The sequence below is a fragment of the Lissotriton helveticus genome, chromosome 9 (assembly GCF_964261635.1).
Source record: "Lissotriton helveticus chromosome 9, aLisHel1.1, whole genome shotgun sequence".
NCBI lineage: Eukaryota > Metazoa > Chordata > Amphibia > Caudata > Salamandridae > Lissotriton > Lissotriton helveticus.
In genome coordinates this window covers 1,244,919,887-1,245,064,065 of record NC_136070.1, presented here as the reverse complement: position 1 = coordinate 1,245,064,065, position 144,179 = coordinate 1,244,919,887, and the positions used below count along the sequence as shown (strand labels likewise).

The following is a 144,179-nucleotide window of genomic DNA, read 5'->3' as shown; positions in this document are numbered from 1 at the left end:
ATCCACAGAGCCTAATAAGGTTCAGGGAGTGGAGTCACGGACCCACTTCCCCTTAAAAAAAAAAAGGCCCTGGGCATGGGTCCCCAGGGGATGGGATCCCCAGCGCTCAATAAGGTTTGTGGATGGGGTGCACTTAGCCCCCCTCCCCTTTAAAAAAAGGAGCTGGGGGATGAGGTCTCAAAGGCCTAATATGGCTCGGGGAGTGGGGCGGTCACATGGCCCCCTCCCCTTTAAGAATATTAAGGCCCTGTGGCCAACCCCGGTGACACCCTACCCAATAAAAAAACTGCCCCCCCTTCCTCGTGTTGCATCTGTTATGTGTGGTTGATATCCTCTTTCCGGGGACAGAATCACACCTTATGTCCAACAGTGTGATCCCAAAGTAGGCCACTCCCCATCCTCCATGCTGGGCGTCCCTTGGACATTCCCAAAGGATGTCTGTTCCTTTTCTTTTTAGGTCGAGCGACCTATCTCAATGCGCATGCGCATTGAGCGGGAGAGAGATATAAAGGGGCTTAAACAGAGGTTTAACTAGCTGGCGATTTGGTGCTGTGCCCGTGCGCTTTTAGGTCAATGCGCAAGCGCATTGTCCTAAAATGCGCATGCACAGCATCAAATCGTCAGCCATCTGTTGCCCAGCTTGGTGCCGCTCCACCCCCTGCGGCATCAAAGGCTTTCACGGCCGGCCGGCCGTGCTTTCAGTTTGCCGCTCCACCCCCTGCGGCATCAAAGGCTTTCACGGCCAGCCCGCCGTGCTTTCAGTTTCAGGAGCCTGCATTGTTTTCACGGCCGGCCTCAGGCCGTGACTCGCATTTCTCCTTCCTTCCAGCGCTGCCTTGTTTAGGACTTGTGCCCTGCATTTTCATCAATTCGAACATGATATCCCCGACGCTAATCTGTGTGAATTACAAACAAAGTAAGGGCTAGACAGAAACGGCCCAGGAAAAACGGAATGCCTGCTTCTCACCGCGTTATAGATATTATGCAGACACTCACTGGGCTTTCCCCGAGCTGCGCGTGTTCGAGGGCCATCGTCAAATCTCGAGATATTTTATACATATTAGCCTCCGAGATGATAAACTGGCAGCTCTTGAAATACTGCACCTGAGCTCTATTGATGTGTGTGGCAGAATTGCAAATGATTTCGATGAAAAGGAGTTAGGTTGTAGCAACCGAGTATGTACACAAGCACAGCCGATTGCCGCACTAGCGCTCAGATGAAAGTTGGAGCCCTTTACACCCACACCGATCATTTAAATGATTACCAAATTCAGAGGTACACTGTACCTGAGCCAACCCCGCAAGTATAATTTAACTGGCAGCACTGGGACCCGAACCCATGCCACCGGAGAGACAGGAGCCCACAGCGCTCTGACCAGTTGTGACTTGGGGATTATTACATTGGTCAGTGGTGAGGTTTAAACTCCCTGAGCCATCCTGCTGCCTACGCCACAGCGGATGAAAGCCTTGCACACCCGCACCTTTACGCCCCAGTGTCCTCCCCCACCCGGGCTCCGCCGCCAAGAGCGTGAAGGCTCCGCAAGTCCTGTCGGAATGATGTTGCCTCTGCTCGACACAGTTCTCCTGACATGACGATCGCCTCCCAACTTCTTTTGGGATCTCTCCCCGACCATCAACACCGCTTCTCGTTTCGCAAACATCCACTGGTGTCCACATCCCAGCCTGCAACGTTCCGCTGTCCCAAAAGCGAAGACCTGCACGGGAGAAAAAACGAGAAAATAATTACAGGCCACGTCCGGGCCTGCGACGCTCCGCTGTCCGCTCCTAACAGTATCAGACCACAACTGGGAACAGATGGAGCAACTTACCGTTCACAGAGGTTTCTTTTTTACTATGACACTTTGAGAGAAGTTAGATCAGCAGTATCAGTGGGGGAGCACACTGGGTTTTCTAATGTCTAGCCCAAATCAGACTCAGGAGAGTACTGTAATGCAAGTTCCTTACATTCACAACAAACTAACCAAGAGTAAATGCCCAAACGGGAAGCATTATACCCCATGCATGCGGAGCTAACTGAGGAAACGGAAGCTACCTATTGGAGCCGACGTGTACAGGGAGACCACGTTATGGAAACCCACTACTGGTGAAACCTGTCAGTAGAGAAATCGGTAAATCGATCGGAAAACCGAGGAGTGAATGGCAACACCTACCAAGGACGAACAAGGACTTGAAGGGTAAATGTTAATTTATGAAGAACAAGCCCACTGTGGTCTTCTAGAACCGCCAAAGGCCCAAAAGGATACTGTTTCTAGCGAGAGCAGCAGTCCTACTCTAAAATGCTACGGTATGTTTTAAAGGCAGCATAGTGTGCACTCACTTCATGTTTGGGTTTGAGGGTTACAAATATCAAGGAAGACCTCTTACTATTCACAACTACAACACTAGAGGGGGTGTATAGGTACTTAAGGATATGAGCAGGGTGCTGGCGCATTAAAACAAGCATTGGCATAGCCAATAGGTCTTGCCTTTGGGACCTTATAAGTGTTTAGCCATGCAATAGTTGATGTTGTTGCACCAAGAATATTGTGCTGCATAACTAAATACTTATAAGGTCCCACAAGCGAGACCTATTGGCTATGCCAATGCTTGTTTACACCTCTTGGTCTGCAGCCTGAGGGTATCCTGGTTGGGGGTGTACCCAGAATCGCCAGAGATGGTGAGCGCGTCTGGAAGATTAGAGGGAGTGCTGGCTGTATAAATGTTGCAGGCTGGCAAGGGAAATCAATGGAGTCCCATCAGAATGGGAGTGATGTGATCATATTTCTTTAGGCCCTGGATGCGATGTGCTGTAGTGTGTAGGATGCCCATAAGAAGTACCTGCATGGAGTCTGGGAGGCAATGGAGCAGGGTGTTAACACCATTCAGATGTAAGAGTACAAGGGTTGGAAAAGCAGTTCTGAAGTTGCTTTGTTGAAAAAATTGTTTCACTTGTTTTTTAGAAGAGAGAGTTGGTTCCAGGCCATCTTTGCTTTTTGGCAGTATGTTCCTAAAGGGTGAGGTTGGTGTACAGAAGAATCCACGTGACTTGGCATTCAGTGAAAGTTGGGGTTCAAAGAACATCAATGTCATTGAGCCAAGTTTATACTATTGCTGTTTGTTGTTCTTGGCAAATATTAGGAATTCTGTCTTGATTGGTTTGAGCTTCCGTTAGGCCCTGGACAGCCAGATCTGGATGGTGTGCAGGCAGTGTTTGAGGCAAAGGATGTCTGAGGCAGAGGAGATTTTTAGGTAGAGTTGTCTATCATTAGCAAGTGACTCCATGTACAGGGTGAAGACGACGGGACAGTACGGAATGCTGGTGGACTCCGCAGGTGACAGGGATCTTCTGGGACCTGGAGATGCCCATGTATGTAGGATCAGTGCACTTGAGGGGAAGTTGGATCCTGTCACTGCCTGTTCACTGCAAATAACATTTCGGTCCACTTCACCTCTGCCGTACCCAAGAATAGCAGAGATCAAGCAAGAACTCCTCTGTAATCAAGCTTGCGTAGGCTTCTTCCTAGAACTTGGGAGACTAAAATTATCTGTATGGTTGTGGGATTGAGACAAGATGGCAAGCAGGGAGAAGGGCAGAGGCCTTATTGAGAGCTTCAATTATGGGCATTGATTTCGGTGGCAGTGTGCTTGGGGTGCAGAGGTTGTTGTAGGGCTGAGAGTTCTCTTCCTCCCGCCTTTCTGTACTCCTAATGTGAACTGTTCTGACCTCATGTCTCTCCTTGATTTCTTCCAGGATGGTGCATCACATCATGACTATAAGCAAAACCCCCTGAAAGAAATAATGGTATGCATCCATTGATGTGCTAAGCCATTCTCAGGGTGACTATTTCATCCAGGGCAATCACATCATTGATGTAACTGATGCAAACCAACGCCTCTGGGATACCTTGATGGTCTTCCCAGGAAACAGCATGCCCATAGCGCCTTTAATTACAGTAGAAATCAATGTATTTATTTTCAATGGGTTTCTATTTTAAGTCTCTACCTCCATTATTTTCTACGGAAGGATGATGCAGCACCAGTGATTGGCCATGTGTGCTGTCTGACTTACTCCAGATCTGACTATACTAGAGTACTTATACTACTGTGTTGAGTTCTTTTTGACTGTAATAACGTTAGATGTGTAGTTTCTGAACAGCAATGGGCTTCTCATTTGTGGGTGGGTGTCTGACCCTAAACACTGCCTTAGCCCCCCTATCTCCACCTTACTCTTCTCTATACACCTCCCATTAACCACTTCCGTGCTGATGACAGAACCGCTCCGTCATCAGCCGCGGTCGCGCTGTGCTGATGACGGAGCATTTCCGTCATGGCCCGCCCGACGCGCCTGCGCGGCGCTGATTTTGCGCCTGCGCGGCGCGTTCTATTGAGCGGGCGGGGCCATGACGAAACTGCTCCGTCATGAGCACAGCTCAACCGAGGCTGGTGACGGAGCGGTTCCGTCACCAGCATGGGAGCGCTGCGTGGCCCCCCCACCCCCAATAGCCGCCGCAGCGAAGGTGTTAAATACTAGGTATTTTCCAATTATCCAGTCACTCCCCATGGCCTGTCCCGCATTTACTACTAAGGGGCCGAGTCCGATGTCGTTCGGAAAGGCTCCGAATGGGATTTGGTATTGCATACAAATTTCGTACACATTACCCAACGGCCAATTACGATGCCCGGAAACCATTCGGGCAGTCCAAATGGGTTCCAATAGGCATTCGGACAGCCCGAGTCTTTCGGAGCCGAATCGTACAGCTTTATGGACACGCTTTCCGAACGAGCAATTATGATGACCGATTCGGACAGCCACTCTGATGCGGTCTGCCTGACTCAAAACGGATGCCAGAATCTGTCTTTGGAGGCCCGTAGCTCTGAATCGGTCCCGTGGGGGTACCCATGGGACCCCTCTTCACAACCATGCACCTCTTCAAAACCACCCCTTTTTTCAATGGGAGCCCGTGTTCTCATCCAGAACACAGGCTCCCATTGGAGTACTGGAAGTCCGACCAAACGATGTTGGGAAGCATCGTAATCGATCGTTTGGACTTGCAGGACCCGATTCGATCGGCACTGATTCCAGGACTGATTAGTTCAGAACAGTTTCCGAACGACATCGGAATCAGCCCCCAAGTAGTAAACTTACATGTGTTTGGATACCCCAATACAAAGAGAGGAGAGGTGGAGAGTAGGAGAGTTCCATCCGTAGGTTTGTGAATTGCATTTTGTACTAAGTAAGTAGTACTTCTGTAGTACTATTTTATGTACTACAAAATGTAATTTGGGAATCATGTACAGTATCTGTAATGACCTGGAGGGAGATTGTAACCTTACTTTTGAGTGTGAGCCTAGCTTCAAAGCTTCAAATCAATCAAATGCTGTATGTAATTTAGGGATCGCCATGGATCGCAACTGCGACCCCTGGCTTGCCCCTTGCGACACATGGCACTGCATTTGCCACCACTGGCCTTAGAGCTGGCAAAATCAGGTTTTTACCAGGAGCACAGGGGCATAATATTCACTGTTAGTGTAATAAAAATAGGAGTACAATTAACTGGAATGTGAACTGTCTTGGCAGTTGAGGTAAATATAAAATGCATTTAAATGTATATTGTGTGCGTGCTTGTGGATAAGAGTTTGTATATATGAGAAAGTGTGTGTAAATGTGTGCGTATGTGTAAGCATGTTTGTGAGTGAAAGTAAAGGTCAAATGGCGTGAGATGTCACTTACGCTACTCAAGACAATTTGGTGAATTGACATTCATGCACAAGGAGGGGTTTACTGTAGGTCATGCAGAAGAAGAGGGAAGACATAGCATCGGTGGGGGGTGCTTTCCTTGAAATGGGGAGGGGTGCCAGGCAGTGGCGGCTGCCAGCTATGGGAACTGGGGGGCGGGAGGGATGGAAGGGCAGAAGGAAAAGAAAAAAGAAAAATAAATCACTTACAAGGCTTGCACATCCTCGTTCCTCCTGATCTTTTCCACTCTAGCATGGGCCCAGCAAATTCCCTTAACCAATCCTGGCACTGTTCTCATGCACTGAGAGCAGCGCCAGGATTGGATGGAGCAGGCTGGCTGGATGCTTGCACAGGCCCTGTAGCCCTGAGCTTGTTCTCCACTCAGCTGTGTAAGTCAGCTAGATGGAGAGCTTCAAATCGCGCTCGTCACTTTGGCCGGCGCAAGACAGTCGGCCAAAGTGACATGCGCACTTTGGAGCACCCAGCCAGCCACTGCTCCTGTCCTCTGTTGCCACACACCTGCATGTCTCTCGGCTCTGGGATGCTGGCTGCGGCAGTGCAGTGAGTGTTCACATTGGAAAAATAAAATGGCAAAGAAATTGCCATTTTATTTTTCCTATGAAGCTCGTAGTGGGTGGGGGGATGAGGTTCCCCGCCCAAGTAAAGAAACCACCGCGGGCCAGGATGAGGCTCACAGGAAGAGCTGGGACAACATGGACAATGGAAGAGCGGTGTGTCTGAGAGGAGATTGGGTTAGAAAGGGTTGGGGAGGGTACTCCCGTGGTGGTGTGGCTCTGGGTGCTTGCCCTGCACCTCATTAGGAAAGACACAAAAAAGACAAAGGAGAAATGATGCTATGTCGCCCCGACTGTTAAAGGGAGGGCTTGCTTTCGCGAGATACACACTGTGTACACATTTAGTAGCAGTAGACGTGTCACAGTCACGTCATTGCAGTCATGAGTTGGATAATAATAATAATTAGTGTTTTTTATAGAATGGTACATACTGGGGGAGAGCATGTGGTCTGACGGCTAGAGCTGCCGACTTTGGAGCTGGGAAACCAAGGTTCGAGCCCCAGGGTCGACTCCACATCCTGTGATTCTGGGCAAATCACCTGGGGGCAGATGTATGAAGCTCAAATGGGTTCACAATTTTCGCTAAATGGTATGTGTGTAGCAAATTTGAGTGAAAAATAAGGAATCGCAAATTTGCGATTCCTTATTTTGCGCTTGCATTTAAGGAATCGCAAATTTTGCGATTCCTTAAATGCAATGTATGAAGCACCCAAGTTGCGCGATTTCTCATTGAGAAATCGCAAACGATTTCTTTCACAAAAGCACTTTTTTGCATTTGTGAAGGTGCCATGTGGCGCACATAAATGCCCTTGGGCATGTATGTGCGCCATATGCCCACACGTATGAATTTCAGGGGTGCATCAGGGTGTCCTTATGACACCCTTGCACCCTTGAAATTATTCTCAATTTGCGATTCTCAAATTGCGAATCGCAAATTGAGAATAACTTCACATTCGCAAATCTCGATGTTGATACATCTGCCCCTTAATATCCCCGTTCCTACCCAAAAAATGAATGTGTCCTTGTGTAAAGTAACTGGTGCTCATGTAAAGCGCTCCAATACCTTCGGGTCGAGTTTGCGGTTTATAAAATTTGCACAAAAAATACTGCACTTCTGTCACTTCTAAACAACGTTAATAACATATGTTATGGTTGCCCTACGGTGCTCATATTACCGACTGCTGAAGCAGGGAAGACTGAGTCTGCCTTGCCAGGATTTAAACTTGTGACTGGTAGATCACAGCAAATGTCAGCTTCCAGTAACTATCTTGCTGGCATGAGAAAATAATTGTATTTTCAGTAAATGCTGCCTTGGAATGAATACCGCTAAAGCATCAAGGGTTACATTTAAGCTTTAAGGCTTTTTTTAAAACAATAATTTCTTTGTGTTTTTAAAGCTCTCCATGCATGAGTTGACAATCTTGTGAAGAACTTTGGCTGGCTTCTTTTTCAAAACCCCTTGACAATCCTGAAGGCCACTTGACTGAATTTAGTTCCAGTGTCTTGACTCCCTATGCTTTCATCTCTTGCTGTATGTGTTTTCTTCTGTGGCAGCCTAGAGACTGCTCTTAAAAAGTAAACGTATCCCGCACTCCAAAATACCAAAAGAAACTTCTGCACACTGAGCAAAAGAGGCCTGACAGAGAAGAGAGCAGGAACTGAGAATCAACCACAAAATATCCTCTCTTTGACAATATAATTAACGTATTTATTATTCCCTGACTGGTGTACCTGCCACTGGCGCAAACACCTATGCCATCAGCCTAGTCAAAGTCCAGAGATAACTTCTCTACACATGCTCTGGTGCTATCACTTATAAAATCTATATATATATAGTGGCACCCAGTTTGTGGTGATGGGATGACCTCACGAACTATGCGGCAATATGTCCGACTAGATAAGATTGAAAACAGCATTTCAAAATACAGTCAATAAATGGAAGTCTGACTAAAAAAAGTGAATTCAAGATCAGTTGTCTAGAAAAAAACATAAAGGTGTATTAAAATGCAGAAGTACAATAGTGAAGGCAAAATATAGCTCAATTCACTAAATCAATCGCAAGGCATCAAAATAATTTTGCCTTGAAGGCTCTAAGCATTTATTAGATACAGCAACAGGCACAAATGTGAGAAGATTAAGGGCTTGATTTAGAGTTCGGCAGGCGGGTTACTCCATCACAACTGCGAGGGATATCCCATCTTCCATTTTATAAATGAAATATTTCCACAAGCACTTGTAATATAGTAGACGTAATATCCGTCACGTTTGTGACAGAGGAACCGTCCTCTGAACTCTAAAACAGGCCCAAGTCAAATTAACAACAAATCGATAGAGAATCGGACAGCATCCCTAGAGGCTCCGAAAAGAGCCATGGATCACCCCCAAATTCAGGAGTTTATATATTCAATTTCAGCATGGGAAATATTGTGAACTGCAATGTCAGCATGGTGCTAACTAAAGTATAATTATGTCAACAAATCAAATTTAATTATTATAAAACATGGCATAACCCTATCATGTTATTACAAACTCACTACATGAATAGTTATTCGTCTCTTCTGGTCTAATGTCACCCGGAGATGTCAGAACAAACTAGTTACATAAACAATACAAGGTCTCTTGAATGAATGCAATACAGTGGGTTAGCAGAAAGACCCTCATATGTAGCAAAAGCTTCCTCCAAATTTCTTCAAGAACAACAAATCATAGCAAAACAAACAAAACACATTCTGCTGCGTGCGGTGTAAACTGAAAAATATAGCAAACACAACAAGATGATGGAGCGAGGGCTGAAACTTTTCAACCACTCAGCCCCCAGTCAAGAGATCTGGTTTTAATCCATTGTTCTTTTGCTCACTATGACACCCCAGTTTGGAGCCAGCCATTTCCATATCAGTCTTGCGCTGTTCCTCATTGGAACAGTCTAGCCCAAACTGCCAGGCCAGGTCCTTCCTGGACTGGAAACAAGCATCCTGGGACCGGTTTCGGGGTTTCACCCGTCATCAGCCAGGCTAGCTTGAATCCAGTGGCACAGCGAGCAAGGGTCTCACGTCTGGGCATGCCCATGGCCACTTAGGGTGAATATAGCAAATACAACAAGATGATGGATGGAGTGCTGAACCTTTTTAACCACTCACCCCAGACAGGAGATCCGTATTTAATCCATCATTCTTTTGCTCACTATGCCACCCCAGTTTGGACCCAGCCATATGCAAATCAACCTTGACCCTGTTCCTCATGGGAACAGTCCAGCCAGAACTGCCAGGCCTGGTCCTAGATCGGAAACAAGCATCCTGGTACTGGTTTTGGGATCTCACCCCTCTGCCAAGCTAGCTTGAATCCAGTAGCACAGAGAACAAGGGCCCCAAGTCTGGGCATTGCCTTGGTCACTAGGGAAAACACAGCAAACACAACAAGAGGATGGATGGAGTGCTGAAACTTTTCAACCACTCACCCCCAGTTAAGAGATCAGGATTTAATTCATTGTTCTTTTGCACACTATGCCACCCTAGTTTGGACCTAGCCATGTGCAAATCAGTCTTGACTCTGTTCCTCAAGGGGAAAGTTCAGCCCGAACTGCTAGGCCAGGTCCTCCCTGGACCAGGAACAAGCATCCTGGGACCTGATTCAGGGTTTCACACTTCACCAGCCATGCTAGCTTGAATCCAGTGTCACAGCGAGCAAGGGGCCCATGTATGAGCATACCCTTGGCCACTTAGAGCAAACACAACAAGATGATGGACTGAGTGCTGAAACTTTTCAACCACTCACCCCCAGTCAAGAGATCTGGGTTTAAGCCATCATTCTTTTGCTCACTATGCCACCCCAGTTTGGACCAAGCCATATGCAAATCAGTCTTGACCCTATTCCTCATGGGAACAGTCCAGCCTGAACTGCCAGGCCAGGCCCACCTGGACCAGAAACCAGCATCCTCGGATCGGTTTCAAGGCTCGCCCAGATCTCGGTACTGGGGTGAATGTTTGACATTGTTCAAAATTCTATCCATCAATTGTTCTGTTTGCATTTGTCACTCTGAGTGGGACGGGTATGCCCAGTGCACTCTATGCCATTGGAGTCAAGCTAGCCTGGCTGATGAGGGGTGAAACCCTGAAACCGGTCTCCAGATGCTTGTTTCTGGTCCAGGCAGGACCTGGCCTGGCAGTTCAGGCTGGACTATTCCCATGGGGAGCAGGGTCAAGACTGTTTGCATATGGCTAGGTTTAAACTGGAATGGCATAGGGAGCAGAAAAAAGATGGATTTATGCCCAGATCTCTGTACTGGGGTGAATGTAGGACATTGCTCAACATTCGGTCCATCAATTGTTTTTTGCAAGTAAAAAATATGAGCATACAATTAAATTATGAAATGGCAGCCATATTTTTAAAGGTGAAGTCGTGGTCTGAGGCCTAGCCTAATCTAATCCACAAAAACACATTAAAACACATCATAATGACCTTGTTTCAATTGCAATATCTTAATATTAATGCACATGTATAATTCAAATCTGAAACATCTTCCACACTACTGCACAGTCTAGAGTGACTGATCAGCCATCATCTCTGGTTGGCGGTAACTCCATGAACTACCATCATGGACATAAACTTTCTTACGAAAGTGTTCAAACTGCCAAAACTCACCCAAAACCTAGCAGCCACAATTTATTTTTAACCGACCTGACTAACTAGTGAATGGAGATCTTTCTTTAAGATGTTGTGTACAATACTTACTGGTTACTGATATTGTAGCCACAAATATCTCAGTAGGATCACTCACCTTTACAGATCACCTTATAATATGAGATCCAGAGCAGAAGGAAAAATCACACTAGCCGGCTTCAACTGGAAATATTATTGTATTGTATTGTGATTGCATTTATGTAGCGCTTACTACCCCTGACGAGGCGTCAAAGCACTTTTTGGGCGAGGATTGTAGACCCTCTCTAGGTCTCAATCCGAAGTAATTTTATGAACTTTTATGATGTATTGGTTCTTACTGATTTCTCAACATATGAATTGTTATTAAATTTACTAATATTGTTATGTAACTGCTTTTATGATTTTAATTAATCGAATAAAGCTTGGTTTGACTTGACAATCCGAAGTCCCTAGACCTAGGCCAGTATTGTCACACCTTCCGTCCTCTTTTGTCCCCAGGGAAACTTTACTGTCCAGGCCTTCCTTGCATTGAAAAACAAACATTGGCAAATCCAACAGGACTTGCTTTGGCTCTGCCAATGATTTTTACTGATGCTGTCCCCCATCAGCAAACAGAAAGAACAATTTTTCGTTGCTGAACAGCATCAGCACAAAAAAAAACGAGTGATGTGTCTTCCCACATGTGCATACCCACATCATGACATGGCTTCAAATGTGTTTATTGTTTTTTTTATTTGCTGATTCAAGATGGTAGTTGCCAATCTTGGAGCAGCAAATAAAACAAGCATTGAAAATGCAATAGGTCTTGCCTTTGATGAAGTTAAAGCCATGTGCTTTGCTAATGGTATTGTATAGCAAAGCAAATGGCTTTAACTTAATGAAAGGCGAAACCTATTGCATTTTCAATGCTTGTTTATCTTGTAGACCATCACAGGTTAAACAGCCCAGTGAGCGAGAGGGCATAGATAGCCTTTCAAATGCAAATACCAGCATCTCGCTGCAAACAGCTACCGTTAAAGCTCCTTAGAAAATCTGCAAAAGGCGTCATTTACCACAAGAATGAGAGAAGCCGCAGTTAGATGCGACTAGAGACCCTCAGAAGGGAAAAATATTGTTCTGTCGCCACTATTAGCCAACACTTCCTCGGCCACGTACATCGTACGATTTTGACAGTGCCCTTACAATACGACCGTGAAGCGCCCAACGCTTAAGAAGTGCTGCATGTGCTGCCTGGCGTGCGACCATGGGTCTAATCACCAAGGTACCTAACGCCTACCTTGCAACTTCCCTAGACTGGGACACACTACGTAAGCGGCAGCCAATAAACCGCGTCAGTCTCGGTCAACACTGCTGTGCTTTCAACGTCAGCATAACACACTTTTTTGTCACAAACATTTCTAGTCATCTTTCGATTTATGAGAGTCAAAACTGAGACAGAAACGTATTTTCAAGTTCTGCCACTAGTCGCCTACCAGCAAATGAATAAAGATTCGTAATTGATCCTACAGCTTCACCTAGTGGGAGCACGTCAGAATCGGAGCAACTCCTAGTGCTTTTTAGATTATCTCCAAAGAGAAAACGAACAAGCCTGGCTTTGAGGGAGCTGTCAAAAGAAAAAGAGAAAGTAAACTGAGGCCATAGAAACAAGTGCGGGCCAGTCATGGGACGGACAGAAGATGTGCACGCGGGTACTGCCTTTACTGGAGGTGAAATTTAAAAAAATGTCCACAGTGTGGCACAACACCAGTAAAGGGGCCAATCCATGCGTGTAAATATTTTGTCTTGTTTGTCTCCCCGCGTGCACGCTGGAATCGTATCGATACCAAAAAGTCCTCTGTATGGCAGAGCAGCGCATGAGCTACTTTTCGCCAGGCAGAGACCTAAAAAGGCAGTCATCCATGCCGGAAGCAAAATAAAAACTGTACACGGTCGGGCGTAAGTAGAGACGGCTTGAGGCTATAATGGCAGCGATCCTCCAGAAGAAGGATTTTGATGCATCCCTCCATGAATTTCAAACCCTTCAAACTCAGCAGGTAAGAGGAGTCGGGAAGAGGAAGTGCAAGGTGAACTTGAACCACCCGTGCAACAGTAAGACTATGAGACGTTCTTCGATGAATAAGACCTGGATGCCGAGGGGATCTTCCAAGATGCCGAAATCGTAGACAATCACTGGCAACACCTTAATTGCGACTCGTTGGAGGAAGGAGTCTACTCATACCTATCGGGGCCATCCCAACTGGATGACACTGCAATGCACAATGCAGTGGTCAAGAGGGCTGCATACAAGTATGGGGTCCATCTTTAGGAACAGAAGGCACAAGCTTTCTTTTTACTAGAGGCCCTCCTACTCAAAGAGAGGTGCTGTGGCAGGTTCCAATTCCTCCCTATGCCCCCAAACATTCTAGATCAGGTAAGAGCAGCCGTAATGGAGGTGGTGGGCTACAAACTTGTAACTCAAGGGTGAAGAAACAATATTAACTTTCGTCCAATGCCCCCCTATTCAGGGACAATGTAGCTACAGATTCAATCATGGAGGCCACTGTAAGGAAAAGAGCAAATATTCCAACAATCACCAGCCACCTCCGGAAAAGGAGAGCAAGGGGGAAGAGATGGAAGGACGAAAGGTGGACAGAGAAGCAGCAACTCAGCGGAGGATCACTAACTTCAAAGCCCTGCTAAATTGGCACACCCATCTTTGGGCAAAGTAGGGATACTAATGAAGCACCTCCTGGAGCAGTTCCAGAAAAGGACAGCTTCCCTCACAGAAGATGGGAAACCATTGCCATTACCTGTCTGAAATCTGCTCTGGATGCCGCAGATATGGCAAGCAGGCAGCTGGTCACAGGGTCAACCCAGAGGAGACACGCCTGTGTGCGGATGTCAGGTTTCAAGAAAGAGGAACAGGCCAACATCATCAACACATCTTTCAAAGGAAAACACCTATACGCCTCAGCAGTGAATAACACACTGCTGCAAATATAGACACGCATTTGCAATGCAATAGGTCTCGCATTATTAAAGTTTGAGCTAATGACACTTGCTAAGAGAGAGTGATATATATATATATATATATATATATATTTTTTTTTTTTTACAGTTTATATAGCACAAACTTGACCCGAAGGTATCAGAGGGCTTAACATGGACACCTGTTGCATTACAGACGCACACATTAGTTTTTAGGCACAGGGATATTAAGTGATTTGCTCACATCACAGGATGTTTGAGCCTCTGGCCAGACTTGAACTTGATTCCCCAGCTTCAAAGTCCGCCGCCCTAACCGTTAAGCTATACCCTTTCCCTCAATTTCCTAGCTGTGTGACACTACAGCGCTCCCTTGCACAGCGTCTGCAACGTGACCCGTTTAAACCTTTGCGCTGGGCCAGCTGCATCCCTCCAGTCCAATGTAAATGGACTGTGACAAGCATTCACAGAACATTTCCCCAGTAACATTAATGCTCAGGGTGCATTCTCTGAATTTGTAGGACTTGCTACAAATTCAGAGATGATGGCCAGCAGGGCTTCTCTTTACCTTTTTACTGCCGATTCTCAATGATTTACACTGTTGACATTTTGACCTGCAAAAACATGCGTGTAGCAGAATCACTTTGGGGCTTGGTTCTTTGAGTTTCACACTTGCAAAGCACGTTGCTTTCCGAAAACGAGTTTGAGCTATTGGCATTGTAAATCACAACTCACTTTATTTATGTTTTGGTTTTTAAAACATAAATAAAATCATTGTCATTTACAATGCCGATAGCTTAAACTGAAAGGTCTTGGCTAACACCAGACCTAAACGTTTAGGTCTTCAAAAACACGAATGCAAAGCAGATGGATTTCCTCACAGTGAGCACGGCAGCAGTCAGTGGGATGTAGGTCAAGTGCTGCTCCCACGTGGCCGTACACAATAGGCCATGGATCATGCCCTTTTGAAGGTCACCAGATCAGCTACCAAACATGATCCTGTTTGCAACCTGGCACCTTATTTGTTAGCGTGCAGAATTGGCATCAACTACCCTCACCGGCACCAAGGAATGACAACCAGCACTTAGCCTGTAATACAAGGGCAGAAAGAATGTCAGTGAAAAGAGCAAACAAGCTTGCACCGTCTCAGCCACTACGCCAATAACGTGAGTGCGTTTCTTCTGCTCGAAATGTGAAAAAAAAGCTCACACGTACACTGCAGGGGGGGCCAGTGCCCCAGGAATAATTAAGGTGAGTACGCGTAGCCAGCTATGTTGCCAGGCACAAGACAATATACTTTCTACGTGTTTCTCCTTACCCCCACCAATTGCACAAGTCAGGGGGGAAGCCAGATGTAGCGTGAAAGGAAATGTGTGAGGTTAAAAGAGACTGTAACAGAGAAAGCTGGTGAGGGAGGATAAAAACAAGAGGTAAACATAAGACGACAAAGCAAATGAAATGTGAGGTAGGGGAGAATAATCAATAGGGCGTGTATATGTAGCTGAGGGGGCACAGCCCATGGACAAACAGAAGGAAAAGGAACTCTGCAAGGAGAGAGGAAAACATAATGGCCAAAGCGATGACATCACTCACCTACGAAACCGCAAGCAGCCCGGGCTGAGCGTGAGAGGGCGGGGGCTGCCCGCGCATGCGCGCTCCGAGCCCCGGCGCCAAAGCGGAGTGCGGCATCTGAAGTCCCGGGTCCCAGGAGGGGGCCCGGGTGAAGACCAGCGCTGCGGAGGGAGATCGAGGATCGAGACTGACCCCCTGGCTGACGAGAGACAGAGACACGGAACACACTAAAAGAGCCCGGTGAGTTGGGGGGAGGGCGATGTGTGTGCGTGCGTCTGTCTGTGTGTGTGTGTGTTGTGTGTGCCTGCGTGTGTGCCTGCCTGTGACTGCGTGTGTGCCTGCCTGTGCCTGCGTGTGTGCCTGCCTGTGCCTGCGTGTGTGCCTGCCTGTGCCTGCGTGTGCATGTGTTGTGAACAGCCGGCCGGGATCGGAGCGCGTGACCTGATCCGATTCCGGCCGGCTGCGTGCGCGTGACAGTCTGTTGTCTCTGCCTAGTCCTTGACAGGGAAATGACTGAAATGATTGCAATAGATTGCTTTGCGACAGCAGGCGCGACCTAAAAAGGAATAACCTGTGTGCAGCAACGTCTTACAAGAAAAGAGCAGCCAGGCACCAAATAACAGCTGATTGGCACTCCAAATGAAAAAAGAATACAAAAAAAAGTTTTAAAAGATTGTGATGTAGAGGAGTGGGTGGGGGTAAATGTTAACTTCGGGAGTGGGGAGGACAATGAGCGGGGGAACTTGGGAGAATGAAAAAATAAACAAATGCTGGACTGGGAGGTGGTGTGGGGTGTAACAACTTGGAGCGTGCAGGAGGAGCAGGGATTTGAGGGGAAAGTAGCACACAAGGAAAAGAGCAAGAAAAAACATGCACTCCCAGGGAATGCTAAATAAAATGAAAAAAGTAGTTCATGGAATATGAGCAATAGAAGGATAAAAGTAATCCAATCCAATCAGAAAGATGGTAAAGAAGCTATGATCAAGGGGAGGGACAAACACAAGAATAGGATGGAAAGAAGCAAGCCAAGAAGAGTAAGAAGAAAGCCAAACAATAGCAAGGAGTGGGCTGACCCAAAGCCCTCTCAAATTAATGGTATTGTCCACAAAAATGCTTTGACAATAGACAGTAGAAAGCAGTCTGTAGATGAGACCTAAATAGGTTGGAGAAAAGGAATCATCTTTCAGATGTATGCAAGGCTACCATGAGGCACCAAGGGAAAAAAAGGGCCCAATTTATATTTTGGCGGTATGTATACTCTATCGCGACTGCAACGGAGTATTCATACTACCTAGATAAAGGCCCGTCCGCCATATTTAAAAGCGGGCGGTACTTAGACTTAACCATGGTGGAACTACTGTGTCTCCGCAGTGATCAAACCCCTTCGACGGCCGTGTGGAGTAGAGGCCATCACAGGCAGACCTCTAATTCAGACCACCTACTTTAGATGGGTGAAATTAGAGGTCAGTTTTCGCTGCCCATCACCGTCAGGAAAACCCTAGCGGTAAGGAGCAGTAAAAACTGCTAAATGCCACTCTTTCCATCGGAGACAATTCCAATGGTGAGGGGAGCATTTTATTTTTTATTTTCAAGAGGAATAAACCACTTCTGGCTTTTCTTTTTGAAAATAGAAAAGAAAACTGTTTGGTGCAAGGCTCCGTCATGTTAATAGAGCCCTGCACCAAACGGAAAACAGCATTGACAGGAATTGCCATGATAGCGGTTTCTGCCAATGCTTTAGAAATTACCGCCAGCTTGGCGGTCACTTATACATTAGTTGGGCAGTACCTCTGTCAGGGCAATGGAGTAATTTACTCGGTCTCCCTGACAGCGAAACAGGCCAACCACCTATATATAAATTAGACCCAAAGTCCCTTCATAATTTTGTTTCTAGCATTTTCCAGCAAATTACCAGCCTTGTCATATGACTGGTGAAAGATTACCAAACCCTGAAGTGGCCAGCTCATAGGGAGGATGATCACTGGTAGAGTCCCTGACAGTGGGTTCCTTCAAGCTACTATAAATCTCTGAGGACTTCTACCGCTTAGCTGCCACCCTTAGGCTTTTCCAAACCACTACACCTAAGACATGCCTTAGCGCTCACCACCTCCAGTACCTGCGCGTGTTTCAGGCTCCCAGACTGCATGTCTCATAACATAACCAATGGGATTTCGAATCATCTCAGTACTTGCAACCAATCCGCTTAAAGCCAGGGTATGTTTTGGCTCCCTGCTTATTTAACATCTATATGGCCAACCTAGACAGTCAACTGGCCCAAGAGGTGAGCGTCCTTTCCCCAAGCTTGCCCAGGAACAGCTTTTTAAGCCTTCAATATGCCGACAACATCGTCCTGCTCAGTCAAATTCCGATTGGTCTGCAGCACCTTATTAATCAATTGATGGGATACGTCTGGAATTAAATCAAAACAAAACCAAAGTAGTCTGTTTCTTGAATCCCTCTTCTAAAACACAGACCTTGTGCATTTGGTCAGCAAAGGGCCAAGTGTTAGAACTGATCAAGTCATACAAGTACCTGGGTGTGTGCATGGATTCAGAGAGCACCTTTCATCTAGAAGAGTGACGGTGAACAAGCTTCTATTTGCTTTCAAACTGTTACAAAAAAGCTACTCAGCCCTTCGTACCATAATTTACTACAGGTCATAAGCACACAGGGCCTTATTTATAAGGACTTGCGTCAGTTTTGCGCTTCCGATGCGTCACTTTTTGTGACACATTGGCGGCGTAAAACATGCCCCCTGTTGATCACTATTTACAAAGTGACGCATCTAAGCGGATGCGTCACTTTGTAAACCCCTGCGCTACATTATACCTGTGTCAGGTATAACGTATGCAGGGGGCGTTCCCCGGCAAAAAGCATCGTAGAAGTGACGCAGTGAATTCTATGAGATTTCACTGCGTCACTTCTAGGACGCCGATGCGTCAAAATCTTGCGCCTGCCTCACAGCAGGCGCAAGACTGACGCAGGCCCTTTCACATGGGGCTTGCCCCATGTGAAAGGACGCATTGCTGGAGTTGCCTCACTTTTGTGACAAACTCAAGCAATGCGTCACTTTTGCACTTACAGATACATCAGAAATAGTGACGTATCTGTAACTCCTTGCGACATGATGCGTCATACATTAAATATGACGCATCAGGTATGTCGCAAGGAGTGCGCACTTGGAAGTGATGCATCGCTGCTTTCACGCAGCGATGCGTCATTTCTCATAAATGAGGCCCAAAGTTTTTACTGTCCCTTACCTACAGGTCTGAATTAATGAAGTGGAATGGTGCGGCCAACCTAAATTTGCTCCAATCGACCCATTTAAAACAACTATTTGGCTTGATGCAATACATCTCGCAACCTCAGATCAGAATGGAGTTTTTGCCTTTTCCACCAGGCACCAGTGAGGGAAGGTGCACTTGTGAAATTGTGCTGGGAGCTCAGATCATCTCTCCCAGACACAGTAGCTTATCTGTGTTGCCTTGAAATGGAGAAGGACATCTCTTAAAACCTGGCTCTTTGTCTCAAACTAGGAAACACTTTAGGTTTCCTCATCTGTCTGGTCTCCACAGCGCCTAGACGCCTCCGGGCATTAGATTGTGCTTAATAAATAATTGTCATGCATTCATTCATTCATCCATCCATTCATTCATTCATAAGAAGCCATGCAGCAAAGTTTCATGACCCACTGTTTTACACCTAGTCATTCAGACACTGAAGTTACTGGATGCCTGGTACTCAAAGATGGGATAAGCTGCTTTCAAGTGAGTAACTAAGAAAGCTGCAAAGCTTCAACCACAAATTTTAGATAAGGCAGAGTTTGCCCATAAGTGGCACGCGTGGACCGTTCTGCCATGCTAAGCCGCCTGGGGCACACAGTCCTACCTGAGCTCTCATTTTTCTGCAGCCTTGAAACATGCTCTGTTGCTATTTCACCTAGGTGAATTTCCATCACAGACTTGGCCCCCACCTGGAAGCTATTAGCCACATGGGCTAATAGCCATTGCCACCTATGCACTTATATCCAAGAAAGCTTGCTCCATCTAATCTGTGTGTGCCCTGGCCTATTATCTATCAGGTGAAAACTTTTACAATTTCCTTTAAGGGCTCTTCAAAACTGGTCTTGTCTTCCTGCAGTAATTGCTCTCTTAGATGGGCACTCAATCCAATTGTCAAGCAAGGCAACTAGATTCCTAATACATGCATCCAAGCTACTGACAAAGTAAAAACTGCTCTGAGCCCAATGTTTGCTAAGATTTGTGAAGCTTGAAAGGTTTGATCTGCATTCCCAGTATTGGACTCATCGCGCCACAGCCAAATCTTCTGTTTGCAATTGCACTTAACGGCACCACATGCTCTGGTGCAATCAGGAGCACTTTATTACAATCTCATCTAGTGGGGACATAAGTTGGATAATGTGGTTTGTCCTTCTCGTAATGGTGTGTTTTTAGTGTGGTTTAGACATGTAACAACAAGTTTGCCTAATTAGGTGTATTTTACTTTGCCGGCAAAAAAACAGGATATTTAAGATATTCAATGTGGTCCAATTGTTTGTGCAGCAGCACTTTATCATGCCACAAACCAACTCATCTAATCAATAAATACATAAATCAATCCGGATTTGTATAGTGTGGCTAATCACCGGTGTGGACATCCAATCGCCGACAGTGCTGCTGCAGGGTGGCTCAGTTAGCCGCTTCGCCACGGCGCACATTCCGCCGCAGTGCAGACAAATTTGATGCGTGCGCAGGTCGGACGGCCCCCGACACACACGCCCACCGTGACGTCGGACGGCCGGGGGCTGTCCGACACATGGAAGTGGTTAAACAGTCAGGTCTTGAGTCCTTTTGCGAATTCCAGCAGACTTTATGAGGTCAGAAGGTGAAGTGGAAGATTGTTCCAGGACTTTGCAGCAGAGTAGGAGAAGGAGCGTCCTCCACTGTTGATGCAGCGGATTCAAGGGTGTGGGCAAGACAGAGGGAGGCAGAGTGCAGGTGTCTGGAGGGAAGGTGGAAGTTCAGGGGGTTGTTGATGTATGCTGGTCCCTGGTTGTGGAGGGCTTTGAAGGTGTGGGCCAACATCTTGAACTGGTATCTCTTCTGAATGGGGAGCCAGTGGAGATTCTTGAGGTGGGGGGTGATGTGGGTCCATTTAGGGATTTCTAGGATGAGTCTAGCCACAGAGTTATGCATTGTTTGCAGTCTCTTGAGGAGGTTATTCGTATGTAGAGTGCGTTGCTGTAGTCCAGTCGGATGGTGACCAGGGCTTTCTGTGATGGTCCGTCTGGTGTCGATGGGGCGTCATTTGAAGATCTTGTGGAGCATGCAAAACATGAGCAAACAGGTGGACGAAACTGCGTTGATCTGTTTTCCCATGGTGAGCTTACTATCTAGGATGAAGCCAGGGTTGCTGGCGTGGTCATCGGAGTGGATGAGGCTCCTAGTTCGGGGGGCTACCAGGCGTTGTTCCATGGGGAGATGGTGTTCCCAAAGATTAGCACTTCTATCTTGTCCACAATTGTGTTTAATGGTATTGAACGCCTACACGCAACTAGGAGCACTTCATTACAATCCTATTTATGGGAGCTATAAGTCGCATAATTTGGTTAGGCCTTCTTGTAAAGGTTTGTTTTTATTACTGCCTGTACATATTACAACAAGCCCACCTAATTAGGTGCATTTTACTCTGTTTCTAAACCTAAAAACAGGATATTTATGAAGTTGAATGCAGTTTACTTTTCATGCATTAAGCACTTTATCTCACAATCTTGCACTGTCAGCTCTTACCATACCGCCTAACAGTCTTTTTAGATTTGGGACTTTGATTATAGAGGGTGCTTATTTGTACGAGTTGACATGTATTTTATTGTTTGGGCTTTAATGTTTTATTGGTGTATATTGCATTGATTTAAATTAATCTGACAATAAAGATTACTCATTCATTCATTCCAGTCTGCTCCCTCTTCCTGCTACTGTGCAAGAATTTAGGGTCTGAACTCTGATCCTGGGGATAGCGTGCTGACTTTACCTAGACCGAATGCACGTAACCTTCTTGGTCCCCTAGGGTGTCTGCAAGAGGTCAGTTAATGGGCATCAGAACATACCTAGATATAATCATAGGTGAAAGAGACCCTTACTAAAGCCCGTCCTTACCCCATTATGGGCAAATATGTTCCCACCTCTGGAAGTTTCACTGTGGATTTATAGATGTATTTATTTGGCCCTGCTATTGGGCACTGTGGGTATATTTCTAAACTTTCCAGGGGAGAAAGAAGTTACAAAAAGACAGGGCAGCAACAGAAATGGATGAGTTTTTAGAGCACTTCAATAGAGATTTGAAACCCAATGTGATTCAAATGGAAGGGTCTTCCAAAAATTAGGCCTGAAAGACATGAAAAGAAAAGGTAGGGGTTGTCGGTGAATCAAGATATACAACTGATTCGGGTACATTTACCAAGAAATAGGTAGACACTCACTGTGAAGCTAATCAATTATATGTTCTGAAAAAACAGGGATCACTCGATAATTTTTAATAAAGACAACCATTGGGATCTACTCAGAGCAGCACCTGCTTGGGCTGAGATGGAGGTCTGGGACCTCTACTGCATGTCATCGGCCCAGCCCTAAAGAAAAATCACGCTTTCAATTATTTGGAGTAAATTCGTTCGGTAGTTGTTGAGAAATTTAAGGGAAAGCAAATAAGGATATCTGGGCAGAGCCTAAGGACAAATCTCATGGTGAGATCGGATTGCCTGTCAGCACTTCAACCTGAAAGTGCTGGCAGCCATCTTGGGACCAATATACATGATAGCACCCCATTGAAATGCATTGCAGCCATCTCTGAAATTAAGGACTTTTCTTTCTTAGGTATAATCCAGTACTGGCTACACCTGGATTACCACTCTTCACGATTTTAGAGATGATTGCTCCTAGGTATCACACTGGATTCACTGGATTACCTGAGTATTATACATCAGGTGGATGACTACTCATAGTGCCTGAGATCTGCCTCCCACTTGGTGAAATAGAAGACTATATTCCTAGCCCATCACTGCAGATCTAGACCGATTTTTAACTCCTCTGCCTCAACCCTAATGACACGTGAAATGCCAGTAATTTGAGTGATCCAGGTAGATCGTCAGTGCGCCTCTCTCTTATATCTTGCGTATCCTGCTGGCTTCAAGTGGACACCCTTTATCTGCAACCAGCATAGAAAGGGACCAGATGGAAAGCCACAACTTCTAAGGATCTGCAGAGATCATTGCTGCCACCAGCCAACAGCATTTAGCATGTGTGCCGGTGTCTTATTTTATGTTATGTTAAGTATTCTTATAACGCGCAACAGCTACTCCGAGGAGTGTCCCTGCGCGAATCCAAGAGGAGTCACTGAACTACACCACCATCATTTACGGAAACAGGTACGTTTTTAAAAGTTCCTTGAAGGATTGAGTATTGCGCAATGAAAACGGATGGGCATTCCAAGCCTGGGCAGCCTTGACAGCCAAGGAGCAACTGCCCATCTTGTGACAGATGAAGTGGGGCACCCTAGCTAGAAGAAGAGCTGAAGAGCGCTGTTGTCTCAGCGGGACATAAAAGTAGAACCACTTCTGTAAATAGGCAGGCCCACAACCATAGAGGGCTCGATGAGCAATGATCAGGGATTTGAATTTAAGCGGATCCGCCACGGGAAGCCAGTGGAGTACACGGAGATGTTCACTCACGCTGCTCTTCTTAGCGATTCCCAAGAGGAGCCTGGCGGCCGCATTCTGATTAACCTGGAGTCTATTCAGAGAATATCCAGGGATGCCTATGTACAACACATTAGCGTAGTCCAATCGGGAAAGGATCAAGGCACGGATAACAATCTCTTTGACAGGCCTAGGGAGGAGAGGTAGAAAAACTCCTTAGTATTTTGAGAAGGCCAAAACAGCTGCCTGAGAACTTTTTCACCTGAGCAGGAAAGGAGAGGTTATCCTCAAACCACACTCCTAGGTTTTTAGCGGATTTGCCATTAGAGGTTGGTAGAGGGAACCCAGGAGGCCAGATCGTGTCTCTGAAGCCTAAAGGGACTTTACCGGAGAGTAAGATCTCTGACTTGTCTTCGTTACATTTGAGGTGGGCCGCCATAAGCCACTGAAAAACGGAAGACAAGCAGTGCTGAACAAAGGATACAGCATCCTCATCCTTTTCCCAGGTAAAGAGAAGCTGGGTGTTCTCAGCGTAGGCTATCACCTTAGCCCCCAAGTCCTCGGCTAACTAGACCAAAGGAGTAACGTAGATATTAAAAATAAGGGGGCTAAGGGAAGACCCCTGTGGGACACCAGTGGTGTCCGGCTGCAGAGTTGAGGCGGCCGGTGGCAGCCAGACCTGTTGAGCTCGCCCTTCAAGGAAGGACCTCAGCCAGCCCCAGGCAGCGCCTGAGACACCAATCTCAGTGAGTCGGGCGAGCAGCAGGGAGTGCGGTACTGTGCGAATGCCGCCGACAGGTCGAGCATTACCAGTGCTGCTCTCCCACCGGTGTCTAAGCACTCGCGAATGGTTTCGGAAATCTCCACCAGCGCTGTCTCAGTGCTGTAGGAGGAGCGAAACTCAGACTGTGCTGGATGCAGAACGTCAGACCCTTCAACAAACTCCGTAAGTTGTCTTGTCATTACCTTCTCAAAGACTTTCGCTAAGCTGGGCAGGAGGGAGAAAGGGCGATAATTCCCTGGGGTTAGGGGATCAAGAGTAGGCTTCTTCAAAAGGGGAAGGATTGTTGCCTGTTTCCAGGCCTCCGGTACCCCAGCCTCATGAAGGGAGGCGTTTATGATTGAATTAACTTCGGGGTTAATGATCTCTGCGACTGCGGCAAGCAGTCTCGCCGCACAGGGGTCCGTGGTCGAACCCGATTTCAAGCCCTTCAAGATTTTAAGAGAGCTAGACAGATCCACAGATGAAAAGGCCCGCAGAGCGTGCCTGGGGACAACAGGCGGGATGGCAGTAGGCACAGAGACAGGAGGAGGTCCGGGCAGGAAGTGAAGGCAGCCTGAAGCGTGCTTATTTTGTCCATGAAGAAATTGGATAGAGTGTTACACCAGCCCTCTGTGGCTGGGAGAGGACAGGATTGTGCTGAAAGAGAGGTAAAACTCTGAACTATGGAGAAAATCTCCTTGGAGTTGTATGTGCCTGCTCAATGCGAGCTGCAAAGTGCTGCCTCTTAGTCTGTGTTATCTCAGTATAATAGATTTTTTGCCTGCCCTTGAGAGTGGCCTTAATCAGGGAACAGTACTCACCGAGGCACCAAGCACGTTCAAGTTTTTTACACTCCTACTTAAGCACGGAATGATCCGGGGTAAACCAGGGTTTAGAAGGCAATTCCCTGGAGAACCTGGACGAAGTCGGTGTGGCAAGCATGTTCATAGAATTGGATAACCACTTAGAGAAGCCTGCAAGACTCCCATCAAGATCCGGGATAAATGTGGGTCTAGAAGCCACCAGACCCATGGCAAGTTTGGACGGTTCAATTTTTTTGAAAGCTGGTTTCCGGTAGCAGGGGCCCGAGTGGCAGGCCGAGGCTAGATCCCAGGAAAAGTAGGTGAGAGAGTGGTCTGACCAAGCGACTAGGAGAGGATCTTCAGCCGTGATAGCATAATAGCAACAAATAGGGTCAAGAATTTGACCTCCTTGATGAGCAAGGCGGGTGACCCATTGAGACAGCTGGGCAAGCTGAAGGATGTCACAAAAAGCAAGTGAGTCATTCGAATCGGCCTGGTCAAGATGAATATTCAAATCCCCCAATACCAAGTATTGTGGAAATCGAAGAGCCCTGGAGGTCACTGCATCGCCCCATGATTGCAAGAAGGACCTAGCATGGCCTGGGGGATGATAGATCAGAGACATTCCCAACAAAGAATGGGGGAAAACCTGATACTGAAGTCCAGAGCGTCGCAGTCACCCCAGGCGTGAATGTTGCACCTGATAAAGTCCCATTTGTCTCTATACATGATCGCTACACCACCCCCTCTCCCCACCAGGCGATCTGCCCTGGTGATTTTTAAGCCCTTAGGGGTGGCCAGAGCAACAAACGGGTCAGATGTGTTATTCAACTACGTTTCTGTAATGCACTGGCGTAACGAAAAGTGAGGGGGCCTCCCTGCACAGTCCTTAGAGGGGCCCCCTCCAGGCTCAATCAGGAGCTCTCCGGACAGAGTGCAGTGCCGAGGGGGCCCCTTGGAGCTAGGGCCCCCCCGCACCGCGTGGGCTGCGGGGGCCTGTGTTACGCCCCTGCTGTAATGAACAGTAAATCAACTGGTCTGTCAGAAAGGATACACCAAACGTCCATCACACCGTTACATGTTGCATCTCAAGACAAGTTAAGGTTGACCCTGTACATTGTTCTGCTGCCTTTTGGCAAGTTTCGCTATATGGAAATACTGTGTGCGTTTATACATACAATCGCACATGACTCAACAACATTTGCCGTCTTCCGCGTCCGGAATCTTATGAAACACCAAGCATCATGCTCCCCGATGAAGGGCGGTGGCCCGAAATGCATTGGAGCGGGATCCAATAATATGTATCTTTGAACTTGGATTGTTTCCGGAAAAACTTTGCAAATGGATATGAAATGAATACCATTTTTCGAAAAGAAAATAAATAATGGTTGAAACGTATTTACCACGTTTGTGAATAATTTGGAGGAATACACCAGATTGAGTGCCTTAGGGATGTCATCAATGTTCCATTGATCACACTGTCTTTGTGGATCAACAACATTTACCACATAGATTCAATCACTCTTGCAACCACACCCTCCGCGGAGTGTACAATGCTACTTGCATGGGTAAGCACCCCAGTGTCCCATGTAGGGTTGGTGAGCACTATACAAATGCTTTATTACAATACAATAAAATCATGACACATTAGCATTCTGTTGCCTCGTTCAAATTAAGCAAGTAGCTTTCTTCACAGGAGGAGGCACAATACAGTGCTTTATAGGAGACAATTTCAGTGACCTCATTTCTCCAAAACCAGGTAGGGACCCCTCGGGACGTGGCATGGAAGCAATATGGTGCACAATTGGGGGGTAGGTTTTCACAATAGGTGGCGTAAAGCAACATTAGTGGCAGAAGCAAAACAGGGGGAGCAGGTTTGGTGCAGAACCAACACGGGTGTGGGTGAGGGGATCAAATGGGTGAAAGATAGCAACATGGGGCCCGATTCACAGAACTAACTTAAGACAAAATCCTAAACTTATTACTTTTGTTATTCACAGAAGTTAGGATTTTGTCTTAAGTTTGACTTAAGACAGACTTAAGACAAACTTAAGTTAGGATTTTGTCTTAAGTTTGTCTTAAGTCTCTCTTAAGACAAACTTAAGACAAAATCCTAACTTCTGTGAATATCAAAAGTAGTGAGTTTAGGATTTTGTCTTAAGTTAGTTCTGTGAATCGGCCCCATGGAGCTGATGGGAAGAAAGCACAGAGGTGAGAAAGCGAAACTTGGAAAGTGGCAGAGAAGCACATGAGCAAGAAAGCAGAACACGGAGAGTGGCAGAGTGAGGAAAGAAGCAGGTGAGGGAGACATCAGCACAATACATGCACTATCATAGAGTGCTCAAACAAAAAGATAAAAGTAGTACCTTAAAAAATGAGCAGTGGCAGACATAGTAATGTGTCCATGCTCCAGGGATGGGACAAAAACAAAAACAGGATGAAGCTTCACTCATGTAATGAATAGGAGGTGTGCAATTGTGAATGACAATGAAGCCAACCAATGGTAAGAAAGGAGTGGGATCTAAGCCCACTGTAAGATAACAATATGGCCTACAACAGACAGCACAGGCTCTTTTTTAGACAATATTAAAAAATCTATTACTGCTGGCACAACAGAGGCTCCGCCCCTGGCACAATGGTTGCTTGGTAGCCAAGCTGCCAAAGTCTAAATGCCCCTTGAGAGCCTAGTTACAAGAGGCATTTAAGTTTGAATGGGGCTGGTAATAAGTTATTACAGTTGAGTTCTGACACCAAAATGCCTGCTGCCAGAGAGAGCAGCCAAGGACACGCAGATAAATCTGAAGTGTAAACAGTGAAAAGGAAACCTGGCCTTTTGCTTTTCTGCTCCGTTTTTTTTTCTAGATATATAGTGATCAGCAGAAAGTAAATATTTATTGCAATATGTGTATTTTTGTAGCTCACTTTTGGTAATTATAGGAGGGATATAATCTGTCCGCATGTTTCTGCACGTTTACCATTATAAAGTTATTGCAAGTCACCTTGGAGTTCTATGACCTTTGCCTTTGGCCTTCATCCTCTATTTGCTCACAGAACTTCTCAGTGACTTGCAATATCTGTATAAAAATCGGCAGGGGGCACTTTATCCTGTATCCTCTTACAAGAGCGGCACGTGGTGTCTCCGCTGGAGCTTGAGGCCTTGTGTGTACGGGTGTTCCTGAGAACTCTTGCTCAAAGTTGGGAAAAGCATTGCCCCTTTACAGGGCACAATTCCTAAAAAAAAAGTGTGTGTGTGTGGGGGGGGGGGGGGGGTGCTGACGTCACGACAGGATGTGACGTCACGAAAGGTGGCTTGCACCATCAGACTCATTGCCTCCCCTCACTCACCCCTTAGATGTGATTGCATCAGAGAAGCCAGCGCGTGACATACAGCTGTGACACTTCATGTGTACTGTATTTTACAGATCAAACGAGGTGTCACTTCTGCCGTGAACGAGGAGGCACCATAGACTCTGGCAGTAGTTTGTTATCAAGCTCCCGGTAAAATAAGTGGGGGAACGCCGTCCACCCGCGTGGTACCCCGACTTGAGCCTTTACCTCATGGAGAAATTCTGCCCACCGGAGAGGGAGCACTGTGACTTCGGGCATCTCTATAATGTGTCTCCGTGTCTTGTTTACTGCCACAGGGGAGGGGGGGGGGGGGGGCTGAGGTTATAGTTTCACCTTCTTTATTCCTATTAGGCTGCTGAAGTTTGAAATGACACGCCATCATACTATTGACACATTGGCAGCGCAGCGTTGAATATGTATGAGTTGGTTGTATAATGTGATTGGACAGCTGCTGTTGATAAAACGAAATTTTAATACCGGTGGTTTTAAAAGAATGAACGAGAATTTCTGGAGCATCCATGCCACACTGCTGGGGAGGATAGGGAACACTGTAATCTACTATTGTGTTGCATTGCAACAGAATGACTGTCCTCTACTGCCATCTTGTGACCGGAGAACGAAGTTTTTTTTCTTTTACACAAAACAATGTCTCGCATAACATGCAATGTATATTTGTTTGAAATGACATGCGTGCAAGATCTGAAGTGTTAAAAATCATGTAAATGTGTGAGAAGCAGATTCCGTTCATTTAACAAAAATTACTTATTTAAAGTAAGGTGTTATAGATGCAGTAAAACCGCATTGCTGTCTCCTTTGACTCATCCCAAACCTGATTTTACTACTATAATCTCGCAAATAGCGCTATCTAGACTCTTCCCTCCTCTAGCCTTCCTTTGATTCATCCCAAACCTCATCTGACTAGTACAAACTCCCAAATAACACTATCCAGACTCTTCCCTTCTCCATCAGTCATTTAACTTATCTCAAACCTCATTTTACTAGTATGCTCTCCCAAATGACACTTTCTAGACTCCACTCTTCCCTCCTCTATCCCTCCTTTGACTCATCCCAAACCTCATCTTACTAATATGATCTTCCAAATAACCCCTTCTAGACTCTTATCCCCTCTATCATTTTCAATCCAACTAACAGATTGACATGTCCACCGCTCAAATTAACTCATGTTTCCCTATACTAGTCCCCCACTAATCCTTTTTGGGTTCCGGAGTAGTGTGATATTCCCCATAAAGCACTTTGATGCCTTTTTAGGGTAGTAAGTGCTATTTTAATACAATTACAATTACTGTAATGCTGTACTTGTTACCACTGGGCCAGATGTACTAAGCATTTCAATGGTCGCAAACACTTCCATTTGGAGTTTGCGATCGCTAAAATGCTTTTTTAGGTTTCGCCTCGCCGAAAGGCTGCGCAGCAGACTTTCTGCGCAAGGCGAAATCTTTAGTTCTAGAGTAGTGTGTGTAGTACCGCCCCCCTGTTGCATTGGCTAGCTCCATAAATGGAGGCTAGCCATTGGAACAGAGATCTGTCCGTCAATTGCAGAGCAGATTCGGGGGCGTTCCGGCCATTTTTACTCATCCTGCCCCTTTGACAACGTCATTGCGGTGGTGGGCGGTTCCTATTTTTTTTTGGGGGGGAAGGTTTGTTTTGTTCATTGCAGGCCGACCGTCGCCGGAAGGAGTCCAGGTGAGGCCTTTTTCTTGCCGTTTCCGCCCCCCCTCCCGCTGTCCGTGCCTTTCCCGCCCCCCTCCGGCTGTCCGTGCCTTTCCTGCCCCCCCTCCCGCTGGAAGCTCTGCCGCTGCCCCGGCTCTGTTTCCCGGCTTCCTGCCGCGCCATTTTCAAACCCCTGAACGCCGGAGTCCTCTGCGAGCCGAGAAGGGAGGAGAAGCGGCCTAGTATGCTCCTCCAGGCCGCGGCACCGAGTGGCTCGGGAGCAGTTGCAACGGAGATCGGCGGGAGCGCTGGACCGCGAGAAGCCGCCTGATCCGCTGCGCACAGTAAGTAGGGCTTTGGCTGGAGATGCACAAATACAGCTACAGCACAATACACCAGTGCTTGTAATTGCCTCCCTATTTAACGCTCTTGTTAGCCTTCGTCAGGGCTGCAGCTATATTCGGTTCTTGCTACCATGACTTAAAGGCCCCCTCCGGTGCAGATAGATAGGTACTTTAGGTTTGTCATTGCCTCCGTCTACGCTGCAATTGGCTGATCTGTGATTTGTAGTGTCACGAGGGGGCATTATAGCTGTCAGTGCAAGGTAGAGATGCTGCCAAGGTAGAGATGCTGCCCCCTCAGTACCGCGGCTGTAGTAGCATATGTTTCTGTGACGTGTAATAAAAGTAAAACGTCCTTGTCGATCAGAGTCCTGACAATCTTGCGGGTCAAGCAGATGTGTATCATGCAGCATGGGTGGATAGTGGGTGGGATCTCATAGGAGTTTCATGTGAGATGTGGAGAATGCCCCCTTTGTTTACTTCCCCTTCTGAGAGCAGCAGTTTCCGGCAGATGACTGATAGCAGTGTGTGCGTCGGAGCTCCCTGTGAACTTTTTTGACAGCTGCTGTTAAGCTTTTTTTGGTGATCACGAGTGCTGCTTTGTATGTGCAAGCGTGGGTTGTGGCACGAGGATTCTGGGGTTCTTGTAACGTCATGGTTAGTAGTGCTATTTAGTATCCGTATTAGGAAACTCCTCTAGACTATACATTACAGATTACTTAATTAACAGGATAAGTTGGGAAGGCGCTGACAAGGGGAATGCTCAAAGCTTGATATATATTGGACTCTCCAATCGCAGGCATTTCTATGTTCATGTCCATATTGTTTTATGCACCTTGTCATTTTGCTGACTGGTATGAGCATGGTTTGCTGCCCTGTCACCGCTTTCTTTATTTCTGGATGTGGGAGTACCATTGATGGAGCATGATTATTTGAGGATAATCTTGTTTGATCAAGCCTGCTCATAAGTTTGTTATAATAAACATAACTAACGGTGTGGGAAATTATTAACATGTACAGTGCAGAGAGCATGGGGTGTTGTACAGTTGGGATGCGTGCAGTGGGCGCTGTACAGTGCAGAGAGCACGGGGTGTTGTACAGTTGGGACTCGTGCAGTGGGCGCTGTACAGTGCAGAGAGCACGGGGTGTTGTACAGTTGGGATGCGTGCAGTGGGCGCTGTACGGTACAGAGAGCACGGGGTGTTGTACAGATGGGATGCGTGCTGTGGGCGCTGTACGGTGCAGAGAGCACCGGGTGTTGTACAGTTGGGATGCGTGCAGTGGGCGCTGTACAGTGCAGAGAGCACGGGGTGTTGTACAGTTGGGACTCGTGCAGTGGGCGCTGTACAGTGCAGAGAGCACGGGGTGTTGTACAGTTGGGATGCGTGCAGTGGGCGCTGTACGGTACAGAGAGCACGGGGTGTTGTACAGATGGGATGCGTGCTGTGGGCGCTGTACGGTGCAGAGAGCACCGGGTGTTGTACAGTTGGGATGTGTGCAGTGTGCGCTGTATAGTGTAAATGACAATGCCATTTATTTATCTGTTTTCAAAACCAACACATAAATAAACAATTTGTCATTTGCAATGCCAATAGCTCTAACTTTGTCAAAGGCGAAACCATTGCATTGATAATGCTTGTCTAATATACCGATCCCATACTAGGTAAAACTTTTACTGACTCCTAAAATAGGATTGGGACTTCATACCAGTTCACTATTTGGAAGGGGGGAGCTATGGGCATATCTTCTATATACTGAATCAATATATGATGTATCAATGCTTTGTATCCATAATCCAGTCAGAAAATACTAAAAAGATATTGACTCCAAAGTGGAGATGGTAAGCCATTCACAAAAGAGAATTTGATAATGTAACAAAATGTTTGTTGGACAGTAGGCACTGGTCCACTGTACCAGTATTTTTGCGACCAATAGGCCCATAGTTAGCACTAACATTGCAGCTTAGAATGCGAAAAACACATTTCCTTTATGTTTTTCTCATTTAAAGGTACATTTGCATTAATATCATGGTTTTTGGGTGCATTAACGCAATCATCAATCGTGGTCTTTTCTTTGTTTCACAGACTACATATGAGGAGAGCTTGTGTCTAATTAGATGACTGTTCTATAGGCAGTATCAGGAATTTGAGTACCATTTCATAATGTGCCACTTCTAATCCTCGAGAAATATGGTTGTAGTTCATGTCATGATTCCTTCAGAAACTGGTCCCAGGATGCATATTTCCCATCCATGGAATACCTGGCCTGGCAGTCCGGGCTGGACTGTTCCCATGAGGAGCAGGGTCAAGGCTGATTTGACTATGGCTGGGTCCAAAATGGGGTGGCGCAGTGAGCTAAAGAACGATGATGGATTCAACCTACATCTGTGACTGGGGAAAAGTTTCAGCACTCCATTTTATTGTGTTTGATGCTCTGTCTTGTCAGGGCTGTTGCAGGACTTTTTCCATGAGAGGGTAAGTGTCATTTTAACTTCTTGCCACCTGTCACCATGAACAGCACATAGTTTACTGAATATAATGACAAATTGGTGACACCTGTAGGCAGCCCCTAGAGTGGCCCTTTACATACCGGATTTTAGAACCTAACTATGGGAGAAAAAAACGCCATTCACATTTTGCTTCTGCCCACCATAACATACTGCATGGGGTAATGTGTCTATTCCAGCCACTGGTTCTCTTACGCTGTGGATGATGGCATTTTTTCCTGAGCAAATGTGCACATCTACATAAAAAGAAGTGAACTTAAGTGGCAGAGTTGATTTGCCAATACTTCATTTTGCCAATGCTCTTATCTTTTCATTCATTACATTTCTTTTAGTCATTCTTGTGCATTTAAACTATGTCTTCAAGTTACAGTAATTTAAAGCTAATAATGTCATTTAGAACAATCATATTTTCCTGTGATGTGCATTAAAAAATAAAGAAGATTTTATGTCTGTTCTAAGTACATCTGTCTGCTAGGAAGCACCTGTACTGTTCTTTTACATTCGAATGGGTTTTTTAGGTTTTGTTTTATTTAAAATTTTGGATGCAAGTATTTGGCCGCATGCATGTTTTTTTTTTCTTCTACTTTTTATTTTTGGGGTGTTTGTTTCCAATAAAAAAACTAAGCTTAGCTCCAGCTTTCTAAGGCCAGGCATATTGGCTTTCCCAATGCTTGTTAACTACCTTACTTTAAGGAAACAGGCTTTTTGCATGTCCCCCCCCCCACGCTTTTTGCCCCATTTCAACCCCAATGCTGATGTTTTTTTTACTCTGAAAGTTTATTGGAGCCTGCTAACCAGGCCAGTGCTCTGTCCCTAAAATATGATGCAAGTGAAAAGGTAACCCCAATTGACAAAGACTTTAACCCCCTCCTTATAAGTCCCTAGTAAGTGGTGCCAGGGGTACCCAGGGCACAGGAGTTGAAGGGGTCACCAGAGCCTGCAGCACTGATTGTGCCACCCAGAGTGATCCAAGTAAACAGATAACACTTGCCTTGCAGGTACAGTGCAAACCGTGAAACTTGACTTTGCCCTCACCATGAGTGGCAAGGTCACAGCACTATTTTTAATATATGCCAGTCACCCCTAAGGTAGGCCTCCTGAGCCCAGGAGGCAGTGTGCATTATATTAACAGTTTGGACTTATAAGTGCAAGATTATGCATTATGGGCTACTATAGGTATTCAGAGGACCATAGTATAATATGGGTTGGCACCCAGGCACCCCCAGGTTGTCAGCTCCATTATGGTCACATTGAAATTTGTAATGTTTGGCATAAAAAACTTGTCTCATCAAACCTGCCTTTTGACAAAGTTGGATTTAGTGTGACATGTAGCCAGGTGGCTACTTTAGATGTTGCTCACCTCGTTGCCCTAGCCTTTCCTGTTGCTTGGCTGACAGCCTGCACCTGCTGCCACCAAGATAGGAATCTGACCCCTGCCAGGAGGTGTAAACACCCCTCGGAGTCAGCCAGGCTTCCTCCCAGAACAGTAAAAAAGCCAACCCCCTTCTCCAGGCACATTTGCAATGTGGGCAGGTGGGAAAATTAGATAGTCTGGAGGCATGCACCCCCAGAAGGCTAGCCAGACCCCTAAGGTGACTCTTTGTCAGATTTATGGCTTAGTAGGGAAAGCATTGGATAGCGTAGGGGTAAAAATTACTATTCCCACTCCAGTGAGTGCAACAGTAGGGAAAGCATTGGATAGCAGGAGGGTAAAAATCACTATTCCCACTCCAGTGAGTGCAACAGTAGGGAAAGTAAATACTTCATATATAAATAAAAATAAAATAAATATTAATACCAATTACAAATTAATTAAAATACTTAACACTTTTATATAATATATTAATTAATCAATTAAAAATACAAATACAAATTAATTAATAAAAATAATTACCTACTAATACAAATTGTTTACCAATTAACAATAAATTAATTAAAATTAAAAAAGAATAAAAAATTTGATAAAATAAAAAAAGAATTTAAAAATAGAATTACGTACAATTAAAATACTCCCTACCCTATTCCCCTATAAACTCACACCCCACTACAGAAAGTAAATTAATAAAATTAACATAATTATCAATTAATAAATTAATTAAAATTAATTACCCATTATATTTTAATTAATTACCAATTAATAATTAATTAATAATTAATTCAAAATAAATACAAATAAATAAATTAACATATTTAATTATTTATAATTAAATAACTTCCCACCCTATTCCCCTACAAACCCCCAACCCGCTACAGAAAATAAAGTAATAAAATTAACATATTTATCAATTAATCTATTAATTTAAATTAATTACCAATTAATAATTAATTAACAATTAATTCAAAATAAATACCAATAAATACATTAACATATTTAATTAATTATAATAAAATACTTCCCACCCTATTCCCCTATAAACCCACAACCCGCTACAGAGAATAAATTACTAAAATTAACATAATTATCAATTAATCAATTAATTTAAAATAATTAGCAATTATATTTTAATTACCAATTAATAATTAATTAATTAACAAATAATTCAAAATAAATACCAATAAATAAATTAACATATTTAATTAATTATAATTAAATTACTTCCCACCCTATTCCCCTATAATCCCACAACCCGCTACATAATTATAGTACAAAATTACATACCATAAAAATAATTAATTAATATAAATAATAAAATAAATATACACTTTTCAAACATATACTAACATAAAAAACACTTTAAAAATTGATATTAACTTACTTACCTCAAATTCGATATTTTTTAGTCTATGGGCCAGATGTAGGTAGTCCAATACCGGTCGGAAACGACCAAAAATACCGATTTTCGGCCGTTTCCGACCGGTATTGGGCTATGGAGATGTAGGGGCTCAAAAAACATACAGATTCGGTAATTTTACCGAATCGGTAAAATTACAGAATCGGTAAATTTACCGATTCTGTAAATTTTACAGATTCGGTAAATTTACCACTCGGTAAAGTTACCGAATCTGTATTTTCAGATGTAGGTAGCTGTTGGACCTGGGATCTCCAGATCACATAGGGTAGCCTGGCACAGGATAGGTAGGTCAAACCAAAAGGCAAAAGTGTTAAGCTTGCGTCACACCCTTACAGTAACACAGCGCCCGTCCACCAGAAAAGAATGACAATACACCAATTTAGAAAAATACGGTCTGTTTTATAAAACTCTTTGTCAGATTTATGGCTTCCAGCAATTTTCAGTATCAATATTCTGACTAACTTCACTTTCAATTATTAGATTGTACCACATTCCATTTGTCAGTTACAAAATCCCCTTCTCTCATTTTTGAACGAAAAGAAACTGAGTGACATATTCTGCAGATTAAGGAAACATTACATAAATTTTACGATCTTAGAAAAGGTCTCAGATCTTGTTAAATCTCTCTACAGGTAGACAAAGCTGTACATTACCCCTTAAGGTTTCAAGAATATTATAATCAGGTTGATTCAGGTTCTCAGCACAGTTCCAGTAACAGCACCCTTATTTCACAGTGCGAGCAGCTAGGAATCTGAATGAAGACAGACAAGTTTTTATTTCACTTAATCAAATTACCCAACTTGCTCTGGACTCTCAATAGACACGTGGGATCCCTCACTCTCTCCTCGTGGGCCCACAATACTTTGTGTCAAGTCAATTACAGCCCCACACGTTATTAACCTGGATTCAGCCTTGACTTCGGGGATCTGCTTCTGGCAATTTAACCTCACCCAATTAGGGAAACACTGCAAACCAAAGGATGTGGTCCTATGGGGTCTTATAAGTATCTCAGTACATCCCTTGGGGAGTATCCTGTAGTCTAGTTATAGATTTGCAGTCAGTACTGGTGTCCCGATGTAGTCCCAGTTTCACTTTTCTCTTCCCTCCAGCCAAGAGCCCCCCTTCGCTTACTTTATTTCCTGAAGCCGACAGGGTTTTGGTTCGCTCCGGCCACACTACCAGACTCTCTCCCCCCAGTGGCGCTGTTGCATTTCACCTCTTATTTATTTATTTCCTTTGCTGGAACTAGAAATGGGGTATAAAGAAGTTATCATTGAATTTAGAGGGAACAGTGCTTGGATCAAGATGTATATTGCTGTCAAAGGTGTGAATGTTCTGGGCTGGAGGGATCAATTCAAACTTGGAATTACCTTAAATCCCAGGAACAAAGACCCTATCTCTGTAGTTGCCATCACTTGTGATACTGCACCTTTGGACAGCACTGCTTCCTGTAGTGCCAATACTCTTCTGTCTGATGATAGTATGATTGCTTCTGAATCTTCCAAGAATGAGTGTGATCTTGAGAAGGACCTCCCTTTGTTATTTCCTCAAGTTTTTTCTGAGAAACTTGGCAAACTAAGAGGTTTTTCCCATAGGATCAAAGTTAAAAGTGGTGCCATCCCAGTCAAACAAAAACTGAGGGGTGTACCCATTAGTATAAGAGCTGAACTCAAGGTCTTATTAGACGATATGATCCTGGGAGGTGTTATTGAGGAAGTGGAGTCCTCTGAATGGGTTTCGCCCATCGTTTTGGCTCAGAAACCCGATAAAAGTATCAGGTTGTGTGTGGACCTAAGGGCTCTCAATGCTAATTTAATCACTGATTGTCACCCTCTCCCTAATATAAACGAAATGGTTTGTTTGTTGGATGGTGCTTGCATTTTTTCTACACTTGATTTGCGTTCCGCTTATCACCAAATCGAATTGACTGATGATGCAAAGCATTTTACCGCTTTCATCACTCCGTTTGGCCTTTTTCAATTTAAGCGGATGCCTTTTGGCCTAGCCTCCGCCGCTTCGGTGTTTCAGAGAGCCATGCACCATATTTTTAAGGAGGTTAGCTCGTTTGTAAAATGTTTCCAGGATGATATCCTCATTTTTTCCAAGAATGTGGATGATCATCGTGTCCATCTTAAGGATGTGTGCAACAAGTTATGTGATGCTGGTCTTACCCTCAAATTTAACAAGTGTAAATTATTTTGTAAGAGTGTCGAATACTTGGGTCACACCTTGTCTGCTGACGGTGTAATTCCCAAGCGTTCTCTAGTTGATGCCATTGTAAAAGCCCCTTCTCCTGATAACAAGGAGAAATTGCTTTCCTTCGCTGGCTTATGCGAGTACTACAGTAAGTTCATTCGCAATTTTGCCACGAAAATGGAACCCCTCAGGGAGCTTACCAGGAAGTCCTCAGACTTTGTGTGGTCTGAAAGGCAGGAGTCTGCCTTTTCTTCTATCAAAGAAGATATTGTCAATGCTCCCACTTTGAGATCCTTCTCTCTTAACAAGAAGTGCATTATTACCGTGGATGCCAGTTGTTATGGTCTTGGAGCTGTGTTAGGTCAGGTTGCAGGCAAAGAAGAATGGTGTGTTGCCTTTGCATCAAGGACCCTATCTCTCACTGAGAGGAGATATGCGGTCATCGAAAGGGAGTTGTTAGCCTGCACATGGGCTGTGGAGCATTTTCGCAATTATGTTTGGGGCAACAGATTCATTCTTAAAACTGACCACAAGCCCTTGGTTGGAATTTTGTCTCCTGGGGGGGGTTGGAACTCAACTGCTCGCATTGCACGCTTATCTTCAAAATTGCAGGAGTATGACTTTGAAGTTTTGTATGTTCCTGGTAGGAGTAATATCACAGCGGATTTTCTCTCCAGGTTGCCTTGCCCTGATGTTGGTTCCAACCCGGATAATCGTGAAATTGATATTGTTTCTGTAGTCAATGACTATATGTCTAGTGATTTCAGGGGTATCTCTGAGATTGAGTGGATGTCGGAAATTGAGAAGGATCCTATTTTCTCATTTATTTTTGACTGTTTAGAAAAAGGTTGGCCCAAGGATAAATCTGTTTTACCTGAATTTGCTCCTTTTTGTCAGGTTTCGTCTGAGATTGAGGCTGTAGGAAGGATTTTGTTTAAGGCTGGGAAGATGATTCCTCCTGCTTCTTTGTACAACAAGATTCTTTCTTTGGCCCATAGGACTCATATTGGAATGTCCTCTATGAAACGTCTCATTAGGACCAATTTTTGGTGGCCTGGCCTAGACAAGATGGTAGACAGAACTGTCCGTGACTGTGTGGATTGCATTAGTAGTGATAAGATGCTTAAGGTATCTTCTGCTCCTCTACATCCTGTTTCTTGGCCTAACCATCCCTGGCAGAAGATAGCTTTTGACATTTCTGGTCCTTTCCATCGTCTGCCAGAGAATGCTCGTTTTGCTTTAGTTTTAATTGACTATCACAGCAAATGGCCGGAAGTTAAGTTTGTCTCCTCTGCCACCACCTTGGTCATCATTTCTTTCCTCAGGGAAGTTTTTGCTAGAGAGGGTTCCCCTGAAATCCTCATTACTGATAATGGCGTTCAACTTATCTCTCGGGACATGGAGGATTTTCTAGTTTCTTGTGGTATCAAGCATCACACTACCTCGTTGTATGAGCCTAGAGAAAATGGCCAAGTTGAGAGGTTTAACCGTGTCCTCAAAAATGCTGTGGAGCTTGCTTGTTCTTCGGGTGAATCTTGGAGGGATGTAGTAAGGGAAAGACTTTGGATGTACCGCATCACCCCACATGCCGTCACTGAAGTCAGTCCCTTCCAGCTTCTGAGAGGAAGAACTCCTAGTTCCGAAATCTGTCCCTGGTGGGTTAAGAAGTTGGATGTTAAGGTTGACCACTTGGATATCTCGCAAGTGGCCAGTCGGGTTGAAACCAAGCAGGACACTATGAAGAATTTGTTTGACAGGAAAATGAATGTGAAGGTTCCTGATTTTGTTGTGGGCGAGTGGGTCAGGATCAAGAAACCTGGGTTCACTCTCAAAGGTCTTTCTAAGTTCGGCAATCCTATTAAGATTGTCAAAGTGTTCAAGAATTCTGTCATTACCCAAGATGGTAGAGCCTGGAACATAAGGAGGGTTGCCAAGTGTAAGTCTGTTCCTCCAGGTTCTGCCCAGACATCTACTCATGACAAATGTTCTGCTCAGAGTTCTTCCCATGACGACAGCAACTGTGTTCTACCTTCCCAATCTGTGGCTAATAGAGTTAAAACCAATGCTAGACCTGTTGTTATGCCTTCTAGATTTTTATCCTAATCCTCCTCTTCACTGTACTGTTTGACTTGTTTTATAGGAAGGAGATGTGTTGCATTTCACCTCTTATTTATTTATTTCCTTTGCTGGAACTAGAACCCTGCTCCTGCGTGAGCCTTCCTGGTTCTATGTTCCAGATTCTCTGTTTGGCAGTTTAATCCTGCCCTGCTGTTCAACTGGATGCTCTGTGCCCTTTCTACCCTCAATAAATCCTTTTTAAGATATAAATCGCTTGACTCATACCTTACAGGCGCCTCCCTCGTAAGCCAGGCCTTGTGACAATCAAGCCGGTCTTGAAGGGAGGTCGCGCTGGGTTTATGGCTCCGATGCTCTCTCTTCCGCCGATCTCTCCGACGAGCCGTCTCCGTCGACTCTCTGGTAAACGGCGTCCCTTACCAGGCGCGGGAGAGTAGCGTCGTTAGGCGGAGGCCTCCTCCTTCTCCCAGAGTGCTCAGTGGCCCTTCTCTGAACCTGCGCGATCGCAGGTTTCTCCTGGCCAAATCTCCGCCCCCTTTTTGGGACAGTGATCACTTCACCGGGCCTGCGCAGTGCAGCGCCACCTCAGCCGGTCACCCGCTCCGCTCCGCTACCAGAGCAGCCCTCAGTTGTCCTTAATCTCCCAGCCAGAAACGGGCTGACGGACGAGCGGAACACACCTCAGGAGCCCTCGGTTCTCTCCACCAAGGCCACCACTAGCGGAGGAAGAATCTCCCAGCCGCGCCACTAAATGAAGGTAAGGGGAGACTTGGTGGGCCAAGCGCAGGCGGCAGGTGGGCACAAAGCACAAGGGGAGGAAGGAAATAATTAATTCCCTCAATCCTAACACCAGTCTTACAGTGTTTCTCAAAGTTCAATTTAATCTTCAATACTGGACAGCGGAGCCGACTTCCACACCCCTTCACTCCTTAAAAAGTCTCTCAAACTCACCCCAAGTTAGGGATTAACCCTTTTTAACCTGAGTAGACTTCCTGTCCAGGATCAACAGGAACTGGGTCAGGTCTGCAGGAAAAGGAGGCGGTGATACAGTAAGGAGGCAACCCTTAAAAAGCAGTCCACCCTCTGAATGTCCTACCCCAACTAGCGCCACAGCCTGTACTCCAGCTGACCCTCTCTGAATGACAAAATGGCCGCCCTACAGTTGGCCTTTTTATACTCCTAGCCTCAAGTGTCCAGAACAGGCCAGAAGGTTCTAGATGCCCTATGTTAACCTATGGGTCCACTTTCTGAGGTAAGCAGTTGTGGCAGTTACTAGCCACCATTTTGCGTGACTGGGTTTCCACCATTTCAGGAGTCATCTAGGCCTAATAAAAACTATAGGTTCAAGGAGTACCTAACCCCCAGGGCAACACTTAAAAATTCCAGTGGACATAAAAATAAAAGGAATTGAGGGGCAGAAAGGGGACAAAAATAAATAAATAATAGGAGGGACCACCCAAAGGGCCGACAGGTCTAATACGCGTCCCCCCCCAGCTGAAAGTGGGGAGAGCTACCCAACCCCTTGGGAGTTCTCATCACTAAGGCGGAAATACCTGGAAAGACCGTCTGCGTTGGCGTGGTCCACTCCAGGTCGATGATCCACCCGGAAGTCCATTTCCTGTAGGGAGATGGACCATCTAAGCAGCTTGGGATTCTCCCCCTTCGTTTGCATCAGCCAACGAAGGGGTCGATGGTCGGTCTGAACCAGGAAGTGCGAGCCAAACAGGTATGGCCGCAACTTCTTCAGAGCGCATACCACTGCAAAGGCTTCCCGCTCAATTGCACTCCACTTCTGTTGCCGGGGAAGCAGTCTCCTAGATAGGAAGACAACTGGTTGATCCAGACCCTCTTCATTGAGTTGCGATAACACTGCCCCAATGCCATGCTCTGATGCGTCTGTCTGGACAATGAATTCTTTGAAAAAATCTGGGGCCCTTAGGACCGGTGCTGCACACATTGCCTGTTTCAGCTTATCAAAGGCTTGCTGACAAGCCTCCGTTCAGACTACCCGTCGAGGTTGCTTCTTGGATGTGAGCCCAGTTAGGGGTGCCACAATAGTGCAATACCCCTTCACAAAGCGACGGTAGTAACCTGTGAGGCCCAGAAAGGCTCAGACCTCAGTTTGTGTCTTGGGGGGCTCCCAGACCATGATAGCCTCAATCTTTGCCTGGAGGGGCTGCACCGCTCCCCTTCCCACCAAGTGGCCTAGGTACACAACCGACCCCTGCCCGATCTGACATTTACTGGCCTTGATTGTCAAGCCAGCTTGTTTCAGGGCCTGGAGAACAGCTTGTAAGTGACACAAATGGTCCTCCCAACTGCTGCTGAAGACAGCAATGTCATCCAGATAAGCAGCGGAGAAAGCCTCCATCCCAGAGAGGACCTGGTTCACCAGCCGCTGAAAGGTGGCAGGGGCGTTCTTGAGCCCAAAGGGCATTACGCAGAACTGGTAGTGGCCCTCAGGTGTGGAGATTGCTGACCTTTCCTTTGCTCCATCTGTAAGGGAGATCTGCCAGTACCCTGAAGTAAGGTCAAAGGTACTCAAGTATTGGGCAGCTCCCAGCCGGTCAATAAGTTCATCCGCCCTAGGGATCGGATGTGCATCAGTTTTGGTCACTGAATTCAGTCCCCGGTAATCCACACAGAACCTTAGTTCTGGAGTGGTGCCCGGTGGGGCAGCTTTTGGTACCAGAACCACCGGACTGGACCAGGGGCTACTAGAAGGTTCAATTACTCCTAGCTCCAGCATCTTTGTAACTTCACTGTGGATGCTGGCCTTCACCTTGTCTGACAGCCGGTAGGTCTTAGACTTCACTGGTGGGCTGTCTCTTGTGTCCACATCATGGGTACACAGGTGGGTCCTTCCCGCGACAAGGGAGAACAGCGAGGAGTACTGCTCCAAGACCTGGCTGCAGTCTTCTCGCTGCTCAGGAGTTAGGGATGGTGAGAGAATCACTCCCTCCACCGACCCATCCTTTTCCTGAGACGAAAAGAGATCAGGGAGAGGCTCGCTTTCCGCTCCATCAGTCACCATCATTAAGATGACCTCGGGCCTCTCATGGTGGGGTTTGAGACGATTGGCATGCAGCACCCGTAGGGGCTGTCGAGGGGTCTTAAGATCCACCAGATAAGTGGCCTTACCCTTCTTCTCCATCACCTCAAAGGGGCCTGTCCAGCGATCCTGGAGGGCACTAAGCTCTCCAGGTTCCATCACCCACACTTTCTGGCCAGTCTCCAACTCCACAGGGTGAGCGTTGTGGTCATACCACTCTTTCATCACTGCTTGGCTGGCTTCCAAGTTGTCTGAAGCTTGCTTCCACAACTTAGCCATTTGGCTCCTGAAGGCCAGCATGTAGCTCACCACATCCTGGGGAAGCTTCCTGGTAGACTTTTCCCATCCGTCTTTCACCAGGCCGAGAGGTCCACGCACAGGGTGCCCATACAGAAGCTCGAAGGGGCTGAAGCCGACTCCCTTCTGTGGAACTTCCCTGTAGGAAACCAACAGACAGGGTAGGAGGACGTCCCATTTCCTCCGCAGGCTCTCAGGCAGACTTCTTATCATGCCTTTCAAGGTCTTGTTGAACCTTTCCACTAGACCATTGGTCTGTGGGTGATAAGGAGTGGTAAACCGGTAGGTAACTCCACACTCCTTCCACATAGCCCGCATGTATGCCGACATAAAGTTGGTCCCCCTGTCGGACACAACCTCCTTGGGGAAACCCACTCGGGTAAAGATCCCCATCAGGGCCCTAGCCACTGCAGGTGCAGTAATGGTCCTCAGAGGAATTGCCTCTGGGTACCGGTCTGGCGTGATCCACCAGAACCAGGATAAACCTGTGACCAGCTGTAGTTGGTGGATCCAATGGCCCCACAATGTCGATGCCCACCCTTTCAAAGGGGGTGCTAACGACAGGAAGTGGTTCCAGGGGAGCTTTCAGCTTCACCCCTGTTTTCCCACTCGCTTGGCAAGATACACATGTCCGACAGTGTGTGTCGGATGCCACCCTCATCTGAGGCCAGTAAAAGTGGGGGACAAGCCGGGCAAAGGTCTTGTCCTGTCCTAAGTGTCCTGCCAAGGGTATCTCATGAGCCAATTCTAAAAGCAAGGCTCGGTAACGTTGAGGGACAACCAAGGCCCGTGATGAACCGTGCACGGGTGCCTTAGGTTGACTGTAGAGGAGTCCATCCTCCCAGTAAATATGGTAACTCCCAGTAACGTTCCCTGCTGCCTGGGCTTCGGCCTGTCGCCTCAGTCCCTCAAGGGTAGGGCACTCCTTCTGGCCCTTACAAAACTCCTCCCTGGTAGGCCCTCCTTCCACATGCCACTCAGCAGGGATAGGTAAGTTCTCCAAGGAGACAACTTCCCCCTCCACGGACTCCTGGTCCACCGCCGCAGGTGGCCTATCTGTCTCATGGGGCGTAGACGCCGAGGCAGGCTTCTCCTGTCCTCGGTTCTTTCCCTTTTTGGCAGCTGGCTGGGCCTTTGTTCCAGGCTCCAGTCCAAGCGAACTCCCCCTCCGGGTAGTCGCGGACCTTGTGCTAGCATAGGCCCAGTCAGGTGTACCCAGCATCTCAGAATGAGTCCGGTATTCCACCTCCTTCCAAGCATTGTGCTCCATATCATTCCCCAACAGACAATCGACTGGCACGGCAGGGCTTATGGCAACTCGAAGTGAACCTGCAACCCCTTCCCACTCAAATGGAACCTCGGCCACAGGGTAGTGGCCCAATCTGCTGTCAGCCATCGCGGCGGGGTGGAGTACATGTGGAATCACCTGCTCTGGAGACACCAGTTGACTCCTTACCATAGTCATACTGGCTCCTGTGTCTCTCAGAGTCTCCCCTCTTTGGCCATTAATGGTGACCCACTGCCCATACTTTGCAGTATTTGAGGGCACCTGGATCTTAGGAACCATCTCCCGATCTCCCAGGGACACTAAGGTGACACCCGCCCACTCCCCCCCTTATCTAAGGGCAACTCCTCCCCGAGCACTACACTAGCTACTCCCGGGGCTTTTCCTCCAGTGGGAGGGGGTGGTCTCTTTGGGCACTTGACATCTCCCTTATAGTGACCAACACCACCACACTCAAAGCAGTGGACAACCCTTGGCTGCTGACTTTGGCCAGGATAAGGGTTTCTGGGCGGGTTAGCCTTAGGGGTGAATCCTGTTCCCTTTCCCTGGAAACTGTTTTGGGGGTCTTTTGAGAACTCCCTCTTTTTATCTCCCCCCTCTTTCTTCTGGGGGGCGCCCTGTCCGGTCCTTTGGGAATCCCCTCCAGTCCCCTTTGAGGACACCCGGGTACTAGCCCAGATGTCCGCCTCCTCAGCAAGCTTCCGGGGGTTGGTCAGCTTGCTGTCCACCAGGTGTTGTCGCAGCTCGGGAAAACATTTCTCGAGTAGGTGCTCCTTGAGAATAAGGTCATACAACCCCTCATAGTCCCTCACCTCGCTGCCTTGTACCCAACCTTCTAATGCCTTCTTTGCGTGGTCCAAGAAATCCACCCAATTTTGTGTGCCTAGTTTGTGACTACCCCTAAACTTCTGTCGGTATTTCTCTGGAGTCAGTCCAAACTTTCTTATTAGTGCCACTTTCATGGTGGGGCAGTGGGTCTGCTCTCCCTGCTCTAGGGCCAAAAGTGTATCCCTTCCTGCAGGAGGCATGTGTTTATACAAGCCACCCCCCCAGTGTTTCTCCAGTATCCCATGGGCTCTTAAGGAGACCTCATAGGCAGCCAGCCACTTGGCGATGTCATCCCCTGCGCTGTAGCTGGCGACTACGTCCTTTGGTAAATAGGGTCTGGGTTCCCTGGTCAAGTCCTTAGATTCGCTGCCACCATTAGGAGTACTGGGAGTCCCTACTTGCAGGGCCTTAAAGTCTAACTCTCTGAGACTCAACTCATGAGCTAACCTCTTCTCCTCCCTCTCTAATTTTGCCAACTCCCATCTTAACTGTCTCTCCTCCCTCCTGTCCGCTAGTTCGGCTTCAGTCCAACTTCTCACGGAAACACTGCTGCCCTCCCTTGAGAGTGTTCTGGGACCTGTCAGTAGGTTCTCCTTCTAAGGTTGGTACAACACATCTACCCCGATGTCAGTGTCCCGCTCCTCCTCTTCCTCCTCCTTCCCCTCTGGGTGCGCTGCCACCCACGCCCTCAAGCTGGTCTGGAGTTCCCCCTTTTTAGCACCACGCTTAAAGAACACTCCCATATTTTGGCAAAAGTCTCTAAGCTGGGCCACAGTATAGGTCTCCAATTCTTCTAGAGCAAATTCCATTTTGCCAATGATAGTTCAGGACAGCCACTTGAAAGGAATTAGTTTAGAGGGTAATTAGAAGCTACCTCCACCCACCACCAGGAGTAAATTTGGAAAAACAAAAATATAATTAGGAAGTCCGCCAGGAGAAAACTCCAGGTGTAGGTCTGTGGAGTACACTAGGTTACTATTGAGTGGACGCAAGCACAGTTCTCATCCCACCGCTGGACACCAATTATGTTGGACCTGGGGTCTCCAGATCACATAGGGTAGTCTGGCACAGGATAGGTAGGTCAAACCAAAAGGCAAAAGTGTTAAGCTTGCGTCGCACCCTTACAGTAACACAGCGCCCGTCCACCAGAAAAGAATGACAATACACCAATTTAGAAAAATACGGTCTGTTTTATAAAACTCTTTGTCAGATTCATGGCTTCCAGCAATTTTCAGTATCAATATTCTGACTAACTTCACTTTCAATTATTAGATTGTACCACATTCCATTTGTCAGTTACAAAATCCCCTTCTCTCATTTTTGAACGAAAAGAAACTGAGTGACATATTCTGCAGATTAAGGAAACATTACATAAATTTTACGATCTTAGAAAAGGTCTCAGATCTTGTTAAATCTCTCTACAGGTAGACAAAGCTGTACATTACCCCTTAAGGTCTCAAGAATATTATAATCAGGTTGATTCAGGTTCTCAGCACAGTTCCAGTAACAGCACCCTTATTTCACAGTGCGAGCAGCTAGGAATCTGAATGAAGCATCTGAAGGAGCATAGAACCCCCGTGTCCCGCCGCCGGATTTTTGGAGCCCTGTTGATATCTATTGGACAGGGAGTTATTTTAAAATCATCTGAATCGACCGCCTCTGAGCGCAAACAAAAAGGCAATCATCACAATTAACTATCCCCACATCAGGAGGATCATACCTTTCCAGTTTCACATAAATACGCATTACTGCGGCCACTACTTTTTAACTCCGGGCGGCGGGTCTAAATGAACCCCTACTCCTTAATTAAGGAAATATAGAAATTTAAATCAACATTCGAGACCAACGAATCACATCAGTGTTTATGGAATATCCATCTGCAAACCTCAATTAAAATAGAATATCTACATAACATAAACAAAGAAAGGGTACTCGTTGGACGTACAAACCAGATTGCGTCATCGAATTACAGCAATATATTTCGTGTTTTTAAAATACTATCGTGGCTGCTCCAGAAGAAGGCGCTGGTTCGCCGAAACGCGCGTAGAGATTAATTTAGCCACACTTGTCTCTTAAAAATTGTGTTCATTTTATGTAACCTCCATTTCGTTGAATTATTTGCTTCTTTTTAACAGTGTTGTTGTGTATTCTCAATTTATTGAGTTACATGTGTTTAATGTAAATTGTAAATGTGTATTATTATTTCAATGTGTTTTAATAATTTGTGAATAAAATTGAACCCCCCCTTTTTACAAAAAAACAATGTTTTAGCTCAGTTCATTTCGACCACTCGTTACGCTCTGTTGCCTAGATTGATACATATCAAATTATTGTTTTTTTTTTTAGGAATCTGAATGAAGACAGACACGTTTTTATTTCACTTAATCAAATTACCCAACTTTCTCTGGACTCTCAATAGACACGTGGGATCCCTCACTCTCTCCTCATGGGCCCACAATACTTTGTGTCAAGTCAATTAAGCCCCACACGTTATTAACCTGGATTCAGCCTTGACTTCGGGGTTCTGCTTCTGGCAATATAACCTCACCCAATTAGGGAAACACTGCAAACCGAAGGATGTGGTCCTATGGGGTCTTATAAGTATCTCAGTACATCCCTTGGGGAGTATCCTGTAGTCTAGTTATAGATTTGCAGTCAGTACTGGTGTCCCGATGTAGTCCCAGTTTCACTTTTCTCTTCCCTCCAGCCAAGAGCCCCCCTTCGCTTACTTTATTTCCTGAAGCCAACAGGGTTTTGGTTCGCTCCGGCCACACTAACAGACTCTCTCTCCCCAGTGGCGCCTCCCTCGTAAGCCAGGCCGTGTGGCAATCAAGCCGGTATTGAAGGGAGGTCGCGCTGGGTTTATGGCTCCGATGCTCTCTCTTCCGCCGATCTCTCCGACGAGCCGTCTCCGTCGACTCTCTGGTAAACGGCGTCCCTGAGCAGGCGCGGGAGAGTAGCGTCGTTAGGCGGAGGCCTCCTCCTTCTCCCAGAGTGCTCAGTGGCCCTTCTCTGAACCTGCGCGATCGCAGGTTCCTCCTGGCCAAATCTCCGCCCCCTTTTTGGGACAGTGATCACTTCACCGGGCCTGCGCAGTGCCGCGCCACCTCAGCCTCAGCCGGTCACCCGCTCCGCTACGCTACCACAGCAGCCCTCAGTTGTCCTTAATCTCCCAGCCAGAAACGGGCTGACGGACTAGCGGAACACACCTCAGGAGCCCTCGGTTCTCTCCACCAAGGCCACCACTAGCGGAGGAAGAATCTCCCAGCCGCGCCACTAAATGAAGGTAAGGGGAGACTTGGTGGGCCAAGCGCAGGCGGCAGGTGGGCACAAAGCACAAGGGGAGGAAGGAAATAATTAATTCCCTCAATCCTAACACCAGTCTTACAGTGTTTCTCAAAGTTCAATTTAATCTTCAATACTGGACAGCGGGTCTGACTTCCACACCCCTTCACTCCTTGAAAAGTCTCTCAAACTCACCCCAAGTTAGGGATTAACCCTTTTTACCCTGAGTAGACTTTCTGTCCAGGATCAAAAAGAACGCAGTCTAACTGGGTCAGGTCTGCAGGAAAAGGAGGTGGTGATACAGTAAGGAGGCAACCCTTAAAAAGCAGTCCACCCTCTGAATGTCCTACCCCAACTAGCGCCACAGCCTGTACTCCAGCTGACCCTCTCTGAATGACAAAATGGCCGCCCTACAGTTGGCCTTTTTATACCCCTAGCCTCAAGTGTCCAGAACAGGCCAGAAGGTTCTAGATTCCCTATGTTAACCTATGGGTCCACTTTCTGAGGTAAGCAGTTGTGGCAGTTACTAGCCACCATTTTGCGTGACTGGGTTTCCACCATTTCAGGAGTCATCTAGGCCTAATAAAAACTATAGGTTCAAGGAGTACCTAACCCCCAGGGCAACACTTAAAAATTCCAGTGGACATAAAAATAAAAGGAATTGAGGGGCAGAAAGGGGACAAAAATAAATAAATAATAGGAGGGACCACCCATAGGGCCGACAGGTCTAACAGTAGCACTTTGAACAGTGCTTCAGGCCTTTCAGGATTCGGTATTTTACCATGCAATACAATTGCATGGTAAATACCGAATTCTTGTGTACATGCACATCTGTGCATGTACACCTGTGCCATGTGGCACACAGACATGCCCTAAGGGCATGTTTGTGTGCCACATGGCGCACAAGCCAGTTACAGGGGTGCAACAGGGTGTCAAAGTGACACCCTGTCCCCCTTGGCAATTCGGTATTTTTACCGATTCTGTAATTACAGAATCGATATTTGCTATTGAATCCTATGGGCTTCAAGGCCCATAGGAATCAATGGCAAATACCGATTCTGTAATTACAGAATCAGTAAATACCGAATCTTACCGAATCTGTAAAAATTACCGATTTTTTATCTACATCTAATTTACCGATTCATAAATACTGAATCGGTAAAATTCGGTATTTATGAATCGGTAAATTAGATTTACGTACATCTGGCCCTATATTCTGTCCATTCTATATTTTTGTAGTCTATATTCTGTCCATTCGATATAATGTCCATTCTATATTTTTTAATTCGATATTAATGCTATCCTATTCGATATTTTTGTAGTCTATATTCTGTCCAGTCGATATTGTGTCCATTCTTTATTTTTTAATTGATATTAATGCAAATCGATATTAAAAACTCGATATTTTGACTGTATACCTTTTTTATAGTGGCAGAATAGAGGCCTCGGGGTAGAAAAGGTGCCACACTCCACAGGATAAGTCCTGCATCTTATCACCCTTGCCACCCTTGTGTTTACTGTTTATTTCATGTTGTTGTCCCTTTACTAACTGTGTACTTTCACCCTTCGGAGAAATTTGATATCCTTAACTTAGCCCCGAGATGCTGCGCCTCCAAAATCGGACAGAAGACACGTCAAGTGAATAACATCAGTCTAGAAAGGGTAAATGAATGCTTTAATCTTTGAGTGGTCTTCAATGCAAACTTTTATTGGAACTCAATAATTTTGCATAAGTGTTATAATAAATTAGTTACGATAAATAGGGAAATATTTAGTGTTGGATGCAGATACCAGTGGCCTACATGTTTTGGTCCTACTGAACATGTATTGTACTTGGAGCATTTCATCTACGTGCCACGGGGAGGCACAGGTGAATATGTCAATATTCATCAACTTCAGGTCCAGGTGAATAAATTCATACAAAGACGTTTGTACTCCACAACTTGAACCCAAGCTACATGCCATGAGTAGGTGTCCCTCTCTCACCTGTATGATTTTATCAAACTGTCACCCAAAACCTTGTAGTTTTCTATGTGGTGCTGCCTGATGTACTTACTAAGCTTATTCTTAGTGATGCTTTGGTAATAGAGACTGCACATCTGATTCATTGGTTTGACTCTATCTGTAAGGCTGTTCGCCATAAATACTATCCTAATGTTTTTTTTTACCATCTTGAACGCCTGTATCCAACAAACTGCACTTTGACTCTTTGGAGCATATTTACAAGCCCTTTGCACCAGTGATGCTCCCGTAGTGCAATGTGCCGGCCCATATTTACAAGGCCATGCAATGCATACCCTGTGTGGCGTGTCATTGGCCTTGTAAATTTGGCACCCTTTCACGCATCACTCTTCATGAACGGGACGTTCCATGGGTGTTGCTGTCGGAGGGATTCTGAAGCATTACCAGATTTACAAGGTTTTGTAAACCTGGGAAGGCGTCAGATTTTAACGCCTCCCCAGGGGAGGCATCGAAGTGGTGCAACAAGGAGGAATGTCTTTATTTCCCAGCGTTTTTTCTCTTCCTATGTGTGCTGCATTCTGCAGCACACATAGAAGGAATAAAAACGCCTTCAATGATTGTTTATGTGCAGGAAGTGTGCTTTGAAATGGGAATGTATTTCTGTATTTTATACATTCAATTGGATTGTTTGTTGTATCTTTTGTTATTTCATTCACGGTATTCTTGTCATATAGATTAGAATTTTTTATGTATGAACCAAAACAACAAAAATATTTTCTAAAAATAAGATGATTGAGAATCAATAAAATATCAAAATATAAATAAATAAAAATAAATAAGTAAATAAATCTAGTGTTAGTTGACTCATTAGCATTACGTTCTTCTTGACTTAAGTATAATAGGCACAAAACCCGGTGTAACTTCGCTCCCCCACTTTCTAAAGTACAGGAAGTGTGCTTTCTGCACAAAAACAATCATCACTGCAACACCGGCACCCTTGCACCGCAGTGCAAGGGTGCCTGCGTTGGCGCTAGGCAGCCTATTGTGTGCCAGTGCAGAAGAAAGCACAGGGATCCGTTGTACTGTTGTAAATATGATGGAACTCTGCACTTTCCTAATGGCACAGCTCGGCGCAGCAAAATGGCTTGCAGCACAGTGCTGCACCATTATCTTGTAAATATGCCTCTTTGTCTCTGGTTTCAGGGAAATGTGAAAAAGTGAGATCTGATCTGGGTAAAGCATCTGTAGGAACATAAGCCCCAAAATGTCCATTTTAAATAGAACCTTATTTTGGTTGTGTTTCTGGCCCATACAAGAGGATTATTTTGACCAGACTCAGAGTGCCCTTATGGCTTCTTATGTTATGTTACAGTTTTTTTGTATAGTACCAATATTAATCGCAAGGGGTATCCCAGCGCTAAGGCTGCGCAGAGTGAACACCCTGACATAACCAACCAAACCACTACTTAAAAAAGCCAGGCTTCAAGTAAACTTTTAACAGAATCTAGTTATGAATGGCAAGTGGTGGTTTGTGCCAATGCCAGGAAGTCAAGTATGAAAAGGAACAACTGTCCTTCTAACTCGGAGGATGCAGCGAGGACGAGCCGGAGGAAGGGCGGATGATCTGAGAGCCCTGCTGGACTAGCAAAAACATATACAAGTGTGGAGATGATGAGGGTTGCCAGTATAAACTGCTCTGTAGACATGGCAGAGAAACTTGCAAATAATACGCTTCCTAACGGGCAGCCATTGAAGAAATGTAAGTAGAAGACTTGAAGCTACTCTTGGTGGCAGGCGACAAACCAGTCTGGCTGACACATTCTGAATGATTTGAGGCATGATAGAAGAGTGACGTCAATGCCCAAACATGGTCTGGGAATTGTGTGATGAGCTGCTTACAGTGCAGAGGAGTGCAACAAAATATTTCCCATAGCATACTTAGGATCCCATTGCAAGAACCACAGGCTGCAGAAATCCGTGCTTTCATGCTGATCGCGTTGTCGATAAGAATTCACATATTTCTGATCTCTTTCTTAGTAGTAGTGGTGTCTCCACACTTGAGTGGCCACCAGTTATCCGACCATATACCATTTGCCTTGCTGAACATGACTGGGCTAAACTGGGGTGGAATGGTGAGTGATGGCTTTAACCCAGATCTCTTGACTTGGGGTGAATGTTTGATTTTTTCCACATTCCAGCCATCATTTATTTTTGTGTCTTTTGCTTTCTCGCCCTAAGTGTGCTGGGTGTGCCCAGACATGGGTCCCGGGCTCACTGTGCCACTAGAATCCAGCTAGACTTGCTGATGAGGGGTGATACCCTGAAACCGGTCCCAGGATACTTATTGCTGGTCCAAGGAAGACCTGGCTTGGCAGTTCGTGCTGGACTGCTCCCATGAGGAGAAGAGTCAAGACTGATTTGCATGTGGCTTGTTCTAAACTGGGGTCGCATGGTGAGCAAAAGAACGATGGATTGAACACAGATCTCTTGACTTGGGGTAAATGTTTGATTTGTTCCGCATTCCGTCCAACATTTGTGTTTCTTTTACTGAACATGACAACCTCAGACTTGTCCCCATTAAGTCCGAGGCACTTCTCTTTCATCCAGAGGTCCACAGATCTCATGCATTTTCAGAATCTAATGCTAGAAGGCCCTGTGTTTTGCGCGCTCAATTTCTAGAGTTTAAGTCCCAGCGGCCTATAATTTAAAGCTGCTCTACTCCAAACCCCCATTCAGTGGGTCATCTTTTACATTCTATATGTGCTTTGTGTGCGATGGTTACGGTGCGGGAGCCGATCCCTTCCATAAGGACATTTTTGTGGTTCCATTCTGTATCCCACATTTTTCTACACCACCTGTGCCTAGCTATGCTCAGCTATAAAGAAACTGTGGCCAGTTAAACGTGGATGCCAGCATTACCTGTATCACCCAGCGCCTGAGGGAACTAAAATCGTTAACAAATAATATGGATACAAATGTTTATTTGGACATATTTAGTAAAGGTAATGATGCGGTGCTCAATTAGATACTACAGATGGAACGTAAAAAGCCTTCTGTGGGAAGTCAGTTCAAGCAAATAGTTGGTTCTCCTAGAATTTAGTTACATTTAAGATGGAAGTTTGCTGACTTGAAACTGGAGAAAGACGTGTTATTCTGAAGGCCATTAAAACTCACCTTTTCCCTGCACCTAGTCCTAATATCAGTTCCACCCGCATGTGTCAGTTACCCTGCTGTCAGTGCCGGGACTCCCCTTTGCTGGAGCAGCTGTTGCGCTATACAAGTTGTGGTAACATAACATAACATCTAAGAGTGGTATGTGCTTTTTAAGCTCCCTGTAAAGAATGAACCAACCCTGTCTAAAGAGCCATACGGAATGACTGCTGAGCAGATTTTCTTTGTACCCTGTGAGAAAGGAGGTGATCCACTTGAGGTAATTTCCTCTGATGCCGATGTGGTATATTTGTTAACATGATGTGGTAGAGTCTGGTCATGAGGGTGTGATGGGATATAGTGTCAAAGGCCACTGAGAGGTCGAGGAGCATGAGGGCTGCTGTCTTGCCCTGGTTGAGGATGGCTCTGATGTTGTGGGTTGTGGGTTTTCTCTGTGCTGTGTTTGTAGGGAAGCCGGGATTGGTGGCGTTGAATAAGTTGTTTCCTTCCAGCTGGTCTGGGAGCTGGTGATTGATTGCTTTCTCCAGGACCTTGGTGGGGAAGGGTAGCTGCGAGATGGGGTGGTACTTCTTGAGTTCGTTGGAGTTGGAGGGTTTCTTCAGGAGGGGTTTCACCTCTGCGTGTTTCCACGCGTTGGGGAAAGTGACCAAGGTTTTGGATGAGTTGAGGATGTTGGTGAGTGCACTGATGAATTCCTCCTAACCCAGGTTGAAGGTGTAGTGGGGGAAGTTGTCTGTTGATGCTCCGGAGTGGATGTAGGTCATAATCGCTGTGGTGATTGGCATTGTGAGTAGTGTCCAGTCGTTTAGGTGGCTGTTGGTATTGTCGGTGGGTGTCAGGAGGTGGGTGAGGTTGGCTGATAGCGGGTCGAAGTTTCTGTAGATGTCTGCTATCTAGTTGTGAAAGTGGTCTGCAAGGGAGTCACAGAGGGCTTGGAAGGGGGGAATCATAGCCTCAGTGGCTGATGGGCAGGGGGATTCACTTATGGTTCTGAAGAGTTCTTTTTTGTTATTGGCGCTGACCACGATGTGAGTGGTTAGGGTTTCCTTTTTGGCTTTCTTGAGGCAAAGGTGGTATTTGCAGAGGATGGCATTGAAGGTGGTGAGGTCTAAGGGTTTCCTGCTGGAGTGTCATCACCTTTCCAGTCGCTTACACTCACATTTGTAGGCCCAGAGATTGGGGTGAACCAGCCAGGAAGACAGACTACACAGAGAGAGAGCAGCAGGAAGGCCAAAGTAGGAAATCCTGACAAGGCAGCGCTCCATCACAAAGAAGGGAGCCAAGTCCCAAGCAGCACAGCAAACAAAGGAAACAAGCCCCATGAAGGGCACGAGGACGAGCAATGTGCACGCACCCTGTAGTGGCTGTCTGATGCTACCACAAGGAAAAGGAGCAAGAACAGCAGGAGCCAGCAGGCGGCACTATTTCAAGGACACAGAGGCAATGCAAGACTGCACCAGAAAGCCCAGAGTGAAAGAAGAGGCCAAGCCAGCAGACTGCCCGGGTAGCGAGGGCTACCTTTGGCTTCTCAGTGAGCATCTCAAATGGAGTGGCCAACCCTGCCAAGCATGCACAAACCAAGGCAGGATCCAGCGTCACGATTGCGTAGCCTCAAGGTGCAAGCACGATACCATTGAGCGAAAAGGAGGCGGAAGGAAGGTTGCCCGCCATCTACAGAGTGAAGCACAGGAGAAATCCTCGAGGAGTGGCCCCGGGTGGCCCGAATGCAGGAAGGACAGCATCTACACCCTAACTGCACTAGCATCACCCACAGGGGGCCAAAGACTATTCAGGGTGTGCCCCCAACACTGCCTTAAGACCGAGCCACACATTGGTCCAATACAGGCATGAGGAGAGTCGGAGATCCCCGCATGGCAAGTTGCCACCAATGCAAATGGTAGGAGACTCGTCTTACACAGTGATTCTGAGTTGCACCCAGAATTCCTGATCTAGGAGAAGGATGGTAAGGAAGAGGCTGCAGACCGGATCCATAAAAGCACACCTACTTCCACTGCCATCCATGAAATGGCTGATGCACCTGAGAAGACGCCCAGTCCTACAGACAGGACTGGACCGGTGAGTGGTCTGTGACGGGAAAAGAAGTGCAGTCCATCGGACATCACAGAGCTGGAAGGAGGACACCGTGAGAAGAGCTGACAACATGTGGCATGTTGCTACTTATCAGCAAGTGCAGAGAAGGCATGAAACATGTGGCCTGTTGCCACTTTCACAGCACGTGCAGAGAAGACATGCAACACAAGGCCTGTCGCCACTTTTGCAGCATGTGAAGAGAAGACATGCAACACGTGGTCTGTCGCCACTTTCACAGAATGTGCAGAGAAGATATAAAACATGTGGCCTGTCGCCACATCTCAAGGTAAGTAAGAAGAGTAGCGTGTGGTACGTTGCCACTTTGCAAAGAAGAAAAGGAGTGGAGAGAAAGGAGTGTGACAATCCTGTCACACAGAACAGACAACCACAGGCGCGCAGGAGAAATTAACAAGGTGACAAGAACGAGAACTTGTACCACTATCTGAGTACACATACTAACACAATCCTGCCACCGGGGTGCGATGACAACACGGGAGACAGCTCAACGGGAGTACTGAACATAATCCGCCTGCATCACGGAGGGAGTGATAGCAGAGGCCTGCACTGTGGGGGATGTAGGTCATGACAACGCGGGCTTTACCCCGCACTGCCATTACAACGCATCCATTACAACGCAAGTCGTTACAACGACTTGCGCTGTAGGCGCTGGATTGTGGAATAGTTTAATTTTCTATTCCAACTCCAGCCCACGTAACAGTAGGGAAGGTGTTGGAATAGAAAATAAAACTATTCCTTTACCAAGAGCGCCCTCCAGCCCAAGTCGTTGTAACGACTTGCGTTGTGATGGCAGCGCCGTAATGGCAGCGCGGTGTAAAGCCCGCGTTGTCATGGCTGTCTCCCCACTGTGGGCAGAGGTACGAGACAGGGATGTCCACTGTCTCACTTCCTGTCCGCACTGGCAGTGGAACCACTGGCTGTCCATGCGAGATTGGGGCACTACTACCGGGGCCTAGATGGGATGGGTCAGTCCCACTTTATTGCCTTACATGCGGACGATCTCCTAATGTTCCTCACCAACTCTAGATGAGTTGCGGGGCGCTAGGGAATTGCTGGCCAAATTAGGACATGTGGCAGGTCTCAAAGTGAACTGGAATAAGACGTGCCTTTTTCCTGCTCAGAGTGGTAGAGGTGATCCGCCGGATGCGCTGGACGTGGTGTGGGAAAGTAGCTGCCTGACTTACCTAGGAGTGCGGATTTACCACGCACCCTCCGACTTACTAGAAGGTAATGTCGGACGAGCACTACGGACCACCAGGAGCAACTATGAATTTTGGGGAACCCTCTCACTATTAGTGGCGGGAAGGGTGGCGCTGCTAAAGATGGTCACTCTACCACGACTACTTTACTACTTTGGCTCCCTACCACTATGGATACCGCAAAAATTCTTTACCCAACTTAACACCATGATTACGGGATTTTTATGGGGCTCTGGGAGGCGCAGAGTAGCGATCGCCACCATGTTGAGACCTAGACGGGAGGGGGGATTCGCAGTCCCTGACTTCAAGGCATATTACCACGCAGCTCAACTTCAATGGTTCACAAAATGGATGGCGGGGAGATTCCGTACTGGGGAGGCCCATGGGGGCATGGACCCTGACCTGAGACAGCTTTCTCGAGTGCTTCTCCGGCTCCCCTTAAGCGAAAGAGAGGCTCCGAGAGATATGTGGGTGATGCGGCAATGTTGAAAACAGGCCAATAAAAGAGCCAAATTGGGACTCCTGTATGCACCTGAGATTTCACTGTTGGCTTGTGAGGCATTACCACATGGGGGAGACTGGCAGAGACTACGGGATTGGGAAGAGTTGGGGATCTCCACTATTGGAGACCTCTATGAGGACAACACCCTCCTACCCTTTAATGATCTACTAGAACGGTACTAACTGCCCCGGCATGACTTCCTCATACATGCTACATTAACGACAGCCATCCGTAAGCATTGGAAGAAAGGGATGGCGGAACCACCGACCTCTCTCCCATGCCAGTATGTGGTATCAGCGGCTGGGATGGTCAAGGCGGTTACTTGCCTGCATAGGCGGATTACTCAGGAGATCAGGCGCCCTTTAGAGAACCTGCGTGTCAAATGGGAAGGAGACCTTGGGATCCCCATAGAGGAGAAGCCGTGGGAAGCACTGGCAGAACAAGCGTGAAAATGTTCCAGAAACAAGAGATTTCAGCTAATCCAGTTCTATGTCCTCCACAGAGCGTATCTCACCCTGCACAAAATTAACAAATTTTATGGGTCCCGAAAAGTCTGCCCGCGGTGTAAGCCAAAAAACGCTGAATTTTTGCACATGCTCTGGGAGTGTCCATTATTAGAAGAGTTCTGGAGAACGGTAACGACTAAACTGGGTGAAATAACAGATAGGGATAGCACTTTGACGCTGGGATTTTGCCTATTACACTGGTTCCCTCAAACTGCCCGCAATAAAGTTACCAGTAAATTCATTGATCTGGGTTTGGTCCTAGCTAAGCGAGAAATTACCGGTCATTGGAAGGCGACCACTGAGACACGAGAATTCACAAAATGGGCTGACTGTGAAGGGATTTTTAGATTACAATTGGCCCAGAGAACCAGTACTGAAAAAATATTAGGCACGGCGAGAGCATGGGTGGCGTTAGTGGAATTACTCAAGTGCCAGACTGATGACACCGAACCACCCCCTGAGTGAGGAGAATTGTATATAAGGATTGAAACATTGCCCTACCTGAGCAAGTAGCTTGAGATTGGCAAGCATGTACTGTATAGTGGCTCCCTCCTATGTGGATATCTACTTTCTTGAAATATGAAGCCAGGTGTCCTACATGATTAAATACTACTCCCCACTGAGAGATAGATGATGGAGTGACATGCCTCAGGGTGGAAGGGGGTGGGAAGGGTCAGAGGGGGGAGGAGGGGAGGGGGAACTTTGTTATTTCATTGATTGTTGTGGTAGATATGAATGAGGACTAGTACGGACACTTATGAAGTAGATTTCCCGGTATAGAGATATGGAGCATGGTTCTCCTGGGAATACTGATAAGATGGATGAATACAGGCGCACCTTAAGAAGCAGAGACATTTGATGAAAAGCCTTACATAGCAATGTATATTTGTTAACATGATTGTTGCTGACTATTATCAACAATATGATGGCAGTCTTTCACCCCTTTGTATAGAACCTACTTGATGAGATGTAACTGACTAAAAACAATTTACAACAAAAAACAAATCCACCTGCATGTGTGAACTGTGTATCTGCCCGACGCTTCACAGTGTGACCGTCCAGCCACCTCTCACTGGCTGCTTAGAGCAAACTGCATCCCTGCTTGCAAACACACATGCCAAAGAAGAGCTGCACTAAGTACACAACCAGCTATGTGGCTGCAAAGTACCTCCAGTCCCCCTTCCTCCATACAAGTCATCACCTCGTGTCGTACAAGTTGTCTATTCGCAACCACTCCATCATTTTGCCATGTGCATCACCACCAACCCTGGAGTGTCAAGTAACAAGACTGGAGACCTACAACCATTGCCGTACAAAGTGACAAGAAGCACTAGTGATGGTATGTAGAACCTGTGACTACCTGCTCACCTTGTTTACATCCGGATCCCGGTGTAGTAACGGAGCCACCCGGCCCGTTCTTACGCGCACACATGCACGCACGCACCTCAGGGGCGGGTTAGCCCCTGAGTGTAAATAAACGGGCGCGAGACCGCTTGGGGTCTTCGGCCCTAGTCAGTAGCCAGGTGTGTGCGTCATTATTGACCTCGGTCTAGTAAGACCCCACTTTGCAGCCTAGGTCTCCATACCCCGCAACCAGATACTACTCTTGTCCCACGCCTCGCCACCACGGAAGTGCACGTGGCTGCCCTCGCCCCGCCTGGAGGGCTAGCGCCTGCGGCGCTTGAGCCCTCGGCCCGAAGCCGGCTGTTGCACGTGCTCACCCCCACAGCATAATCCTCCTACCGATCTGTGGGAAGCGTGGGCCTTCTCCGTCCTTCGGCGCCAGGCCGTGGCGCTCAGGTGAGCCCCGCACCTCCGCACCAGAAGTCCGCGGTGTGCGCTAGTGCGGCCCCGTGGCCCAGATTGCACGCCGCTCCGCGACCACGCCCTGTGCAAGCGCGTCTTCTGCCGGGTGCAGGCCCGCCGTGGGAAGGCCTCGGTCCCCGCGCATTCTGTACGCACGCCGAGGGGGAAAGCGTGGCCATCTCGACCCTCGGCAGGAAAGGAAAATAAAAGCGTTTGCGAAGACAGGTGAAGTGCACAAGGAGGCCACGTCCGGACTGCCGATCCACAACCCCCCCCCCCCCCCCCGTGGGTGTAACTAGCCCCTGCCCGGGGGTGAAAGTGGCGGAGCACACTGTGAAAAGGCCTCATTTTTCAGAAGACCCCAGAGCCAAAGGCACACCAGGGCCCCAAGCCGATCACGCCGCAGGCCACTCCCACGTGACACTCCTCACCATCGCCGCACGACGGTCGCTTGCTCACGCCGTCAACCGCAGCGCGAACACACCAAAGAGGTGCCACGCCCACCTACCCCACGGTGAGACGTGGCCCAGCACCACCGGCATCAGCCACGTACTCATCCACCGACTAGCATGAGCGTGAAGCCAGCGCCACAGCAGGCCCTACCACCAGCTGGCCCCCAGGTAGCGGTACAAGTTCAAGTTGAGGCACAGGCTGCAGGACCGGCCGCAGACGCCGCACAGAGCCCCCCTGGCCATGGGCTTGCAGCTCCTCTACCGCCGTTCAGTGAGCTCTTGGACCCGTTCACAGCAACGGCGCGATGGCGCCTGTGGATAGGCCGGCTCGAACACTACTTTATAGGAGTGAGAGAAACTGACAACAAAGTGAAGCCCTCGCTACTGATGTGCTACGGGGGCGACGTACTTTACGAACTATTCGAGACGCTGCCGGACAAAGGCGATGCCAACGACTACGACGCGGCGGTCACGGCGTTGAATCGATACTTTGACCCGAGAGTGAACCCTGACTACGAGTGGTTTAAGTTACGCCAAACCCGTCAAGGGGAATCAGAATCCATAGACACTTTCTACGCCAGGCTGAGGAAACTTGCATTAGCCTGCGAGCTGCCAAACCAAAGACTAGAGATTTGGGGGCAGCTCATCCAGGGCTGCAGGTCAGTACAGCTCAGACGTCTCATCCTTAGGCAGCCGCGGATATCCTTAGATGAAATACTCGTTCTTGCACGGTCGCATGAGCTCTCCAACGCAAGAGCGGACGAGATGCAGGCTGCCCTAAACCGTCCCGGACCTGCGGCAAAGACCCCAGTCATCAAGGAAGAACAGGTGGATGTGATCCGCCGATGCCCACCGTCCCAGAGAGGGAACACCCCGACAACGGCCCGAGCGGCCTGCGGCAACTGTGGCATGGACCACCCCGCTGGAGGAAGATGTTTCGCGAAAAGCAAGACATGCTCAAATTGCGGGAAGCCGAACCATTTCGCGAAAGTATGCCGCAGCAGCGGAGGCCGCCGCCCTGGAACAAGCACATGGGGACCCACCCAGGCCGTGCGGCGGTTGTCTCTGGATGACCCGGGACCATGCAGTGACACCGCACGGTCGGCGTACCGATTGGAAGAGGATGATGATGACGTCTTCTTTGTGTCATTTGTAGGAAGAGAAGGTTCACGAAGGAGGCCACCCCCCATGTGGGAGGTCCCCATAGCCGGCTCCCCAATACAGGCACTGATTGATACGGGGTCTTCGGTGAATGTGATGGACAGCACCCAATATAAACAACTGTCTCCACGCCCGCCGCTATCACCGTCAAAGGCCAAAATATACACCTACGACAGTGATGATCCACTTCCCCTGCGAGGGGTGATAGAGGTAATAGCTGCCTGCAACGGCCACGAGGTGAAAACGAGATTCCATGTAACCGGAGGCAGACGCGGCACACTGCTCAGTTGCCATACAGCCGAGGATCTACAACTAGTGTTCTTTGCACGGCAAGTACATGAGCTGCATGCGGATACGATGCTGAAGGACTTCCCCTCGTTGTTCCAAGGACTCGGTCGCCTAAAAGGGAAGACCTTCAAACTCCATGTGGACCACACCGTGAGGCTGACGGCCCTAAGACACAGACGAGTGCCGTTCCATCTTCGCCCCCAGGTGGAAGAAGAGCTGCGGAAACTCGAAGAGCTGGGGGTCATAGAGAAGTGTTGGGGAGAGGTGTGGCGCCGCGGCCAGGGCAACTGACGCTGGAATCTGGGGACCACGGTTCGATCCCCGGCTCCGGCGGCAGGTTAGCCCAGCACCATGTGACTCTGGGCAATAGCTCGCTTAATCTTCCCGACGGCCCCCAGCGCCTAGAGACCCTTACGGGTGATTGTGCGCTATACAAATGTGGACTTTACTTTACTTTTAGGCCCGACGCCCTGGGTCTCGCCTCTGGTAGTTGCCCCAAAACCTAAACGGCCGGGTGCCATACGCTTATGCGTGGACATGCCCCTACCCAACAAAGCGGTAAAAAGGGAAAGACACCTGACGCCCACGATGGACGACATCGTCGCAGACCTCAACGGAACCCGGTGGTTCTCTAAATTGGATCTGAACGCCGGGTACCATCAGCTCGAGCTGCACCCGGATAGCCGAAACATAACCACCTTCTCTACGCACATCGGCCTTCGACGGTACAAGCGATTAAGCTTTGGTGTGTCATCTGCCGCAGAGGTGTTCCAGAACGCCATTAGAGAGACACTGTCGGGGCTGGCTGGAGTTATCAATTTAAGTGACGACATTCTAGTCTTCTCCAAGACACTCGAAGAGCATCATGTACACCTTCGTGCCACCCTGCAACGCCTGGCGGATCACGGTCTCACTCTCCATCGGGCCAAGTGCTCTTTCTACAAGGAGTCGGTGGACTTCTTCGGATACATATTCTCGAGGGAAGGACTCCAAGTAGACCCAAAGAAAGCTGAGGCAATCAGGTCGGTCCCGAAACCTACATCAGCCACCGAGATCAGAAGTTTTCTGGGGATGGCCACATACTGTGGCCGATTCATCACCAGTCTGGCATCCCTCTCGGAGCCCCTGCGCCTGCTGACCAAGACTGGACAGCCATGGACATGGTCTGTGAAGGAAGATGAGGCATTCCAGGCCATCAAGGATGCCCTGATAGATGACAAAGTCATGGCGTACTTCAGGCCACACCGGCGCACGAAGGTCGTCGTGGATGCCAGCCCGGTTGGCCTAGGAGCTGTACTTATGCAAGAGACAGAGGCACACGTATGGGTACCCACTGCCTACGCCAGTCAGGCGTTGACCGCAATAGAAATGATGTACGCGCAGATCGAACAAGAAGCCCTGGCAATCAAGTGGGCGTGCCAACACTTTCATCTGTATCTATATGGTCATGAATTCAAAGTGGTCACAGACCACAAGCCCCTGGTGCCATTATTCGCAGGGACGGCCAGGTTAGCCCCTCCTCGCATCGAAAGGTGGGCCGTGCAGCTTCAGATGTACCATTTTTACGTCATCTACCGGCCTGGAGCTGACAACCCGGCAGATTTTCTATCAAGACAATCTTGATAGAACCCGGCTACACCGGGTCCCGGGTCGAGTGACACTGAGGAGGTCGAAGAGTTTATCAGGATGCTGTCGCAAGAAGCATGCCCTGCAGCCCTCACACTGGAAGACATCGGAAGAGCCACCACTGACGACGAATGCCTCAACCGAGTCAACGACACCTTAGCGCACCGGAACTGGAAACACTTCCTTGATGGGGTCAGTGCCCTCACGGCAACGGAACAGCAAGCGAGACAACAGATGTGGAGAGCCCAGAGTGAGCTCAGCGTGGGGCCCCATGGAATAGTCCTCCGGGTTACAGCAATTGTGATCCCGCATAGCCTCCAAAAGGAAGTAGTGCGCCTGGCTCACCTGGGCCATCAGGGGGTGTCGAAGACAAAGGCGCGGCTGCGCAGCAAAGTATGGTTCCCCGGCATGGACTCTGCGGTAGAGGAGGCAGTCGGCACCTGTCGCTCATGCATCATCACTGGTCAGGACCCAGCCCCTCACCCAGTGATCACCGAGGAGCCATGTCGAGTTCCGTGGTCGAAACTCAGCATAGACTTTGGGTCCTTCCCAGACGGGCGACACACGCTGGTGGTGGTAGATTCCCACTCACGATTCCCGGTAGTGGAGGTGGTACCCTCCACTGCGTTCACGCACGTGAAGAAGGCAATGGAAAGAATTTTCGCCATGATGGGCCTGCCGGAGGAGATAAAATCAGACAATGGTCCACCTTTTCAAGGAAGAGATTTTCAGTCATATCTGGCAGCCAGAGGCATTCACCACCGGAAAATTACCCCACAGTGGCCGCAAGCGAACGGGGAAGTTGAGAGGTTCACGCTGAACCGCGCTCTGCAAATCGGAGTAGAGAGAGGACAAGATGCTGAGGAATGCCTGTCCCAGTTCTTAAGTGCCCATCGACAGACACCTCACTCCACAACCCGGTGTGCCCCGGCGCATCTGTTATTTAAAAAGACACCAAGAGACTGCGTGCCAGCTGTACCGTTCAGGTGTCCCCCAGAACTTGATCAAAATGCTGCCCAAGACAGGAGGAGACAAACTAACGAGAAAGCCAGTCAGGCTCGTAGAGCCCAACCCAGGTCCCTGGTGGTCGGTGACAGAGTTGTCCTCAAGAACAGACATCCAAACTGGAAGTATGACACTGCCTATGAACCCGTGGTGTTGGAAGTTGTGAACATACATGCACCATGGTCTCTGCAACCCGAGGTACCAGAGCAGTGACACGGAATGTGTCATGGTTCAAATGCGTTCCCCGAGAGCGCGAAGATGCGAGTCAATCGTGTGAGGATGCGAAGTCGGAGGTAGTGATCTGGCGGAGGACGAAGCACCGACAAGCCAGCGGGATGTGTCACTCCCGCCGACACCTGAGCCCGAGCCAAGTACCATCCCAGAACAGACAGGACAGACCTCCAGGGACACCCAAGGTTTCGCTGAAGAGTCTCAAGGAGACAGAGGAGTGGAGAAGTCGCTGAGCCAACGGTATCATCTGAGGCCGAACCCGACTCCCAGCCAAAGACTGAGAGACAATGTATGCAACCTGGGTTCACCCAGGAAAGTCGCATGACCTGGACTGGTGATCCGTGGTTTTGGAGGGATGTAGTAACGGAGCCACCCGGCCCGTTCTTACGCGCACGCATGCACGCATGCACCTTAGGGGCGGGTTAGCCCCCGAGTATAAATAAACGGGCGCGAGACCGCTCGGGGTCTTCGGCCCTAGTCAGTAGCCAGGTGTGTGCATCATTATTGACCTCGACCTAGTAAGGCCCCACTTTGCGGCCTAGGTCTCCATACCCCTCACCAGATACTACACCCGGGAGCAAGCGCATGTGCTAATCAGGACACATCCACCCCTGATGTTGCACGAGTGACTAGGCAGTGCCTCCGATGTGGTCTAGCGGCTGTCCAGATGCAGATACATATGCAGCCTCAGTGCAGCCCACAAGCAGTCCCGTAGCAACTCAACTCAGGGGCCTTCCTCAAGCGAGAGAGATGGACTTGACTTTGCCCCACCTATGGATTCCAGGAGGTAGCCTTCAACAGGTCACAGCATGCCAAGACTGTCTTCAGTGGATCAAGCAACACCATCGTCAAGCGTTCACAATAGACTCCACGGACGCTCCTGATGCACCAAAGCTTGAACTACAAAACACCAACTACATCACAGCGAGATCACGCAGGCCTGATCAACATCACATTGGTGGACTATCACCCAACTGACCTGAGGCCGGGGAATTCGGACTCCATCAGCACTGTGTTCGTGTCCAGAAGCACCTGGTTAAATTATGGATGCGTGCCGAGATGCTCGGGTGCTCCCGGCTGCACCTGTCCACTGCTGTCCTGCGGACTGCCTCCTGAAGCTGTGAGATTTAATTTGTTTTAGTTCTTTTTCATTCCTTCCCACAGGTTGGACTTTTGTTTTCTTTGTTTTTAATAACATTTGGGAGGAATGTTGTTTCCTGCTGGACACAGTCTAGTGTTTCACTAGCCGCTCCCTCAAGGGCTGTCCCATACACCCTTGCAACACAGGTGTTCTCGTGGCCAGTTCTAAGCACTACACTTAATCGTCTGTGTCATACTTATGTACAAAGTATGTGGGCCTAGAGTCCACTACTGTACATGAGTTAACTATTTTTTGGGTATTCACAAACTACGAGTTTAATATTACTATTAGTAATTTTAAGATTGTGGAGACGCAGCAGTCGGGTGGAGAATTCTGAACATAAAAGGGCAGGCCTATCGTTTCATGAGTGGTGACTCCACCACGAGTGCAGAGTCTTTGCATATGTAACATTACTATAAAAATTATTAAACTTATAATTCACCAATACCCCAAAATTTGTAAACTTAAACAAAAGTTTAATTTTACATTGGTGAATCAGTCCTTGAGTCTTTTGAGCTCTCTTGCTGTCCGATGAGGAAAAATGCGTATCGGTTCCCAAAAATGAGTGCCTGTGAGCCCCATGAGCTGAAAACAAGCGGTGCCCAGAACACTTGTCATGACACCGAAAAACTCTTGAAAATAAGTGTATTTAAATGAGGCGCTACAACTCCCAAGGTGGCTGCCCCTTGTGACGAGTCCTGTACATGCGCGTTCTAGCTCTTTTTGTTTGACAGCACCGTGCGCCTGCGCACACCGCCCCGGGGGCGGGGCTACGCAGCCGCCATGTTTGGCCTGGGGTTGAGTGAAGCGTCAGCAGCTGCAGCAGGGAAGGAAGCGGCAGAGTGAGCGCAGCCGCAGTCCCTCTCTCCCCAGCCGCCTTCACCCTCCCGTCTGCCCGCCATGGAGGGCTCCCTGACCCGCCTGCTGCTGGCCTCCGCCGCCCTGCTCTGTGTCTGCCGGGCACAGGAGCTGATCAACGAGGAGGTGAAGCGCACCCTGGACCTCAGCACCCACCTGGCCAAAGTGACGGCCGAAGTCACCCTGAGCTGCCAGGGGCCGGGCGCCGCTAACTCCTTCCTGGTGGCGCTGGAGCCGGACCTGGAGAACCATCTGGCCTACCTCGGGGTCAGTAACCTACCATTGCACATGGGGTGCAGCCTCACCCTGCACATGGTGCCAGGGGTGGAGGGGGCAGTTGCACACACAGTGGTTAAGGCCAGGGTGCATAGTCCACCTGGTTGACAGATCTGATACTAGTGTGCTTTGCATGTGCAGGTGGGGTAGGTCCACTGGGGATGCTGTTGCTCACACACCTGGGATCGGTGCCATTCATGAAATGCATGTGTCACTCATGTATGCCATTCATGCAATGTACAGGCTGCAACAAGCTCTTAAACCTGTGCGCAACTACAGCCCCTGGCATCCTTTGACTTGTATATTCAGACACAATAGGAGGCTGTGTCACATAGTAATTGCATACACCGATGACAGCATTGCTGTCGAGCCTGGGTACCGATCGGTGGAGGGAGGGGTAAGGTGCACAAATAAGGGGCCCCTTTTATCATGTATATGTCTCACGTGTACAGCTTTGGGCGATGCAGTGAGTTACAAATCGTCTAGTGCTTCTTTTAAGACTTGTCTGTTAATTAAGTGGACACCTGTTTTAGTAAGTAATTATTTTAGTCATTAGTACATGGAACTATAGTGTTGCACACACATTTTGCCCTTGACCTGCATGCGCCTAGCACGTGCAGCATTTTTGGGGGTGATTGGGCTTAGGTGTGGTGGTAGGTTGTACGTTCAAGAACAGTGACGTCATGTGTTAACAGGTATGCCTAACTTTGTTCTGCCCAGTGTCTTGTAGTTGCTAACATATATGTATAGTAGTACACATAGTTGCTATGTGCAAGCATGTCTTCTACACAGAACATACTATGAAGGCAGTCTTGTATCCATACACAGATAATAAGCTCCAAAGATCAGTGGAATGTTCTCGTCCCCTAAGTAACTTTAGTTGCAGGTGTTTATCGGGTTATTTTTCTGGTAAACTTCACACGTGGATGGCGATGATTTTTCAGGTGTGTGATTTGAATGTCATTCTAGTAATGTATCCATTACTGGGGGGAGGCAGAGTCATCACTAAGGGACTGATTATGAGTCTGGCGGCCCACGGAAAGCCAGACGCAGTGGTGGCAGTCTGACCGCCCGATTACAACTATGGCGGTCGGACTGCCATTGCACCGCCACACCTGCCAGCCTGGCGATGGCATGGCGGTCTGACAGGGGCAGTTCCTCCATAAGGGCAGAAGAGCGTCACCCCACTGCTTTCTCGCACTGCAAGAAGCAGAAACCTAAAGTAGTATTTTAAATATCATTTTATGTTTCTGCTTCTCACACTGTGAGAAAGCAGAAGGGTATCTTTGGTTGGGGGAGTGGGTTGGGGAGGAGTGGCTTGCCCAATGCTGTGGGCCCTGACTGTTTGGTCGGCCTTCTAGGGCCGACCAAACCAGTCATGCACACTCTGGATTTTCTCTATGTAGGCAGCATGCAGCCTACATAGAGAAAATGGCCTCCCCATAGGCGCCCGACTGGGCGCCGTCCTCTCCAATCACAGCGCTGCCATTGCAGCATTGTGATTGGCTTAGGGGAGGGGACGGAGGCTGCTTTGTTCCTGTTGGAGGCAGGAAAACGCGGGACCCGGCCAGGAGCGGAGGCAGCACGGAACCCGGTAAGGCTTTTTCGTCCGAATTCGGCCGTTTCCGATCGGTATTTGGCATCTTGAGATGCAGGGGGCCAGATTTTACAGATTCTGTAAATTTACCGAATCGGTAAATTTACAGAATCTGTAAAATACCGAATCAGTATTTTTACCGATTTGGTACCTTCCAGATGTAGGTGGGACTCTTCTGAGTCCCACAGGCCTTTAGGAGTCGGTATTTTACCACCCAATCCAATTGGGTGGTAAAATACCGAATCCAGGTGTGCATGCACATGTGTGCATGCACACCTGTGCCATGTGACACACAGACATGCCCTTAGGGCATGTATGTGTGCCACATGGCACACATGCCTGTATTTGGGGTGCTAGAGGGTGTCAAAGTGACACCCCTGCACCCTTGCAGGAATCGGTAATTACCGAATCGGTAAATACCGATTCGGTATTCCCTATTGATTCCTATGGGCTTCAAGGCCCATAGGAATCAATGGGGGATACCGATTCGGTATTTACAGAATCGGTAAATACCGAATCTTACAGATTCGGTATTTACAGATTCTGAAATACCTACATCTCCCCCCCTCTAATTTACCACTTCTAAAATACCGAATCGGTATGATTTGGTATTTTAGAAGTGGTCAATTAGATTTACCTACATCGGGCCCTATGTTATTTTGAATTTTCTCCCCCACCCGCGAGTCATACCAGCTGCGACTGTGGTCTGAGGGCCGTAATATGCCTGGTGGTACCCTGAGGCACTGCCACGCATATTACGACATTCCCCAGTGCCATCTCATTGAGTTTCTTTCTCCATGAGACTGCTGGTAGAGAGGAAAGAAACTCTAGCCCCGGTGCACGAGGGGAGCATGCGTCTGGGCACATGTTGTGCCCCCTGGTAGCTTCACATCCCCAGTTTCTGTACAGGAAGGAATACACAACATGGTGCATTCCTTCCAGAGCAGAACCTTGCACTGGCAGTGCAGGTTAAGGCTCCCTATGAGCCTTTAAACTGCCACGCCGCCAGCCCACAAAAATACATGTAATCTGGCGGCGGTGAGTTTTGGTGGTGCAGGAGCGTGGAGGTGGTCCGCCCACTCCTGCATCTCCAAAACTAGTAATCGGGCCCTAAGTGATATGGGGAACTGTAACCTAGCTTCCAATTTCATAATCACTCATTAATCGTCTTCACCTTTGTCCGATTCTGTCTGTATTTCAAACATTTCGTCAACACATTTTCACTGCTCGCTGATTCGACTTCTGATAAATAGTTCAGTGGTGATCAAGATGTACTATTGGATCAGCTTCCTCCATGAACAACATTATTACTGCTTCCTTTTGTTTAACAGTTTTTTTCATCTTTGCTCACAGCACACTGTTCGAACTCTACCGTCTTGCTCTATCACCTGCTCACTTTTGTCAACGGTGCCTAGCCTATGTCATTTCATCCCATGTCTGTCCTATGTACAAGTCTTTTGTTCTCCCCATACCAATTTTCTCCCAGTAGAATAGGTTTCTTGACCCTTATTCAAGAAGATGCTACTTCTTTCAGTGGCGCCTTACTTTGATGGGCTAGTCCCATGGCTCGCCAAGGCTCTTTATGTAAAGGATCTTGCTTTTGGTTTGCTGAGTGTTTTGTTGAATTTCTCAAATTTTCCCTTGCTAAAACTTTCAATTTCTATGGTTTGTTACTCCCCAGCAAACCAAGATCTAATCTGTGTTCAGTCTTTGTGGAAAGATAGTTAATTGGCCTATGAAATACTTGTATTGCAGCTTCTATCTATGGCACCTTGTATAACGTATCCCTCTTATTTACATTGAATGGATCCTACAAGAAATCATGAATGAACTCTGTGATTCGACCGTAGTACTGAAAATTGATACTAGACCATATATAAAGAAATGTGAGGAAGGTTGGGTTTCTTTCTAAGTTCACCGAATTCAAAGGTGACTTTCATTAGCCATACACCATGTATTACCAGGTATGTTATAATACATTGCCCCATTCTTGCTATTTATGTAAAGAGATACAGCCTTTGTGATTACATGGAATGTGCTATATAAATAGGCCTGCCAATATGCACCTTGTAATTGGTTGGAAAATAATTTTAAGCAGTTTAATCCAAGTAAACTCTCAAAAGTAGTTTAGATTAGAATGCATGATTAATCCCTGCAGGACAGAAATAAACATTATTGCTTATTGACGGTGGGTGAATTTCTACAGAAAATAATTCCAGCAGTAGTTCAGTGTGCTGTGCTACCTGCTTCTCGCAGCCTGCTACTTCAGGCTGGAGATAAAGCATTGTGATACCCCAGCTAAACTGTGATAAGTTATTAGAGTAGAGAAGTTATACCATATTAAATAGGATTAGAAGCACATTTATTAGAATGAATGGTGTAAAGCAAGGATAGGTTTTTATAGTTATTCTTGCTTCCCTGGTTAAGATGCTCATTTTGCTTAGAATTGAGGGTTAGTTTATTTCTCACTGTGATGTGTCTGACCCCTTATAAACGTTTTTGTGCAATACCATCCCTGCACGAAATAAATATGTATTTATTTTTATTTCGAAAGTTTTATAGATCGCGAACAAGATCCTTGCGGATATCCGGGCGCTTTACACACACAGAGGTTATACATACAACATAGATCATGTAACATAACATTATGTGCAGCATTGAGCAAAACGGTGTAAAGACAATGAGGACCCATAAAGTCAAGGCAAAGGCAACAAAAGTGCCTAGGTGGTCTAGCTGACCCTTGTCATAAAAGGAATACTGGTGAAGGTGCGGTTTGCAGGGTTTGTGTGCGGGCTTAAGGCGACTCGTTACCATGGGGTTTAACACATTTTATTGAAGGGCAGGTGATGGAAGCACTGTGTTTTGCTGGGCTGTTTGTTTCTAGTCAGTGCATTTATGTAGAAGTTCGTTTCATTCATTCGTGCTCTTCAATATCACAATCGGTTGTACGGCAGACGAGTGCCTTCTTGGGAACTAGTTCGCATCTAAGTGGTTTTTTTTTTGGCATCGTTGCTGTGGTCTAAGGTGTCCGCCCTATTCGTACACTGCACGTTACTGTGCTTAATTGCTCGTGTTCCATATTCATCTGGATAGTTTATTTTATGGTTTACTTGTGTGGGGTAGACTTGGGTTTAAAGTGTTGCACACACCGCTGTCAAAGATGTTGAATAAATGTTATGCCTTTAAGTCAGAGTGTGATCTACCTACCGGGAGGGCCAACTGCTTCCCGTTTGTATTCAACTGTGTCTTTGGAATACAGGGGTTCACCAGCAACTCTTCAGTTGGAGGTTCATGCACGATACATATTTCCCTGCACCCAAGGGATTAATACTCGGTAACAGGTTCTCCACTGTTAAACGGCGCCCATTCACGTGCAGCACGCACTCTCAGTATGATCTCTTTTAGATGAGGCACCGTAGTGGAGCTTGTTATTGTTGTTTATTTGGACGTTACAAGCAGTCCTTGGTGATCTGTCACGCCCCCCTGAATTGATTTCCAGTTTCTTCTGGTTAATGTGGCAGGTTTCTATGTTTAAGTTAAGAGCAAAGACTTCCCACCGGCAGTAAAGCACTTTAGTCGACGTGGCGTTTTCAGAACGCTACTGTCTATTATATATTTTTTTCCTCACAGCAACAATAAAGGTTTCAGAAACGCCAACCTTTTCGATACAACTTACTGCATGTTGTTTCCTCTTGCATGCATTGGCATCGCTAAGGTGTATGTTGTCGTTGAGGACCCCTGAACACACTACCTAAGAGTAGAGTAACCGCAGCTATAACCTCGCGGCCCCTGATTAAGAGCACACTTCCGTGGAGGCGGCCCCGCCATCTGCCTGCCTCTGGAGGAAGTAGCAGTGTGTGCTTACAGGAGAAGCAGCCAATCGGAGGCTGCCGTGCGTGGTAGATGGCCAATCGGAGGCCGCCGCGGGCTCTTCCGCATGTGCGCCGGGCTCGGGACACGTCAGCAGAGAGCAGCTCGTGCTGGCAGTGAATGATGACAAGGAGTCCACCACGTGCAGCCTGCACGCCTTGCTAGGCGCGTGCCACCCCAGGCTTATGTCAGTGCAGCGCTTTTCACAGCAGGGGTGGGCATTTTTATACTGTTGTAAATTACGTTTGTGTGATGAAGTTCAGCAGTGAGTACGGTCTTTCATAGCATCGATTGGTAAATAGTCCCCATAAAGTACATTTCAGAACGAACAAAGCTGTGCACTTTATTCATTCAAGATGTAGATTTGTACCATTCTCTTTTCAGTAGTACTGAAGCACCTTTATCATTCACCGACGTACACATTTCGTACAACGCAGCACGTGAACTGTTTGCAAGGGTAACTCAAACTCTGTTTTAGACGAGTGGGAATGGAGGAGTTAGGGGCTTCCTGGGCTCAAACAATCACCGTCTAGGTCACAGCTTTCCAAACTTTTCATGTTGGTGACACACCTTTTTGCGAATTTTTTTTCAGGGACACGGTAATGCGAGCGAGCTAGTCCAAACCACCCACAACCCCACACACACAACCCCCTAACACACAGATAATGTAGGTATGTTTGTATGGATCTGAAGAAAACCCACATGGTTGAGTTTATTTTTTAAAAATGGAGATACGTATTTCATAATTAAATATGCATATTTTCATAAACTGGAAAGCTGAGGTTCCGGTGATGATCACTAGCTCTGCCTGAATCCATAATCGGTAAGAATGTTTCAAGTCTTCTCAAATGGTACTTTGAAGGGATGCTGAGCTTGCACCAGGCACCCCTGATATGAGAGTTTATGAACTCAATTTGCCAAGTCGGAAAATGAAATGCGCATCATAAAAACAACATAGAAACAACACATTATCAAAAATTCAAAAGTGCTTTATTCGAGTATTACTCATAAAAGCAGACATACAACATGTAATAAAAAACGATTAAATTTACATAGTCAATTAGACATAAGCACATAGGTGATGTTTAAAAACAATACACATGTAAAATAGCAGGTGCAAGTTCATTATAAATAAAGGTGCCAAAATAATAATCACAAGAGGCAAATGTAAAAAAATTCATATCATAAAATTTCATACCGATGATACGTGAGATGAATATGTTGCATTAAAAAAGAATAGACACTAGTCTAGCAGTCTCTGACCAACTAATCGGCATTTACAGAGAATAGACAATAGTCTAGCAGTCTCTGGATTACAATAAATTATTACAGAGAATAGACATGTATCTAACAATTACTGTTGACTAAACGATAAGTGGTTACCCTACCAACAATCTCTGCCTTATAGTCCAGGCCCACCCCAGGTACTTTGCGGTAGCAATTATAATCCAATTTACAGAAGTAGATCTTACAATCCGCAATGCTACCATGCTGCTTTTTGTGCCTAGGTTCCTGCACATAGGAGCCAACCAAGCTCGCCTAGGTGCAGAATACATTGGGCAAGAGAACAGAAAGTGGCCAAGAGTCTCATTTCCTACCCCACAGACTGGACAGATTGATACACCCCCTGCTTTCCATTTAGGTGTTAGATTACAGAGGGGGAGGGAACCTACCCTCAATTGAAAAAGCAATTTCCTGTCCTGGGGTTTGATATGTAGTCCCAATACATTTCATAAATTGGGTACAGCTTGATCTCTAGATAGCTAGTGGTCATAGACCCACTATTTATGCTAAGCGTGCTCTTATTAACAACATGTTCCCAATAAATGTTTTTTAAAGTGGACTTGGAGGGAAATAAAGCCCCAGCTGGATCAGTCCATAGAGCGTTAAGTCCTAGTTCGAACAAAGCAATCTTTAATGATTTAAACCATTTGATTTTATTATAGCAGTCGGCTTTGACAACATCTTTAAACCCATTCGCATAGTGGGAGAGCTCCGGCGTGGTCCAAAGCCTGCGCCAGTACAAGATCGGGCGCAGTTTGGCCTTATCAGAAATCTCTCTCCTACCTAATTCATATCTTAGGGGCAATAGCGGACTGCTCTGGGGGGCACCTATCAGTGTCCTATAAAATTTATTTTCTGAGGTTTGGAGTTCCTGAAGATTTTCGTGCCTCCATAACTCCGCACCATACAGGGCAGACCCTATTGCTTTTGCCTCATAGATTATCAATGGTGGTTTGATGGGCTTAGTGAGCGATTTTCTGTGCTCCTTAATGATTGTGCCAGCTAATTGCTTGTGCCTTAAAGTAGCAATATTAAGATGTAGCTGCCACCTATTGTCATTTGAAATATGAATCCCTAGGTAAGTAAAGGATTTTACAACCTCCAGGATACGACCACTCAGAGAAATTTTGGGTTTAAAATTTCTGTGGGGGTTGAAAGCCATGAGTTTTGTCTTAGACCCATTCACCTCCAATCCGTGCTCTACACAGAAATCATCAAATATTGCCAATGCTTTTTGCAACCCAGCTGATGTTTTAGATAAAATCAAAGTATCATCGGCGAACATTAAAATTGGAACTTTTTCACCTGCAAGAGAGGGAGCATCCACTGCCTGAGATTGCATGCAAGAAACCACACCGTTAATAAAAAGGGTGAACAGAGTAGGGGCCATTGAACAACCCTGCCGAACCCCACGCTCAACTGGGAATTCGGCGGTGTCATTTCCGTACCCACCCCAGCGAATTTTAGCATAATTGCCCTCGTGCAATCGCATGATTAAAGACAACAGTTCCCCAGGGACCCCAAGAGTCTCAAGGACTTCCCACAGTTTAGCCCTTGGTACCAGGTCGAAGGCAGCCCGCAAATCAACAAATGCTGCATACAGGCTGCCTCCGCCTAACACCACGGTCCTCCACTGAATCAGTTGGAGACGGAAGACTTGGTCCACAGTGCTGGTTGCCCTGCGAAAACCAGCCTGATAGGGGGATAAAATGTTGTTATCCTCAGCCCAATCAAGCAACCTGTTAACAATTACTCGCCCCACTGTTTTTTGGATAGTGTCGATCAAACTAATAGGGCGGTAATTACTAGGCTGAGCGCGATCTCCTTTCTTATATACCGGGATGATGACAGCACCCCGCCATGTTACTGGTATATCTGCGCCTCTGGCAATATGATTTATTAACAGGTGAATATATTTGCACCATCTTACAGTGTCGTTTAAAAAAACGTCTGCTGGAACCCCGTCAATGCCAGGGGCACGACCACTTTGAACAGTTTTGAGGGCAGTCAGTATTTCACACTGCGTAAAAATGTCGTCTTCTGCCAAAGAAGAGGGTGGGCATATACTGTCAACAGACTGGTCACTGGAAGCGTATTGTACGCTAAAGAATTTTACCCAGGCATCCTGGGGGACATTATTTGTACTGGCATCTTCAAGCCTCTCGTGACCCCATTTGACTATATGCCAAAATAACCTGGAGTGATTTTGGTCGCTAGCACTCTTTAGCATATTCCAATGGGCTTCGTCCCAGTCTTTTTTCGCTTTAGTTATGCAATGTTTGTAGTGATTCCTAGCTATCCTAGTAGCCTCCAAATTTTTGTTCTTGATTGCGGCACCCAAGCGGGCCCTAGCCCCCTTACAATCCTGGTTATACCATTTAGCAGGCCTATAGGCCCCAGACTTCTTTTTATTTGCCGGTTTTAAGAAATGGCGTTTTATTTCTTTGAAAAGGTCATCATGGACCTTGGTAACATTGTTTTGAGTAGGAGAATGCCCAGCCTCTCCCTCAAGGGCCAGTATAGCCTTATCAGTTGCCATGCTTATTTTTTCTAGAACCAGCGGGTCTGTTCTAACACTTGTCCACCTCAGCCTGCGCAAATCATTGGTGGGTACAATCAACGGTGGAAGAGATTCAGCACTGGTACTTGAAACAGCATCAGAAAGCCACCATTTATGGAGAGCACATAAAGGGTTATGGTCACTCTCGAGCCTTTCCAAAACAACCATATCAATGACAGTTGGCCATAGGGGCAAGCTACATATGACGTAGTCAATGCGGCTCTTATTTCTACCATTATTAAATGTCATAGCTGGTACTCTATCAGACTTTGTCCGACCATTCAAGGCCCTTAACCCATGTTCGAGGCACATTGCATTTAGACCAAGGATATCCTCAGTCCAGCGTGTTATTGGGGTTGTATTAAGAACGGGGATATCCCAGAACATATCTTCCTCCGTACCCAAATGTGCCTCGCCAGTGTCTAGTGGTTCGAAAGTGCGATTTAGGTCGCCAGCTATTAGTATGTTTTTCCCAGATGAGTGAGTTTCTAACAATTTATACAAAGACAAAAGGACCTCGGATTTTCCTACACTGCCCCCTCTAGCGTATACATTGTAGATATCAATGGAGGTAGATGGATTACCCTTTAGTCGAATGAGCTGGATGTCTTTTTGGTGGAGCTCAATGTTTCTCACATCAATCATAAGAGACTGGCGAACCCATATGGTGAGTCCCCCCAACGGACGCCCTTTTGGGCCCTTGGTGGCCGGAACATAGAAGTTCAAGTAGCCCAATGCAAACACAGGATCACAGGCCCACGTCTCTTGAAAAATACAAACATCGTACAGACTGACAAACCCAAACCATTCTCCACAATCCATTTTGGAACAAAGCCCAGCAATATTCCAAGACAATAAATTCCCGGTAGCATTTACCGTTATTGGGTAATTACTGTGAACTGACCCAGTTAGCGTTGAATCATCAATACCATTGACATTTATATTTGCTGTAGTTAGTCCAGCTCTAGTTACAAGATTGTGTGTCACATCTTGTGAAATTATTGAGCAACTAGACACCACTATTGGACGTGCAGCCATAGGAATTTGCAGCAAAGTGATGGGGTTGGATGGTAGTCAGTCACATGCATCTAAGTTGGAAAGAGTAGAAAATCTATTTTCCAATCCTAGGCCCCACTCAGCAAAATCGGGATTCTTGCTGCCCCTCTTAGTTACAACATTCCATATTGTTCTTAATGTACTGCAGTTGGGGCCTCTGCCTTTCCGAGGATAGAAGAAATCTAAGGTCAATGGGACAATTGGAGTAGATCTTTTCTGTGGTGGGTGAAGGTTAGGCAAGATATTTGGCAAAACCTCGGGGTCAGAGAAGCTAAGCACGACACAATCCCCCTTGAATTTTTTTACCCTATTCCCAATCCACTCAACCCTTCTTGCGTTCACCAGCTCTTCGGATAGTTGCTGTTTGCCCCAGGCAGTTATGGCCATATTATTAGTTAGCCATGATAACGATTTATTTAACAGTGATGAAGTTGATTCGACATCGCCTGGAGCTAGTGGGGGTACATTAGCAAGAACGAGGACTAATGGTGAAGCTTCCACAACAAGCTCAGATGATCCTTCCGAGGAATTGGATTCCCCGTAGAGTGAAGCAGTGGGTACATCTCCAGAGGGCCTATCAGATGGGTTTGTCAGTGAAGTCAACGGAAGGTTTGGTGCAACAACAGGAGTCGGTCCGTTTAATTTGCAAGATTGAATTTCACTCATCAATGGCTGGACACTTGATGTAATAACTTCTGGGAGTTTTCTTACTTCCCCCAGAGTTTTTCCTAATAGACCTTCCAGTTTGCTTACCTCAGCAGTTAATTTGTCTATTTTACTGATCAGGGGTTTTACCATCCCTTTGATTTTTGTATCCATCAGGCAACATAGTTTCTGAAGTAAATCGTTAGAAAGGGTCACGTAAGTTTCCCCAGTCAGATCTTCCTCGTCTTCGTCGGTTGTTTTCCTTGGCGGCAAAACAACTTTGTTTTTGGCTGATCTTAGACCTCCACGCTTTTGAATGGCTTTTCTTTTGCCCCCTGAAACCCTCGGTGCAGGAATAGGGGGAGCAGTGGAGGTAATAAACTCACTGTTTGTAGAGAGCACAGTCAAGGCTTCAATGTCACTGTTTTCTTCAGTGCTAGCTACTATGCCACTGGGCTGAATGCTATTTGTAACCAGGATGGAGTCGTGTGCCTCACCCAAGAGGCTGTTGTTTAGCAAAGCGAATGAATCCTCTGTCTCTTTATCAACCAGTGGTGATTGTATAGGTGATTCTAATCCCAGAGAAGTCCTTCTATCACTATTAATTTTCGTCACAACTTGGACAAGATAGTTCTCCATTGTGTTTGAGACAGGGGTTGACTTTTTACCAGGCATTTGGTCGAGCAAAAGTACACTTTAGACAAAATGTTATAGCTCACAACAGCAATGAGAAGTATGTTTACCTGGTATTCAGCGGGCCTGGTGTACTTTATCCAATGATGGGCATTTGGTAGGAAGGGCAGAATCCCTGGCCCAACCCAACCTTGGCCGACCTCGGACGGCCTCAGACGGCCCGCCCTTTGCCCGGGCTTCGCCCGGCGTCCCGCGAGACGGGGGTTACTGCGAATTTAAGCGCCTCCTGGCGCGCGCTTGACGCGGCAGCGCCGCAGAGGCTGCTGGGACCAGTAGTCTCAACCCTGCACCGCGCTCCGCTCGGCAGCCCGACTCTGGGATGGTGTTGGAGTCCGGCAGCGGGAGGCGGGAGGGCGAGAAAGCAGACGGCAGATAGCAAAATGTCCAGTTGGCCTCGTGCTTCTGACAAGGACAGAGATCCTTCTTGCGACAGCAATTCAACAGATTCACATTATCTAGATGTGAAAGTAATTAAAGCAGACAAAAAAAAGAGTAAAAAAAAAAGACTGCCTTCGCCCAAAAAGCAACTGATAAAACCAATACATTAGTGTCAGATTTAGCTCATCCTCCAGGGTAATTTAGGGACTTGCAGAATCCCAGATAGAATAGTTCCTAATGGCGGTAATAAATAAGTGCTGATGGCGACTGTCTTGGCTGGTCTTCTCACAAAGGCGAGATTAAAGTAAGTAATACATAAAACTGTGGCCGGCATCAGTCATCGGACACCGGTGAGAGCTGCAACACTCTTCATTTATAAAACATCTTTTAGCCTTCCCAGATACATTTTGACGACTGAGAAAAGCCTGCCAAGTATTTCGAGAAACACTCCCTTTATGGTAAACCGCTGTTGCGAAGGAAAACACTGCTTGTAGGGTCTGCCCAATCGCAATTTGTGATGTTGTAATGTCTCAGTATTGGTAGTGCCCCTCAGACGGCTCCCGGACACACACACAGCCGCACCCGAGCACTTCACAGGTCTTTGAAAGACCATTTAACGTGCTACTAAGGCTTTGTTGTTGTTCATATTCGAGCCCCTGCAGCGCCACTCTGCCTTTTGCTGGAAGGCCCGTGGGGATGATCAAAACAGCATGTTGATCGCGCGACACCTACGCATGGGGCGCGACACACAGTTTGGAAAGCTGTGGTCTAGGTAGTAGTGATCTGAAGCAGTGGGTTGTGGTTACCTTAATCTTACTTGAAAACTGAGGCAAACCAGTTAATATAAATAGAAAAAAACTGAATTTTGCTGATATATCACCTCAACACGATAACATAAAACACTACTACAAAAGGCAAACAATAATGCAACAGACTACATACAGCACAAGACAACACAATCGTGCAATTGCGTTTTCTACTCGGTTGTGTGTGTGTTAGTGGTGGGTTTTGTTTATATTTTATTGTTGTTAAATTAATAAAATATACACCACAATGGGCTTACTAGTTCGGATAGAGGAGTGTCTAAAGGAATGTTCATGACTGGAAGGACCGGTATAGAGTTGGGTATATAATGTAATGTACAATATGAAATCGGCACATAAGATAATCGGTTTGGAAAAGACCTTTTGGTAAGAGTTCATTTGATATATATATTTTTTAATGAAGTTTTACATAGCGCAAACTTGACCCGGTATCGGGTATCAGAGCGCTTTACATAACACCAGTTGCCTTGCATGAGGACACATTCATTTTTGATAGGCACAGGGAGATTAAGTGATTTGCCCAGAATCACAGGATGTTCAGTGTCATTGCCAAGACTCTAACCCGGTTCCCAAGAATCGAGGTTGACCGCCCTAGCCGTTAGGCCAACTCCTCTCGGAAGAAAGGTTATTTTTATTGTGTTGATATTGTGATGCACCGTTTCGTTGCTCTGTAGGTGTGTTAGCTTATTATTTCGTTGTGTTGGGGCTGGTGCTAGGATGTCTTGAGCATCCTTGTGGTAAGGAAGGAAGTAACCATTTTTGGGTGTTAATGTAATAGTAGCATAGACCTCAATTACAAGTGTGCCGTACATTGCAATGAACCTGGTAACAGTAGTTACTGGGTCCTTCGAAATTGCAAGATTTTGCTTTAAACATGGAGATTCCAGTTACTGAAAGCCGCAATTTGTTTTAAAGGGGGCGTGGAACGGGTTGAGAAGAACATAAAGAGGTTTTTGCGGATACACTTGTTACTGTGTTTTATTCTGCCAAATCTCATATTTCCCATTATTTCTCCACCTTGAAATTACTAGGACACTTAAATACTAATTCTGGTGGTGGCAAAATAAAAGGGATAAGTTGGGGGCACTTGTAATCGAGGCTTTTATGGTGCTGAATACAAAAGAATAAAAACAATTTGTATTCCTTATATTTTTTGCAGTGTGTGGCAAACCTTCACATACATTTCCAAAATCAGATCTCTGCATACGTTTTTTTTTTATATGCTGTTGATAAAGTGCTGGTTAGTACAAGTGGAGGAAGTCATTTTAGATAATCATGATTTTTTGGGACAGCTGGAATATAAAACATGCTGCCATGATACTATTCCCTTTAAATATTTCAGAAATATGTACTGGGCTCTGAATGTGTCAGAAGGCCTCCGCCTGTGGGGACTGGGCATAAGGCATGGCTGCAAGCCTCCTGATATAGCCAAAGACCAAACCCTGTGTGCAATGCCCTTTTGGTGTGGCTGAAGGTTTTTAATTTTTTTTTTTTATTTTACAGACTTTTATATATCGTGAAGGTTGCGCCTAGTGTAGACTGTGTGTTCAGGATGTGGCTTCAACAGTGGTATATGTTAGGTACTAGAGTCTGTAGTTCTGGGCAGAGTATATAGCTTAGGATACATCCCGTACCTAGGACAGTAGCAATCAAGGTGAACAGCTAAAGGTCACACATAGTGCCTGCGGAGCTTAGCATCATGCTGTCCTCCTTGTGTGCAGAGTTATTGGGTGGAGGATGTCACTGCAGGCCATATCTTGTATCCAGGGCCTGCAGACACTGTCAGTGAGTACTGTGGTATGGGGTAAATGCAAATTCATTACAATAAATCTTTAAAAAAAGTGAAATAACAAACTGTTGTTAAGCAGAGTTAAAGCTATTATAACGTTCTAATCCATGTTCTTAAAAACTACTTGCATTCTCTGGAAAAACGTTCAGCTGAACGGGCATTTTGATTACCATCCAAAACCTAAAATCTTCTGAAAATCCCTAGTTCTGGTTAGCTGTTGACTTCTCAAAGCCTCATAGGTGATATCGATGACAACCCTGAGAAACCACCGCAACCTCACTGAGGGGACACCCTTCGCAGGACTTTTGTCACCTTCGTTGTCTCCCATTCAAAATGCGGCCTTTCTTTGTATTATTCTGCCTGCAAGGACATGGTGCAGTGCATCCCATAGAAGTTCCATGCAAACTGGATGCAGACAGACTTCATGTGTGCCTAAGGTTTCTTTGTTCATGATGCGGAGTCAAGTGGATTACCTTCTTGACACATCCAGAATCTCCTCCCAGCGTCAGGGTAAAGGATTTCTTCTTTGCCAAGACTCTGTGACATGTAAACTTTTCGAGTGCTGAGGGATCACCTGAGCTCAGCATGGCCACAGAGCGTATGAATCCTACTTAAAGAGGACTCCTTGGCTAGATTGCTTTGTTTATTTCATTAAAAAAACAAGATATAATTTGCAGGTAGGAAAAATTAGTGTTATACATTCTATCCCCTCGTGTATATTGTGCCATAGGAAATTGAGCTCTCCCGTGGATTACTGAAAACTGACTTGCACCTCCGTCCATTTTAAAGACCAATTCCTCGATAAGAAGTTCCCTCTTGTAGATTGCATTATTTATCACACCCGATAAATTCACCTGGTGCAATAAGTTCCACACATTACCAGTTCTGTCCCAAAAATGGGTCTTGTTGAGTATTTTGGTGCATCGAGCACCAAATACTGCATGTCCTGTCATCTATATGGCCATTTTTTCCCATAGTAAATTTCGGCATGTTTAGCCTACTGGTATTTTTCTGGAGCTGCAGACTTTTTCACATCCAGCCGTGGGCTAGGTATATAAAGGTTCTTCCTGTGATTTCAAGCAGTGTACCTTGTTTTTCTGCCTATGTACGTGTAAAAATATTTATCTCTGATTTGCATTGTTTTTAATTTTGATTAGGTAAAAGGCGAAGGTGAGGAGGATGGTCATTTGGAAATACGTGAATCTAAAGTCAAGGGTAAAAGGTAAGACCTGGTTCCCATGTAATAAAAAAGTTGACCCGAATGCTTTGAGTGACTTTCACTTCAGGGGCCGTTATACTCTAAATTGTTCAGCTTTTGTGGTATTTGAATTTGTCAGCAGTATTGGCTGTAATGACAATACATTTTTATCTGGGGCGTTTGAGTTTGTCGGCGTTACCTCCTGTTGTGCAAAATGTTATTTATTGAAAAAACCACTGGCAACAATGACAAATTCTACATACTTCTGCAATCAAGTATTATGTTAACACTATGCTAAGCAAAATTTGCTGTTTAACAAATTAAAACTCAGCAGACTGGTTTTACTGCTAACATTCAAACACATCTTTCTTTATGATACCGATCTCACTAACACATTCAAATATCACCAGTTTACGTACCCTTCATATAATGCACCCCAAATGCCGTAGTGTTCAAGTGTTGAATTATTTCTGGCCTCCACATCACAAAAAAAAGCTATTTTCACCTCCTCCGATTTGGAAGGATCTTTCCTTTTATTCTTTCAGCTGAGTCGTACATCAATGTAGATGGTCATTAGCTCGGGGATAAAGTATCCCAGCAGCATCTTCCTTTGGGTTTTAAAAAGATATACAATTTTAGTACTTTGAGCTAAGGTTTATTGCTGCCTCACGAATCGGTATCACATTTTTGAAGGCTGTAGCTCTCTTAAGTAGCTGAAAATGAAACCTGACATTCCCTTACTTTGCCTTTATCATGCAGGATTTGAAGCAGGCCATCTAACGTCATAAGAGCAAACCAATACTTACTCTTCAACACTGGTCTTATTTTACCTCCCAAATTACTACAATCCGGCCGAGGTAGAAGCAGTTGTCGTCAACAAATTCAATGTCATTGTGCCTCAAACACTCACATTCTAAACTTTGATGCCTTTTCATGCATTTTTCTAATCGTGTTGTTTTATCTCTCAAACTTGTAAAAATCTCACATGTCTTCAGACGTTACCCGTCTGATGTTAGAAACATTCTTTTTGTGCGCTAAAGAAGCTGGTTTGTAATATTAGGACTGGTATTAGAATCCCAGTATGGCGTCATATTTGGATCCCAATTTCTTTTTTCTTTTCCTTCACCGTAGAAGGGTATTTGTACAGCTTTTTAAAAAATTGATTGGGAAAAAAACGAAATGTGCTTTTTTTCTGTACTAGTATTATTATATTGCTCATCATACATACTCGTTGATAAAATTCTAGTCAGTATTTCCATATTTTTACCAATCTCTAATTTCACATTCACGTGTATCCGCTAATTTTCAACTACTCTCCAGTACCGAAACAATGAGGTAATGTGATGGCTTTCACAAACTGCCCAGATGCTGATGTGTTTCATCGGTCCTACCTGCTTCCGAGCACCGCGAGCTGGGCTGCGTCACTCGGAAGCCTATAAAGTCCTATACCATTTGGAATCAGTTAAAATACACTGCACAAAGATATTTCTACCTGCACCAATTACAGAAGTGTTCATTGATTGTCTTCAAGATTGCAGACCAGGGGGTAGAGCGGTCTGGATCCAGTGATTATGCCGCTACCTACTAAACAGGTCTCTTTTTACCTAGGAATTGCAAGTGGAGATTTTTGTGATGCTGTAAACACTTGACATATTTGATTGTCCATCGTGTGTTTCAAAAGAAAACTTTGCTGTTTTGCCGTGCAAAAAATATCTCTGCTATCCCTGTCGTAGATGTCTCTGGCTTGATGAGGACATCAATCAGAGGGATAGTTGTACATTTTTGTTCTAAGAGCACCTTAAATGGAACATTTATCTTTAAGGTTATTATCTTTGAATACACAGAGAAAGGCTGCAAACCATTTTTTTCCACTGATGGTCATAAAGGTTTGCACATTGCTTTCCAATCTATTTGTTGAACTAAGGCGCATTTCATGTGTAAAATAATATATATAACTTTTTCTCTTTCAGTGTAAAACAGTTCTTGGTTAAGTTGCCATCATCCCTTTCTCCTGGATCCAAAACTAAAGTCACCATAGAAACAGTCTACACACATGTCCTGCAGCCATACCCGACGCACATAACTCAGGCAGAGAAGCAGTCGGTCATATTTGAGGGAAATCATTACTTCTTCTCTCCGTACCCAACTAAGACTCAAACAACCCGCGTGAAGCTTGCTTCCAGAAATGTTGAGAGTTATACCAAGCTCGGAAACCCTACTAGATCAGAAGACGTCATCGAGTATGGGCCATTTAAAGACATTGAGCCATTAAGTCAGGTATGCCTCAGAATGTCTCTTGGACTCTTGTGTTCTGTGTTTAATATAAACTCTGTGTATGCCAATTACAGCGCCTCTTGTCACTGGCTTGCTTCATGTGGGTGTCTTAGCAATTGTTGATTTAACCACTTTGGAAGCCCAAAAAGGAGTCTGTTCTGTGAATTGCTACCTTCACCAACAACCTGGCATATTTTGGGCTGAAACTTGAGTGTTATCTATGAGGGTTTAACTGTCAGCCCCTCTCTTTGTAGATGTTGAGATGTACCATTCACAGCTACGTTGTCTGTTGTGTTTATTCTTGGGTTCTTAGAGGTAACGGTGTGCATGAGGGGTGTTGCTTCACAGGGTACCAGAGGTCTGATGGACATTGGCCACTCAGTAGTGTTCCATTCAGCCCATATGCATAGAGTGAGTATAATTGTTTGTTGATCACTTCAGCTAAGTGGTTTATGTTGGTGATTCTGAAATACGAAAGACTGTATAAGGATTGGATGTAGGCAGACTGAAGTTCTCTGGGTGGATCCTGAGTGTTGCATGCCTGTGCCAGCCGGAGTTTGTGTATATATATATCTGGTCTCGCATTCCACCGCATGTCTCAATCGGGTGCTCAGCTGCTGATGTTCCATCACTGATGGCTGTTCCTATATAGACTTTTTTATGTCCTCCATGAAAAGGAAACTTTCAACGTTTGCAGATTTTCCAAAAATCATCGATGTCCTTTTAAGTATGACTGAAATAAATTGGATGAAAGTTTTCAGACTTAATTTGTATAATGGATTATGGATTTTTGCTTTCTGGTTTTCTAGGAATCCAAGTCTTCGTAAGTATTAAAAAACCTCCTGGCCACCACTATAAAAACAAAAAACAAATTTCAAATCCTTTAAAAACAAAATGGAATAACTTTTTTAAAAGTATAGCAGATTAATGTGAACGATAACCAGTGGCGGCTGCTGTGGCATTTAAGTGGTGGGCAGGGAGGGGGCAAGGGAGGGGGCAACGCTGTGGGCAGTGCGGGGAGAAGAATATAAAAAAAGTGCTTATATGCTGTCTCCTGCACCTCTGCTCCTTGACTCCCGCCAGTCCACAGGCTCCCCTACGCCAATCCAGATGCTGCTCTCGTGCTGGTATTCCATAACTTGAGAGCAGCGCTGGGATTGGTCTGAGCGCTCTGGTTCGGTCAGTTTGGCACCCTAGATGGCCGGCTAAACAAACGTGCGGACTTGCAGCAGTGCCACCATTCCTCCTCCGTGCTGTCGCGTCCATCAGCATGTCCCGTCCGCCCTAGACTCTGCTTAAGTAAGTGAGGTAAATAAAAATGATAACCCGTGTTACCATTTTATTTCTTATGTTTTCACTTCTGCGAGAGGATGATGCTCCTCCAGCCAATACAGTGTCTTTGTTCTCCAAACCTGAAGGACCTCAGTGAATTATTATGAAGTGCTAGCCGTTTAACGTCCTCCAGTAAAAACCCCTCTTATACTCTGAAGATGACTTTTCCCCTACCATAGACTCCTCTGGGAACTGGTTCCAGCGCCCCCTCCCCGGCTCCCTCTCCTCCCACAATCCCGTCCCTCTCAATGGTTGCATCTTCTCCTGGCCCTGTCACCTATAAAAGTTTCCTTCCCTCCTCCGGCCATTACGTTCTACTGGCCATGGCATTTGCGCATCTTGGTTCGCGCTGATGTTCTACCCCTTGTAGCAGCCCTTCTTCCATGTCTGGGACTATTTCTGGCATGAGGCTGAGATACGTTAGTAGGGTATTGAGTTTTATGTGAAAGTCTTTGTTATGTGCTAATAGTAGCATTTTCATTACGGTTTCCTATTTTCAATATTTATTTTTCTGAATTATGGTAGATAATTTTCAGTGTTTCCACTAATTCTGAAAATCAAAGGTTATCAGCGTTTATACGCGTCAGTGCCACAAACATATGGTGCACACTGTCTTTGTCAGTGTTTTATAAAATACACTTACAGATGATTTATTAATTTAGAAAAAATGTTTTATTGCTGCCCCTGTCCCACATCCAGAGTCTCTTTTCCATAGTGCCACCGTTCCATGTTTTCACCTCCCCACATCTGGTCCACAGACACAGCTAGCTCCTACCCCTAGACTGTTGGTAGACATAGCCTATCAAACCCCTGCCACTTGTTCCAGGTCAGGGACCCCAAACCAAGCCTGTAAGGACAGCTCGCTAAGTTTTGCTTCTGGCAGATGCATTTTCCAATCTTTTACTCCGCAGGACTTTACCTCACAGGTTGTGTTTTTAGGTCGAGACCTGCGTAGGCTGCGCTTGCGCAGTCGCAGGGAGAGATCTTATGTTGACAGTGTGGGGACTTGAACCCACCCCTCTTCTCCATTGGCTGGCTTCCTAAACGGAGCCAGCCATTGGAGGAGAGGGGCGTCACTCAGTTCAAGACAGGATTCGGAGGTGTTCTTTTGGTGTTCTTTCTCTCCCTGACGTCATCGGCAGAGAGCAGCCCCTCATCACGCTGCCTGCATGCTCAAGTCAGCTCTCAGATTGGTGTTCCTTATTAACCAATCAGAGGGCCGACTGGCATGTGCAGGCAGCGTGAGCAGACTCTGCCTCCTGCATGTCCCAGGGCAGTGGGACCCGTACACCACGGTATAGAGGTTTGATGGGTAGGTGGGTCTGGCGGCCGTCTCGAAATGAGGCCTGTGATGTTCGGGGTAGGATTCTGCATTTTTGTGACGATCAGGGCCAATAGTGAGGCTTTATTTGTGTGTGTGGGTGGGGGTGGGGGGGGGGGGGGGAAGAGTTGTGTGTTGAAATTGTATCCTTTGTACTATATTAAAAGTGCCTCATACCAGTTAGGAGCTTATGATAGCCGTTAATCACTTACCTTCCACGTTGTCGCACCCTAGGTTGTAGACCGTCAATGTGACCTATTAAATGGGTCAGTGGTGTATACTTTCCAATCTCCATGGTCGGGAACTGACCTTGCTTGATCAAAGCGGATGTAAAGTAAGCAGACTACCCGCCCACAAACGGTGTGCTGCAGGCATAGCGTCTTTCATACACTGTATAATGGACATCCTGGTAGCCTTTGGTTTTAAATCTCATATGACATGCAATAGGGGCTTTGGGGCAATCTTTTCAGTTTACTGGCACGTTGTATTACCACTCGCGTACATACTGTGGTTACTGGCCACCCCGTTTAAGCAATTCATGTACTGTGCGCTGTAGCGTTTTGCCTGTTCACATCCATACTTACAGTCCATTTACCTATTTATTTATTGCGTATGCTTTCTAAAATGCACATTCTACCCTTCCATATGTATATTGGTTTTGCCAATACTTTTTACATTAAGAATAGAATACACTGTATTGGAAGATCTTTTAGGCAAACGGTCTGCTTGGTTTTTTTTTTTTGTATAAAAATGCATATGGGATTTACTTACACCCCCGCAGTTTAACGCTCAATTTGGTGTGAATACAATGTATTACAGGGTGAGCGGCCTATGCTACGCATTACTTGCGCGCCTGTATGTTGGCGGATCTGCCATGTTAGGGGTATTTTATCAATTGGTAGAGCATGCTTATGAAAATGTTCAGCCACCCGCCACTATGCCTGACTCGGTGGCAGTCATAATCCAGTGGTGCGCTAAGAGCAAACCCCAACTTAGGAAACAGGGTTTGTCTGCACTCATGGGCAGCTCTGTGCCGTAAGATTGGGTACACGTGTCCACGTTCTGTATCAAGTTGCTTTGAAATGTTCGCACATCCTCTTACTGTCTGTTGTGCTTGTTTTGCAGTTTATTTAAGATGCACTGGAGGTGAAGTGCTGGTTTAACTTCGAACATGATAAGCCGAGTGAGCCAGGAGGTTGAACAGATTTCTGTTTGAGTGGATGTTTTATTTCATACTTCGAGCTGCACAGCCGGTGGTGTTAACCCCTTCAGTGCTGCGCGAATTTCGCTGCAGTGCTGAAGGGTTTAAAACCGTATTGGCTCATGACGGAAATGTTCCCTCATCCGCACCGGAGCACCGACGCTGATGACGGAACCGTTCCGTCATGAGCATGCAAGGGGTTAAACATCATTCTCTTTTGGGTGTGGGTGTGGCGCTCTGTGTGTGGCGCTCTGTGTGTGTGTGGCGCTCTGTGTGTGTGTGGCGCTCTGTGCGTGGGTGTGGCGCTCTGTGCGTGGGTGTGGCGCTCTGTGTGTGGGTGTGGCGCTCTGTGCGTGGGTGTGGCGCTCTGTGTGTGGGTGTGGCGCTCTGTGTGTGGGTGTGGCGCTCTGTGCGTGGGTGTGGCGCTCTGTGCGTGGGTGTGGCGCTCTGTGAGTGGGTGTGGCGCTCTGTGCGTGGGTGTGGCGCTCTGTGCGTGGGTGTGGCGCTCTGTGCGTGGGTGTGGCGCTCTGTGCGTGGGTGTGGCGCTCTGTGCGTGGGTGTGGCGCTCTGTGCGTGGGTGTGTCGCTCTGTGCGTGGGTGTGGCGCTCTGTGCGTGGCGCTCTGTGCGTGGCGCTCTGTGCGTGGCGCTCTGTGGGTGTGGCGCTCTGTGGGTGTGGCGCTCTGTGGGTGTGGCGCTCTGTGGGTGTGGCGCTCTGTGGGTGTGGCCCTCTGTGTGTGGCCCTCTGTGTGTGGGTGTGGCGCTCTGTGTGTGGGTGTGGCGCTCTGTGTGTGGGTGTGGCGCTCTGTGTGTGGGTGTGGCGCTCTGTGTGTGGGTGTGGCGCTCTGTGTGTGGGTGTGGCGCTCTGTGTGTGGGTGTGGCGCTCTGTGTGTGTGTGTGTGTGTGTGTGTGGCGCTCTGTGTGTGTGTGTGGCGCTCTGTGTGTGTGTGTGGCGCTCTGTGTGTGGCGCTCTGTGTGTGTGTGGCGCTCTGTGTGTTTGTGTGTGGCATTTGTGAGAGATTAAGCTATTGGCATTGTAAATGACAATGCCATTTTTCAAGCCCAACACATAAATGAAAATGTTGTAATTAACCCTGCCAATAGCTCTAACTTTTGCAAAGGCGAGACCGTTGCATTGTAAATGCTTGTAATGGAATTCACTGAGCATTCCTCACTGAGGATCAGTGTAATAAAAAAAGGAACAATACAGATAGGTCACCTCAATAAAGGAATATTTGGCACTGGGAAAAATCCAGTTGCCTTGCTAACATCTCAATATTAAGTTATTGTATACACACAAGTTAAAGCAGAAGAAGTGAGTCTTTTAACGCTGTTTGTTTGCACCTCTGGCCCTCCTCGCCGAGTGCAGCGCCCCCTTCATACTCCACACCCGAGGTGGGCAGCCGCAACTGTCTCCTGTTGGTGGGGATGAACCCCAGAATCAAGGCAGAGAACAGCCAATTAAAGAAGTTTTATGTTTATGCTACGTATGTACTGCTGGGTCACCAGATGACGCCAAAGTATTATCAATCTAATAAAATTCAGCGTTTTGCACTGAAAAAGCAATTGGTGCCGCTGAATGTTAGAGGCATCGTTTGCAGGTGGCATCGCAGTGGTGGTGCTTGCTCAGCATCTTCATGGTGACCTTAAATTGTTTGTGTGGGTGTAAGATCCAGGTTGTATTCATTTGCAGAAATCTGTTGCTACCAGATAAAACTGAAGAGTTGGAGACCTGGCAGTGCGCAGAGATCTCCATTTCTATGATCATATTTGTGAAGGGTCTTTACTGCAATCACTGCTCCATAAAGGGGCAGCGAGAAGAAGGAAGCGAGGCGCTTGCTCTGGTCCATGGGACCGGTGCCTGCTCTCTCAAGTGTCCACAGCAGGCCCTCAGATGAGCTTGCTCTGTGCACATTATACAGACTGACACGGTTACTCTGTAATATTTTATTGCATTTCCTTGTGAAAAGAGAAGAGGACTCTCGGTGGCATCCTTTCCCTGAATTGCAATATTGTCCTTGGCAACTCCTTTGCAATTTTGTGTCATTTTGATACATGACAAATTGACTAGCAACGTCTCCCAGTTTCCTCGCTGCTGGCTTTGTGACGGTGAAAGACCTTTAATACATTGAGCCCCAATACATATAGGGGCAACTCTCGCCTAAACTTGAGGCACTCAGGCTGACACCTTGTGATCAGCCACCACTACGCCGCTGCTGGCTTAAACATTGGGGCTGCAGTAGGCTGTGTTTCGCTGGATTTGCCACAATGGTACATGTAGTTGTAGGTGTCTTACACTTGCTTCTGCCCAGAAGCATCCTCAAAATGTCGGGCCTCTGCTTATATCTTACACAGAAGCTGAGGGTGTTGGTCATGGGTGTGAGGTGTACCATGTGGCCTAAAAATGTGGGGACTCTGTTTATATCTTACATAGAAACGTAGGGTGTTAGTTGCTCATGGGTGTGAGGTGTACCATGTGAGCTCTGATTTAAGTACCAAGTAATGTTATATATTAACCAGGTGTCGTGAAGTGGTTGATCAAATCATTTGTTTGTGCTTGTCTGTACGCTTGCAGATGGCTGTTTGCTAATATAGATGTTATTGTTCAGTATTTTTAGTTAGCATGTTTGATCTTTTATAAGAGATTTTAAATTATCCTTCTTGACAATAAGATATATTGTATGTTGTTTTACTTTTGAAATAGTTGATGTTTTTACTTTTTATTTCTGAAAGGATCCCCTTAGAGTGCATTATGAAAATAATAGCCCTTTCCTGACGATTGCCAGCATGACCCGGCTCATCGAAGTATCTCATTGGGGGAACATTGCTGTGGAGGAGACCGTTGACTTGAAGCATACAGGCGCAGTGCTTAAGGGTCCCTTCTCAAGATATGACTACCAAAGACAGCCTGATAGCGGGATATCTTCTGTCAAATCATTCAAGGTATGAAGCATCATTGTACTGCTTTTTACTACAATTTCTGCTGCAGGATATCTTTTTATAGTACTGATGCTTTCACTTTTCTAAGCAAGTTGATGAAACCACATACGTTTTCGAAACCTGTTCGGTTCATTGAGTATGTGCTCTAGAGATATGTAAATCTAAAGTACCTATGACAAGCCAGTTTCTGAAAATCGGTGACTTAAGCTTCTGGTGCCTGGACAAGAAAATGGATTAAACATCATAGCTGGGCTTTGATGTTTGATAACATTCTGCTTTGTATCCATGTACGTGTGAACTTTAGTTCAGGGCCAGAAGGAGTCTTGTATGATGGATTTTTGCGTTTAAGGGTATGTGCATTTAGAGTGCAACCAGAAAACCTCACCATTAGGTCTTGTATAATACCAGAATGCAAAGTCCTTTTTTGTTTTTGTTAAACTATCCTCAGAAGTTATTATATACAGAACATGTATATCCTTGCTCTGTCATTGGGTGGTCATTTTAAGAGCCTTAGGCCAAGATGACCGGTCGAGGGTGCGTAAGGCAAGAAGCATTCCTCAAGAATGGAGGCGTCCTGTGCATTGGATCCGGTGAGGAATGGATCTCAGGCCATTTTAGAGGTTCATGCGAGGGGTTATGGTTGACTTCCAGCAGCTCATGAGTTCTACAGCATAAGGAAAATGCTCTGTACATTCTTGGCATGTTAAGTCTGAATTTCTAAGGTTTCCCAGCCTATTCAAAGTAGGGCTTTGTGGTTGATGCACTCTGGGTTGAATTGGGCATATCTGGTTTCAGGCGGCCATCACTGGCGCGATGGGTTTCTGCTGCAGAGAGCCCGTTGTTGTCCTAGCTACTGCTTTTTGAGTTTAATCACGTTAGCAATTAGCTGCTGAGGAATGACTTCCTCTATTTAAGCTGTGTTTAACCTAAAACATTGGAGCAATATATGGAATAAAAGCCTTGTGTGGGTGTACTCTCAAATGGGTGCACTGTAAAGTAATCCTGGTGCACTCGCATGTATTTTATGATCTGCTGCTAATAAGCACCAAGCACAGGTTACCTGGCTGGTCCTTGCCTTCTTTAAAAGAACATTTCTTATTTTGAATGTTCTTAATTATTGCTCAGAAACCTTTCTGAAGGGCTCTTCAATGTGCTAGGCAACTCCTGATCTCTGATAATACACATCTGCTTATTCCTGGTTCTGGGACCTCAGCTAAGCTAGAAGCTGCTTAAAGTATATTTTCCTTTGCTTCTGCTTTTGCATATTAAAGCTACTTTGACTTCAAGGGGCTAGTAATTCTTTTTTTTTCTCTTTCTTTTAACTTGCCACTTGACAAAATGTTACTTAAATCTACTTGTCCTGTAAAGGAAATCTCTTGCCCCACCTATTCCTTATATCCGTAAGATAGGCTGATAGAGGCACATGCTGAGTTATTTAAACTACTGGACAAAGAGACTGTTTTAAACAATGCAAAAGTATAACTTCCTTTTTACGTTGTTTAGGGTGCGATATTTGTGTCTTTGGTGTGACATTGGTGCAGTTCAGGAGTGTTTCAACATTGATTTTTGAGTGCATTACTTTGTTGATGTTTGGCTTTGTCAGCGGTGTACTGTGAGTTAGCTAAATCATTATCATTATGACCTGTCAAAGACAGGATACAGACAACTATTGCAGTAGGTGCATTAATCCACTCATCTAGCACTTCTAAAACTGTGACCAACACATTACATTTTCTACTGTCATTGTATTGACCCACTGAGCTCAGAATTTGTAATCTGAATACTCGGTCTACAGTAGGTGCATTTACCCATTGTTTATGCCTTTGATGTGACCCGTGACCTGCAAGTTAAATGTGTATCTTTGTAGTTGGCTATTGAACCATTGAACTATCCACACAGATCTGTACTTTTGAGTTTACATTACACTTGAGCCCTGAAGTGGGTATATTCCTTGTGGCATTGAGCATTTTAACCTACGATGTGACAAGTGTGCTTGTTTTTCTGCACAGTTTTAATTATTCCTTATTTCCCTTTCTCTGTTGTCACACGGTGGTTCGTTGGCTTGTATTCTATTGTATTCCTTGATTTATTTTCCCGCACCCCTGTATGATTTTTCATATTCTCTGCTTCCTGCTTGGTTTTCCCAGATTCTCTCTCTTAAGTATCTGTTCCTCTGGCTTTCTTGTTTTTTCCCTGCATCCCCATACGATTGAAACTGCTGGTTAAGGGCAAGTGGAGAAGATCGATTGCTAGCTGTTTTTTTTTTCTGATAGAGCGTGTAAAATCTCTGGACCGGTCCAGCGCCTAACCGCTCTTCCTACTCTTGTAGACATACACACCGTTTGGAGAAAGACATGCACACCTGCACAGGCACACGGCCTACCCTTACCAAAACCTACCACTCTCCCTTCTCCCAAAATCTGCAACTCATGCCTGTGTATGCACTTTCTGCTATGTCACATGTTGTCGTTAAAAGAAACTACTCACACTGAAGAGACTTTGCTATGCCCAGAGCACGCCCACCCTGAAGACACACACACGCGACAGACACACCCCTACACAGATACTGTACAAACATACATGTCCTGAACAGACCCGTGTATCTTGCACTAAAACACAGTCTTCCAGATATACTCTGCACAGACACACACAAACCTTGATATACACACAGGAACGTACCCCTGCATGGACACGCATGTCTGTACAGTTAAGTACACTTGTGCAGACACCACCTTTGCTCACACACACGTACATATATCCCTGCAAACCCCCAGAGACGCACACCTTGCTTGTACTTCCCAAGCCTAGAAAGACAGACTTTTTATCCGATACATATTTTGCAAACCTTTGATACACCCACCAGCAAACCCGCTGACGTACAGGTTGTGAATGTCGCTTCGATCGAAGGGTAGGTGGTGGGAGTGCAGGCAGAGATGAGATGGGGCCTTGTGAGTCAGGAGAGATCAAGCCGCCTAGCTGAAGTGGATGCTTGAACTACAGAAGCAGTGCATGCAGAGACTGCCTCAAATGGAGACTGTTGGAAGTTTAGATCAGACACCTAGGCAGTCGCTGAGACAGCAGTGAGCACCCTGGCGTCAATCTGAGTTAGCCGAAGAGACTGCCACATTGGGACTGCATGCAGCTGAAGTTCTGGCAAAGAGCGAGGCATCCATTTGCAGAGTGATGATAATCTCAATCTGACGACCACTGGAAGTGCAGCGACTGCGTTAAAGGCTTTGGGGTCAACCCTCCATTTGGTTTAGGACTGCTTCCCTCTTGGGCCGATTCAGTGCAGCTCTTCACGTTCCTCCTTTATATAGCATCCTTAAAAGTTCAACATACCAGCTCAGAAGACACGTTTTGTGCTACAGCTCTCATCATCCTCGCCCCTAATAACATCGCTGTTCCTTTTTTTTCTAACATAATATCTAGTTCTCCAGCAGGCAAAGTAGATATAAAGACTTCTTGTCCCCTGCAGAATATCACTAGTCTGTCAACAGAATTTCCACTGCTCCTAGCACCACCGTGGTAGCTTTCATCAGACCAGTCTCTCATCTTGCTGTATCCTTCTAAAAATAGATCATCCCAAGCTAGGCCTTGAGGTAGTGCATTAACAGAAGTCCAGCCATTATTGGCTCGGTGAATTTATAGAGCGTATCGGAAGGCACTTGATGCTGTGATTTCAGAATGAGGTCGCCACATAAGCCAAATCTGTGTTTTTCCAGCAGTAAAGGTGTTTTTGTCTTTTTGGAATTTGTCTTCTGATGGTTTAAACCCTATTGGTTAAATAATAAAACTGATCAATAAATAATGCGCCTATTTCTTTTTGTTTCTCGTTTTTTTTCCTTGTAGAAATCTTTGATGCATGTAATTGCTTATATAAAGCCAAGTAACATGACATTGTTTTAACTTTGTAGACTTAAGTATTTGCCCTGTTTCCTGTTCCTTTTGCAGACCATCCTTCCAGCTGCTGCTCAGGACGTGTACTACAGAGATGAGATTGGCAACATCTCCACTAGCCATCTTCTTATCTTAGATGATTCGGTTGAACTGGAGATCCGGCCTCGATTTCCCCTGTTTGGAGGCTGGAAGACCCATTATATACTTGGTTACAACCTGCCAAGCTATGAATACCTTTACAATCTTGGTAAGCAGTTATAGATTCGGTTTTTCCAGTATCACGCTGTAGACTAATTTATAAAAGTCTTGTATGTTTTCGCAATACCGTTGTTTAATGAATTTATCTGACCTGCAAACCTAAACTTCTTTGTGGCCTCAATGGGCAACAAAAAATATGCGCGAGCCTAACAACACAGGAGGTCAACAATGGGATGGATAGAACCGCATGAAGGAAATTTCCCAGGGCTATTTAGGTGGGTTAGGTTATTTAACGGGGAGGGCAGGTAGAATTTGTAACGTGCCCAATTACTCTAGAGTATCCTGGCGCGATGTGGTCGCAAGCATGTGGCTAGAACAAGAATTAATAAGCCTGGTTAAAAAGATGAGTTTTGGTAAAGCCAGATAGTCTGGCATAGGTTGTTTGTCAAATCATGTTTGGTGTTGTCGTGGATTTTGTAAAACATTATAGTAGGGGAGCCATCAAAGCCTCAATAATAATAAAAAAAATTACTGAAAGCAAAAATTGCCATAGTTGGCCCTGGTATAGAAGTGAATTACTTTGTATGGATGCCATTACTCCCAGAGAAGGTAGCCAGTGGCTGGAGTGGGCTGACCCATTGCCATTATATATGTTCTTGAACGCAGAATAGACATGTGAATGACCGAGCCAGTGGATGAAGAGGGCTAACCGAAGACCCCTATGAAAATAAATATTTATAATCTCAAATGGTCATGGCTAACTCCGCACCTAAAATCAGCAAAAGTGATTTAAGAATAGCATTTAAAACACTAATCGTCTTTTTGAGGGAGACTTCTCCCAATAGCATATTTATATGCCCTGTTGGCAAAGGCAAGAGCAACGATGAAAGCCAATCTGCCAATATCCAAAAAAGAGTAACATTAAAAGGCAGCTGCAACACTCTGCTGTATTGAAGTTTTTTTCCCTCCGATCCCTCCACTTATAAATCTCTTCCAGGTGCCCACCTGGATCCAGGAACTTTTTTACCCTCCGCAATAGCTCTCCTGTCGTCTTCAGCTGACGCCACATGGCTCCAGCCGTATCCCTCCCCATCCAGGATGTGACCTCGGAGTATGTAAAGTGCTCGATGGCACACAGTTCTTGTTTTTTCATTTCTCATCAAGGCTGGTCCAGGGCTCTGCTCAATGATGGTCTCCATTCCAATCCATTCCCTTCGCTTGCAACAGCAACTAGATCAAATGTTTCCTCGCTAAGATCTTGTGATTCAAACCCTGCTCAAGTGCCATGAAAATATGTCCTTTCCATCACCACCCCCTGTTATGAATCGTTTTGGCCACCACAAGTGTGGAAGGGTATACTCAGATGTGAGTCCCTTGCTCACTGCACCATCAGGATTCAAGCAAGCCGGGCCGAAGACGGCTGCAATGCCAGAAACCGGTCCCCGGAAGCTTGTTTCCTTTCCAGTGAAGAATTGGCTTGGTAGTTTGGTCTGCCATGTTCCCATGATGCACTGGGCCAGGGCCAGACTAATTTGCATGTAGCCAGGTTCTGAACTGGGATGGTGCAGTGAGCTAAAAAACGGTGATGGATCAAGCCCTGATCTCTTGACTGGGTAGGAGTGTTCTGCTGAATTCAGATACACTGTCCATCACCACCCCCTGTTATGAATCGTTTTGGCCACCACAAGTGTGGAAGGGTATACTCAGATGTGAGTCCCTTGCTCACTGCACCCTCAGGATTCAAGCAAGCCAGGCCGAAGACGGCTGCAATGCCAGAAACCGGTCCCCGGAAGCTTGTTTCCTTTCCAGTGAAGAATTGGCTTGGTAGTTTGGTCTGCCCTGTTCCCATGATGCACTGGGCCAGGGCCAGACTAATTTGCATGTAGCCAGGTTCTGAACTGGGATGGTGCAGTGAGCTAAAAAACGGTGATGGATCAAGCCCTGATCTTTTGACTGGGTAGGAGTGTTCTGCTTAATTCAGATACTCTGTCCATCACCACCCCCTGTTATGAACCTTTTCGTACCCCAACACTAGCTGTGTGGGGTGTCTGTGCTCCGAATACGAGCCCACGACCTGTGAATCCTGTTCATTATTGCTCATGAAGGTACCTGGAGTAGGAAGCTAACCTCTTTGTGGCTAAGGCCCACATGAATGCATCAAAGCATTCCCTTACCCCTTCGGATAAGACATAAAGCAATCTCCTAAAATAAATTGCACAAAAAGCTCCCTTGGAAGGGAAGGTATCCTTCTTTTCTTACTTGAGGCCTAAAATAAATTGCACAAAAAGCTCCCTTGGAAGGGAAGGTATCCTTCTTTTCTTACTTGAGGCCTAAAATAAATTGCACAAAAAGCTCCCTTGGAAGGGAAGGTATCCTTCTTTTCTTACTTGAGGAAAGTATCCTTCTCACTTGCCTTCTCTGGATAAGGGTAGCAGTTGCAAGGGTAAAAGTGTGCCGAACATCCGCCGCAACCTTGAGAGCAGCAAGTTCTACAACCCTTTTAAGAGATTGTTTTTCCCTTAGGATAAGCTGAGAACATATTAGACTGGTGCTGTGAAGAACGGTACGGATGTCTCCATCTTTCTACCCTCAAACTCGAGGCTCATAGCTAGTTCTGTGCCTGCCTTTTAGAGGAGCATCACTCTTGGGACCATGTGCTTACAAGGAGATCCAAAGAACAGAAGCTGAGTCTCTGAAGATTGCAGGATTGGGAAAGAAATAGAAAATTTCGGTAAAGATCTTTTGTGGTAGACTTTTGCCAGGACCCTTTCTAGAATTTACGCTATTCCCTGATGCCATGCTCTTCCTCACGTAACTAATTCCTCTGCTGAACATCCTGAAACTAGAAATACTGACATCACCGAACCATGCAGTTTGAAGTCTTCTGGCAGGCCATGCTGAATATTTTCCTTATGGCACCTATATCCTTTGGTCTACTCCCCTTTGGAAGGCCCATTACAGGTTTAGCGATTCCGGCGACCCAGCAGTCTCCTGGCTATACAGGCCCTGGTCATGTAAAGCCAGAACCCACCAAGGTGCTGTCCACCCTATGTTCAGGTCCACCTATGATGCAGACTGACATGCCAGCCTTGGAGTGCCACCTCTAAAGTCCCTTGTTATCATCTGAGTATCAAATGAAAACGTTTGAGCCTGATTTGAGGGCATGCTCTTGACAGAACACCTTCCTTGGGCCCTGAGATTTGACCGTATTGAGGAACTTTGCGGTATTGACTCAAATGCTCTCTTCATGCCCCTGAAATATCTGGGCCCTAGAGGTGATGCCCATGGAGGAAAAACAGTATAGGGTTTAAGGTGCCAGAAAGGGAATTTGTTCATCAAGATGACTTTCAGATTCAGATTTGTATTTTAATACTTACAAAAATCTAATCAATAACTGCTATAACTTTAGTCAAGTTGTAAGGTTCTGACAATCCATACAACAAAATGACTGTTCGAGTGATATAGTCAGACTAAAGATGAAAAACAACACGGGATAATCTTTTTGAAAAAATATTTCTTAATTTATATTGCTCATAAATTCATAGGGTACAAATCAACAGTTCACGCTCATTGCAATGCTTTACAAATGAAAAAGGAGTATGACAATTCTTCCTATAATTCATCTGAAAAAGTCCAATCCAAGATAAAAATGACATCTATCTTTTTTTAATTATAACGGTCATTTATACAAATATTCACTAATGGAGAACTTGACTAAAGTTATAGCAGTTATTGATTTAATTGACTGATCAGATCGCTTTATAAACGTACCGCCAATATCTTTTGTTTCAAAGTTTTTGATGAAGCTCATATAGGGCTGTATGAAGGTGATTTTTCACTGCCACAAATGTCCCCCACTGATAGTGCGATCAAGATCACATTCTCTCACAATAATCGAGAAGGATGCTTCCATGCAGACAAGATAGTCTAGATCCTTCACCACAGCCAACCATCTCTAATTTAACTGCCTGACTACCTTACCCAGTACCTACGTTATTGCCATTCGAAGGCTTCACCCATGAAACGTTTGGAAGGAAGCAAGTTGACCATATTCAAGAGTTTCAAATGCCTTCAAGTGAAAGAGGGGTTCTATATTGGTACCTAGATTAAGATCGATCGGAGAACATACTGTTCTAGACGGCCGTACTGTGTATTTCACATTTGATTAAGTGCTCCCTACAGTTTTCATTTGTGACCATACATTACTGCTTACTGAAATACCCATTTCAGCCAGCTCAGCTGCATCTATTCTGTAGTTTCACAGTGGTTAAGGATTTTTAGAGGTACCTCAAGGCTACCGTGCCGAAAACCCACCTCTGCCCTCCTTTTAGGAATAGGTCTCCTTCCTGGAAATTATAGATGGATCCACTTTGTGAGCTAGTGCATAACCGGGATGAGGTTCAAGCAAGATACTTTGAGTACATAGGCTCCTTAACATTACCATCATTCACTGTGCATGGCTGGATGAGTGAGCATATGGGTAATCAGTTGTTGCCTCATATTCACCTACTGTAATTTCACATCTGTCTTGCGATTCAGTACAAAGGCAGTACTACAGCGTCCATTGCCAGATTTTTGTTTGACTCGTTTAGATCAGTGTATTGGTCACTCGCTAAATAATGGGATACAAAACCTAGAAGTATCTCATTGTCTTGCAAAATGTAAAGCCCTGTGCTTCCCGCTGTCTGTGCTGATGCCACTAGGCAGTGGGAGCTTAATAGATTCTTTAGAACAATAGTACTGCCAGATTTGTTAAGGCTTTGATTGCATACATTTTTTTGGGTGTAGTTGAGATTTTCATCCTGATGCACATTTCTCTCCACAGGAGATCAGTATGCCTTGAAGATGAGATTCATTGACCATGTCTTCGATGAGCAGTTGGTTGATTCTTTGACTGTGAAAATAATCCTGCCAGAAGGAGCCAAGTAAGTCCTTTCATCGTGCAACTCGTTCACTGAAAAGGGTATTGGTTAAACCCGCACAATTGTCAAATCCATGCTAAAAGTCATGACATAAGACATAAATGATCCTTAATGCATGATTAGAACTAATATAGTTCACAAAGCATATTAGGTGTTATCATGAGTAAGTAAACTGGCATTGTATTTCCCCAGCCTGCAAGCACTTTAATTCCTTAATCTGCTCTGTTGTCTGAGCAAATATCTTTTCAAAATCATGGCTCGCATTAAATATTCAAATCCCCTGCCACCCTTCTCCCTCATCCTGTTGGTGATAGTGTTTTTATTTTAAGTGGGTAAGTTTATTGGGCTCTTATTATAAAAGTTTTCCGAGGTCTCAAAATTGTAAGCATGTATCTTTAATATCAGTATGTTCTTGTCTTTGTTTTGCCAATCATAATCTTTTTTTTAAATGAAAGTATTATTGATTTCTACAAAAACATAAGCCGTTATGACTGCATGAATCTCCATGCGTTTCTAGACCACACTTTGTTGCTTTATACCTAAACAAAACTCCTGGAGTGTAATCTAGTCTTCCTTTGGGGTGTAAGGTGTGGCGAAAGTTGCAAAACTCTGAGATACCTTGTGCTAATATTTGTTATGAAACATTTGTACGGTCATAAAGTGGAAAGCTAGAGTTTTTTCCTTTAACCCCTTGGGCACGGCCGCGATTCTGCGCCTGTGCGGCCGTTTTAATGAGTGGGCGGGTTCATGACGGCCCCCAGCCGTCATCAGCACACACCCACAGTGATGCATGACGGCTGGAGGCTGTCATCAGCATGGAAGGGGTTAAAAAACAAAACATTTTTACAAAAAAAAGGATCGTTCCAGGTTAGCGGCTGGACTGCAACAGAGCGGCTGCACCTGTTCTTGGTCTCTAACCGCAGGTAGAGTATGGATGCTGCTGCTTTTCTGCCTGCACTTGTCCCTGCTAATTTCGATCTCCTGAGCTTCAAATTGTTCTCTACTTGCCTGCCCCCCAACCCGCAACTCCCTCTAGTACCAGCTTCTCCCGCACACCTGTTCGGGGAAGGGTTTCAGCTGCTACATCAGGATTTTCTGGCACGTTGGTCCTCCTGTGATGGGCAATCTTGTGTGTATCCTGGTCTGACAAAGGTGACCTTGTTCAGAATACTTGAGTTCACTGATGCAAACAGACTGTTTCCGAATACGCCAGGCCTCTTGGGTGTGACTAAAATCGTCACACACCTCTAGCATTGTAGTCTAGTGGTGGTCACTTACTGTTACTTCCGTAATACAACAGAACTTCCTTCCCTAGAATTATGAGTTCAGCCGGATGTCAAACCTGGAGCCCAGTTGTTACAGAATTGGCCGTAATTTGAAGGCTGTGGAAGTAAAATGGTAAAATGTAATACAGAAGCAACTCCTCCGTTAGTGAACGAAAGTAGAGCTATATTTACCGAGTTCTGGAGGAAATTGAAGTAATATTCAGTACACTGTACCCTTTTTATACAACATATATGAATTTTGATTAGAGTATTTTAGATAACTTATGTGTGTATACCATTAATGCGTAAGGAAATACTACTAAATAATGTAAGTTGGTTAATGGTAAAGAGTTGGTTGACTGTCAGATTAATAATTTGTAATATAGTAACAAAACTCTAAATGTTGGAGAGTAAAGGTTCTATTCCTTTGTTTAGTATATTCTTTCATAGTATAAAAATGCTCAGTGTGTTTTACCAATCATTCCTATTGTGTAGCAGCAGTTAATATTTTGCTGTGCTGATTGCTTTCTGAGGACAGTATTTAAAGTACTGCTGTTGAAATATTATCACCTCATTTGGAGTAAATCTTGAGGTTACATGCTTCTCATAAAATGGCATCGATCATTTTCAGTCTTAAACAAGTTTGATCTGTCTTACTAGCCCTCCTTAAATTCGTCTTACTAGCCCTCCTTAAATTCGTCTTTCTGCTTTTCATTTTATTTCACTGTAATTAGCATGTATTACCACATTAAATGCATGTGTTGTGCTAGTGATTTAAACTATGGAAGTGGCTGTAAGGCATTCCAGCTCCACTCACATTTATGTGGTGTATCAGCCGAAACATTTCCACATTAAAACTTTACATAGCAGTTTTCACACTGCACGTGTGTTTGGGTCAGTATGACACATGTAAAGTAAGATTTTTTTTGTGGCTGGTGGATGCTCAGTATAGCTATGTCAAAAGATTCTCCTTTATGCATATACATAGTACCATATTTAATGTATAGCTAAGGTTAAGTTGTGGTTATTAATCATCTTCAAGAGTCTTCTTCAAATAGGTAGTAGAGTGTGCAGGAGAGAGTGCATTTCGGCAGGAAGAGAGTTCCATTGCAGGGTTCCAAGTAAAAGAAAGACTGAAATGAAGACGCTGCCTAGCAGATGGAGGGTTGGGTGCGACAGTAGGTTATGGGCGGTAGAGCGTAAGTTGAAGGTTGTGGCTTATTGAATTGAATGAGTTATTTTGGGTGAAGCAATAGAGTAATGGCTTGTAAACCGCTATAGTCTAAGTTGACAGCCAGCAGTGCTGTTGAGGGTAGTGAAAGGTAAGGAGGGTGAATGAGGACATTATAAAGAGTCAGTGTCACAAAGTTTAGGGCCTTGTCCAAGGGGCTAAGGAGCATAGGCCTAGACCCATTAGAAAACTATTATAGTATTCGGATATGCTTCTGACACGAGAGGACCTCAATAACGTTGGTAGGGGAAAGGGAATGTGTGGACTGATTTTACAAATAAAATGTGCGGTACCTAAAATATGGCTGGTGTGCTGTGTTGGTTCTGAATGTTTCCATACTCAAGTGTTAACGTAAATGCCCCGGTTTCTGGCTGATCGCTTTGGAATTGGGATATTGGGAGGACATTTAAAGGGAAGGGAGGCATGTGGTTGTCAGAGTGATTGTAAGGTAGATTTTAATGACTCAAGCATATGACATTTTAAATTAGACTGCTGATGGACGGCTGTTAAGCAGTTTGAGCTCTGTGTGTGGAAAGTAAATGTAGAAATTAGATATTTACTTAACATCTGCATAAAAATAATAGAAAAAGCAAAGCAATTTGACTCCTGTGTAGACTCTCGAGTGGCTCAAAAGTTTAGATCTAATGTCAACTTGATAATTAAAAGCAAATGGGTGTCCAGGATTCATTAGGAACCAGAAGAAACTACCACAAAAGGTTCCTAGCAGGGAACCTATCTCAGATGGGTCACCCATTGAACAGTCCCCGCCAAGACGTGCCTCTTGTCTGACCTCACACCTACAGTCTAACATCCTGAAGATGGCAATCTAGGAATAAGAGATCTACGCCTCCTGAATCTATGATGCAGACATCCGAAGATGAGATTAATGATTAGTGTTCCTGTAGCATCTTCACTTAATAAAATTTAAAAAACTTTAATGTACTAGTACACAAAGATTGTGTATTGAAATGAAAATGGAAGAACAGTAAAACTTATTTGAGGGAACTCTAGACACCCCCATTTGGCAACCAAACCGGCAAAGGATGTCAAACGAGGAGTATGTTTTTCATGCTTTGACTCAGAATAGTGAACTATGGAAAAGAAGTATTAACAGGTACCTTAGGATCCAAAAATGCTTACCTGCAGATTCTATCATTGTTGCTACAACCAGGAACAGATCTGGAGGACCAAAAACAGCTTTGAGATCTCAGCCCAATCAGGAAAACAAGAAATTGGGTGCTATGGCTATGGGGATCACCTTTAATTCAACTTATGCAGCACCTGTATCACTAGCTCAACTGCCGTACTGCTTAATTATGACTAATGCCAATTGAAGGACCATTTCCCAAAACGACACAGGCGGAAAGGATAAGGCCATTGAACGAGAGGGTCACAGTTTAACCAACAAAAACATTGTTCTGTCAAAGCCAGACAGAAATATCTTCCAGACAAATCCTCACAATAACCCTGTTGTGCAGACGCACATACCTCTGAGTTTTCAATTCAGACCAGAAGGACACATTCAGTAGGTACCTTTGACGGGGTCATGCATCATGCAACATTAGAGAAGAGCCCACATTAGAGAACACACTCTGTACTAGCATTGTCTGGGAGAACCCAATAAAGGCGATGGCCGTATTCTCGCCAGGCTGTACCTGGAAAACTTTCTTGAAATGAAGCGTTGGAATTGACCATAACAAACCACCTAGTGGAAACCTCCAATATACACGAGGAGCAGTAACAGAGGTGCCCTACCTCGCGGCGGAGGAAGAACTGACTTCGGAAAGGGCAGACCTCCTGCAAAGCACTGATTGTCAAAGTATCCTTTCCCTCCTACTGACAGCAGCATCGCAGTCAGGAAACATGCCATGTTCCACACATATCTTTGCGAACTAATACGTTCGGACCAATGGTTGCAGTTGAACAAAGATATTGCATTGTGAAGAGCTGCAAAGAATTCACACACACTAAATGTCCTTAGCCCCTTTCCCTGCTTCCCTCCTCACCCCATGCAACCACCTCACTCTCACATTTAAAAATAAGCTCTTGCTCAAGTAGGTGCTATAAAGTTTAGAAAAAGTGTTAGTGCAGGAAGTACCTCCCAGTCCAATATAACGGTGAGTGTTCTCTAATTAGTTCCCCATTGCATTGGAGGACTAGACATGAAGGCCAGTACAGGCTCCTCTAAAAACAAACTGTGATGCAAGAGTTCAAGAAGCCCACCTTACATGACGTCCTAGTATTATATAGTTATGGCAGTGACCGCATTATATCAGACCTCTGTTATTACCTGTCTCTGAATGGGTCACCGCTCATATTATGCTACGGTTCAGGTTTAGTAAGGATCTGGTTGTCCTCCTTTTAACTGCACAAAGGATGGGTTTCTGTTGGGGCTCTGAATGTGCTCCTGTGCATGCAGAGGCAATGCTTATTTTTTGGCACTATTTAGACCACTCTTATTTTCCTTGTGGGACTAGGAATATGCTAGAGGTCACGGTACAACTACTTTCTAGACAGGCCGTGTTCTGATTATACAGTTGCTCTCCTCTTTTTCTTATCTTTATTTCCGAGATCGGGTGTTGTGAATTCTTGTGGCATAGATATGTTTACGGTAAAGCCTTTTATAATGTTATGAACTGTTTCTGTAACCAAACCTAGGGTAGACTTGTGGTCTATTGCCCGAATTGTGAGTGGAGATCAAGGAGAACTTCTGATCACCTCCACATTGTGTACTATTCCGCAATTGAACGTATCCCCTGTGACTGAACTCTGTTTGCCAAAATTGTAAGCATCTACTAAACTGTACACCAGCAGGTAGATGGACAGTGTGGTTGACTTAGTCAAAATGTCATGCTTTCTTCGTGATGTTCTTGGTTTCACATTGGATCTGAATCTATAAAATATGACCATGCAAGAAATTAAATCATGCCTTGGTGAAATGGTATTTAAAGTTGTCTTAAGCATGTCATGATTGATTAGCAAGACTGTATCTTGTCAGTTTGTAACAGTTTTATTTCAAGTTGCCAACATTTTTTTAGAATGCATTTTACATGGCATAATTGGTGAGCAATGGATGCATAAATCGCAATCATTTGTTTTCAGTGCTCACCTGCGTGTCTTTAATATTCGCGTTGTTATATCTAACACAATGTGAAAGTTCAGCTTGCACACTCTTATCTACAGGAACATCCAAGTGGACAGCCCCTACGATATCGATCGGGCCCAGGATGAGCTGCACTATACCTACTTGGATACATTTGGTCGTCCTGTTATAGTTGCTCATAAGAACAACCTGGTGGAGCAGCACATTCAAGATGTTGTGGTGAGTTTCTTTGGCTATTGCTGCAGATCTGCGTTGTATTACAAATCTGGGGGGTTTTCAGCATATTGTAAATTTTTTATTGAAATGGTGTTGCTGCTTTCCACGTAGCCACATTCTGTGACCATGTAAGCATGTGCTACGATGAAGTGCAAATTGCACCTAGTAGTATGAAATGCCCAGTTCCAGTGATCTTGTTAGCTGCTGTCTGTAGATCACTGAAAGGATCCATAAGTCACGTAAAGCAGAACTGCTAGCTGGTGGCATAAATCACGATTGTGCTGGACCTGCAGTGTATATTTTTGGTTGCTAGCTGAGCAGCCAGTTATGTCTTTCAGGATTAAATATGAAAGCATCTGAATGAATAGTAAGCCAAGATCAGAGTCATTCGATTTGCTTTACTCCATATTGTTTTCACTATTGACTAGCAGAGACTTCTTTCTTGCTCCCCCCCCCCCCCCCCCCCCCCCGTGAGCCTGGGCCAATGAAGGTTCCCCTTGCCAGTCACCCGTTCTACTGGAAGCCATTTGGCAATATTATTTTAGCCATAAGGAAGGGGCTGAACTCATACTCGCTGTTCTTCTTGTAAACTGTTTTCCTGAAAGTGAAGGGGGGTCCTAAAAAAGTATCCATTGCAGTAAAATATGGAACTACACATTAAGATATGCTCTGTGAAGAGTAAACGGTATGTTCATAATAAAATAAAACAATATATTTCCTTTAAGGTATCTTCATTTCTTAGTGCTTATGGTGAACATGGAAGACACATTTACTCTTGCAGGACAAAGAATAGTGAAAAAAGGATCCTGTATCTTAGTAGTTCTTAAGTGTTGACTTTGTTGAAAGACAGCCATATTCCGTCATACATTTCTAACTTTCTCTTCTGCAAGTAGAGTTTTCTCATTAAGAGAGATTAAACTTTCATCCTGTTCATATATTTTGGGTTTTGTCCTAAGTTTTCCGAGTTTTAGGTTTTCTTTTTTGCAATATTCTCTTGTATATAACCATGCATGCTGCCCTTCTTAAAAATAGCCACGAGACCAATGTATCGTTATAAATGACTTGCAGTGAACATGGGGAGATGCAGACTCTTCTTGCGAAGAGCTGGCAGTGTATGCAAAGGTCTCATTCGGTCCGCTCTTGTATGAACTCAGGCTTTGGGTGTTTGAAGCAGTAGACATGAGGATGGGTAATGGAAACCTAATGTTTGTATTCTTGTAGTCCTTTGCTCACTCTTCCTCCTATTCGTTGTGCAGATTGCAAGAGCACCTGCTCTTGTTTACCGGAATGCAAATGAATATAGGAAGATGTGGTTGCATAGATGGTGCTTCTGTCTGCCTCATTTAGCCGCAGCTGAAGCCCACGAGTACGAGCGCACTCCGTCTCAATGGGAATGCAAGCCTGAGGGAGGTTAGGTACGCTGTGGTGTGCTGCCTGCTTAGCAGAGGCCACAATAGCTCAAGCCATTGTAGGACCATGACTAGAAAGTAACCATATAGGACGCCTGAAGGATAAACTTCAAACACCTCTAAACGCGGCTGTAAATGAGTAACATGCTCCTGATTTACCCATGTGATCCTAATGTACATACGATTACTCAAGGTATGAAATTAATTGAAAATTCACTTTAAAGTTCTCTGAAAACAAAAGAAATTCTGCAGCTGCTTTCTGCAAGATCCTCCTTTGAAAATCTAGCACTAGTGATGGCTAGAAGCTTGTGCTCTGTGGTCCCATAAATAACGTGGCGAAACAGCAAAGGCCGCATTGCATGACCATAAACGATTGATTGGGAGAAGGATGTCCGTAGCCTTTTATGGAACTTCATCTTGCCTTTTCTCTGAGCAGAACCTAGCTCAGAAGTGTCTCCTTCCCAGATAAGAGCATCTAACCATGAGGCCCATTCTGAAATGAGAGTCTCCTGAACTACTTGTTCGCTTAAGCACTCGTTCATACAAATGTTACCGAGGTGTACACGTGTTCTCTCATTACTCAGCATCATTAACTGAATGACTTCTGCTTGTGACCAGTGGCTTAAATGTGACTCACCCACTGCAGTGTCTAAACACTTGGTTTGGTGGTATTGAGTGATTCCTTGTTCTGGAATAAAATATGGGGAGGAGGCTGTTAAACGTGTGCTCTCCCCATCAGATGATGCTTTTCACTTTGGCTTTATTGAGAGATCACAAGGTGGTACACAGATGGTATGGACTGTTCCTGGAACTGACTATTTAACAGTGAGCGGGTTACTTCTTCTAGCACTCCCACTAATCCCCGGTTTCAGGGTAGTCTGTTTTAGTGGTGCTGTATTGTAATTCCTGTCACCCGCATTCAGAAAATACCCAGATCTTTTGCAGTGTTTGATAGAGATGAACATTAGTTTTTATTTCCCTATTAAAACGGTTAAGTAAAAAAAATCCTTCATTTAATTAAAGAAAAATATGCAGTATAAAAAAAAAAATCACAAACATCACATTTCATTTACTTTATTCTTGCCGGCCTCTACACACCAGATATATATATTTCACTGATTACATGGCCCAAATTTGATTACAGTCTTTGCCTTAGCTCCACTACCCCCCGTCCGTTCTGTTGACTAACTTTCCCCTCCGTGTCTTCCATGTTGATTTTGATGCATGTAGATTATGAATATAAGATTTATATTTTTCTCTCTACTGTGTATTTTACTATGGCTGTGGGCAAACAAATAATAAGATAATCAAAACCTTTCTTTTAGGTACATTACAACTTTAATAAGATTCTGATGCTGCAGGAGCCTCTGTTGGTGGTTGGAGCTTTCTACATCCTGTTCTTCACTGTGATTCTTTACGTGAGGCTGGACTTCTCCATCACCAAGGTATTTTATTCATGGTAGTGTTTATGTAACATGATTTTGTTTTCTGCTCCGGTTTCAAGAATATAATTTAGTATTTTACAAAAGGTGGATTGTTTCATCCCAATTTAACAGTAGTATTATTTTTTTTAATAGTTGTTAGGAAATAAGAATTGGTGGCCGAGTGGTGTGTATACTCTACTCTCCTCCCACAGAATACGAAGTGATGTCATAATGTCGACTGGAATGCAAACTTTGAAGCTGGGATTTAGAGTGGAATGCTTTACCAACGCTAAATCAACTCCCAGTTTATTTAGAAGAAGCATTCTGGCAGTCGACCATCATTGAACAAGCTGTCTAGAAGAAAGCGCAGGAGCACTTCAATTCATTGACGCACCCGGTCATATTTTAAGGCATCTTACCCTGTGTCCGGTCATGATGCATTGACTTTGCATGGTTGTGGGGTGTGGGGGTGTGCGGGCCGGAATAACAGGCGTGGAGGCCGAATGTAGTGTGCTATGGTTAGCAAGGATTTTATTAGATACAGAGGAAGTCAAAGCCTTGGGCACGGTGTCCGGGTATACTGCTTGCTGGTCCTGTTCCGGGTCCTCGAGAGGGGGTCCGAAGAGGGGAACACAGGTAGGTCTTCCTCCGCCGGGCTGGGGATCTCCTTCCTGCTGGCGGGCGTTGGGGTGTCCCTCGGAGGTAAGTGAGAAAGACACAGGGCAGTTAGTTCCAAAGCACACGGAACTTAGATGACTGTCACCGGCACCGGGAGGGACGGAAATAGACGGTGAGGGAGGAGGACAGGGTAGGGTAAGACGGGAAAGAAAAGGGAGGTGTCGGAATAGAGTGGTTGTCGTGAAGGGAGGGGGGGGGGGGTGGTAGGTATCATACAGTGCGGGGGTGACTATATTACACAGTGCGGGTGCGCGTGATATCTGTACAAGATTTACACTATTTACACTAATTACACAAGGTGGGGAAAACACGGAGAATGATAACAGATTACTCACGTGCCCCGCCGCAACTCTCATCCGAGTTACGGCCGCTTTCCAGCCACCTCCTGAGGATGCCACCAATCCTCGCACCACAGTTCTTCCTCTTCTTCGCTCTCTCCTCGCGTCCGCTCTCCTACAGCCTCCGTCGCTGGTCCTTCGCGTCTCGCCAACTCCTGCCACGAGTCCACCGCTGGGGATCCATCCACCTCTGTGTTGCTGGTCTTTATACGATCCCCTCGGGTCGCTGAGGAAAGGCTTCCGGGGTCATGCAGGGTCACTTCCGGTCCTTTAGTGGCCGTTGCACTTCCGGGGTCATTCCAGGTCGTTTCCGGTCCGCTGGGCGCCGGCGATGCTGTCGGTACCTGCAGGGAGACAGAGAGAGGTGTAGCCGGTTTGGGCGGCAGGTTAGTGTTGTCGCCCCTATGGGCGTTCGTACGGGATCGCTGCGACCTGGAGGTAGGCTCTGCCCCTTCACAATGGTCCACTGTGCGATGAAGGTGTATAATTAAAGGCTTTTTCATTTGATTTTGTTGTACACAAATTTGATAAACTTTTAGATGGGAAATTTTTATAGCTGCATTTTCGGATCTTCTGCATCCAATTCCATGTCAATTGTTAAAGGGCTGATGGTAGAACATTTTGACATGAACATGGTACGAAATGCAGAGTAGTGAACCATGGTTTAATAGTTCAAAAGGTACATTAACCGTATTGCAGCAGAAAATAGAGCATATACGCACAGTGCGACTTTGGTGGGGATCATTTGGGGACTGAGAAAGGAATTTGAAGTTCTAGAGGGTTGGGTTAGCATAAAGGAAAAATGCCCATGGAGCAGAGCAAGAACCTGGTCTCTGACTAGCTTTCGCGCTTGCTTTATTTTCTTTTTAATTTTTCCATTGTTAAATGCTTCTGAAACTCATGATTAACTCAAAGCAACAAAGGGAGAGGTTTGCAGTAGTAAGGCTTTTCTGTGGATTGAAAATGTCTTGTGACTCGGTTATACTATGTGGAGGAGACGTAGCCTGTTTAGACTGAACATTTGTCTTGTCTCCAGTAGACTGTTGTACATCCTCCCTTAAGATTTCTTGTCCTGGTTACATACCAATGAATGAAAAGGAGAAAGGGTTTTGTTCTCCATTGCCCAGTGCATACTGAACACCGATGCCATGAAGCAGAGTCCTTTACCCTCTGCTGCCGCGTCCCCTCCATCCTGCCCCCCTCCCCCAAACATCTAGCATTCCGGCTTGGGTCTCTCAATATCAACTCCCTGTCCATCTGAGTTGGGCACTTACCCGTCTGAATGCACCTGTCGCCTACTATGCCTGGCTTCATTCAATGTCCTCTTCCCCATTTCACCAAGCAGCATGCTATAAGAAAAATCCCTCATATGCTCTCTAGGTTTCACCAAACCAATGAAGCTAGTCCATTCCCTTCACCAAATTGCATCACTTGCTACCTTTGTGTCCAGCTTCCCATCTTGCATTCTATGTACCCTTTACCTTCACTCCACCCTGTGTGCCAGTAACTGCTCTTTGCTACCTTAAACCTTCATGGTGTATTTTCAATTTGCATGCCTTATGATTTGCATTGTTCTTAAATGTTCTCGCCCTCTATTTCCTCTTAAGGACCCAGCTGCCGAAGCCAGGATGAAGGTCGCCTGCATCACGGAGCAGATTTTGACCTTGGTGAACAAGAGACTTGGACTGTACCGCCACTTTGACGAAGCAGTGAATAAATATAAGCAGTCCAGGGATATTTCCACTTTAAATAGTGGTAAAAAAACATTGGAAACGGAGCACAAAGCTCTTACGAATGAGATCGCCTCTTTGCAGTCCAAGCTCAAAGCGGAAGGATCAGACATGTGTGATAAGGTAAGAGGTGCATTGTAGGTTCCTGTGCTGCTGTTTAGGTATTTACTTAAATTAGTTTATCGTTGGGTTAAAGCAACCACTCAACATTCAAAGTTACACATTTTTTGAAAATCGAGAATGCTAATAAAGCCATCACAATAGCTTATAAAGCAATTCAGTATTCATTATATAAACACAATTCATCAAGGAATTCCTGCTATTGTTTCTACAGTTGCTTTGAATGTCCCATAATGGGGAAACCGTGTTTTTCCGAACTAGGATATTCAAAATAGTTACCCTCTAAACTGATTGGGATTTCTGGTGTTTTAAAGAAAAATAATTATAGCCCATTTAAATCAATAAGTCCCTCATTCTAGTTTATACCTCATAATACATCTATATTGCCCACCATTATTTAAAAGTTGTTGGCGTTATATTTATGGACACTTATATATCTTGCAACCATCCAAAAGGCAACCATACTGCTTTCAGAGCGATGGACGGCATGGAAGACCATTCCATTGAGAGCAGAGGGCAGTTAAGTTGTTGGGTGTGTGTGGGGGACAAGTCAGTCTTAACAGCTTATTTAAATTGTAGCATGTTGTGGAATCGTGTATATCATTTAGCATCACTTTATTTTTATTTTTTCATCACTCTTCTACTAGATAGAGAGGCGAGTATAGCACAAGTAAATGTTTACACACAAATCTGTGTCACTTAAGATGGCTACCGCAGACAGTGGCCAAGATGGGCACAAGCTGACCAATATATACAACAAAACCATACTAAAGTGTCTTAACAAGTATTCCATCCTTTACATGAAAGGTGGCTGAGATCCAGAAGCTTGATGCTCACGTGAAGGAGATTGTGCTGAAGTCGTCCATGGAGGCCGAGCGGTTGGTCGCTGGCAAGCTTAAGAAAGACTCCTACATCGAAAATGAGAAGGCGCATTCCAACAAACGCCAGGAGCTAGTCACCAAAATTGATAACATTCTTGACGCATTGTAATTTTTCCAATGTCCTAATAGAAAATAACAGCTAATGAGATTAAAGTGTGTCTGTTGGGCACACACGCAGCCCAAAGAATGTTGTCCATATTTTCCCCCAGTTTCTATTGTCCACTGTCTAACTTTCGCTGAAAAGGGCAGAAGGGTGGGTGTTTCATCGGACAAGACATACTGAAATTTATGTTCTATTGGAGTCTGATGTTATGAGCAGAAATTTCACGGCAAGTTAAGTTGCTACATGTGTTTGTTTTTTTCCACAGTGTTTCCCCTTTATACTATTTTTGGACAAAGTTTAATGAATGAATGCAATACAATTCTGTCTTTGAAATGTAAAGAAGAAACAAACAAAAGTTTTTTTGTTTTTACTTTATAATAAAAAAAATGAGAGAAAATGTTTTCATTCAGGTGGTCATTGACGCAAAGTAATTTTTGAAGCGCAGGAATTCAGCTATGTGAGTTTAAATTAAAGTCTCATAACCCTTTTGTTTTTCCAGCATACGATGGATCAAATTTAAATAAATGGGGTTTTGGGGTATGAACGGTTTTGCAGTTTTTTTTTACTTAGCTTTAAGGTGAAAGGAGGGTCAAAAAGTGTGATGCCAGAATTAAAGGATTTTTTTTAACTTTTATACTTAAAAATTGCTTGTGTGCCTTTAAAATGTTAGATTTTTTTACAGTCAGGATTTTTGAAGGTTTAGGGAGGACCCTTGAAAAGGACTCCCCTAAATTAAAAAATATTGAAATATAACACTATCAACTGGGCTGCGTTGCCAGGTGGGGCCAAACATGCATCATATGTTTTTGACATTGGATAGTTTATAGGGAAAGCAGTTGAGTTCAAAATATGCAATGCAGGACTTTCCAGCTTGTTGATGTCTGCTATGCTTGCTATTTTCTGTCTGTTGTTACTGAAGCAGTTGTTCATTCAGTTGTTTTTCCAGTTTTCCATAAAACCAAGAGTAACATATCTTTGTATTACTGGTGTAGTGTTGAACAACTATGCCTAGTTAGTGCAGCATGTTCTAGTAGAGACAACACATAGGAACCCCACATGCACCTACAGAGGGTTGTATGATGATTTTTTTCTGATAGAAACATCTAAACACAGAGTTCGAGGCATGTGGGCTGCTGAATTTATATCTATGCATCGATCGCCGCCTAGTGTTGGGTCCGTATGATTGCACATTGTTGTCCTGGAAGAGTCTTCGAAGTATCACGAGATAGGTGGCTCCTCCCCTGGACTGCAGTGCGCATGGGCATCCACTCCATGCTCAGATGGTTTTTTTCCGCCATCTTCACCATGTGAATTTACCCAGGTGTCAGACTGGATCGGGAGAATTTTTTTTATAGCAATCCTCTGGTGTCACTAGGTGACATCGTGCACTTCCATGTTGGGTCTGTCACACGTCCGTTGTGATGTCAAGGCAACCATATCTTTGCCACCTCTGTTTGCTGACGTTGATTCCTTTCTTTCCATGCCTTACATCATGACTCTGGAGCGCCTTGAATCCTGTCAACTTGACAAATTCTTCCTTTAAGCCTTTCTAGTGTGCAATGTACATCTCCACGCCAAAAACTACAAGGATCAAGCCATGTAAGGACTGACCTCACCAGATGGCGGTGATGGACACCAACTCATAATGTCTGTCTCTGGAGTCTTGGTTCCAAGCACTACTCAGTGTCTTGTGACTGCTGTGTGAAAATGAACTGCAAGGCTGACGATGACCGAGAAGCCAAACTCCCCACCGCGGACCTCTGAAGGAAGGTGAAGAAGACCCAGTCTTGGTCGAAATTGAGGGCATGGAGGTACTCTCAAGGCCAATCTTTCGTTGGCTGAGCTTCGAAGTTGGGAAGCTCAGGTAAGTCAAAAAAATCTAAGAAACAGAAGAGGTCCAAGCACAGTTCAGTTACTTTCACCTCTGAGTCGCACAATGTGTGACTACTTCCAGAGTCGTAGTGTATATTCAGACTTTGCTCCAGGTGAGCTCCAACTTCCCTGGGCCGTCAGTGATGCTGCAACAACTTGAAAACTCAGATCAGCCCCATAGAAGATATTTGGTACTCCTCTGGATCCCTCTGGTACACCTTTGGTCTCCAAAGATCTGCTGTGGCCTCCAGTTGGGTTACTGCAGAATGATTAGTCTCTAAGGCAGACTATGCTGCTTGACCTCGATCCGAGGCCTGCCCTTACTCTGAGCTCTGCTCCAGTACCACCGCAACACCTGATGCCAACGGCCCGAGTCTGACACTGATGCCAGAAGCGAAGCCTATAGTTTTATTGGACTCCAGAGCTCAACTGCAACTTATCTTCCTTTATTCACTTTCTCTGAAACCAATAGGTGCAAGAAGATTAGGATACCCCGATTTAACCTATTTTGTAGACTTTCAGGGTGCCAGTGGTCTGGATATCTCTCCAGCTATTTGTTTATTTTCCCTTAACCCGGATATGCCAACAGAGTAGTCGGCCTCCTTCGTTACAGTAATAAGCAGGACAGCAGAGTTTTTAGATCCCGCCTGGCCCACAACAGAAGTCAAGACAAATGTAATTATAGAGGTACTTAATGCAGGTCAAACAAACCAGAATCTCTCCTGTCTTTTAATGAGGTCCTTACTAACAGGCACCTGGGAAAACCAAGGATCTTACCCATCCTCCATTTAATAGGCAGCATAGCCCTACTCCTGGGGATCTGGATTTAATCCTGTATCATCCCATTCTGTGGAGCCTTGTGGTGCAAGAGTCCCCAGGCTATCTTGACCTCATTGCTCGACCATCCCGCCAGACATTCCAAACTGATGGAGAGATTTGGTACTCAGACTTATTCTCCTGACAGTCTTGCCCTCTGGTCAGTGAATACCAGCTGCCTCCTTAGGATATACTGACATGCGTTGCGGGACACAGCAGCAGACATCTTGCCGGTAGTCCCAGATAATATCTGGCCTACTCTCTGCATCGACTTATCCTATAAGGACACAGTGAAGTACTCCTTTTGCTCAAGCGTAGGCACTGCTGACTGTTGGGGTGCTTCGGCATCATGCCTAGATTCAATCTACAGGCTTTACTAACGATGTCAAACAATTGCTGAAGGGCATGCAGTATGATGACTTGTGCCTTTTTGGAACAAAAGCGGGCCGCGGCTATAGCGGTTTAAAGAGAGCAAAGCTACAGCACTCTCTCTAGGCCTCACTCTGATTATTTGGCATTCCACCAGCAGTTCTGCACCCTTCGAGGGGCATCACGCCTGACCAATGGGTGTTCCAGATTGTGGGAACACTTACTCCCTTCTTGTCCCAACCCCAGAAATGCCACTTGCACCGCAATGCCTCAAGTAGGTCCACTTGTCCATTCTCCGGCCAGAAGTTCAAGCTCTCTTGCCTTGGTCATCGGAGTTGTAGAGAGGGTGTCGACTGCAGAGATCACGACTGGCTGTTACTCCTGTGCCAAAAAACGATGGAGGCCTTTGCTGCATCGTCATTCTGCACCCTTTGAAATCCACTCCTGCCTCCTTCACAACAGCTCCCATTCATCAGAGCCATACTGGACATGCTGCTGTTTGAAGCCTTTCTTCCACCGCAATAGGCTCAGGGCATTTTGGCTGTGATCCTGATCTTTTAACCCTTTACCTGGGTCTCCGAGAGAGGGGCTCTGTGGCCTATTGAGCTCATGCAACTTACTTGTAGACCACCCGAGGACACATAAGGGCTCTGCAATGGGATCTGAAGTGTCCGTGGGTTCAGCACAAAGAGGACTTATCGGAGTACATCTGGGTGTCAGAGGAGACTATGAAAGTTCTGCAGTGGGGACTGCACAACCACATTTGGACCAGTGGCAGACTTCTCTCTGCCCCACCCAGAGCGAACAGTTTTGACTGATTAATTGTCACTGGTCTGGGCAGATAACCTGGGAGAGGTGGAGATCAGAGGACTCTACTTGCTGGAGTTACAAGTGACTCACTTGGCACTGAAGATGTTCCTCCTGACCATCAAGAGGGAACAGGTGCAGGTTCTCAGGGACACCATGAACTGCATGTGGTCCAGTGCCAGGAGGTGCTGCTTCTTTGAAAGAGGCTGAATGCTCAGGGCATCTCCCTGTTCGCTCAACACCTAGCAGGATTTTTAAACACCAGGGAAGATGAACTCAGCTGCCAGTGCCTAGTAGATCATAAATGCAGTTGCACAGGGAGTCTTCTAGCAAGAGGGAGAAACTCATCTCAATCTATTTGCCACTGCAGATAATGCAGTGTCCAAAATTTGAGCATTGGAGTTCCCAGGGCAGTTCTTCCTCTGAGACGTTACGCCTCAATTGGGGTTCGGGACTACTGAACACCTTCCCACCCCTACCTCTCCTGCCCAGGATACTGAAAAAGATCAAGAAAGACTGAGACCCAACTCATCCTACTGGCCCCAGTCTGGCAAGGAGTGTGGTACCTGAAACTCCTGTCCATGTGAGAATGTTTTCCAATCTGCTAGCCCTACGGGATGACCTTATGTCGCAACAGCAGAAATGAGCCTTGTGCCCTAGCTGTCACACACTACACCTCCATGCATGGAGATTCCACAGCAATAGTTGATTTTCTTGTTTTCGATCTCCCTTCTCAAGCAGTTGGTATGATCCTGACAGCTAGGCATTCCTCCACCAGAACTGTATTTCCACTGGGAGAGTTTTGTGGTCTGGTGTTCCTCCTGTGACATTCAAACCTTACAAGCCAAGCTGTCTGATATCCTAATGTTTTCTAGCTCAGCCTTGCTGTAGCAACAGATAAAGGTTAGCGGATGGAACTGGCACTTTCTGGTTGACTGAAGGGATGCCTCCAGCTAGGCAGAACCTACCGCTCCCATTAAGGGTAGTTGATTACACTTGCTGTATAACCTGTGCTCACCCTTGGGTAGCTTGGTACTGAGCAATCGGGCTTAATTCAGAGACAATGTGTAAAGCAAAGGCACAGCAGTCACTCACGATAAATACACTGAGAGTCACAAAAGAGACATCACATAAGTTGTATGGGAAAAAAAACGTTTGTTGTATCCATACATAAATTCAAGAATAACATCAACATTACAGACAGACAGACAGACACACACACACACACACACACACACACACACACCCACACCCCCCCCCCCCCACCCCCCCCCCCCCCCCCCCTTAGGTACTAGGGCAGTCACACTTAGTCTTGTTACCTCAGAAAGCAGGTGGGGATATGTAGAAAGTTTTATTTGGGAGGTAGACATAAACAAGAAGAGTTTAGCAGCCACTTGTGAAGTTTACCCCAGGTCTCAAAACACAAAGTCCTGCAGTCTCTTGACCCGCTTCTGAACTGGCTCTGAAGCGTTCCGCCAAGATTTCTTCAGGAGGGGCTAGGTGTGGAGAGGGCAGTTGGTCCGCCATGATGAGGGTCTAAACAGAACAACTGACGAATGAGGAATAACAAAGGGGAGCCTCTTGGTAGGAGGAGGTGCCCAAACAGGTAAATGTTGATCAGGGTTGTGCCCAGGCAATCCGGCAAAGTGTCTAGTGCACTTAGGTATGGGTTGCACCAGACACTTCAGGTCTCAAACACGAGTCGCAATTCTGTACCTCCCTGCAAATGAGGCACAATGACCGGTGTATGTTAATATGGGTTGCACCAGGCAATTCCTATCACACACAGCAAGAGTTGCAAGTTCCGTGCTGCCCCGAAAAGGAGACACCACGTCCGGTGCATGATAATGTGGGGTTCATCAGACCACGATGCAAGTTCAGCAGAGCCACATGAGGTAGAGCGAGGTTTTACTACTGGTACACCCCCACCTTCGAGGGTCACACCCTGCAAATCGGGCACCGAATACAGTTGGCGTCATGCACAAGAAAGATATGGAACTATCAACTAAATGGGCTACTCTGGGTCCTGCAGCCGGTGAATCCACTCGCCACCAAGACGCTTGTGTGTCGGGGTCCCCTCGGTGCAGGAACCACACACCTTCGATGCAGGCAAGATTTCTGGGGCTCTGCACTAGACAATCCGGTTTCCTGGCACAAGTCTTAGTTCCATGCTAACACCGCACTACCTGTTGGGATTGAGTAGGCGATGTGGGCACCAGTCACCGCTGTCCACATGTCAGGTAGATGATGCAAGTCCCTCACGGGAGATATTTAATGCCCCTAAGAACTCTGGGAGAACAGGAGGCCCGCCAACAGGCACTTGGTGAGCACACTTCAGGGCACCACACTTCAGCAGTTCTTTCAGCCCAGGCCAGCCACTATTCAGAAAGGGTAAGCAGCCCCCTTCAATGGAAGTAATCCTCAGTGACCACAACAGAATCCTCTGACAGTGTGGACGAAGCAGTCTGGCTTCTCCAGCCCCGCCTCCCCACAAGCGTATCTCGCCACAAGCATATAGTTCTTCTCCCCTTGCAGAAAGATGGCACAAGTAGTTATACTGTTGTGTGTCTTAGAAGTTGGGGGGTTCCCTTTAAACCCCTTTAATGTTTTCTCTAAATTGTAGGCCTCTCTGCCATGGGGCAGTGAAACGAAGATCTTAATCTTTAGTGGGGCTTTGATCTAGGCCTGAGGCCATTGTAAACAAGCATTAGAAATGCAATCGGGCTCGGATTTATTTGAGTTTGAGCTAATGGCATTGTAAATGCCAATGTATTGTTGCTATGTGTTATGGAGTGTGTTCATGTGGTGTGTACTGCCAGTGATCTCCTTGTGAGTGTGAGAATATTGCACCGTTACTGCCTGTGATGTCCTTCTTGTGAGTGTGAGAAGCTTGCACCTCTGCTGCCTGTGGTCTCCTTGTGAGTGTAAGAAGCTTGCACTGCTGCTGCCTGTGATGTCGTTCTTGTGAGTGGGAGAAGATTGCACCTCAGCTGACTGTGGTCTTGTGAGTGTAAGAAGCTTGCACAGCTGCTGCCTGTGATGCCCTACTCACTACTCTACTCACTACTCTGCTCACTACTCTGCACTCACTACTCTAATCACTACTCTGCACTCACTACTCTGCACTCACTACTCTGCACTCACTACTCACTACTCTACTCACTACTCTACTCACTACTCTACTCACTACTCTGCACTCACTACTCTGCACTCACTACTCTGCACTCACTACTCTGCACTCACTACTCTGCACTCACTACTCTGCACTCACTACTCTGCACTCACTACTCTGCACTCACTACTCTACTCACTACTCTACTCACTACTCTACTCACTACTCTACTCACTACTCACTACTCTACACTCACTACTCTACTCACTACTCTCCACTCACTACTCTACTCACTACTCACTACTCTCCACTCACTACTCTACTCACTACTCACTACTCTGCACTCACTACTCACTACTCTGCACTCACTACTCTAGTCACTACTCTCCACTCTACTCACTACTCACTACTCTACTTTCTACTCACTACTCACTACTCTACTCACTACTCTACTCACTACTCTACTCACTACTCTACTCACTACTCTACTCACTACTCACTTCTCTACTCACTACTCTGCACTCACTACTTTACTCACTACTCTACTCACCTCACTACTCACCTCACTACTCACCTCACTACTCACCTCACTACTCACCTCACTACTCACCTCACTACTCACCTCACTACTCACCTCACTACTCTACTCACTACTCTACTCACTACTCTGCACTCACTACTCTACTCACTACTCTACTCACTACTCTACTCACTACTCTACTCACTACTCTACTCACTACTCTACTCACTACTCTACTCACTACTCTACTCACTACACTACTCACTACTCTGCACTCACTACTCTGCACTCACTACTCACTACTCACTACTCTGCACTCACTACTCACTACTCTGCACTCACTACTCACTACTCTGCACTCACTACTCTACTCACTACTCTCCACTCACTACTCTACTCACTACTCTACTTTCTACTCACTACTCTACTCACTACTCACTACTCTACTCACTACTCTACTCACTACTCTACTCACTACTCTACTCACTACTCTACTCACTACTCTACTCACTACTCTACTCACTACTCTGCACTCACCACTCACTACTGTGCACTCACTACTCACTACTGTGCACTCACTACTCTACTCACTACTCACTACTCTACTCACTACTCTACTCACTACTCTACTCACTACTCTACTCACTACTCTACTCACTACTCTACTCACTACTCTACTCACTACTCTACTCACTACTCTACTCACTACTCTACTCACTACTCTACTCACTACTCTACTCACTACTCTACTCTCTACTCTACTCACTACTCTACTCACTACTCTGCACTCACTACTCACTACTCTGCACTCACTACTCACTACTCTGCTCACTACTCACTACTCTACTCACTACTCTCCACTCACTACTCTACTCACTACTCTACTCACTACTTTCTACTCACTACTCTACTCACTACTCTACTCACTACTCTACTCACTACTCTACTCACTACTCTACTCACTACTCTACTCTACTCACTACTCTACTCACTACTCTACTCACTACTCTACTCACTACTCTACTCACTACTCTACTCACTACTCTACTCACTACTTTCTACTCACTACTCACTACTCTACTCACTTCTCTACTCACTACTCTACTCACTACTCTACTCACTACTCTACTCACTACTCTACTCACTACTTTCTACTCACTACTCACTACTCTACTCACTTCTCTACTCACTACTCTGCACTCACTACTTTACTCACTACTTTCTACTCACTACTCTACTTTCTACTCACTACTCTACTCACTACTCACTACTCTACTCACTACTCACTACTCTACTCACCTCACTACTCTACTCACTACTGACTACTCTACTCACTACTCTGCACTCACTACTCTGCACTCACTACTCTGCACTCACTACTCTGCACTCACTACTCTGCACTCACTACTCTGCACTCACTACTCTGCACTCACTACTCTGCACTCACTACTCTAACACCTGAGATATGTCGCAGGATACATTATATAAATATGTCCACTCCTTAAACTGTAAAGAAGGAACACATCACATAAATTATTCATACGGATCACACCTTGCAGGACAAAGTAACTAACGCACTCCCACTACTGCATACCTTGCAGGACAAAGGAAGTGATGCTCACCCACTACTGCACAATTTGCAGGAAAAAAGAATAACACACTCCCACTACTGCATACCTTGCAGGACATCACTACTGCATAACTTACAGTTTTGCAGCGTGAATCTTTCTGGATTCACTATGCTGTGCATTATTCCGCGGTCTTGTGGTTGGGTCCGGATTCGTAGTCTTTTCTTTGTTTTTTTTTTTTTTTTTTCTCTTTGCCCAGGTGGGCGTCGGCGTCACACCCCCTTTGGGTGTATTTCCGGTGACGTCGGCATGCTTCCTGCGGAAGCTCCCACTCTTGGGCGCCATCTTCAGATTCTTTTTTTCCGCGGTCGGGTCTGGATCGTTCCCGTTTGGGCTCCAGACATTTTTGGAGAAAGAAGAAAGAAAAATACAGAAAAGACGAGGAGAAGTCATCTGAAGACTCCAGGGGACTTCACCGACGAAAGACAAGCAAAGATAAGGCGTTTTCCATCCAGATCTTCGACGACCGTCGACGAACACGCGACCAGAGAGGCCCTGGACGCTCGAGGATGGACAACACGCCGTTCAAGTTCTGCCGTAACTGCCACCACAAGTACGCGCAGAAGGACCAGCACCCGGTATGCAACCTTTGCCTACCGGTGGACCACGAAAGCGGAGACTGCAACGCCTGTTCCGCCTTCACCCCGAAGACCCTTCGTGTGAGAGAGAGGCAGAGGGTAGCACACGCCGCCCTGCAGGGGAAGGCCCCGACCCCGTCGCTCTACGAGCTGGGGATGTCCTCCGAGGAAGAAGACAACGCTGCCGCCGAAGACGACAGCTACACGGTCGTAGAGACCGATTACACGAAGACTTCTGACAAGGTAGGAGACTCTTCGGCCCCCAAGAACCCGAGAGACTCTGAGTCTCGAAAAATCGAGGGCAAGACCCCGAAAGCGCCGACGCCAAAAAAGGCGGCGTCCGCGACTACTCCCAGGCCCAGCGGATCCTCAGAGAAGGAGTCCCCGGCGCCGAGAGCTGCTGATCAGCAGAAGACGTCGAAAATCGTCCCCGAAAAGGATCGATCGACGAGGGAGAAAGACCCGAAACTGTCGACGACGACCAGAGACCCGATATCCGGTTCGACGTCGAAAACTTCGACTCCGAGAGGCACGGCGACGAGCCATCCGTCGAAGAGAGCGGCGGAACCATCCGACGCGGAACACGCGGCCGAGATGGAAAAGAAAAGAAGGCGCCTCGAGGCAGAAATGGAGAACTTCATGCAGCGGAAAAAAGATTTCGACGCAAGGATGAAGGCCTTCACGATCCCTCACAAGACCAAGCCACCAGTGCTGGAGGCGGTCGAGGAGGAAGAAGAAGAGGTCGCCGAAGTCACCGAGCAAGACCAGGACGTCGAGGTGTTCGACGACCAGGAGGAGTACGAGAATCCCCACGAGAGCTACAGCTATGGGGAGGAAGATGAGGGCAGGACAGACACAGAGTCGGCGCCCTATGACCTTCAGGAGGTAGATTACATCGATGTCGACACCGACAGCCCGGAGGAGGTGGTCGACACCTACCCCTCGAGGCCCTCGCCGCCGGACGACATCGGGGCCTACAACGCGGTGATACAATCTGCCGCAGCAGCTTTCAAGCTCAAGCTCGACGAAGAGAAGCAGAAAGCAGACTTCCTTCTGGAAACATTGCTCCCAACACAAACGAGGAGCCAGTTCCTCCCGATGCTCGAGAGCGTCTTGGCTCAGGGGAAGGAAGCTTTCAGGGAGCCCGCAACATGCAAGGCAGTAACTCCCAGAACTGAGAAGAAGTACAAGCATGCCGCAAAGGACCCGGCCTACATTCAGGGCACGGTCTCCGCAGACTCCATTATCACGGCCACAGCAAGGAGGAGGGCTAACGTACCCACTACCTCGGGCCCGCCACCGGATAAAGAGAGCAAAAGGATGGATCTGGTGGGCAGAAGGATCGAACGGAATGCCGCGACCCACTGGCGCATGGCTAATTCCAACGCCCTGGTAAACAGACACATGTACCAAATCATGGAGGGACTGGGGCAGTTGGTGAAGGACTTGCCCCAGGATGCCAAGCAGAAAGCCGAAAAGCTAATTGAAGAGGGGAAGAATGCTGCAAATTCTTGCCTTAAGACGGCCCTGGATGGGGCAGACACCGCCAGCAGGCTCATGATGATGGGCGTCACGGAAAGGAGACACGCCTGGCTCAGGATATCCGGTTTCAAACCGGAGGTGCAACACAGCATCCTGAACACACCATTCAACGGCAGTACGCTTTTCGGACAAACAGTTGATGAGCAACTCAGCCAACTTAAGAAGGATAACGAAACAGCAAGATCCATGGGAGCATTGCAGTTCAGAGGGAACAAGAGGGGCACCCCGTCACGGAGGCCCGGCGGAAGAGGCGGAAACCAGCCAGGTACATCACACCAGGCTTTCCAGCAAACGCACCAGGCAGACTCGCAGGGTCAGCAGGGCCATCAGAAACAGCCCTGGCAGTACCAACAAAGAGGCCAGTCCTTTCGAGGGAGAAATGGACGGGGACAAAATAGAAGAGGGGGCCAGCAGCCCACCTCCAAGTGACTTCAAAAAAATCCGTGTGCCCACCCACAAAAAAGATCCCAGGGGGCAGCACGTACAGATGGGTCAAGACAAACTAGACACCTACGACCACAGGACACCAGTGGGAGGAAGATTAAGATTCCACCTCCAGGAGTGGAGAGGAATCACATCAGACAAATGGATCCTCAACATTATCCAATTCGGATACTGCATAGAGTTGGAGGCGAGGCCAACAAACAGAAAACCAAGAAGAAAGCCGCTAGCAAGCAAGCAGCTGCAGTGCCTTCAGGAAGAAGCAAAAGAACTCCTGCAGAAGCAGGCCATAGAAAGGGTACCCTTCAAGGAAAGAAACACAGGAGTATACTCAACATACTTCCTGGTACCAAAAGTAGACGAGACAATGAGGCCCATTCTCGATTTACGGTTCGTGAACAAATTCATAAGAACGCAAAAATTCAAAATGACCTCCCTGCAAGAGGTGCTCCCACAGTTGCAGACCGGGGACTTCATGGTCACTATAGACCTCAAAGACGCATACCTGCACATCCCAATGAACAGGAAGCACAAGCACATGCTCAGGTTCACCGTCGGAGAAAGCCACTACCAGTTCACGACACTGGCCTTCGGTCTAAAATCGGCACCAAGAGTTTTCACAAAGTGCCTCGCAGCAGTCGCAGCGCACCTAAGAAGGCAGGGAATACATGTATACCCTTACCTGGACGACTGGCTGGTGAAAGCAAACTCATACCAGAAATGCAAGCTGCACGCACATACAGTGACCAGCACGCTCATAAACCTGGGGTTCTCCATCCATTGGAAGAAATCATCAATGGAGCCGGAACAAGTGAAGATCTTCCTGGGAGCACAGATCAACACCTTACAGGGCAAGGTGTTCCCCAGCGAGAAGAGGGCGAGGGCGCTGGTGAAGGAAACTCGCCTCTACCGGAAGGGACAAGCTCGGACAGTGAGGACGGCGAGCAAGATCATGGGGATGATGGCATCATGCATCCACCTGGTACCGAATGTACGACTCCACATGAGACCCATTCAAGAATGGCTACAGGAGCAATGGTCACAAGCTACAGGCAGTTGGGAGGATCTAGTGGTTGTAACGCACGCAGTGCAGAAGGAGATGACATGGTGGACCATGGAGAACATAGCAAGGGGAAAGCCTCTAACGCCCCCAACGCCAACAGTGACCATCACCACAGACGCATCCCTGAAGGGATGGGGCGCTCACATGGAGGAGCTCAAGGTGAGGGGACTGTGGACACCGACGGATGCCACAAAGCACATCAATTACTTAGAATTGAAGACAATCTTCCTTGCACTGAAGGCCTTTCAAACAAGACTGTACAAGCACAGGGTATTGATACAAACAGACAACACCACTGCGATGTTCTACATCAACAAGCAGGGGGGCACACAGTCCGCACCGCTTTCAACGCTGGCGCAGGAGATATGGAGATGGGCCATCCCTCTCAAGATAGACCTGCTAGCCATACACCTACCAGGGAAGGACAACATACAAGCCGATTGGCTCAGCAGGCAGACATCGGCATCCCACGAGTGGGAGCTCAATGCTCAGGAGACAAGATACCTGTTCGACAGGTGGGGGACACCATCGGTGGACCTGTTTGCCACACGCCAGAATGCAAAATGCCAAAACTTCGCATCCAGGCAGCCCGAGGAGGGGACACTGGGGAATGCCCTATGGATAGATTGGTCAAGGACATTTGCCTACGCCTTTCCCCCGATACCACTGATGCACAGAGTACTGAGCAAGTGCAGAGCGAGCAACATGACACTGATACTGGTCGCACCGCAGTGGGCGAGGCAGACCTGGTACTCGCAGATCATGGAGATGACACAGTGTGCACCCCACAGATTCAGCAGGAGGAAAGATCTACTGTCCATGCAGAACGGAGAGGTACTGCATCCAGAGCCAGAGAGCATGAGCCTAGTAGCGTGGCTCCTGAGGACATAGAGTTCGCACATTTGAGACTACCAGAAAGCACCCTGAGGGTACTTCGGGAGGCACGAAGGCCCAGCACTCGAAAGTGCTACGTTGCGAAATGGAAAAGATTCACAATATGGTGCAGACAGGAAAGACTCCACAATAAGATGAAGAGGGACTCCACAGTGCTAAGGTACCTGACGCACTTACTGGAGAAGAACCTTAGCTCATCCTCGTTAAGAGTTCACTTGGCAGCGATAGTAGCCTACACAAGGGGAGAAACGTGCAGGAGCTTCTTCACATCACAGGTGGTGAAGAGATTCCTAGAAGGAGCGAAAAGGATCGCACCACCCAAGCGGGTGCCGCCACCTGCATGGAACTTGAACACAGTCCTAACGGAACTCATGAAAGAGCCCTTTGAACCACTTCACAAGGCCTCCCTAAAGATGCTAACTATGAAAACAGCCTTCCTGGTTGCGATAACGTCCTTACGCAGAGTAAGCGAGCTTCAAGCGCTGACGCTACAAGAACCATACATACAAATACACAACGATAGAGTTGTGATGAGGACTGACCCACACTTCATGCCGAAGGTGGTATCCAATTTTCACATGAACCAGTCTATACAGATACCGAGTTTTTTCCAAAAACCCACAACCAGCGCAGAGAGAGCTCTGCACACCCTGGACGCCAGAAGGGCAGTCATGCACTACATTGAAAGGACAAAGGGGCACAGGAAAACGAAACAGTTTTTTGTGTCCTTCGCAAACAGCTTCATGGGCAAAGCAGTAACCAAAAGGACCATTGCACGATGGATCGCACAAACAATCCAACTCTGCCACAAACGGGCAGGACAGGAACTGGCTGAGGGGACACGTGCCCACTCCACCAGGAAGAAGGGCGCTACAATAGCCTTCCTGGCTAACACACCCATAGAGGACATATGCCTGGCGGCAACATGGGCTTCGGTGCACACGTTCACGAAGCACTACTGTGTGGACATACAAATGAACAAGGAAGCTCAAGTGGGACAGAAGGTGCTACAGCACATATTCAACACCCAACGCTCATCTTCCACCCAGCCGCCACAGAGATGAGAAACCGCTACAAAATCTATGCACAGCATAGTGAATCCAGAAAGATTCACGCTGCAAAACGAATAGTTTTCTTACCTGTCGGTGTAGTTTTGCAGCTTGAAGATCTTTCTGGATTCACTAGCGAACCCACCCACCTCCGCCAGAAAGATGAGGCTGGAGAGAGAAGAGGTGGTTAACTAAAGAATAGACTTTGAAAATACAAAGCGGTAAATACAAACTAAGAAGAACATTGCCATTACTTCGGAAACGAAAGAAACACGGAAAAAAAGAACCCGAAGATGGCGCCCAAGAGTGGGAGCTTCCGCAGGAAGCATGCCGACGTCACCGGAAATACACCCAAAGGGGGTGTGACGCCGACGCCCACCTGGGCAAAGAGAAAAAAAAAAAAAAAAAACAAAGAAAAGACTACGAATCCGGACCCAACCACAAGACCGCGGAATAATGCACAGCATAGTGAATCCAGAAAGATCTTCAAGCTGCAAAACTACACCGACAGGTAAGAAAACTATTCGTTACGCTCTCCCACTACTGCACATATGGGTAGTTAGTCTCTCCCACTACTGTACATATTGCAGGACAAAGGAACTAACACAGTCCCCCTACTGCATACTTGGTCACACATCAGACCCAAACATGACAGACTTCCACGCTTTGGGAAACTACACAGACAAAATGAAATACTCACCCCATACTGCATAAAACGTATGCACAAATCATGGGGTGCAATACTCACTACCGTAAACAACAGCTAATGAAGCACGGCAAAACAACAAATACAACAAGACCATCATGACAAAATGCATAGGTAACGACATGGCATTGCATAGATACTTAATATGGTATATGACTGTAATTTCTAATAACTGTCCAAATATATAGTGTGCGACCTCTCACCCTATCCCACTGCCAAAACAGCACTGGTTTATGAACTCACCTCTGTCCTAGAAAAAATCCTGATACCGACTACCAGCGACGTGAAGAGAAACTCCAACAAGCATTGACATAGCCAGTAGGTCTCGCATTTGGGCCCTTATAAGAGTTTAGTCATCCAGCACATATCCCAAAAATAATAATTTTAAAATAAGAGCATGGGTGGTACAAGGGGCCAGCAACCGGAGACATTCCCTCATAAACAAGGGTGAGTTGTCAGTGCCCATGTCTGAACAGAAGTCTCCTGTCACGTGAGACACCTTACTTAAACCAGTCTTAAGTTTTGGCTAGCTGCACTCTACATCCAGTGATTTTTAATGCACTGCTTACAATGTTGGGAGTCAAAGAAGTCTTCGAATGCGAAATAACTCCAGAATGCAGCGAGTCGTTGGTTCAAAGCACGGCTTGGTTAAGTTGCCACCCGTGAGAGGGGAGCTGGAAGAGGGGCTTTGAGTACCAAGGAGATCCCCCCCCCCCCACCCCATCGTTATTTGCGTTGAGTGACTGCTGGCATCTGAAAGACCAAATCGTGGAGGGCTGGGAGAAGGAGTGACAGAGTGTACCCGAATTAAGAATGCTTAGTGGCTAAAGTGCGCAACACTGCTTTCTTCTGCAAATGGAGACGTGGCAAGGCAGGAGACACTCTATGGGAGAGGGGGGGGGACTGGCAAGCTGCACGGGGCTCTACGAACAGGACCCACCTCTCCCAAGAAGGTAATATCTCTGCTGGGGTAATGGAACTACCCGCTGATCTGGCTGGCTAGTACTCGAATACAGAACACTGATAACTTTGTAACATAGACCCTGAAACAATGCTACCCCCCTGCAGAAGACTACAACACAAACGCCTCAGCTTAAATACACCACTGCAGTGTCAAACTGTCTCAGAACATCCAAAGTCCACGCATATGCCTTAGTTAAACAATTACACACAGTCTCGGAAGTGCATACACTGCACTTGAAATCCCAGTAAAAAGTTGATGCACATGACAATGAGATTCGAATGCCTTCTGGGATTAAATAAATTAAAGCTTGGCTGAACTCGTCACCACCGTGAAAGTTCCCAGCTTCCCCCCATACTACGCAGTTTACCTTTACTGTGGCGGCGTGCTCACGACCCGCTTCTCTCTCTCTGGGCTACAGACAGTACCAGGAGCCCCCTCGCCGTCCGGTCCTGAACGCAGCAGGCAATCCACCCAAACACCGCACAATCCCACAGGCACATGGGTTCCACAGACGGCCTCGAAGCGCTTCAAAACTGTAACACGCAGAGGGTAGGCAGTTCACCTGCTCCAGGCTGGGGGTGAGCTGGAAGGCGGGAGCACGGCTTGAGTATGCACAGGTTCTCTCCTCCCATGTGCGGCTCTACACTGAAGGCAAGCACTTCCCTCCCTCCCCGCAAGAATCTCTCTGGAAGGAGGTTGAGACCGGGGCAGCCCCGCCCGGGCACCGGGCCTCTGCGCTCTCCGCTGCAATCAATGCCGGAAGGGCCGGGGGCGGATTCCATAAACCGGCAAACACACACACGCGTCTTAATACACTCCCAGGTAGACACAGACTCACGTGCAAATACAAACACACACACCGCCAAATGAATGGACTGCCGTGCGCGAAATAAACGCGCGCATGATAAATGCAATGGTGAACGCGCTCGCACCATCTGGATTGCATTACACGGGCACTCTGACAGCTCCTAATTAAGATTAATCACTCTGCCGTGCTCGTTCGCGCACAGAATATGCCAAATCGGGCACGCGTACATTACATACAGCCTATCACGTCAACGCTACTAAATAGACAGCACAGCGAAGACGAATCACTAGGCAGATGCCATAAAAAACTAAGGAATGTGCCAGCCGGAGCCCTTTCTGAATTCTTTCTTTTTTTGAACGCATAAGAGCTCGGAAGCTCCGCCTCCACTTCGTGGGGGCTTAGGCCCGAGCCCTAAAAACATCTCCCTCCTACCTATCCCATCCGACACTCAAATGGCAGCGGTCTGTCTTTCCAGTTGTTCGGCCATGGTTTATGGCTGTTGCTGGGCAATGTACAGATTTGCTCCCCGACCCCTGGTGGCCACTGAAGCCAAGCACCACGGCACACGATACTCTTAAAGCATAGACTTGCCAATATTTTATAAATGTCATTTCTGAGCAAGTTATGCCAAAACCACCTTTACTACTGAAAAAGTTTGGCATGGCGAATCCATTGATAGAAAACATTACGAGGCTGCTCCACTGCAATTCACTATTGCAGCCCGAAGTAATGCGAATCAATTCCCCATGTTAACTTATGGGAAGAGCAAGCCTCATAGGTAGCGAAAACACACACAGGTATTCCTCACTAGTTGTGTGCACACGACCTGCAATGGCAGGTTGGACACATAGGGGTGCAAGTGTGCCCACCCAAGTGTGCAACGGTAAACTGGCTGTACGCACACACCGGCCTGCAGTGGCAGGCCGTAGCTCTTTAGGTGCAAGTGCACGCACACCACCCTGCCCAGGCCAACCGTATACGGGTTGACCCCTTACAGGTGCCATTGCACACAACCGGCCTGTAGCGGCACCTGGCTACTAGTACCATGGGTGCAAGCGCGTGAACTTTGCAGGCCTGACCAGGGTGTTAGAACGCTGGGGATGCAGGTATGCACTCGCCAGCCCCTCATGGCAGGTCGGGCACCTATCCAAAATGCCATAGGTGCCACGGCGCATCCTCAAGCCTGCAACTTCAGGTTGGACACGTAGTCCAAACAGCATAAGGGCCGGGGCGCACACCCAGGCCTGTAGTGGCAGGCTGGGTGCATAGTTAGCACCCCCACAGGGGCAAGTGCACACTCCCAGGACTGCATTGGCAGACTAGTCCATGTTTCAGAATACTGTCTCAGCGACTCGTCCTAGCCTGTGTAGGAAGGCGCACCCACTTCCACACTGCCTCAACAGTGGGGGCGTGCTCAGAGCCCTGAGGCCACACGAGAATCTGCCACACCCCGGGAGGATCCTAGGGGAAGAGCCAAACTCCAAGGCAGGGGGTTGCCCCACTCCGGGGGGGTTCCTCACTAGCTGAGCAGGGAACACCCATATGTACCTGCCCAGCCTTCAGCTACCACCCACCCCACGCCTTCAAGGCTTCACTGGAGACTTTCCCTCATGGTACGGGATGACCCACTCAGGGTTGGCTGATGCCTAAATTATGCCAACCTAGGCAGGGGCACAATGGTACCCCACAGGCTTGCGATGGCAGGCGCGATACATGGTTGACAGGCTAGCCTCTTGGTAGCGCACTCAATGCCACTTCCCGCTTCTAGCCAGTGCTTTACCCGCCCCGGGTATATGGTGTACCTGTTTATGGAACGCACGGAGGTACGATGCCCAAACCCGTCACATACGCCCCCCCCTTTCTAGAGCGGGCGAGGCGGGTGCACGCACCTTCCCTCTGCAGTACAGCGGGAGGGTGCCCAGATTCTTAAGATCATGTGGAGAGAGTCGACAAAGACTACGAGAAAAAAGCTAAATGTTTTCGGGTAAATTACCCAAGAAGGGCCATGTCAAACATTAGCTTTTTGCCTTTTTACATTTGCCAAATCAGCCATCAATGTTCAGATCACCTGTTGTGATGTGTTTCTTGAAGGGGCTAATACACATGTTCTCACCCACTTTTTTTTTTATGCTGCAGGTGAGTCTTCATTTGGTTCTCACTTACCTGATCCGCAAGCCCTTTGAATGGATGCACAATTGCTCTCTTCGCCTGCTGAACATAAAAACCTTGTTTCTCCTTGCCATAACCTCTGCTCGGTGAGTGAGCAAACTCCAGGCTTTGTCCATGAAACAACCACATACTTCCTACTCCCTGGACAAGTTGGTCCTGTGGCCAAACATGGCAGTCCTGCTGAAGATAGTCACACCCTTCCACATAGGGCAATACATTACCTTGCCATCTTTTTATGCTCCATCTCATACTTCTAAGGAGTTACTGCTCCCCCGTCTTGATTTTTAAGAGGACCCTCAGCTTTTACATTGATGGGACCAGGGACTGTTAATCAAACAAAAATGTTGTGGGCTTCTTTGGAGCAAAAAAAGGGAAAACCATTGCAAAAGAGAGCTTTTTCCAGATGTATTGGTTTATGCATTAATATTGCTACATGCTAGCCAAGACGCAGCCCCCAAAAGGCTTGCACACTCATACTACCAGAGCTAAGGCTGCTACCAATATGCACTAGTCCTTTACATCTGCCAAGCTGTGATGTTGGCATTCCTCCACACGTTCATGAAGTGTACTACTGTCTGGATAACCAGGTCCGGCAGGACAGGCATTTTGCTCAATCAATCTTGCAGTGTTTCCTGGTCTGATACATTCCACTGTCCCACCGACTAGGGAGGTGCTGCTTTGGTATCTATTCACAAGTTGAAGAATCTCTTGTTAGAAGTCTCTATCAGAAGAACAAGTTACTTTTATGCAGTAACGCATTTTCTGGGGAGACCCTTATTTAGCTTCAGATTCCTCATCCACCCACTCTCCTCTCTGTTTGATGGAATGGACTCCCATAGTCCTTTAATTAGATCTGTCCCAGGGGGGCGTCGGCTAGGCTCTGCTCAGGGGTTTCTACTTGGTCCCAGGGGGTTGAGGACAAAGAAGATACTGAGTCTTTTATCAGGGAACGTAAAGAAGGTTTTATTTTAATGTAGCTACGTCTCTGCCGACTTGTTAGTCTTTCACGAGCAAACGCAGCAGAGTCAAAAGGGGGTTTCCTCGAGGTCTCCAGGATGCTGCTCAGGACACATATGACAGTCTTCTTCTCTTCTTTCCTCTCTCTCGTCGGGACATGAAACAAGAGAAAAGAGAGAACTCGTCAGACTGCCGTTGGTACACTAATGACGGGGGCCGGGAGTGAGGGACACCAGTGCGGGTGAGAAATCGATACTCAGTGCAAGGTCGTGCTCGTGTGGGAGGAGTGCAAGGAAGGAATCAGGCTACAGGTGATCACTCTCACACTCAGTCCGTAGGTTGGACCCTTTGATCCACCCAACCCGCTACGCGGCCCTGTACCTGTTGAAGCCACGCCCCTCCCGTGGGGGCGTGGCAGGGCGAGTCATGGGACCATTGGCCTCCGGGCTTCGTCTCTGGTCCGGAATTCTCGTCGTCCCGTCTTCGTTCTCCCTCTCGCTTTCTGCTGGCGGTCTCCTGTTTCGGTTCTCCGGCTTCCTCTTCCGGGTCGTGGTCCGTCCACTCCTTGGCTGGGCTCCCTTTTGACCTTCATTCTGGGTCGTCGAGGGGCGGGGCTTCGACCTCCCAAGAGGTTCTCTTAAAGGGATCGCCGTCCTCGTCCAGGCTGGGCCAATGGGATACCTGCCCTTCGATCCAACTGGGGTCCGGCCGCTGTAGAGAGTGAAAAGCAGCAGGTAACAGGGGAGTGGACTCCCACCAATCACAATGTTCGCCGTTCGTACTGCATGCCCCGTCACAAGATCCTAACCTGGAGAGCTGCATACTGGCATGTTCTATTTCTAAGGGCTCTGTGCCTGGCGGCACAGACCAAGATCAGAAAGAAATTGATAGCCCGCGGAGGTGGCTCGGACCTACGGGACCTGTCATCTTATCCGATGCGTGGGGAAATTCGCAAGGTGAGGAATCTACGGTTCAACAGAGTCTTCACCAAGAAGGGTGTTACTAACGACAAGTAACTTGATTTCTTGATGGACTGAGAATGTCTGGCCAAGGAATGAGGTGAACCATGCCCGGACCTAATTTGACGTGGCTGGGAGCCGAGGTTTCCTAGCACTATGCCATAAGGCATGAAATCAGACAAAGCATGCATAATGTGTAGTGGATATTTCTTGTTTTCGGCCCATCACAGTCCTTCCCCACTCACATCCACCTTTTTACCATTCCTGGTCAAAGCAGGGTGGGGGGGGGAGTGTCCCACAAAATGTTTGTCTTAAAGATTTTAAACACCTGTGTCTTTGAAAGGTTGGTACTTTGAGTGCTCAAAGGGGTCAAGGTAATACACTTATTGAAGTGGCGGCACCGAGGATGATATCAGAAAATCTGATTTATTATTCAATGTACAGAGCCACTGCCTAGTGTGATGTGGGGGTGAAGGTGTCAGAAGTTTATTAGCTGCGATTTGCATAGATGCCCTTGGCAGTAGATTGTTCCAATGGCCTTGCAATTCTTTCAGGCCAGTAGTAGGTCAATTCATAGAAAAATTAAAACATAGAAACCACATTGAAGGAAGCCAAGTCATGGAAAAACTTTTTTAAGGAAATACAAAAAAATCGAAAATGAAAGGAAACATTTTGCATTTTAAAGGAAAGATCATTTTAAACAGCACGCAGGAGAAGTAGCAGAGGGGACAAGAGAGTGCCACGAAGAGGCAAGAGAATGGAGGGGAAAGAGCTCTAGGAAAGGGGAAATTAATAGAATAAGGTTCGGAAGGCAGGAGAGAGTAAATAAAATGACTTGCAGTGGACATGGAGCGAGGTGCAGGGAACTGCAGACCTGTCATGTGAAAAGAAGGCCAACATGCAAGGGGGGTGATGTATTCGAGGTGGAATTTGGGGGTAAGTTGGGTAAGTTTGGCGGTGAAGCAAATGGTGGAGAGGTAGGTTGTAGGACTTAGGGTGGGTTGGTGGAGACTGAGTTAGTTGAAGAGATGGAGGCAGGAAAGGTGGGTGGAAAAGTGGGGTAAATAGGACTTTTGTGGCCCTAGCGGATCAGCCGTGAATGCATAGGGAGCTGGCTGTACTGAGGGGCGACCAATCAAATCATAGAACGAAGGATGAACGATGGCCAGTTTGAGGAGTAAGTTAGCAGATTCTTAGTGACGCAAAGGTGGCAGACTGAAGAGGCAGTGGTGTCCAGGGCGCCCACCTGATGCAGGCATGCAAGGATATGGACGGATGTGTTAGGGAGATGGACGGATGGTTTGTGCTGGTAGAGTCGTTGCATTATCAGGAACAAGCGAGGCAAGGAGAGATGAAATAACTGACATGGCTGAATAGGATTTCATGGCGAGGGAAGGATATATAATTAGATGTAATTAAAACAAGCATCTGCAATGCAATAGGTTTTGCATTTACACGAGTTTGAGCTATTGGCTTTGTAAATGACAATACTTTTTATTTTGGTTTTTAAACCATAAATAAAAGGCATTGTTATTACTTGCCATGGGCAACGAGCTCATGGCAAGTGATAACAAGCCTCTGCATTGCAAAGTGTCTTGCATTTACACGAGTCTGAGCTATTGGTATTGTAAATGAAAAAAACCTTTTATTTATGTTTCGGTTTTTAAAACAGATAAATAAAAGGCATTGTCATTTACAATGCCAATAGCTTAAACTCTTGCAAATGCAAGGCCTATTACAGAATGTACATCATGCACCTTTGACCTCCCTAAAGGCATCACTGAGTTGCCCCCTTCTGTCTCACATGGTCCTTGAAGAGCTCCCAGTTTGCTAAGAGTTAATCAAGCCGGTGGTCACAACTGCACATGAGAGACCCTTCCTGCCCTCTGGCAGTAAGAGAAACTCATTAGAGAAAATAGTGCTTGCAGACTAAAGACGACGTACGGTCTAACAACCAAAGTAATAGGGCCAGTCATCATTGGAGGTTACAAATGAAGACAAGGTGGTACTAATGTGGGACTAAGAAGCCTATGACAAACCAGAAGCCAGCATTTACGAAGGACAATGACACAAACTAATGGTAAATATGGGCGGAGAGTGGGCGGGCTTCAAGTACATACTCCAATACAGCATGGCTCGCTAAGCTTTTTTACTGTCAGCATAGACTACTCAGTTTGTCATCTCTACAAAAAATAACTACTTCCATCTTCAGGAGAGAAATAACAATATTAGTAAGTAGGTTCTGGATAATAATTTCACCTGAAGGTAGGAATCCTGTAGATTATCCTTGAATCTTCCCGTCGGAATCAGTAAGCAAACAAGCATTTGCAATGCAATAGGTCTTGCATTTGCGAGTGTTTGAGCTATTGGCGTAAATAAGAATGCCTATTGTTTATGTGTTTTGAAAACTTGCAAGCTGTGCGTAAACATGCACTATGTAGGTTTTCTGAACAGAAATAAAATAAATGCATTGTCATATACAATGTCAATAGCTCAAACTGTTGCAAATGCGAGACCTGTTGCATTGCAAATGTTTGTTATGCAAAGGCATGAGGTACCTGACTAACTCACAATTGTAACAGCGTTTTTGTGGAGCTGTCCTGGAGGCTTTATGCTGTGTTCCGCAATGATCCAGTCCCAATCATAGCATTCAAGTCAGCCCTTTCATCCTTGTATGCCTTTCTTGCTACTGTAAAAGCAACTGTGAATGTGTATAAAACCTGCAGTTTGAGTCCCAGATATCGGCGCCAGAGGAAGAGAAACGATTACTCATGGTGTCCGGCACAAGAATATAGGAGCTGAGCTGATGCTTCCATCTGTTTACAGTTCGCGGCCTTTACAGAAGCTTAAGGAGACAGCAATGTGACCTGGAAACCAAGGGTGACCGTGGGTGCCTGCATGCCCTTGGGGTGAAAGAAAAGCTTTTCAGGCTGCTCACAGTTGTAGTTTACGGAAGGAAAAGCTTTTATATTTACCGTAGAAAACTCCCAGCAGAAAATAGTAGAGTTGAGTATACAAGTCACTTACATTGGCGCGCCTATCCTCGCGCGCCAACAAGATGTTTAGGTTTACAAAGCAGATCGCCCTTCCATTTCGAAGCGACGCTCCTGTAATAACCAGCATCTCTACAAACTTTACTTGGTTGCAAGCCTGTGGACTTCTCCTGTCTCGACGCTAGATGGCGATCTTCCCCGCGCAAAGGGCGGCCATGGCTGCCAGTCTGGAGATGGAAGTTCCCCCTTCCCGGCTCCTTCAAGGGGCACCCCGTCAGCTTTATTCCAATTAATAACTGTGAGATATCGGATATTGAGGGGCCACTATTCACACTCAGCAGCAGGCCGTGCCCGATTAATTTTGTTACTCCAGGGCGTCTCGTGCCCTTATAACTAACGTCTACATTTGCATATCGCTGGCTTAATGTAAATCCGAGAAGCTGCTGGCCAACTGACATTAGAAATTATTAATAATAATTGATAGCAAAGGTAATCCAGTTCGAAATATTTTGGGCAATTTCAGTTTGAAAATATGTTATTCCTCTGTGCACCACAGATGTTTGGAGTTTACACAATCTGAAATAAGTCCTCCTAGTGTAAGTTTCAAACATTTTAGGATGGCACACGAGAGCCATCGCACGGATTACAAAACGTCTAGGGGACATCTCCCAAAAAAATTCCATTTTCCAGGGATGCCTAACGAAATCTCTCAACGCGCTTTTCCACCACGTGTTTTTTTTCTAATTAGGCACCTGCTGTGGACGTCATCGCCTATTCGGTTCATTTGCTGCCTTCCAAGTTAACCTTCCCTTGCAGCTTTAACATGAGGGTGTTTTATTAAGCGACTTCTTTAGAACTCATTGTATCGACGTCAGTGTGAGGCAGAGCTGAATTGGCTCTGCCCACAGGCCGCACATACGCATGCGAGTCCGACGAGGTGTCAGAGAATAGTGAGCTCCAGCAAAAGTATCTTTAACCAAAACGCTCAATGAATTGCGGCGACAAACTGGGAGCTTCCAAACTCCCGAGTGTAGCAAAGCTACAACATAAGCAAGCACTGAACTGTTTGTCACTATGACGTGTTGGAAAGCTATTTTAAAACAACTACAATATTCTCAAAACAGTGAAAAACGTACAGTTCGGCGTCCAAAAACGAATCAGAGCGCACCCTCGACCCCTCGCAAAGCCTCACTTAATGGAGAGAAGTAAAAAAAAAACCAGTCTTGCAGCACCAACCATCGCGTCACGGGGGTGTCCCGGACCGGCAGCCAATCACAGCGCGGCCCGGAACAAAGGGGCGGGACTTAAAAAAAGCCCGAGAAACGCCCCCGAATCGCGTTTTCCCCGAGAAAGCGTGATTGACAGCCTCTGTCTCCCAATGGCTAGCCTCCATTTATGGAGCTAGCCAATGAGAGACAGAGGCGGGTCATCGATCCGACATAGAACTCAAAAGTTTTTTTAGCGCATGCGCACTACGTGCGCACTTGCAGGCAAAACCTAAAAAAGAACAAATAGTAACCCTTAATTCATTTCATGTGTATCATGTAAATAATTTTAGATTTTACCCCAATGTTGTCCAAAACCTTTAATTTAAATTGTATTGAATGTATTTAAAGTTTAATTAGATAGGAGGTACTATAATCCTTAATTTACATTAAATCATTTACTCTAACCATTAATTAAAAAGTAAATTAAATAAGCAGCTATTACCATTATTTTAATTAAATAAAGTTCAATACATTTTTAGCCCTTCATTAAGGGAAAATCCTTCGACATTTTAATCATCGATGTAGTAGCATTCTTGATTGTGGTAATTTGAATGTAGAGGCATTGATGTAGTGAGTATACACTGGTCACTGACCCAATTTTTGTAGGATTCTCCACAGGAGGAGAAGCCAAAGAAAATCATGAAGAGTCTCATTTACTAACTTTTGACGCACAGCAGGGCAGCAGGCATACCTACTATGCTGCCGTGCGTCAAAAGAAAAAGACAGCAATGCGCCTTATTTACCAGATATGGCGCATTCCTGCACCAGCGCACATACAGCAGCCGTGCGCCAACGCAGACACCCTTGCGTCATGTTGCCAGGGTGCCTGCATTGCAGGGATGATTGTTTTTGTGCTGGAAGGAAAACCTTCCTGCACAAAAACAGTAATTGATGGCATTTTCCTCTTTCTATGCGTGCTGTAGAATGCAGCACCTATAGAAAGAGGAAGAATCGAAGAGAGGCGTAGGAATCTGACGCATTCCCAACTTTACAATTCCTCGTAAATCTTGAAATGTTTCAGATTCCATGGGTGTTGCATGAGAACACCCAGAGCAACATCATTGGAACGCATCTTTCACGCAGTGGTCTGCGTGAAAGGGGCACATATTTACAAGCCCATGAAAAGGCAAGTAAAGTGGCTTAGCGTGGCCTTGTAAATATGCTGCGGCGTATTGCACCGCCAGAGCGCCAAAAAAGTGATGCTCCAGCGGTACAAAGGTGAAGAGAGTATTCACTCTTTGGGCTGCACTCTGGGGGCCCGATTAACAGAATGAACTTAAGACTCAATCCTAAACTTACTACTATTTTGGTATTCACAGAATGCACTCACTACCTTTGGTATTCACAGAATGAACTTACTACTTTTGGTATTCACAGAAGTTAGGATTTTGTCTTAAGTTCGTCTTAAAACAAACTTAAGACAGACTTAAGACAAGTTTAAGACAGACTTAAGTTAGGATTGTGTCTTAAGTCTGTCTTAAGTCTGTCTTAAGTTTGTCTTAAGACTGTCTTAAGTCTGTCTTAAGTCTGTTTTAAGTTTGTCTTAAGACAAAATCCTAACTTCTGTGAATACCAAAAGTAGTAAGTTCATTCTGTGAATGCCAAAAGTAGTAAGTTCATTCTGTGAATGCCAAAAGTAGTAAGTGCATTCTGTGAATACCAAAATAGTAGTAAGTTTAGGATTGAGTCTTAAGTTCATTCTGTGAATCAGGCCCTTGGTGTTCAACAAAAGTAATCAAAGTCATAAACCCAAAAGTGGGACTTGAGGGTCATTCAAATTAAAGATCAAAGCTGTTTGTGTGATGTATTCCCTGGTAATATTTATTTCATCCCGTTAATCATCACAATGCAAAAGCATAAATGTGTTTGGTCAGCCAGCACATTTTGTCCTTTAAAATAGGACTTCTTCATGATGAAACCAATCGATCTCAAACGCTGGTCATAAACTTCATACCATGGTATCCATTATGGTTCATTTATTTGTATGGTCAATAACTTACAATTATAATAGGCATCTCCACTCTCAGTTCAGTTTTATTCTATTCACACCAATGTCTAGAAAGATTTGAAGTCCAAAATATATTTACACGCAGGAGTTTAAGATCACACGTTCATTCATCCAGACAACACACATACTGATTTTTAAATTGAGAGGGAATATCACAAGAAAAGTATCTCCACAAACACTTGAGTTTTTTTCTATTCACAGCAATATTGTCTAGAAAGACCAAAATATTATAAATACACATACTTGAGTTTAATATCTCACATTCATTCATCAAGACAATACAAATGCTGGTTATCAAACTAGCAGGGAATATCATAAATAAAAATGATACAACAAAGTGAGGTCTCAAAAATAAGAAACAGGAAATGCAGTTTAGGTACTGATTTAGAAAAGTAATCAAAACTTTTTCAGACCAAAAAATTGTTCTCAAACAATACTGGTCATGAGCTCTAAATCACGGTGTTGACATCTTATGATGATAATAGCTGCCTGCAGACACTTCAGTAATGGGTAGACTTCATAATGTTGTGAATCTATAATCGACACAATTAACTGCTTATTGTGAATCTATAATACGCTACGCACTCTACAGTAATTGCATCGTCCTAGAGACTTAGGATAAAATAATAAATACAAGCGGCTGTCAAAATCGCTTAAAAATATTATATTTTAAAGTACATTTTAATTTTTGAGTGTGGACATATGGTTGTTATTGTTTAGCAACACTGCTGTTATATGGAAAGTGTGTGCTTCCTCCACTAGATTAAAGATAAGACATTATTAAAAAAAATAAAAAAAGACATTAAACTTGCGAACAAAAGTCATTTGGTCTTCTGTGGTAATTGGTAGTCTGTACAGACCATGCAATATGATGATATATCTGAATTGATGGTGCATACCTTCATACACTGAACCAACCTTTCATAAATGTTGAAATACTAAAAATGATCTGGTGTCCCTATCCTACTTGACCCTAATATGAGTTTAAGATTTAATTCTCCAACACAAGGAGATTCTAGCACCATGCATTCATTGTAAATCTCCTCATATGATCACGAACCCTAATGGTGCACTTCTTCAAAAGTTTACTTTATTTGATTTCTTTCACTTAGATCATTGTTGCTTGGCCGGATTTAAATCTTGTGTTGACTTTGCTCACAATGCACAGTTGTGGTATCAGCCTCTCGCTCCGAAGGGTAAGCTGTTAGTGGCAATAAATCCAGCCAGCGGGGTCAGAGAATTTGTCTCTCTCATTTGGATTATCTTTCACGGTTTTCCACACAGATATGCGTGTTCTACTTACCCGCCCATCCTTCCTACCCAAGGTGGTACCTGCCTTTCACATGGGTTTGTTCACTTCATTTCCATCCTTCTTCTCTCCAGGAAATTGCAAGCATAGATTAGACACCAGACATGCTTTTCATATTACATCAATTGCACTCATCAGGACAGAAAGGATGATCATCTTTTTGTGGCAACATGGTGACCAAACACACCATTTCTTATTGGTTCATCCTCTTTATCATGATCGCCTGCACCTTCACAAAAAAAAGAATCCACTGAGGGGCGTGCATGGCCATTCCACTAGGTCAATGGCAGCTTCCAGGATGCTCACTGTAGACGTTCTGGTGGCTGGCATTTGCCGAACAGTGCTCACACCTGAATACTTTCATCAAACATTATTGCCCCACAGCCCAAAGATGTGGTGATTGGTACTTGCATGACTTCCTTGGTGGTTGTTTGACATTACAACGCGGGCTTTTACCACGCGTGCCATTCCAACGCTGTTTTTACAACGCAAGTCGTTACAACGACTTTCGCTGTAAGCGCTGGATAGTTGAATATTCTATTCCAACTCCAGCCCATCTTACGGTAGGGAAGGTGTTGGAATAGAAAATTAAACTATTCCCTATCCAACAGCGCCCTCCAGCGCAAGTCGTTGTAACGACTTGCCTTGTAATAGCAGCGTTGTAATGGTAGCGCGTGGTAATACCCGCGTTGTAAAGGCTATTTCCCTCCTTGGTTAGTCCACACTACTCACTTCCTCCTCCCAGGAAGGTGTGGCTTTGGGACAGATTCATAAGATGAGAAATCTGCGGGAAGAAGTAGGCGTCAATATTTTTTAAAAAAATACTTCCCTCCTGTAACAATATTCCTAGTAGATACATAATCTTCCTGCCTTTTCCTCAGTACCCTCTATACTCCACTATGAGTTAGTCCCAAGGTATATAAACATGTTATTTGCTGTTTTTATCACTTATGCACTCTCAGTTACTCTCTACAAGTCTTGATAGGGCGTGTAAAAAGTACTAGGTACTTACGTTAGCACTCCCAAAGGCGCCGAAAACACTTCATTGTCATCAGACATCCTTTGGGCAGAGCTAAGGTAGAAGCCACATGGTCTCACCTAGTCGGAACAGAAAGCAATTGCTGTGGAAAAGTTGCTGACCAGCCTAGTGGGATATTTACAGTGTGAAGAATCTGCAGGAAGATTATGTATCCACCAATGATATTGGGCCCGATTCACAGAATTAACTTAAGACTCCATCCTAAACTTACTACTATTTTGGTATTCACAGAATGCACTTACTACTTTTGGCATTCACAGAATGCACTTACTACTTTTGGCATTCACAGAATGAACTTACTACTTTTGGCATTCACAGAATGCACTTACTACTTTTGGTATTGTCTTAAGACAAACTTAAGACAAAATCCTAACTTCTGTGAATACCAAAAGTAGTAAGTTCATTCTGTGAATACCAAAAGTAGTAAGTGCATTCTGTGAATACCAAAATAGTAGTAAGTTTAGGATGGAGTCTTAAGTTCATTCTGTGAATCGGACCCATTGTTACCACAGGTAAGTATTTTTATCATATGATGCTATCATTTCAGGACTCCAGCACTGAAACTCTTGGCAAAGTAAATTCAAAGATCAGCTATAACTTAGTTTAATAATTTGAATGAAATAACATCTCAGGCCCTGGGGCGCCCAATGTAAACAACAGTATCCGCTGTGCATCTTCGTCCTTGTGTGACAAAGGGAGGTTTTGTGCTGAAGCTCCTTCATGTGGCAGGTGCAGTTGTTTTCTTCAGCTAATAAAGGATTGACATTGAGAATTCCATAGACCTAGATCAATGCCTTTTTTTTGTCTTTGCCCTACACAGCCCTATTACGCTCTGACCCACTTAAAGAACTGATTAAGCCCACTTCATCTAAGTCAACATATGGACGGCATCACATTATTCCAATGTAGCTTCTCTTAAACCAGGAGCCCCAGAGGATTGCGATTGTTTTGGAAACCAATCTTGTCCATTGAGGGGTGGGTGACTTAAAAAACAAAATGCAAGAGGAATGGACATCTACAGCAAACTATGATATTTCCTTGCCATGAAGTTTGGCTAAACAAGACAAAATATAAAAAAAGAACAAAAAAAGTACTTAACC

The 144,179-nt window shown here is 46.0% G+C and overlaps 1 protein-coding gene and 1 non-coding gene across 2 annotated transcripts; both read left to right on the top strand.

Annotated features, from left to right (window-relative positions):
• The first annotated feature begins 66,342 nt into the window (after positions 1–66,342).
• Positions 66,343–113,605, top strand: RPN1 (ribophorin I). Its single transcript, XM_078661769.1, has 10 exons — positions 66,343–66,721; positions 82,584–82,648; positions 84,595–84,901; positions 91,484–91,693; positions 95,645–95,837; positions 100,614–100,713; positions 106,390–106,528; positions 109,260–109,379; positions 111,982–112,227; positions 113,032–113,605. Exons 1-10 carry the CDS (start codon positions 66,497–66,499, stop codon positions 113,212–113,214), a joined length of 1,788 nt encoding a protein of 595 aa, XP_078517895.1. The 5' UTR covers positions 66,343–66,496; the 3' UTR covers positions 113,215–113,605.
• On the top strand, positions 88,480–88,604 carry LOC144783549 (small nucleolar RNA SNORA65). The gene has a single exon (XR_013601506.1). It is a non-coding gene; the product is annotated as a small nucleolar RNA SNORA65 (small nucleolar RNA).
• Positions 113,606–144,179: the final 30,574 nt, after the last annotated feature.

Excerpts from the sequence above, each read along its gene's own strand:
- RPN1 (XM_078661769.1), top strand. The coding sequence starts at position 66,497 with ATGGAGGGCTCCCTGACCCGCCTGCTGCTGGCCTCCGCCGCCCTGCTC. Across the intron at positions 82,649-84,594 it reads TCTAAAGTCAAGGGTAAAAG|TGTAAAACAGTTCTTGGTTA; the intron begins GTAAGACCTGGT and ends TTTCTCTTTCAG. Across the intron at positions 84,902-91,483 it reads ACATTGAGCCATTAAGTCAG|GATCCCCTTAGAGTGCATTA; the intron begins GTATGCCTCAGA and ends TATTTCTGAAAG.